The 144179-nt window shown below is 49.2% G+C and overlaps 5 protein-coding genes across 5 annotated transcripts in view; 3 read left to right on the top strand and 2 right to left on the bottom strand.

Annotated features, from left to right (window-relative positions):
- The first annotated feature begins 35827 nt into the window (after positions 1-35827).
- LOC122393864 lies at positions 35828-42722 on the top strand. Its single transcript, XM_043390288.1, has 3 exons — positions 35828-36071; positions 36315-36883; positions 42705-42722. Exons 1-3 carry the CDS (start codon positions 35828-35830, stop codon positions 42720-42722), a joined length of 831 nt encoding a protein of 276 aa, XP_043246223.1.
- Positions 42703-52238, top strand: LOC122393867 (fibrous sheath CABYR-binding protein-like). Its single transcript, XM_043390291.1, has 5 exons — positions 42703-42965; positions 49641-49793; positions 50064-50491; positions 50816-50849; positions 51566-52238. Exons 1-5 carry the CDS (start codon positions 42914-42916, stop codon positions 51658-51660), a joined length of 762 nt encoding a protein of 253 aa, XP_043246226.1. The 5' UTR covers positions 42703-42913; the 3' UTR covers positions 51661-52238.
- A 281-nt stretch (positions 52239-52519) lies between these two features.
- On the bottom strand, positions 52520-84277 carry LOC122393866 (peroxidase-like). The gene is made up of 16 exons (XM_043390290.1): positions 84209-84277; positions 66728-66814; positions 66132-66317; positions 65512-65685; positions 65082-65302; positions 63212-63394; positions 60320-60493; positions 59872-60096; positions 59477-59604; positions 58583-58693; positions 58148-58274; positions 57492-57619; positions 54507-54709; positions 54054-54223; positions 53719-53827; positions 52520-53409 (listed from the first exon to the last, which is right to left on the bottom strand). Exons 1-16 carry the CDS (start codon positions 84214-84216, stop codon positions 53307-53309), a joined length of 2337 nt encoding a protein of 778 aa, XP_043246225.1. The 5' UTR covers positions 84217-84277; the 3' UTR covers positions 52520-53306.
- A 19023-nt stretch (positions 84278-103300) lies between these two features.
- LOC122393863 (glutamate receptor ionotropic, delta-2-like) lies at positions 103301-119605 on the top strand. Its single transcript, XM_043390287.1, has 5 exons — positions 103301-103491; positions 110735-110860; positions 116437-116612; positions 117398-117604; positions 119482-119605. The coding sequence occupies exons 1-5, from the start codon at positions 103330-103332 to the stop codon at positions 119603-119605; spliced, it is 795 nt and encodes a 264-aa protein (XP_043246222.1). The 5' UTR covers positions 103301-103329.
- Positions 119606-141855: 22250 nt separating this feature from the next.
- The window catches only part of LOC122393857 (NADH dehydrogenase [ubiquinone] flavoprotein 1, mitochondrial-like), a 6531-nt gene continuing 4207 nt past the window's right edge, over positions 141856-144179 (bottom strand). The window contains exons 6-8 of the mRNA XM_043390276.1: positions 144093-144179; positions 143684-143887; positions 141856-142624 (exon numbers count right to left, since the gene is read on the bottom strand). The exon at positions 144093-144179 is cut by the window's right edge and continues 12 nt beyond it. Coding sequence (XP_043246211.1) covers positions 142405-142624; positions 143684-143887; positions 144093-144179 — 511 coding nt within the window. The 3' untranslated portion in view covers positions 141856-142404. The remainder of the gene's footprint in view (positions 142625-143683; positions 143888-144092) is intronic.

Below are 144179 nucleotides of genomic sequence, written 5' to 3'. Positions count from 1 at the left end.
CGGCAGAGGCGAGGCCAGTCACACCTGGACACACCTGCCGCAGAGTGAGCCACCTAGTGGCACACTCTGCGTGCGCGGGGCGTGCACAGCAAATGGTCTGGCTCCTTCACGGAGGTTGATTTTGAATCGTTCTCCTGGCATCACCTTGATGTCGTCGCAGAAAACATCTTCGTAGTCCTTCAACAGCTGTTTCATGGGTTGCGGCGACGCGCTAACACCTGGCCGCTGAGCGTCTGATGACGCGCCGTCCTGCTGTAGTGCGTCCAGTGACGCGCTGAGTCCGCTGCTGATTGCGTCCAGCGACGCGCCGGTGCCGGTCCGCTGCTGTCGGGCGTCCGGTAACGCACCGGTCGGATACTGTCGGGCGCCTCGTGACGCGCCCGTCCGCTGCTGTGGTGCATCTGGCGCGCTGGTCCGCCCCCGCCGGGCGTCTGATGACACGCTGTCCTGCCGTGGTGCGTCCATTGGCGCGCTGAGTCCATCGTAGGTCCACTGAGAGCCCGGCGGCGCGCCGTCCCGCGCCCGCCGAGAGTCCGGCGGCGCGCCGTCCCGCGCCCGCCGAGAGTCCGACGGCGCGCCGTCCCGCGTCCACCGAGAGTCCAGCGCCGCGCCGATCTGCGCCCGCCGAGAGTCCGGCGGCGCGCTGGTCTGCGCCCGCCGAGAGTCCGGCGGCGCGCCGTCCCGCGCCCGCCGAGAGTCCGGCGGCGCGCAGGTCTGCGCCCGCCGAGAGTCCGGCGGCGCGCCGGTCTGCGTCGGCTGAGAGTCCGGCGGCGCGCTGGTCTGCGCCCGCCGAGAGTCCGGCGGCGCGCCGTCCCGCGCCCGCCGAGAGTCCGGCGGCGCGCTGGTCTGCGCCCGCCGAGAGTCCGGCGGCGCGCCGGTCTGCGTCGGCTGAGAGTCACGCAGGCCGACGCTGTGCTGGGCGGCGGCCGCCACGCCACCCATCCGAGTAGTGCTCGCTGCAGCAGCAGCCCCCGTCGCTTCCGCGGAGTTCATCTGTCTCGGATAGTTCGCTGGAACAAGCCCGAGATATTTCGTGACGTGCCAAGACAAAATCAATCGTCTTACACCGGGGATGATGTGCACTTGCTCGACAACTTGAGCGGGTCCTAGGCTAATGTTTACACCTATCTGTCCGATGGCGCAAGTGGCGCGACCATCGACCACCTTGGGATGGACTGTAGGTGGTGACATACAGCCGCGTCCAAATCTTTCAGCGAATTCGGGGCCCGCCAGGCTGATGTCGGCCCCCGTGTCAGGAAGAGCGCGCACTTTGCCGTTACTTGTACCGCGCACAAACACCTCAACCGTGGGGGCAGACAGGTGATTGGTACCATGCACAGTGACTGCACTCATTTGGACGCATTCATCGCTCATATCCCCATCATCGAGTCCATCGTCACAAAATGACACAGTCTTCGCGTGTGCATACCTGTTCCCGAGTCTTCTGGTACACACTCGGCCCCAGTGGCCGAACTCACGGCAACGAAAACACTCACTGTCGAAAGCGGGGCAGGCGTCCTCCCCGCGGCATCCGTAGTAACCACAGCGGCGACAGGAGTCGTTCGGTGCGGCGCGCCGCCTGAACCCACCGCGGCTGGTGGGCTGCTGAGCCGAGGTTGGCGCGGCGCCAGGTCGGCGGCTGGAGGTGACGTCATTTGAGGCCGCTCGTCGACCTTGACCGCGCCCCGCTCCACTTGTGACGTCACAGGATAGCGTCCGCCGGCCTCGGCCGCGCGCTGCACCGCCCGGGGGCAACGGTGCCGCACGGCCGCGCGCAGCAGCCGAAACGTCTGGGCCGGTTCCGCCATCGGTGATGGTATAAGCATCGCGTGTCGCGCATTCTTCAGATCGGCAAATGGTGATCGCCTGATCGAGCGTAAGGCCGGGTACCGCACACAGACGTCTGATCACATCGGTATCTCTAATGCCGACCACGATTCTGTCGCGGATCAAGCTGTCTCTGCAACCATCGCAGAAGCCACAGTCTTTGCTTAGATCCCTGAGACATGTTACGAAATCATCAAAGGTCTCGCCAGCATGTTGAGCGCGCAAATTAAACGTCCGTCTTTGCATCACTTGGCTCACCTGTCCAATAGCATGCCGTTCCAGGCGCTCGAGTATGACATCCAAGTTTGAACTTTCAGCCTGCGATAGTCCCATGTTCTCGACTATACGAATGGTGTCATCCGATAGACATGAACGCAACATTGCCATCTGCACCGCAACTGGCTGGGACGGCAGACCAGATAGCGTGCAAAAATCCGTCCACCGAGTCTTCCATGCTCTGAATGTAGCTCCTCGATCCACTGCTAAGTCCAACTTATCCGGCTGAGTCAGCTTGCCGAGCCACTGTCCTGGTAGCGCTACAGCGCCCGAAACACCGGAGACCCCATCGGGGTTGGACCCTGCCGGCGGCGCCATGTGCGAGTCCGACTCGGCTCCCGCGCACGCAGAGACACACACGCCTCGGTCACTCAGAGATAACTGTATTGCCCGAGCGCCCGAACCCTATACCGATCGAAGAGCCACCTAGTGGCACTGGACACAACTCTCACACTGAGTCCCGGGCGATCGATTCGCCGGCAGGACCAGGTGGACGGCCATCTGCTGCCGCCAGTACCAGGTGCGAGCCGACGGGTCGTTGATGTGCAGGACGTCCATGATCTCTTAATCAAAAAGACCCAGACGGCGGATCTGACGGATCACAGCCTGGGCATAGTGAAACCAGCATCCGTGCTGTGGCGTTTCTGGCCACGTCTCCCGTGCCGCTCCTTGGAGCCCCGCCTCCCAATTGGACAGGAACGCCTGGGGGATGAAGTTCAGGAGCTGGGCCACTTGTGCCAGAACTGCCCTGTAGAGGCGTCGCGTCTTGCGGGTCATGGGCACCAGTATCACCGGCAGAGCACAACCATGAACGACGACAAAGACCACGGGGGTCTGTTACATCACATTGTTGAGATCCTGTGCAATAGTTCACAATGCAACCTTCATCTTGTTCCGAAAGCGACATCTCAATTGTGAAACTTGTTGCATATCATTTACGCAATTAGCAGACCCTCCCGCCAGGAACATAATGCCCCACCCAGCTCGCCATTTGACACCCGAAACCATTCCAATTGCGACAAAGCAGCATTTATTTTTAATAAAAAACAAAACGCTGAAGACCACAAGGAGCCAAATGCCGAACAGTAATGGGACGCCGGCCCAGTGTGAATCTGGATCACCACGATTTCACCACGGTGCCTCACGCTGCGTATGCTTACGCTGCCTTTTTGTCCGAAGGCTAAGAGAAAGTTAACCACAACTCATGAAGACTGAAGGTCACCAAATTTCTACTTGTCTCCCCGGGTTTTCAGCATCGCCACCTTTGGTGGAATCTTGAAGCCAACGTCACTTTTTATCACCCGATTTGTGAGGAGCGCTGCGGAGTTGCGGCATCTGGCGAAGCTCACTTTCTGCGCGAACACTGCGAAGCATGCACCCCGCGTGAGGAGTTTCGACGGCGCATCATCCGATGTGCTGAACGTCAGGATCGCTGGTCCCTCCACGAAGAGCTTGTCGCCATTGATACCTGGCGGTCCGTGGGGTTCCCGGCTGCGGACAGGTGTACGCCGTCAGTGGCGAAGAATCGCGGGCTGTCCTCTCCCACCAGATGCCACTTCTTGTAGTTCTTGGTGAAGGTCTTCCCAAGTGGCAGGAACTCCACCCCCAGGTAGTCCTCACATACCCGCTTGGCGGCCTGCTGAGCCGCGAATGTTGGGCAGTTGACCCAGCATTTTCCAGCATCATGGCGGTATCGGGGCAGCGGCCCCAGTACCAGGATGTTTCTTGCCGCCACCCATAGAAAGCTGAGAACCTCGTCCACATTTTCCTTGAAATCGCCCAGCCGGATGACATGGGAAGAGGAGAGAGTTAGGGAGAGAGTTAGTCTAGTTAAGTTAGTTAAAGGTAAGGGAGCGCACGTTCTGCAACTTTTGCGTGAGCTGGCGGCCCAGCGGGACAAACTGCACAGTCCTAGACAGAACGTGTTTGAGACTTCGCTGGAAGTGAAAATACGCTGTATATTCCCACTTGATCGGGATCACTTTGCCGCTGCGTCGCTGGAGCGGTTCCAGCAACATGACGCTCTTCGCGTGGGTTTTCAGCTCTGCGATCTCATGCTTGGCGTGCTCTACCACCGGTGACCGACAGTCCTCTCCTCGAAGTTCGCCAACTCCGTCAGCCGACTATGAATGTCGTTACCTGTGAGCCACACCAGACAGGTTCCGCACTCCTGGCGTCCCTCGTGGACGCGGTCTCTTTACTGCTGCAGCAGACTAGGCAGATCTCGCGACAGAGACTGCCGGATCGTGCCTCCTTTTGCCAGGTTGAGCAGGTCCTCGTCCGGCAGACGCGAGGCCAGCCCTGAGTCCTGGGCCCAGGACCAGGTGGACGGCCCTTTGCTGCCAATGGTACCAGGTGCGAGCCGACGGGTCGTTGATGTGCAGGACGTCCATGATCTATTAATCAAAGAAACAAATTGTTAAACATATTGCTACATGCATATACACAACAAAATAAAAGACACGTGAGGAACCATACAGGCATTCATACCCGCATGAGCCTGGGTATTGATACCAAGGCCATTCCTCTGACCTCAACTAGGTATCAGAGATCCTTGCCTCCAAATGATAAAGTTTGTTAAGAGGGCGACGAGTCCTTCCTCGCATTTCAACATAAGCTGTTCTTGGGTGACCGTCTGCACTCATTGATTATGTAACCGAGCCAAGGGCCAGCGACCCCGAGGACTGTCGCCGTGTACCAAGAGTACATCTCCTACCCTGGGTATATCGGTTGCGCCACCTCTGGGTGATATCAAACAAGATCTCAGAGGGGAGATATGATCCGCAGTCCATCGTTTTATTAAATGTTCGCTAGCTTGGCGTTGATGACGCCACAACTGAGCCAAACTGCCACAGTAGTTTTCCGTATGGTACCGCACCCCGCGGATCGAGGTGACACCGAATAGAAAGTGTGGTGCGGGCGTCAAGAGCTCCTCATCTACTGAATTCAGAGGCCTCAGGTTCAAATGAAATGCCAATTCATACAGCGCGGCCACCAGCTCGTCGTATGAAAGGGACTGCACAGGTGAAGTTTGTTTTTAAGACACTTTTTTGTCACACCAACCATTCGCTCCCAAAGTCCTCCCCACCAGGATGCCGCTTCCGATATATATCTCCAAGTGACGTTGCGAGGAATATGGGTCAGGTGTGCATGAAATGTTTTGGCGTTGTCACAATAGATAAGCACAGGGGTTCCTCGAATGGCGAAGTAACTTCTCAGAGCCAGTTTTACAATCATCATTGTGTTGTGGTTTAACGAGTTCCAGTTGCACTCCCCTGGAGTTGGCGCACGTGATAAGAAGAACCCAGGATTTCGTGACAGCGCCAGTGATCAAGGGCCCGAAAAAATCCAGTCCAAGTTTGGCAAGATGATTGTTCCAGTTGTTGCGAACTCTTTCGGGAAGGTGCATTGCTCTCGGTGCTTTTACCTTTTTTGTGGTCAGTCAGGTATCTGTGTGCGCCTTTGCCTCATGTTATACGCGCCCTTTTTGCGCCTTTTTAACCACGCCTTTTATTCTACAGTGGAACTGTAGAGGCCTCCGGGCCAACTACCAGGACCTACAGTCTCTTATCCGTTGGCGCACACCCCTTGTTTTAGGTCTCCAGGAGACCAAGCTAGCGCCAAACGTTACCTTTGCCATCAAGGGCTACTCTGTTTTTAGAAGAGACCTGGACACCCCTACCATTGCCCATGGAGGTGTGCTTCTGGCGGTTCACCACAGCGTACCTGCTCGCCAGGTGCCGCTGCAGACTCCCCTGCAGGCGGTGGCCGCCAGAGTTGATTTCAACCACCGGGAACTGACAGTGTGCTCTTTATACCTACCACCAGGTATAGCGCTCCCGGTGGTTGAGCTGCATCGACTTGTCGATGAGCTTCCACCTCCGGTCCTGGTAGTCGGCGATTTTAATGCCCATAGCCTGGCGTGGGGATGCGACACGACTGGCACTCGTGGTCGACTTTTAGAATCTTTTATCCGCGATGAGGCGCTGTGTATTTTAAATACAGGACAGCGCACCCATTTTACAACACCCTCCGGTCAAACATCGGCTCTGGACCTGAGCTTAGTCAGTCCGCGGCTAGCTCAGCTTTTTACCTGGTCCGTCCATGACGACCCACTCGGGAGCGACCACTTCCCAGTGTGGCTGGAGCACCAGGAGTCCCCAGTGTCAGGCAACCGTCCACCTAGGTGGAATGTTCGGAAAGCCGACTGGGGCGAATTCCAGGCCGCTGTAGAGGCCTCTGTTTTATCCAGAGCCGACCCCTCTGTGATGTCTACAGAGGATTTTACATGTTTACTCATTGACTCCGCAAACGGGTGCATACCCAAGACGTCGAGTCAGCCTCGTCGTCCTCCGGTCCCGTGGTGGACCAAGGAATGCGGAGATGCGATTCGTGCCAGGAAGCGCGCTTTTAGAAAGTTTGACCGGAGTAGTACTACTGAGAACCTCATCGCTTTTAAGAGAGCGCGGGCTTTTGCCCGACGCGTTTTAAAGGAGGGAAAGGCTGTTTCATGGCGCACTTACGTAAGTTCCTTAAACCGTTTTACTCCTACGACGCAAATATGGGCACGCATGAAGCGCATTGAAGGCCGGTTCAGCTCTGTTCCGCTTCCGGTTTTAAGAGTGAACAGCACGGACATATCTCACCCTTCAGACGTCGCAGAGACGATAGGCCGTGCACTCTATCAGCGCTGCCGAGGAGAGCCGTCCTCACGACCTGCACCAGCCGCCGTGGACTTCAGCACAGCTGAAAATTTGGTGTACAACGAGCCTTTCTCTATGGCTGAACTCACGTCTGCCATCAGCTCGTTGCGCAGCGTCTCAAAAGGTCCGGATGCAGTCCACAACGACATGCTCCGTCATCTACCCACAGTTGCCCTCGAGGCGCTGCTAGCAACCTTCAATTCGCTTTGGGAGACTGGCACCTTCCCTGAGACCTGGCGGGAAGCCATTATCATTCCTATCTTGAAGGCTGGCAAGTCGGGACATGACCCTCTCCATTATCGGCCCATCTCTCTCACATCATCGCTTTCAAAGCTGATGGAGAAGATGGTCAATGTGCGTTTTAGCTGGTTTCTGGAACATCACGGTGTTTTTACAAACGCCCAGTGCGGTTTTAGAAAGCACCGCAGCCCTGTTGACCACATTTTAGCCCTTGACACCGAGATACGCACCTGTTTTACTGAAAAGAAGCACCTTGGAGCACTGTTCTTTGATATTGAGGCGGCCTATGATACAGTCTTACGACACAGCATACTTTCCAAAGTATATAAGTACGGCATACGCGGCCGGATGGGCCTCTTTATCAAGAATTTTTTATCGGGTCGTCGGTTTAAAGTCCGAGTTGGCAGTGATTTCTCGAGCAGTTTTACCCAGGAGAACGGAGTTCCCCAGGGTGGGGTGCTCAGTGTGGCGCTGTTCGCGGTGGCAATCAATGACATCGTCGACGACCTCCCGGTTTCCATCGGGAGATCGCTTTTTGTCGACGATTTTGCCATTTGGTTTGCTGCTTCAAGCGCTCGACACGCGGCTAGACAGCTGCAGCTCGCCGTAACACGTTTGGAGAGGTGGAGCGGTAAGAATGGTCTTCGTTTTTCCACAGCGAAGACCGTGGCAATGCACTTTTGCCGCCGACGTTGTGACGACCTAGCTTTGGGAATCAAGCTCTACGGACAGGTGATTCCCACTCGGCCGGTGGCGAAGTTTCTTGGGATTTATTTTGACAGTAGCTTGACGTATAGGGAACATTTTAGAACGCTTCGGGAACGGTGTTTTAAATCCCTGAACGTTTTAAAATGTGGTGCTCGCACATCTTATGGTGCGGACCGCAGGACCCTTCTTCTCCTGTACCGATCGATAGTTCGGTCGAAGCTGGATTACGCTTCTTTTGTGTACGATTCAGCGAGCCAATCCAGCAAAAAGGTCCTCGACGCAGTCCATCATGCTGCAATCCGTGTCGCCACCGGAGTATTCCGCACCTCGCCCAGCAGCAGCCTTCTTGCTGAGGCGCACGAGCCGCCTCTATCCCTACGCCGCCAGATGCTTGGGATGCGCTATGCGCTGAAACTGCGTCAGTTCCCGACGCATCCGACGTATCCGTACGTCTTCTCCACCTACTACACTCGACTTGACAGAGCGCGACAATCACTCTGCTTTGGAGCGCGCATGAGAGGTCTCTTCTCCGCAGCCAACATAGGTTTACGTGTCGTACGACGTAGCTGGGGTACGTCCTCTCCGCCTTGGAAACACGCAAAACCTCAAGTAGATCTCTCACTCTCCGAAGTTAAGAAGGATGACTTGCTGCCTTGTGAGGCGCGAGTCAGGGCCTTGCAACACATCGTCTCGTACGATGGTTTTAACACCGTTTTTACAGACGGATCAAAAACACCTGAGGGAGTGGGATGTGCTTTTATCGCAGGTCGCGATACCCGCTCATTCTCTCTACCTTCTTTTGCCTCGGTGTTTTCATCTGAGCTAGTCGCCATCGAGAAGGCTCTGTGTTTTATCGAGGTGTCGGACGGCCTTTCTTACTTGATTTTATCGGACTCCCTAAGTAGCCTTTTGGCGTTACGGAGTTTTAATCCAGTTGACCCGATCGTTCAAGACATTTTAGCTCGACTTCAGTCAGTGGAACAATCGGGAAAATTTGTTCAGTTCTGCTGGATTCCCAGCCACGTCGGCATACACGGCAACGAGCTGGCAGATGCGGCCGCGAGGCGCGCGGCCGCAGCCTCCTGCACTCGACGTCTGCCATTGCCGGCGCGTGACCTTTATTCGGCTGTGCGATCTTTCATTCTCTCTGAGTGGCAGGCAGAGTGGAGCCTACGTGGAGGCGGAAAGCTCCGTGAGGTGAAGCCGACTTTGGAGCCATGGAGGTCTTGCTTGCAAGACAACCGGTCCAACGAGGTGATCTTGAGCAGGCTCCGAATCGGCCATACATATGCCACGCATGGCCACCTCCTCCGCGGAGACGAGCAGGCCATTTGCAACGGTTGTTCCGCGCCTCTTACCGTCGCTCACGTGCTCTTATCTTGTCCACTTTTAGAACCAGACCGGACGCGCTACCTCGGCCGCATCGCTCCGGGCACCACTGTCCGCCACCTGCTGGGTGACGAGTCACCCTGGGTTTTATCTGGCAACATCTTTTCCTTTATCCGTGCAGTCAAATTCCAAGCGATTTACTCGACCTGACCCAAATCCTCTCTAGTCTCCTTGTCTAGTCAGTTGTCTATTACGACGCTCTTGCGTTGTTTTATTTTACCCTGTCTTTTTTTATAAAGTCTTTTACTTTCTAGTCTTGATATCTAGAAAGTTTCTTCTTTTGAAACACTTGTTTTACTAGCGCGACGTTATGGGCGCAAAATGACCTTTGCAGTCGACGCGCCCGAAAGCCCCAATAAACAAACAAACAAACCGCATGCGTCACTGCCCAAATTATTAGTTTGTGCACCATTTCAGTAGTGTCAAAAATCATGCGACCGGAAACGGTAACACCCTCTGTGGTGATACAGATGCCGACGTCCGACGTGGGGCCATGCATGACCGGAGGCACCTCCGTTCAGCAGCTCCTCGACGTCCTCTCCGGCCACGAAAAAATAGGTACCAGAGTGCTCGCTCTGAAAAGGAAGCACAAGCGTTTCATTCTTTGCCCTGTTAAAAATAATATCGAAGGAATAGGGGAATGGGTTGCTTTCAAAACCTGCAAATTAATAGTAGGATAGGGTCTTGGGCGGGGCTGCGGAGTCGGTGGATTTTCGGCGGATCAGACCCCGACTCCAGCTTCCAAAAACCAATTCTGACTCCGACTCAGGACAAAAATGTCGAATCCGACCGACTCCGACTCCTAGTATCCAGCGACAAGTGAGAACGCGTTTCGCTTTGTCACTGGTGTCGCCAGCATATCCGCGCACACTTCACTGTCCCGGCGCCACCGGAGGTGCCCATCACGCCCCCCCCCCCTTAGAGACACTTGACCCAGGACGCGGGCGCCGTCGTCTGCCCTCACGGGCTCCTTGCTCTCCAGACCAAAGTTCCTGAGATACTCGGCCACGTCTTGGGCCGGAAGCACTGCCTCATTCACCAGAATGTCGTCCACATATGATGACACGGCCGCTTCCACTCTCGTGTTCTGCGATAGCACAGTGTCCAGCACGACCTTCACCACGGAGGGCGACAGGTTCATGCCTAATCTCGTCAGACAATGCCTCTTTCCTCGGTAGTTCATTGTTTGGTAAGGCCAGAGTTTCTTGTCGACATGGATTTGAAGGTATGCCTTCTTCAGGTCCAATAAAGCCACGTCCGCTCCCATCTGCCGCCATCTGTACAGTAGTGTGTGACTCGTGTTTGTTTTTGTGTTTGTGATTGTTTCCTTTTGAGCTTCGTTCTGTCGTTGCCTCCTATAACGTACTTGCTTTGTCCTCACTTTGTTGTTTTTGTCATTTCAGAATGGCCTGATCGTTGCCAGTTTTGAAAAAGCAGTGCTAAATGACTTCAAGTCTAGTTATGATCACACCATGTCAAGCACAGAACCAATCCAGTGCCCTTACCCTGGCTGTCAATGGATCTGTCAAGGAGAAAACCACACTGTCCTTGTAACCCTGCTTCAAATGTATGAACGTGCGGTCCACCCGGCCACACTTGCAGGGGCCACCGCTCAAGTTGAAAAGATAAAGCACCCCTCTTTCCACACAATGTGCATTTGAGACGTGGGATGTTGTCAGATTGGGAAAGTAGAGGTTTGAAGTATTTAGTGGTCCACGACTCTGGACGTGGCATGTCAATGTTAGGTACCTATGTGAAGAATTCAAAACATTTTATTGTAATGCAATTTGAAACTGTTATGACTGGGGGATAGGGATGAGGATTAAAATATATTTAAAAGGAAATGGAGAGGACAGGGACTCTGGAACCACAGGCGGCTTGGCTGTTGTCACGCCTTGCGAGACCATCGCAGTGTGCTTTCGCTGTTAGAGCCCCGTCTCACGCAGAGCCCCAGCATCTGGGCTCCGGCCTCGTCCGCTGCCCGCTCTGGTGTCTTATACGAAAGCCCATACGCGGCAAAATGTTCGACCACCCGCTCAACAGAGACGAGCGCCTCGTTGAAAAGTACGTCGTCAGCGTACAGTAGTACTGTCTTTGCAATCTCTGGATTCAAGTTCAAAGCTTCCCGTACTACTGCCCGCATGGTTCCACCAGCAACGTTGAGGCCAAAACCGACCCGGGTCATACAGTATCGTTGGTCATCCACGATTATCCTCTGAAACGGCCACAGTTCATGGGCCACGTGCAGCTTCAGGAACGCCTTCTTCAGATTGATAACAGCGACATCGTCGCCGCGTCGCCGCCGCTTGTGGAGCTCGTCACGGCACACATTGGCTTAAGCCGTGTGAGCCACCAGGTGCTCATTTAGCTCCCGTTATTTGAACACCGGTCTGACCCTGTCTTTTGCTTCCTGAGTGGCCACCATGAGCGAATTAGGCCATGCACCGGTCCGTGCTCCTGTTCATCATACGGCTGCAAGCACCCTTCCTCAATCCACAGCCGTAACTCTGCATCGAACCGTTCCTGCATCTCTGCCGGCACGGGATATTGCGGCACAGTATTTGCGGTTGGCCCACTTCCACCAAACTGTTCATTTTCATTCACTGAACCTCTCTGCGAGTTCCGTCGTCTCGATTTGTCTGTCCACTAGACCACGCCCCTGAGTCACGGCGGCGGACATACATACCACTCGAACCACCCGAGCACCTGTGCTGGCGACCGTCCGTCTGCACGGGGCGTGTTCCGCAGCTCAAGCAGACTACTGTCTAAATGGTCTTTGTCCAGGTGTCCCTATGATGACGCCGCCAGGACCATATTCTTCATCGTCTTTACACAGGCCTCTGCGTGCGTGCCTGTGGGTAATGTGATGAGCACATCTTGTGTCGGACGTCCCAGTGCTGTAGGAACTTTGAGAAAAAAAACTTTAGCGCTGCGTTAGGCAGGTATGTTGTTAGGTTTTTTTGTATTCGCTTCTATTTTCCTGCTGTTTGTGATAAGTATATTTTGTAGTTTCTTGTATTATTTATCGAGCTTAAGTGAATTGACCGGGGCCGTAATTGGGCACATGTCTGTTGAGTCACTTGAGAACAAGTAAACAAATAAACAAGCCGGTGGAGCGTACCCAATGAGGCCCAGACGGCGGATCTGACTGATCACAGCCTGGGCATAGTGGAACCAGCATCCGTGCTGCGGCGTTGCTGGCCATGTTTCCTGTGCCGCTCCTTGGAGCGCCGCCTCCCAATCGGACATGAATGTCCCAGGGATGAAGTTCAGGAGCTGGGCCACTTGTGCCAGAACTGCCCTAAACAGGCGTCGCGTCTTGCGGGTCATGGGCACCAGTATCACCGGCAGAACACTACCATGAACGATGCAAAGACCACGGGGGTCTGCTACATCACATTGTTGAGATCCTGTGCAAAAGTTCACAATGCAAGCTTCACCTTGTTCCGAAAGCGACATCTCAATTGTGAAACTTGTTGCATAGCATTTACGCAATTAGCAGACCCTCCCGCCAGGAACATAATGCCCCACCCAGCTCGCCATTTGACATCCGAAACCATTCCAATTGCGATAAAGCAGCATTTATTTATAATAAAAAAACGCAAAACGTTGAAGGCCACAAGGAACCAAATGCCGAACAGTAATGGGACGCCGGCCCAGTGTGAATCTGGATCACCACGGTTTCACCACGGTGCCTCACGCTGCGTATGCTTACGCTGCCTTTTTGCCCGAAGGCTCAGAGAAAGTCAACCACAACTCATGAAGACTGAAGGTCATCAAGTTACTACTAGTCTCCCCCGGTTTTCAGCATCGCCACCTTTGGTGGAATCTTGAAGCCAACGTCACTTTTTTATCACCCGATTTGTGAGGAGCGCTGCGGAGTTACGGCATCTGGCGAAGCTCACTTTCTGCGCGAACACTGCGAAGCTTGCACCCCACGTGAGGAGTTTCGACGGCGCATCACCCGATGTGCTGAACGTCAGGATCGCTGGTCCCTCCGCGAAGAGCTTGTCGCCATTGATACCTGGCGGTCCGTGGGGTCTGTGGGGAGGTCGGAACACGGCGGGGTACTCTCCCAACATATACAGTAGATTGTCCACTACTTCGTCTGAAAATGTTGAAATAATAATGCTATGTTCGCTTCTCCGGACCCAAAGCCGCGAGAAAGAATTAGGGACCTGTTGTATCGTCGGCTTCGGCTACCCTTTTCGTACAATTAATCTCCGCTTCCACTTGCTTTATTACAAATCCAACACGTGGCACACTCATCCAAGGTTCGGCCCTTCCTTCACCACACACTACCCATAATGCATCACCGGACACAACATAGTATTCCCCCTCTCATAACGTAACGAGTACATAATACAATGCTTCAGTCATGCATAACATAATCACGAAAATGTGCCGGCGGGCGGCGTTCGTCAACAGACCTAAGCCTGCGACATGGGGCCTGCGACACTGACACCTGAGGATCGATCCGACGCGGGGAGCTGCGTGGCGGCTGTGGCTCCGCAGCCGGGGCCTCCGACTGACGCTCCGACACAGCTCGTTCAGGTTCCGGCGCAGGTAGTGACGGCTCGAGTGGCGGGACAGCGATGTCCAGCGGTTCAGCAGCTCGACAGAGGCGTGACGCGTTCCACACCTTTCCATCAGACAGCAGGAATGTCCACTTCCCACGCTGTTTCAGCACCTGCAGTGGACCGTGCCAGCCACCGACTCGACGAGCTCTCACCCAATCGCCGACAGTGATCGGTGCTGGACGACTACGACGACGTCCATCTGTGTAGATCTTCATTTTCTCCTGGGCCCTTTGGACCCTTGTACGTATGTCCGAGTCCTCTACTGCTGTATGTCTTGGCGGCAGTGCATTCAGCTTGGTGACCATCAATCTTCCGTGAAGCAACTGCGAGGGAGACACTCTAGTCGCCGTGTGTGGCGTAGCTCTGTACTGTAGTAGGAACTCTGTGACAGCTTCCTTCCACGGCTTGTTCACCAACTTCGCTGACCGCAGAGTGCTTTTCAGCACTTGATTAAACCTTTCAACTTCTCCGTTGGCCTGAGGATGATAGTTGGAGCTTCGCAGGTGTCGAATCCCCTTGTTTTTCAAGTTCTATTTCTGATAGAAATGAGCAACAGGTTATTTTTCATCCTTCTAATAGTCCTCGAACTCAGCGGATACAAACTGGGTGCCGTTATCCGTGACGAGCTCCCGGACGTACCCTTCCCTGGCGAATACCGAGTTCAGGAAGGAGATGACTCCTGCGGAGGTGATATCTTCTGTGAATCCCACCTCCGGCCACTTGCTATGATAGTCCATTAGCACAATGGCGTAGCGACACTGACGCGGGCCTGGCAGTGGTCCTACAATGTCTACTCCAGCTTTATACCATGGGCCTGGAGGGAACTCGACCGGCTGAAGCGGGGTAGGAGTGCACTTCAGCGTCTTCTCGTTCTCTTGGCAGACAGGACACTGTCGAACCGCTTCTTCGACTTGCGCGTCCAGTCCAGGCCACCAGTAGGTCTGCCGGATGAGTCGCTTCGAACGCACCATGCCCTGATGCTGCTCATGGGCGAGTGAGACGATTCTTGCTTGTAGAGACTGAGGAACCACCAGTCGTTCTCCACGGTACAGAAGATCGTCCATCACACACAGCTCGTGTTTGATCGTGTGGTATGGTCGTAGGTTAGCAGGCAGCTGGTTCAGTCGTGGCCAGTCCGCATGTAGCAGCTTCCGAAGCGCGACTAGCGTCTGATCTTTGCCGCATTCCTCCCTGAAGGAGGGTTCGGTGACAGCCGGTAGGCTTACTGCAGCCACCACGAAGTTGTCTTCATCTGTCTGGCCGTCTTGAGCTTCGCTGTGATGTAGGCGACTCAGACAGTCTGTGAAAATGTTTTCCGCTCCCTTGGTGTACTTTACGTCAAACTGGTACACCATCAGTCGCGCTGCCCATCTGGCGATGCGCATGCCTGCACGGCCATGCGCCTGAGGGGACAGCAGCGTCTCCAGCGCCTGGTGATCAGTACGCAGTGTGAATGGATGTCCCCACAGGAACGTCCTCCACTTCTCGACTGCCCACACGCAGGCGAATGCTTCACGCTCCGTGACTGCGTAGTTTCTTTCAGCTGTAGACAGGCTGCGGGAAGCGAACGCTACAACCCTTTCCTGCGTCCCGTGTAGCTGGGAAAGTGTAGCTCCGAGTCCAACCCCGGACGCGTCTGTGGTCACGAACGTAGGTAGGTTGGGGTCGAACGGAGTCAGAGGGCCGCTCTCGACGATGCGCCGCTTCACTTCAGCGAAGGCGTTGCTGGCGTCATCAGTCCACTGGAACGGTTGGCAGCCGCGCAGTAGTTGACGCAGCGGCTCCACCACTGTCGCGAAGTCCGCCACGAACTTGGCGTAGTAGCCAGCCACGCCGAGAAACGATTGTAGTTCTTCTCGGTTGGTGGGGGTGACGGCTTCGGCGACAGACTTGATCCGCTCAGGATCGACCTTCAGTCCTTCCTTGCTGACCAGCATGCCCAGGTAGGCGACTGAAGTCTGTCGTAGCTTGCATTTGTCCATGTTCAGCTGAATGTTGTGTGACGTGCGCCCCCTGATGGGGTCCGGAAGCGGTGGGGAGTATGTTTTCAAAAAAAAAAAATTGTTTAATAAGATTTCTTTCATCGGGGGTGTTTTTCTTTCCGAGATGGTTGCCGACCTGCGCCGTGCTCTGGAACAACCTCAGGTGAGTGTTTTCGGCTGGTAGATCCTCAAATGGTTGATTAATGAGTTGATTTTCTTGCTGTTTGATTTCTTTCTTGTACAAACGTAATTACACACCCATTTCCAATTGCTGATCGGTCCGTTGGTTTCAAGCTGACCGATTCCTTTCCGCCACCGTTTCTTGCGCCTGGGGCTCGTCACAAACAATATTTATAATGAGGCTGGCTTGTCGCTTGTCAACATATAGTCTTCACTGCCTAGGATGGTATCTGTCTCATAAGGAATTTAGGACACGGATGTCTCCCCAGAGCATATAATTTTGCTGCCTCCCTTGAGGACATAACCTGAAGCCACCATCTGATACCTGATAGCTACCCACCATTCTCTCCCTTTCTTATGCCTATCATCCCAAAGATAATCGAGTACATCCCCATTTAATGTCACCCTCAATGCTGAGATTAGATCTCCCGCTGGTCCTAACACTATATGACGCATACCTCAATCTCCCTCAGACTCACTCTCTTTGTCATACCTCTCTCATCCCACTACAATAAATTTGATCCCGCGTCGACCTCTCAGTCCCTCCCAGCAATTGTTCTAACTCCCTCCAGCGGTACATATCAGGGACAATAAACGCAATTTGTTCAATAGACTCCGTGATTAGTGTAAATTTCATCTAAGCATACTCTTACCTCCCAACGACTTATCGCGCCCCATTCCAACATTGGAATCGTGTGTGCTCTTCCTACCACCTCTTGGGCTCCCTGGCCCAATATCCTCGAACACCTACATCACTTGACCCTGATTACTTGTCTAAAGGTGCAACGCAGGTAGCGATTACATTATTAGCGTTCGTCGATGGGTGTGATTGGTTCAATCAATTTCTGCCGGCCCACTCTCTTCGAACACCTACATCATTTGACCCCGATTACTTGTCTAAAGATCGACGCGGGTAGCGTCAGTTATTAGCGTTCCTCGGTGGCTTATGATTGGTCCGTCAACCTCTGCCGCTCACGGCACATCTCTGTTTCCCTACTAAAACCCCGCGGCCGGACGTTGGTTACTGACCCTTGCAGCCCTTCTGTGAGAGACCGTCTTACGCGTTTTCACCTAACGAACCGGTGGACACAAGCCTGCTACCCCGACGACCGCAGTCTCACCGGGCTCATAGACAGGTACCTACTCAGTACTCTCATGCAGTCATGGCACCCGCAAGTGGCGCCTTTGAATCATTGACCGGTGTGATTCGAAAGACTCCATGACTGAATCTATCCTGCAATTTTGTCCGACGCCGTGGAATTCTGTCCTGCAGATGTGTGTTCAAGCGCGTTAGCGTCATGAGTGATGCATGCTGCGATCCTTCCGACGGTGGACTTATCACTTACCTCATCCCGGCGGTATTACTCCTCGCCTTATTCTTCTATCATCTTCTTCGTATTTGTCACTCACCTTGGGCGGGGTGCTCCCTCGCCCCGTCTCTCTCTGACTCACCTCTCAGCTTGGGCGTCTTATGGCGTTCTTCGTTCCGATATCTGCCTAACATACTTACTTCTTCCGTAACGTGAGACAGTTCCAATCCTAGTAGACTTAGACGTATCAGCAGAGTCAAAAACACATGAAAGTGTTGCAACATACCTCCTCTTCGGCTAGCATCCATCCTTAGATCCTTTCCTCCTTGTGTAATTCCGGTTTCAATATCTATCGACCACTTCAGAGTCACTCCTGTATCTCCTTACCTGTCTGATCCGTAGAATCCCTTCAGTCCATGTGCGCACCGCTGCGCGGTACGAGTCAATTGTTACCCGCGACATGAACAAAAAAAAATCATTGGATAGAGAAATCTGCGCCGCCAAATACTCAGACCATCTAACTCCTTTCATCTACACGATATTTACGCCTATCAGCCGAAACGTCTCCACCGCAGCTTGCTATATTCACTCAGTGACGTCATATTCCAGGAAACAGACTGTGTTTACACTTCTTCATCAGTAATGACGTCATAAGATCGTGTCGTCTGCGGGTTGGTACATCCTGACTTCTCATCGTCTAACCTTGGAGACGCTACTTTTGGTCGGAATTTCAACTTGACTAATCTGAGTGTTGCCTGTGATTTAATGAAGGAATTCTCGGTAGTGGCCAGTCATTTGTGATCATGAATATTTATTGTGGATTGTTGTCTGGCGTCCGTCCCCACGCTGTCGCAAATTTCTCTTGGGTCGTAAGTATTTGCGTCAAGGGAACTCTAAGGTAGTGCGCCGGATTAGTCTCAATTTGGCATTTCGATTCAAAAACAATCCAAATCAGGTGTTTTAATGTTATGTTGCTGAACCGATTTTTGAGAATCAATTTTATAGGGGAGAGTGGGGCAAAGCGGCCACCCTAACGCTTCTCACGATGCCAACGCTTGATTTTTAAACTTGGAAAGGTTCTTTCTATGCCAATGTGATCCCTATTAAGTTGCCTTTTATTTCAACTGCGTTTTATTTCCAAAGGCGTTAACATATGAAAGATATTGACAAAACTTTAAACCTATGCATATTGGCCACTTTGCCCCATACCCTGGGGCAAAGCGGCCACCGGCGTCTTCTCAAGTCCCGATATGAGAAACAAAATAGTTGCCTCGTGTACGACTAGGGTATTTGATGTTGACAAGGTTAAGCGAGGATGGATGTTTACTTTATCATCTTCCACCTGTAGGTAAACAAAGAAAGGATTTTCATGAAAATAAACATTTAATTGCATTATTTGGTAACTCATGCAACTGAAAAGTGGCCAAGATGAATGCATGACGACACATTTGAATATAATTAATGTTTTTTATCCAGATGGAAGCAATTTATGGACAATTGGGGGGTGGCCACTTTGCCCCGGCCACTTTGCCCCGCGCATACCATCCGAGACAAAAATATTCCAGCTTAGCTATTAGTGGGGTAAAAAACATTAAAATTGGTAGAATACATGTACGATAACCATGCAATGCATGGACAAGAACGCTTATAAAAATTCCAAACGGTTATGGAATAACATAACATTTAAAAATTGTAAACATAGTTGGTAACCTGGCAAGAAATGCTTTTCCGTCTTTCACAGAACAATGGTGATGGGCCTGAAACCCCGGTCTGGCTCATTCGAACGACCGTGAAGAGAAGTATAATTGGAAACCATAAATTGGAACTGACGCCAGCTATGAAGGGCTAAAACGATGGGTGGCCGCTTTGCCCCGGGTGGCCGCTTTGCCCCACTCTCCCCTACTGCAGATTTTTATTGACATGCTCGACCTGATGATTTATTTAAATTGCAACCGACAATCAACCTGTGATGTTCTATCTTAAGGAAGCTCGGCTTGCCAATTGCTAAGTTGTGGATAGCAGGGCATATTTTAAGGATTTTCCACTGCGTCCCAAAGGTGGCATAGGGCACACGCTTTGATCGGAAAGGGCACATTGCAAGCGAAATAGTATATACCGTAAGGTGGGGCTATTTGAGACAGTGGGGCTATTTGAGACAGTATTTAAAATTGCTATAAAATAAAAACCACTTAAAATTTATGCTGAATTTTTTGCTCAGGCCATTTACTGCTCGATTCCACACCTCCCTGATCAAAAATATCACACAAAAATCAAACGATCTTCATTTTATAGCGATTTTAAATACTGTCTCAAATAGCCCCACTGTCTCAAATAGCCCCACTTTACGGTTAGGTAATGCAAGTGCGATAATGTACAGATACATTGTGTACTGTGCTGGTGGAGGGGCACTGCAAGCGGGATATTGGGAGCGGGCTGTGATTGCTTTTGGCCAGTCTCGAAATTCGCCCAGTCGTAGTGCGTTCTTTATCCGCATTCAAAGGGCGGACCGGCGATTTAATGACATTTACATTGTTATTAGTCACTCGTTTTCCTGAACGGCGTTGGGCGTGTTTGACCTCCCTTGACGCACCAAATTGTACCTATGCTTAGAGAATAAAAATGAATATGCACATGATTAAAATGCGATACATACGTCTCTTCATGCGTTTTTCACCCTTATCAATCGATTCAAAATAGAGGTTGACGTGTGAAACATTGCCAATTTGCATTGACGATACTATGTGTTTGAAATAATTAGATGACGTAAGGTCAAACAGTACCCACCTAAGTTGTGAAATCATCGGATTTTAACCTGGCAGTTGCTGGGGTATTTCGCCACCCACCGTTTGCTGGGGGGGGGGGGCGTTAAACGCCCCCAGCCGATAACTCGAGAACCAATAGGCGCAGCGAAACGCACGAGGCGGCAAACGAAAGAGCGCGACGAGACGCTTCAGATGAGTACTTTTAAGTTGAATTTTGAGGTCACAGGTCGGGTCAAGGTCAGGTCAAACACCTGAAATCGGGCTTTCAGTAGCATGGACTTCAGGACTTCGCAATGGGCGCCTCTCGTCATAAACTCTGTCAAATCGGTGTGCAATCTATCATATAAGGCCTACAAGAGTGTCAGCTCCATGTAGGGGTCAGTCAAGCATAGGTCAGGGTCAAGGTCAGGTCAACCGGGTAGGCACATATCCCCGAAAATCAAAACTGATATTCGCAGCCTGTGACACATGTTTTATAGGTAATTTCGGGCGTAGAACACGATGGTGACATTCATTTTATCATATGTGTACGTGTTTGGCTCAAAAAGTTCAATTTAAGAAATGCATGTATCATGGTCGTGAAGTAGTCACGAAAATTTGCCAAGATTCAGTTCAAGATTATGGAAAATGCGGAACGATAATCAATAATCGAAGATAGCCATTTGATTGATCAAGGTATTGGCAGTCTAATGGCGTTTACGGCATGTCTGTATGTATATTCTGTGGTTTTATATGATTTTTTGAACATATGCCGTTTTTGGTCGAAAACTCAGAAATCATGACGTCACTAAAACCTCGATATCTCAAAAAATTTCCGACCAATTTTTTTGAAACTTTGTCACAATAAACTTCAATCAATTCCCTACAGGTCTCCAAAATTTGGCGCGCCTGCGGCGCGCCGTTTTTATGCTATGGCCCGGCGAAAAAAGTGGGGGCGTTTAACGCCCCCCCAGCAACTCGCGGGTTAAAGCTACATAAAAAAAACATCATAGATTAATTCTTTGGATGAACGGATGCTTTGGATGCTTCGGATTTCGCTTCCTTACTGCCTATCACGTAATATAACCCAAACTTTTCCCAATGGAAGTTCCTTTGTATAATTATTATGCCCAGAAATGTGTCGATTTTGTGCCATTTCCGGGCGCTTTTGGGGGGAGCATGGCCCCGTGGCCCCCTCTATATCCTCCTATGGCCAGCCGGCCATGACGGCCCTGATCTGACCGTATGCCATCAAATGTCAAACTTCGCAAGGATACGATTTTTTTCGGAAAACGTGCCGGTATCTCAAAAACTATGATAGCTAGGAGGGCGCAATCGATAGGAGAAAAGCAATCGATATATCTTGAACAGCTCTTTCGTCAATATTTCGTCAGAATTGAGTTCAGATCAACGGTTAAGGCTCCATAGCCAAAAACGGGTAAAATTACAATTTTTGTCAATATAGGTTTCATGAAAAGCTTTTGAACTAAAAAAAGGTAGATAATTTTCGTTTGCACGATCGTTCTTCTCTCATTTTTACCTCGAAATGTCAAGGTCAGAACTTGACCTCACATTAAGGTCATTTCGTGACCAAGATAGATCATGTCGCATATCAGTCGATGCGTTTCGATGAGGTACCTCAAAAGCCTCAAAACAATGACACAATCCACTGTGCATGCAAAAGCCCTGTAGGGCCGGATTTTGGGCCAGGCTCCGGGCCTGCGGGCTCCAACTTGACATCTCTAAACAGGACTTAAGGGAAGGGCAGGACACAGAGTCTGAGCCCTAAGGACAGGGCAGGCACAGGCCATGAAGCTAAGATAAGACGGATACTTGAGGGCTGGGTAGGATGCAGGGTCCGAGGGCAAGGCAAGGCGCGGGTCTGAGGCTATCATTACACAAGGCCGGAGAGTAGTGCAAGACACAGGGCCTTAGAACACCTGATGATCAACACACCTGATGGCAGGGCAACACGCAGGATCTTAGAGCAGGGCAAGAAATAGTACCTAAAGGTAGAGCAAGACATAAGACACAGGTATGGCACAAGGCCCGAAACACCGCCCACGTCTTGTCATACCTTCGGGCCCCGAAGGTATGACAAGACGTGGGCGGTGTTTCAAGGGCGCTGCTATCAAATTCCGCGAGCTGACGTCATACTTGTGGTAGTGTTTGAGCAATGGGCCTGTTGATGTCTCCATGGAAACCCAATTTGACACGTGCAATAGCAGCGTGCTGCTATCACCGGTGAAACAGGGCCAGGGTATGGGGCCTGAGGGCAGGGCAAGGCTCAGGGCATGAAGGCAGAACAAAGCACGGGTTCTGAGGACAGGTAAGGGCACGGGGCATGAGGACGGGAAACGGCACGGGACCTGAGGGCGGGAGACACCACAGGGCCTGATGACAGGGCAGGGCACAGCGCTTGAGAGCGGGCATGGGACACGAGACCTTAGGGCAATGCAGAATACAGGGCCTGAGGGCAGAGTAGGACACAGGGTCTGATGGCATGGGACGGCACAAGGCCTAACGACAGGGCAGAGCACAGCAACTTAGGGCGAGGCAGGGCACGGGCCTGAGGGCGATACAACGCATAAGGCTTAATGGCAGAATAGGGCTTAGGGTCTAAGGGCAGTGCAATGCACATGAGGCCTGGAAGCAGAACATGACAGGACAGGGCCTGAGGCAGGGCAAGGCATTAGGCTCGAGGATGGGCGCGGGGCCGGGGCATGAGGACATGGGAAGGCACAAGGCCTGATGGCAGGGCAGGGCACAGTACCTGAAGACAAGGCAGCGGCACGGGGTCTGATGGCAGGACGTGTCACAAGGCTTGAGGGCAGAGAAGGGCAGGGGCCCCAAACTAGGGTAGGGCCGGGCACGGGGCCAAAAAAGACGGGAAGGCAGCGCATCAAATTTCCAGGCAGAATATATAAAGTATCGTGTTTGAGGGCAGTGCAGAGCGGGGCACAGGGCCTGAAGAAAGGGCAGGGCAAGGTACAAGACCTAAGGACAGGGCACTGGGCAGGGCACATATCCTAGGGGTATAGTAGGGAAGAACATAATAAGGTGTATGACCAAGGGTAGGGCAGGGCACAAGGACTGGAGAGGGCATGTATGTGCTTAGGTACATAGTAAATTAGGGTACAAAGCAATCGGAAAGCCAACATCTTTTACACAGTAAAAGACCGAGGCATGCTACTTATTTTAGCTCGCACTTTTCGGCTGAAACCGTGGCATTTCAGTGTGGGACGCAGTGGTCCAAATTTCGCGAGGGCTACGTCCCAAAGGCAGGGGGCTGCGTCCCAAAATGGGACGCAGTCAGTATGTTAAAATATGCCCTGGTGGATAGTACACAATTTTAGGCAGATGTGGTATCCAATTATTCGAATGGGAACATCAACAATGAGAAATGGTTATATCAAATCAAGGGGGGGGGGCTGTGTCCAGTCATGAGGACATGTTAAACTTTAAGACAAAATTATGCTATACAACTGGTATTGCGCGGTCGGGTGGCAGGTGAGGTTCAGCACAACAAGCTATGCTTAGTGCGAGCTCTGACTTCACAAATCTGCCCATTCCTGTTTTAGCCTATAATTGTCTGCTAATCTGTTGTTGACCTGACTCGCGATGTAGAGTTTGGTTTCGACTGACAAAGGTGACCAGTTTCTCCCAGAATCAGACCGTAGAGTTGTTCACCAAAATTTACTAAATTTTGATCATATGTGACTGCTGTCTATTCTCCCCTTTTTGACCACCCGCAAATTTGTCCGTCTTTTCTACTGAGGTCATCGTGGGTCAATCGTTGAAAGAAGGGTTCGTCCAGCTGTCTTAAGTTTAACAGATAATTTGTTTCTCTCAGCAGGTCCATATTGGTGCATTGTTCGCGGTGCAGCTGAGGGCCGGTGACCAGCGCTCTTTCCGATCCAGCGGCGAGGGACCGGGTCGTACCTACTCGTGAGATTCAACTGTCCTTGCCGTTTGCCTTAACTGGGTTAAATTAGCGTGACGGTCACTTTTGCCTGCTGGTTAAATGAGTTATCACGCCTTACTTGAAAGGTTTCGACAAATTGAACGTATTCCAATGCAATGATCACTAAATGTTATTTAGATCATTTGAGAATGTGCCCTGTGATCAAAAGCCATCTTTGTTTGATTCATTCATTTGTTTAGCTGTTGAAACGAAGTTGAAACTCAGACCTTTGGTTTGTTGTTGGTCTGAGTCCTTTAAACAAAAGATATTTCATCGAATCTACATATTACAAGATTTGTAAATTAAGCCAACGTGGAGGGTTAGGTGATAAGCATCATTAAATGCTTGTAATTATGGGCTTAGCGGTGACATGACCTTGTTCCACACCTGACCGGCGACCATTCTGACTCACCGACGCTTTTGGCGCCGCCTAGTGGATGTAGTTGTAGGTTATACGGGCTAGGTGGCAGTAGAGTGCCACGCATAAGCATAAGCCACGCATCGTACCAAAAGCTTTCATTTATGGGGTCGATCTTTGTAAAGACTGAATTAACCCTCGCATGTGTAGGGGGGGGGGGGGGTCGGATGGACCCCCCCATGGTTTTTCGCGAATAACTCGCGTAAAAAGCGGCCGATCGCGACGAAACTTTCAGTACCCTCGCATTGATCAATTTGACACCTACCCTGAAAATTTCATGACCCTGACCCAAATGACCTTTGACCTGTGACCTCTTTTCCGAGACCATGTTTGGCCGGAATCGCGATTCGGCGTACGTCGGCTCGCATTAGCCGCGCGTTTGCAAGCTTTTCGTGGTTTCAAACGTTCAAACATGTGATTTGATGTTGCTCCCATGCATTAGGGTGGGTGTCAAGGTCACCTGAAGGTCAGGTCAGGTCATTGACCTTTGGTGACCTCGGGTGACCTCGGTTCACTTTTTCGAGTTTTACATGTTTCTAGGCTAGTTTTTGGAGCTGAATTCGAATTTAGCAACCATTTGAACATTTACGAAGTAGTTTTGGTGCCTTCGTAACATGTTACGAAGCTGTCAGAGGCGGTTGACACGTACTACGAATACCCGTCACGACGCCTACTGATTGACCTGACCTGACCTGACCCGACCTGGTCTACATGCTTAAAGACATCATCTGTGATCAAAACTAACACGATATTCGTGATCAGCACCCCGAAAAACCCCGTAGCAGCCACACTTGACGACTTTCTAATAGGTCCCGATTTTCCCGACTTTGGGTCATTGACCTGACCTGGAAGGTCAACCAATGACCTAGGACCTTAAAATTGGGTATCATCGGCTTCCTCTCGTCACGGGAAACACGCTCGTTTTTTCCGCGAAGCTCTAGCTCGATCAGGGGCCAAACGGCAAGGGGGGGGGGTCCAACCGACCCCCCCCCCCCTACACATTAGAAGCTGGAAAACGCCGCACACATGCGAGGGTTAAAACGTTTTGCTTCGACATCCTCCTCTCTCTCTCTCTCTCTCTCTCTCTCTCTCTCTCTCTCTCTCTCTCTCTCTCTCTCTCTCTCTCTCTCTCTCTCTCTCTCTCTCTCTCTCTCTCTCTCACTCACTCACTCACTCACTCACTCACTCACTCACTCACTCTGATCATTCTCATTCGCTCTCTCACTCACCCACTCATTTCAGTCAGTCACACGCAATTGCGTGCCGACACGAGGGACCTCTTGCGGCAGTTTAGGGAACCAGCTTGGTCTATTTCACGCTAGGCGGCACTGCTAGTACTGTCAGCTGCATCTGAGCGCTATCGGAGTTTGTACCGAAGGCATTGGACCTTGTAGGTGGCGCTAGTGGTGCTACCGTTGGTGCGTCAATTGACCTGTTAATTGTTTAAGGTCATGTTTAAGGTCAAGGGTCATACATTTTCCATTTCGCGCGGACTACAATCGCTCAGTTTTTAGTAAAACTCACGGGGCCCAACATACTCCCAAACCTCGAAGGGGGAGCTGGCATCAATATCAGTTAGGTATTGATAATGCTAGGGGAGAAAGGGGGACTGATTGACAGGTTACGAACAGCGATAAATTTATAACGATTGAAATGGTGATTCAGATTTGTATCGGTTATATGAACGCGAATCACGAAACGACTCAATGCTGATTTAATAACAACCCGGAAGGCAATTCAGACTTGTTCTGGCGCTGAGCTGCCGAAGGAGCAGAATAATATTTAACGTTTACGATGTTGTACTCTCCTTATCCAATTGTAACTGAACACATTACGACTTCTGGGCCGCCTTCATGACAAACCGTATCCGAATGATGAGTCTATCCCATGAATGTGACAATCCTACGATGACCGTCGATTTATCTCGAATAGCACTTTGTAAGGATTGAGAGAGTCGATTGATAAGCTTTGGATTAACACTAGACTGATCGAGGATTGAAACGCTGTTCTACCGAGACCAGCAAAGTCAGATCGTAGAGCAGCTAATATCGACCTACTAGCTTCTAACTGAAAAAAACGAATGTGTGGTGGTCGCGTCGTGAGGGCGTGATCATTGCATTTCCGTTGATTGATGATCAGACGGCCGTGGCGTAGTCTCGTTCAACTCCGGTGAGCCTGTGGTGTTAGGCCGGCGTGAGGCCGTGTGATCGACGATGACGACTCAATGATAATTACGTTAGCGGTCTCTGTGAATCCGAATCAGCAACATATCTGGAGTGACCCTCCCTTGCTTTTCCCAGACAGATTGTTAAATTTTCACGCTATATTTACAAACGGGCGATACAGCAATGGTCAAGCTCAAGTCATAACCGGTGCATTGCGATCGAGATAGTCAACTCCGACTATCACTCCCGACTACGACCCGACCATAGTCGCGGCATTTCAGGCACACTAGAGTGATGACATTTATAACAGCAGACCGCCGCCCACCGCGCCACCGCGGGGTCGGCTGTGGTCACATGACCCGCTCCAGAGCTGCGGCATGTCAAATACACTAGAGAATACAGAGACAAGATAACAACGACATAACATAACAACATAACACTGCTTCCCCCTTAAAAAACTTCCACCTGTCGCAGAAGTATACCCGTCGGCTGTCACTCATGCCACTGCAGCCACTGAGGGACGCGCTGCAATACTGCCTCCTCCCCGGCTGCGGACAGGTGTAGGGGAGAGTGGGGCAAAGCGGCCACCCTAACGCTTCTCACGATGTCAACGCTTGATTGTTAAACCTGGAAAGATTCTTTCTATACCAATGTGATCCCTATTAAGTTGCCTTTTATTTCAACTGCGTTTTATTTCCAAAGGCGTTCACATATGAAAGATATTGACAAAACTTTAAACCTATGCATATTGGCCACTTTGCCCCATACCCTGGGGCAAAGCGGCCACCGGCGTCTTCCAAGTCCCGATATGAGAAACAAAATAGTTGCCTCGTGTACGACTAGGGTATTTGATGGTGACAAGGTTAAGCGAGGATGGATTTTTACTTTATCATCTTCCACCTGTAGGTAGCTCAGGTCAGCTCAGGTAGCCGGTCCCGTAGCTCAGTTGGTAGAGCGTTGGACTCCGCGTGGTGAGAGCACGCGTTCCCGGTTATAACAGTCCGGGTTCGAAGCGCGACGGGCGCTCGACATTTATGGGCCTCCTGGCAGGTATGGTTGCGGTTGGTGGCAGGCCGTAGCCAGGCGAAGTCAGTGGGGGGACCGGCCGTGCGCGGCTATGTGCGCACGTTAAACTTTGGACTCTAAATTCTGCCATAGCACTGGAATTGCGCGATCGGAGGGTAGAGGGCAGGGTCACCGCAACAAGCTTCGCTTAACGGTGGCTCTGTCCTTGTGAATCCCTCCTATCAAAAGGTTCGGACTAAATTTATAAAAAAAAGGTAAACAGAAAGGATTTTCATGAAAATAACCATTTAATTGCATTATTTGGTAACTCATGCAACTGAAAAGTGGCAAAGATGAATGCATGACGACACATTTGAATATAAATAATGTTTTTTATCCAGATGGAAGCAGCTTATGGCCAAATGGGGGGGGGGGGGGTGGCCACTTTGCCCCGGCCACTTTGCCCCGCGCATACCGTCCGAGACAAAAATATTCCAGCTTAGCTATTAGTGGGGTAAAAAACATTAAAATTGGTAGAATACATGTACGATAACCATGCAATGCATGGACAAGAACCCTTACAAAAATTCCAAACGGTTATGAAATAACATAACATTTAAAAATTGTAAACATAGTTGGTAACCTGGCAAGAAATGCTTTTCCGTGTTTCACAGAACAATGGTGATGGGCCTGAAACCGCGGTCTGGCTCATTCGAACGACCGTGAAGAGAAGTATAATTGGAAACCATAAATTGGAACTGACGCCAGCTATGAAGGGCTAAAACGATGGGTGGCCGCTTTGCCCCGGGTGGCCGCTTTGCCCCACTCTCCCCTGCGCCGTCAGTGGCGAAGAATCGCCGGCTGTCCTCTCCCACCAGATGCCACTTCTTGTAGTTCTTGGTGAAGGTCCTCCCAAGTGGCAGGAACTCCACCCCCAGGTACTCCTCACATACCCGCTTGGCGGCCTGCTGAGCCGCGAATGCTGGGCAGTTGACCCAGCATTTTCCAGCATCATGGCGGTATCGGGGCAGCGGCCCCAGTACCAGGATGTTTCGTGCCGCCACCCATAGAAAGCTGAGAACTTCGTCCACATTTTCCTTGAAATCGCCCAGCCGGATGACATGGGAAGAGGAGAGAGTTAGGGAGAGAGTTAGTTTAGTGCAGTTAGTTAAAGGTAAGGGAGCGCACGTTCTGCAACTTTCACGAGAGCTGGCGGCCCAGCGGGACAAACTGCACAGCCCCAGACCAGTGTTTGAGACTTCGCTGGAAATGAAAAGTCGCTGTATGTTCCCACTTGATCGGGATCACTTTGCCGCTGAGTGGCTGGAGCGGCTCCAGCAACATGACTCTCTTCGCGTGGGTTTTCAGCTCCGCGATCTCATGCTTGGCGTGCTCTACCACCGGTCCGAGACCGACAGTCCTCTTCTCGAAGTTCGCCAACGCCGTCAGCCGACTATGAATGTCGTTACCTATGAGCCACACCAGACAGGTTCCGCACTCCTAGCGTCCCTCGTGGACGTGGTCTCTTTACTGCTGCAGCAGAGAAGGCAGATCTCGCGACAGAGACTGCCGGGTCGCCTTCTTTGGCCAGGTCAAGCAGGTCCTCGCCCGGCAGAGGCGAGGCCAGTCCTGAGTCCCGGGCGCTCGAATCGCCGGCAGAACCAGGTGGACGGCCCTCTGCTGCCGCCGGTACCAGGTGCGAGCCGACGGGTCGTTGATGTGCAGGACGTCCATGATCTGTTAATCAAAGAAACAAATGGTTAAACATATGGCTACAATTACATGCATATACACAACAAAATAAAAGTCACGTGAGGAACCATACAGGCATTCATACCCGCATGAGCCTGGGTATTCTTACCAAGGCCATTCCTCTGACCTCAACTAGGTAGGTATGAGGTATCAGAGATCCTTGCCTCCAAATGATAAAGTTTTTAAATGACCCAACCTCAAGTCACTTTTTTGCAACTTTGTCACCGTGCCAGAGCTACAGTAGATGTCGGAGACCTTTGAAAGTCGCAGGATGTTATTAGGTCATTAGTAGCTACAATTTGTATATCTCGGAATTTTGATATTGGTGACCTAAGGTCAGGTCAATTTCGCGACATCCCCATTATAAGTCAATGGGGGAAAAATCAACTCCCTATTTTTTACCACTAAAACGGGTCGGAATGGCCCCATATACCATACATGACTTTATATACGATCAACCTTCACTACCTTGAGGTCTGTTTTGCTGTTGGGCAGCTGTGAGGTCATGTGACGTCATCAAAGGTCACCAAAGGTTTTTGGCCAATAACTCCGTACAGGAACAAGATACAGCCGCGTGGATGGTCTCATTGTGTTCAGCTCGTCAAGACGCATCGAATGCTATACATGATGACCTCGAGGTCACGTGACCTGAGGTCAACCTTTGACCTTGACCTTTCGAGGTCAACATATATATCATTCGATGCTGATTGACGAGAGGATCACGATGATGCCCTTAGTTTGTTCCTATCTTGACTAGTTCGAAAGTTATTCGAGAAAAACTCTCTCAATATCTAGCGCCGCCATTTTGACTTTTTCGACCCCTGTGACGTCATCTTTGACCTGACCTGAAAATGACCTTAGTAAAAATTGTAGATCTTGACCGTGCGTATCCGATGCCGTTTACCGCTTGTCGCTATCTTGCTTCGTTCTCGAGATCTCAGGGGGGGCGGTCATCCGCCCCCCCCCCCGTCGCACAGTGTGGCCAAACGCCAGATTAGCGCGAATTTAATCAAAAAAACGAATTTTGGAACTTTGACTTTTTATAACTATCAGTCGATAGGAAATTGTCCAAAGTATGTCAATATCACAATACTTTGGTTCAATGTCTTCCTTTCGGTGTCCAAAAAGCTAGCTAAAGTGGACATACGCAATGCCGGTCCCGGCTGTGCTGAAGTCGTCGAAAACCCGCGACATGTTTACAACACATTTTTGCGTAATTGTCGGAAAGGTTTGGAAATAATTGGAGTGGCATATGACTACTGAGCCTATATTTGATAGTATACCCGAATTCTATAGGTATCCTTGGACTAACCGATGAGTTATGCACATTTGAAAATGACCTTTTCAGACATACCCTGAAAACACCGCCCATCTTAAAAACGTAGAGATATAAGAAAATGGCCAAAAAACTCCACGCCAATTCTACCATGAGAAGATTCGCCACACTTTTCTGAACATGATCCATTCAAGAAACCCTGCCCCAACCTGCCCCCCGGCCTTTGGCTCAGCTTTGAACGTATCGGGTTGACCCGCCCGGGGAGGTCCGGCTACAGGGTGGGCGCGGCGGCGGCTCCGTAACGTTACGCGGATGGCTCAACCGCTGTATTTCTGACTCGTTATATTGCAGAATACGGTCGCCAATGAATAAATCTTGACAATTTTTTAACTGTCGCCCATATAGGGGGTGAGGGTAGGGGTCGAAAGGACCCCTCTCGGTTTTTCGCAAAAAGCTCATGTAAAAAGCGGCCGATCGCGACGAAACTTTCAGTACCCACGAGTTTATCAATTTTACACCTACCCTTTAAATTTCACGACCCTGACCCCAATGACCTTTGACCTGTGACCTATTTCTCGAGACCATGTTTGGCCGGAATCGCGATTGGGCGTATGTTTGCTTGCATTAGCCGCGCGTTTGCAGTCTTTTCGTGAATTCAAGCGTCTAAACATGTGATATTATGATGTTGGTTCCATGCATTATGGTCGGTGTCAAGATCACTTGAAGGTCAGGTCAGTTCAATGACCTTAGATGACCTCGGTTCACCTTTTTTAGTTTTACATGCTTCCAGGCTAGTTTTTGGAGCTGATTTCGAATTTAGTAACCATTTGAACATTCAGGAAGAAGTTTTGGTGCCTTCGTAACATGCAACGAAGCTGTCACTGCCGGTTGACACCTATTAATTATGAATACCCGGCAGGACTGGTTGGCCTGACCTGACCTGACCCGACCTACGTTCGCGGCTAGCAAAACACCAATACGGGCTAGGGTTAATGACATGAAGGTGCTTATGGTGTAAGTCTTTGTTTTTACTCCCATTGCTGAGGTCCAGTCCTATCGGTGCGCGTATTTCAGCAACCATCTACCGAGTCATGTGCTTCACCAGGAACATTCACACAGAAACATAATTAGATGTTGATTTTTTCAAGCAAACTTTGGACAATCATAAGAATTTACCAGAGAAATGATGGGAATTTCGTAAACGATTCCTCCTCCTAACATGCCCATCATTGTTGGGACCCACAATTTTATGCCTCTTATTTGCGGTTAAATTCCAGGATTTCGTAATCAGAGTCGGAGTCGTTCGGAGTCAACAGTTCTGACCCCAGTCAGAGTCGGAATCGGAATCGATTTTGGAATCCGGACCAAGACTCGTAGTCTGAGTCACCGAAAATCCATCGACTGCGTGGACTTGCCATGGCTGCGGAGCCAGAGTCCGAGTCGATCGTATAAGTCGACAGTTTTGCCCGGAGTCAGAGTTGAAATTGACTTTTGAAAGCCGTAGTCGGAGTCGGAGTAACTCCATCGACTTCACAGCCCTGGCCTGGTAAGCACATCACCCGTCGTAAGCTAGTTCTCCTTACTTTTAGAGGCGGAACTATGCCATTATATGTCAGCAAGCATTTATAATGCATCGTAAAAGGTCTCACATAGGTTTAAGTGTCAATTTTGAAACCAGGGAACCATTTTCAACGGATCCGAGCAGCGCTGGGATTTAATTCGCGCTAAACTGGTGTTTGGCCACACTGTGCGTCGGTGCGAAGTTGGCGCAGACCCCCGTCGGTGCGCGGGTTAAAAAAACGAAATTACCCGAGAAGACGGGAAAATGAACCCAGTCAGACAAGGGTTAATATCTTAGGGCCAAGTTTTACTATCATTAATCTGAATATTTTTTTAATAGAAAACCATGAACATCAGATTACAAATGCGGTAACGAATTGCTGGGCCGAGGTCAAGATGACAGCATACATAGGGTTATCATCCTTAGTAAGAGATGGGCCACCTCACCTCCGATATCGGATCTCAGTTTATCCAGCAGTTCGCGCATCGTCTCAATGTGCTCTTGTGGTGTTGCACCTTTTTCTGTTATCATGCCGAAGTCTGTCCATACCTGAAAATAAAACAAAAAGTGTAAGCTGCAATGTCACATTACTTGCAACCCATGCACTTCTACAAATACAAGAAATACAGTAGCGTGCATACACACAGAGTTCGTCCAGAGAAAGTCCGCCAACACCAGTAACAAGTTTTGCCTCCCATGCGAAAATTCAACGTACATACAGGTTCCAATCACATCAGCTTGGTTTTGTACCATGGTGACTAGAGCAACGTAGTCGATATTCTGATTAATTACATATTCGACACAGAACGCCTGAATCAGCTGACCCATCGCCCAAGAAAGTCAGTCAAATAAGGCGTTCATGACCCCCATCCAATGATACAAACACACAGCACTGCACCCATTGTCTATAGGCTACAAGCTGGATGTCAGGTTATTGGTTGTCTAATGGGCTATTTATGTTAAGCATTTTCTTGTATTGCCCCGCAGGGGGCTGACCGTGGTCAGAGCTGCTGCTTAGCCGGGGTCATAGATGACCCCGGCTAATCTGTAGGACTACAGATCTGTAGGACGTCCTAGTTCCTCCTCGGATGATGCCCGCCGTATGTTAACTGCATTGTGATGTGTGGTTTTCGCTGCCTTGTATGTGAATTTGACGATGGCTGAAGGCGACGATGATGGGCAAGCCTGTCTTGACTGTTGAGTGGATACTTTTGTGACGTGTTTGTTGTCATGGATGTCAATACATGAACATCATACTCGGACTTATTTACTCGTCTGATTTGCGTTCACAATATTGTAATGTTCTTACCGCGATTCCAGCTAAAAAAAATATTTTTATGAGCTGATGAAATGGGCTTGACCTGAAGTCTGGGAGCTCTGTAATACCGTAAGGTGGGGCTATTTGAGACAGTGGGGCTATTTGAGACAGTATTTAAAATCGCTATGAAATGAAGAGCGTTTTAAATTTATGCTTAATTTTTGCTGAGGCGATTTACTGCTCGATTCCACACCTTCCTGAGCAAAAATATCACATAAAAATCAAACGCTCTTCATTTTATAGCGATATTAAATACTGTCTCAAATAGCCCCACTGTCTCAAATAGCCCCACTTTACGGTAACAAAATTATCATATTATGTCTTTCGTTGCCTGCTTCCTTTCTCGCTTTTTTTTTTGTAGGCATTACCAGTTTGGAAGTAGAATTCCTAACCATCGTGTGATTTCAAAACTAACCCCAGCCTGTAAGTCACCATTTTATTGTTTCAAAGGAGGCACTATCAGATCAGCTGCATTGGACAGGTCTGACCGGAAAGTCGAGAGATAAAAACTAGTCTTGGGTCCGAGCTCCAACGCCCGCCGTTTAGCATTGCGAGAAGGTGCGAAGAGGAACCATAAAGCATTGGAGTTTTGTTTATGCCAATGTCATTTGGCTTCTTTAGTCTGTGACCATTGCTAACTTTTTGGTGTCAGAAAGTGGAACATCAGAAGGTGCTCGTGCAGTGGCGCGGGAACTTCTTCCAGACTGGGGGGCTGAACCATAATAGAAATCAACCTAGGGTACCCCCAAATCTAGTTTTCTCACCGGTTTTAGGCCACTTATTTTTCAGACCTTGGCCTTTTCAAAAAAAAAAAAAAAAAAACAGAAAATATTTTCAAAAAGTGAGGTATTCCGTTTCAGCTGAGTGAAGAAACTACCGTTTTGGCAACCTGGAGCAAAGGTTTTAATCTGCCAAATGAGTTGCCGAGCCAGTGAAATAGGTGGATTTTTCACTTACATGCTTTCTTCCTTTCTGACTCACAACCTAATTTGGGGAGGACAAGCTGCCCAACGGCTCCTGACCTCATGAAACGTTGTGGGGCGCCGCCCCCACGGCCGCAGAGTTGTGGGGGCAAGCTTCTCCCACTGCCCCCTCTCCCGGTTCCCGCGCCTATGTATGAATCTATGAAATTATGTTGGTAGATTTCCGATTTCGATTCCTCCAGCTGGGGGGGGGGGGGCTCAAATACATTACGAGCCCCCCCCCAACCGAAAAGCTGGGGGGCTCAGCCCCCGCTAGCCCCCCCCCCCCGGCTCGTGTAACTGGTAGGCAGACGACAGGGTTTCATTACGCATGCGGCACTGGTGCGATCAGTGGTGTAGGTAGGTACTATAGGCTCCTTCGATTAACCCGCACCCTGGTGGGGTCTGTGTATAACGCGACCCGGTGGGGGGCTATTTTTTGCCCCCCCCCCCGTATCTCCGAAACTACTGGACGGATCCGCAAAATTCAAACGGCGTTCGAAAGGCCTGTCAAATTTGTCGAAGGAAACGAAATGTCATTGACCTCGGGGTCACCGATGACGTCACAGGTCAGGTCAAAGATGAAATGTTTCACCGTTCACGGGTCTTCTTAGGGAATGCGCTATAACACCGAGGAAAACGCATTTTGTCGAGAATCAGCGATAGGGCGTCAGTTGTCTATTAGATATGTTGCTATTAGAGGTCACTGACAATACCAGGTAAGGTCACAGGTCAGGTCACCAAGGGTCACAGGTCAGGTCACATGTGTGGTGCATGTTTTATGGCCATTTTTTCATTTCCAACTCAATGGTGTTGGTTATAAGACTATCAGGTACGGCTTAGGTCACTTTCTGGTGAAGTTCAGGTCAAGGTCAGGTCAAGGTCAGGCCAAAAAAGGTCAAATTTTAAGGTTGCTAGTTTTGCATAAAATGGGTATTGATTCGATGCTGCTCGTCACGGGGAGTCTAATGGTGGTCTTTGTTTTGCGCTACGGGGTCTAGAATTGCTAAAAATTGAGTTTGAAAATTTGACGTCATCAATTTTGAACAGTTTTTTCGCTATAACTTCGCCAAAAAAGAGGTATCAATCTCAAATTTGGTATGTGGATGGAAGGCAGTAAGGACTATCACATCACACATCAGTCGGCCGGCTGACCTTGGCCGGGTCGGACGCGCGAGCGGTGCTCTGCGTGCGCGACCGTCTGGACGAGCGAGTCTGGTCAGCTGATAGCCAGTGTCCGTGTGCGGGCCAGTCATGCCCAAGAGGCGGAAAGTGTGCTCCCCAGCGCAGGGTGAGCAAAGTGATATAGACATCTGTGCTGAACTTAAAGAGTTTATCGCACAAGAAAATGTGAAGTGCGTGAAGGAGATACGGGACTCGAACGACCGACGGCTTATGGCTATAGAGGAGTCCTTGTCGTTCGCGATGGATTCCCTCAAGGCGGTGTCGGATCGACAGAATTCAGCGGACATGGACATCATCCAGCTGCAGAGGGAGACCAAGGAGCTGAGGCGGCGCCTCCAGCAGATGGAGCTGAGTGAGGACCGGCGGCAGCAGGAGGAGCGGCGGACGTCTCTCATCTTCTCTGGACCGGCGATACAGACGCTGACTCGCCGGGAGGACGCCGCAAACCTGATTCGGTCCCGGGTGCAGCAGCACCTGAGGCACTCACTGGACTCTTCTCAGGTGAAAGCCATGATCCGGCTGAAGAATGGTAAGGTTTTAGTTGACTTTACCACGGCTGCGCGCGGGTCTGATAGAGACGTCCTATTTAGGACTAAGACCAAGCTAAGGGGTTCTGGACTGTTCATCTCAGAGTCTCTCACTCCACGCCGTCAGGCACTGTTCTCTGATCTACTGCAACTGAAGAAGGAGGGGATCATTTTCTCCGTCTTCACGAGATCCGGAGACATTCTAGTGTGTCGGTCACGCGACTGTGCACCCATTCGCATCGTAGACCCCGAGGCGGTGCGTCAGTTGGCGGAGACGAGTGCCCCTCCCCGCCCCACCCAGGGTCGCGCTCCGGCCTCGGAGAGAGGTCGGCTGGACCCAGCCACGGAGAGAGAGGAGGAGAGGAGCGCCCTGGAGAGAGGACGCACTCCGTCGGACCTCGGCGGTGTGATGGAGCTGGAGACCCGGCGTTCGGGCGGAGCCGTTGACTCTACTGCTCCCGTCTCCTGTTCGGTGCCTGCCGGCGCCGACGTCGTGGCGGGCCGTGGCGGCTCGACTTCATCATCGCTGCTGGACTGTGCCCGGGTGACGCCCACCAGTCTGGTGCGGCTTTCGCCGCCCCTGGAGCCGGTATCACCGGCTGACGCCGCCGCTGCGGCTGACCGGTCGGCGGACGGCGGCGATCGCGGGCTCGCCGGGGCTCGGGATGTTTCGGTGTCTCCTGGTGTCCGCCCCGCGGCCGCCCGCCCTGCCGGGACTGATGATCTGGAGACGCCCATGGACGTGACGTCAGGGGCTGCCCCGCCGCCGATGACAGCTCGGGCGTCCGGCGGGAGCGGTCAACAGGATGAGGCGGTGAGAGGGATGGGCGGGGCGTCGTCGCCCGGTGAGCTGCGGCCGGCGGTTGATGGCCCTGGTGGTGGGGTGAGCCTTTCTGAGGTGTCGCCGAACCGGGGCGGGGGCAGGGTGGGGGGCGTGGGAAGGGGTGGTGGGGAGGTACCCGGGGGGACCTCTTCTCGAGGGCGCGATGCCCGTGCCTCGGTGAGCTCCCGAAGCTCGGGTGGGACACGGAACCGCCCTAGCAGTAAGGATATAAGAGAGTATTTCTAAATGAAGGCAGGCTCTAGAGCTTTTTTTTTTCTCGTATGGTGCCACCTTTGGCTACTTTGCTAGTAGTTCCGAGCCGTCGTTTGTTTGTCTGTAGTCTGTTTATGTCTTGTCTACGGTCACCTCGCTTTGTAATGCTTAAGAAGTTTACAACCCATTGGCGCCAAGCAGATACACTGAGAAATGGTCGTTGTCCCAATCATATGTTTGTGCATGCATGTTATATTGTGTTTCTGTTTTCTGTCTGTGCCTCTTTGTTGTTGGTAGGTGTTGTCGTGGAGCGCGAGTCGGGCTCAGGAAGTCCTTTCTGTACGCGGCAAGGCCGGATCGGCGCGGCGCGCGGCGGCGGCGCCTTCCTGGGCGCTCCTGCGGGCTCTGCGTCGGGGCCGGCGACTGCTGGGACGGCGGTGGAGACGGTGGTGCTCGTCTTGGGCGTCATCTCTCCTGCGGCCCGCGCTCGCCGCTGTGGTTCCTGCTGGCGGTCTCGGCGCCTGGGACGTCCGGCTCGCGCTCCTTCCATACCAATCCAGCATTCCTGCTCCTCTCAACCAGCGCTTCACTACCCTCTCCCGTGCGTAACAGCACCGTTCACACCGTTCACCCAAGTAAGTACACACTTCACTCTAAGTTTGTCGCTAAGCTATGGCAGACCTTAAGTTTATGACTTATAATTGTAGGGGCCTTGGGAGTCAGGAGAAAAGGAGAGACGTTATAAACTTTCTTAAAAATCTTGATTTTGACATATATTTTATTCAGGATACACACCTCACCAGAAAAACAGCACAATGTTTCAATACCGTTTGGGGTGGCAACTGTTATCATTCCTTTGGTACAAATAACAGCCGAGGAGTATCGATTATATTTAAGACAAAGGTACAGCACAGCATACTTCATGAAGAATATTGCACGGAAGGAAACTTTGTGATACTTGAGTGCACTATATTTCTCAACACCTATATACTCGTCGCGATATACGGACCCAACGATGATCGACCAGCTTTTTTTCATACATTATACAATAAGCTTGAAGAGTTGCCAACGAATAATTTGATTATCGCAGGAGATTTCAACTTTGTCGCAGATCTCCAGCGTGATTCGAACTATGTTCGTCAAAACAACCCGGCTGCAAAGTGTGCATTTTCAAATATCATTGAACGCTTTAGCTTGATTGATTCGTGGAGAGAGATGAACCCTTTGAGCAGCGGATATACTTGGGCTAAGAAGAATCCATTAAAGTACGGTAGATTAGATAGAATATATATTCAGAATCACCTTGTCAGTACAATTGCATCATCCAACATTCACGCTGGCTATAGGTCAGACCATAACATAGTATCATTAAACGTCAAAGAGCCACTTATGAAAAGAGGCCCTGGTCTTTGGAAGTTTAATGCCGCACTCCTTGAAGATCAAGAATATAACGAACTTATCAGAAAAGTAACAATAAACACAGTTAAGCAATATGCATTACCAATTTATAACAATGAATATATATCAGACCCAAACAATTTTGACAATATTCAATTCACAGTGACCTGTGGCTTGTTCTATGAGACATTACTGATGATGATACGAGGGGAAACCGTACGATTTTCAAAACAAAAGGCGAGAAAAAACAGACGCGAGGAAAATATAATATTAAATGAAATAGACGAACTAAATGCTCGTTTCAATACTAACGAAACAGAAGAAAATTTAAAGCGATTAGAAGAGATGAAACTTAAATTAGAGCAGATGCGATTACCCAAAATACAAGGATTAATAACACGGTCCAGAGTTAACTGGTTCGAAGAAGGGGAAAAATGTTCGAAGTATTTCCTCTCCTTAGAAAAGAGGAACGCAATGAGAAATTCAATTCTTGCCATGCAAGACGGTGATAGGCAAATAACAAACAACAAATATATTCTTGAACATCTTTCAAAACATTTGCAAACGAAATACCGAAAAAATATAAATAAGCACAATACAAAAGAATACCTTGAAAAACACATCGAGCGAGTGCTATCCGACGAACAAAGGATCGCTCTAGACACTCCAATATCGTTACAAGAACTACAAACAGCTTTAATGAGTATGAAAAAAGGCAGGTCACCGGGGTCAAATGGTTTTACATCAGATTTTTTCAAACATTTTTGGGAACTGTTAGGCATATTCCTCTTTCGAGCGTTTAAAGAAGGTCTGGTAAATAACAGTGCAATTATGTCTCACCAAGAAAGCGTAGTAACTCTTATTCCGAAACAGGGCAAGCCAAGGGATTCCGTAAAAGGATGGAGGCCCATATCTTTACTTAATGTTGACTTCAAAATTATATCTGGAGCCATCGCTAATAGACTTAAAAAGATAATGAATCACTTGATATCCCCAACTCAGACGGCATACATTAAGGGACGATATATCGGGGAAAACACGCGACTAGTGTACGATGTAATTGAACATGTGAATGCTTCATCCTCTTCCGGTATCATAATGGCAGTTGACTTCGAAGCCGCTTTCGACACGGTGTCGTGGGAGTTCCTAGCAGAAGCTCTCAATTATTATAATTTCGGGCCACATTTTGCTCATATGATCCAAACATTTTACCTAAACTCTCGCAACTTTTCTAGGATTCTTTTAAATGGATATTTAGGTCCCAAAATCAACATGGAGAGAGGTATACGACAAGGAGACCCCGTATCTGGATATTTATTTAATATGATAATGCAGCCCCTAACAAATCAACTAATGCAGTCGAGGGAGATGAAGGGGATACCCATAGGCGTAGGATTAGAAGTACGATTATCGCAATACGCTGACGATTTAATAGTATTTTCAAGCGCGGAACCGGAATCTATAAATGCGGTAATAAATGAACTAGACATATTTCATAAAGTATCTGGATTACGTGTTAATATAGATAAAACAAAATGTCTTCAAATCGGCAAAACAGTTGACTGTTCGTTTTTGAACATGTCAGGGTTGCAGAAAGTAAGCGAACTGAAAGTATTGGGAATAATCTTTTGCAATACAACCAACACCATCGTGGAAAAAAATATGTCTGAAGTATTACCTAAAGTAAGACAGGAAATAGCCCAATGGAGGCGACGAAATCTCACCTTGATAGGAAAGATAACAGTTGTAAAATCAATGGTTATTTCTAAACTAGTACATATTGTATCGTCATTGCCAACCCCAAACGAAAAGGACATTTCTTACATTAATAATATATTGTTCAAATATATCTGGAACGATGGTCCTGATAAAGTTAAAAGAAACAAGTTGGTACAAGATTACGATCACGGGGGTTTGAAAATGGTCGATATTAGGTCGTTTATAAAGAGCCTAAAAGTTAACTGGATAAAAAGACTATATTGGTCAACATCTGATGTTGTATGGGCTAACATAATCAAGAAAACTTTACCTCCTATTTGTGAACTAGTTTGCTACGGCACGGAGAAGTTGAGAAACATCTCGAATCATAGATTACGTAATACATTTTGGAAAGATGTGCTGAACGCCTGGGCGGATTTTTGTGCGGTCTTCCGAACAACACCAGAAAACGTTCTGACGGACAAGCTGTGGTATTCAGATCACAGCAAATTCCAAACGAGCATTGTAAAAGATTGGGATAGAAAGGGTTTGAGATTTGTTGCAGATTTGTATTCTAAGGATAGCGGATCATTTTTAGAACAACGAACTCTAAGTGAAACCTTTAACATCAAAATGTCGTTTCTATGCTATGAATCTTTAACCAGAAGTATACCGCATCATGTGGATAATACTGTTGTTGCCTGTAAAATCATTTACCCAATAATACCTTATAAAATAGCGCTACTCTCCCAGAAAACAAACACTTCACGCTTAGCATATAATGAATTCGTTTCTGCCCTGTTAAAACGAGAAACAAACCAGTCAACGCAAAATCATATTAAGCGTAAATGGAATAGAGATATAGGGTGTACGCATGAGGGCACGATGTATGATATTCGCCATGCGACTAGAAACACATACTTACAAACGTTCCATTATCGTATAATAAATAGAATAATATCTACAAACACTTTTTTGTATCGTATTGGAAAAGCAGAAAGTGCAGTTTGTACTTTTTGCAACGAGCGTGATGAAACGTTATGTCATATACTTTGGGAATGTAGAATAGTAAAAGACTTTATAAAAGATATAGTAGCATACTTTCGAAAAGAATACAATTTTATAGTAAATATCTCAGTGCAGTCGTGGATATTTCCAAGGCTAGCGGATGAAAGCGAAATAAATATATTAATATTCACATTAGCAAAACAAGTAATATTTAGGGCAAGACATAACACTCAGATTCCCAGCATACATCATTTTCATCACATACTTAAAAGAGAGGCTGAAAATGAAAGTAAATTCTTTTTAAGGCATAAGTCTACTGACAAGTTTTTGTCCAAGTGGGGCAACGTCTCGAATATTCTGTCACAGAATCTTCCCTCCGCACACAACCAACCTACATCCTAGATTTCTTTACCCATCCTTATTGGCCGGCCAATCTCTCCAGCACTCTCTGGTCGGCCTGCGCTCGCGGGACGTCTCGGTCGCTGCGGGTCGTCGGCGGGGGGCCGGTGGTTGGCGCTGGGTGGCAGCCGCTGCCTGGTGGTCCGTGTGCCCTGGCCGCCCTTCGCGGGGCGCCCGCTAGCGCGTCTGCCGCCGCCGCCGCCCGTGCTGGTTTGAGCTGTATCGGGCAATTTTCTTTTTACCGTTCTTGTTTTTCGTGTTTACTCCGCGTGTCATGAGAACTGGGACTGCGTTCCAGCGCTCAAGTGTCACCGGGACAGTTTTTTTTTACCCGCCTCTGTCCTCCATTGTGCGTCGTGAGGACAGGGAACTGTTCGCTGATGTGTCAGCTGTGTGTTCCCTGTGGGACTCGTCTGATTGAACGAATATACGATAAAAAAAAAAAAGGACTATCACATATATTCCGGTTTTTGCGAAATTCAATTTTTTTTTGGATTTTTTGATTGTTATATCCAAAAAACTTATTTTTTGATTTTTGGGGGTCAAAATCCAAAAATTTCAAAAATCCGAGATAACAGTTTTGTATCCCTGTCGATTCTTCAGCTTTTATGTCTCAATCATTTTTCTGTATTTGCAAAGCTATAGGCCTGACAGCTCTTCCCGCGAAACCCTTTTTTGGGTCAAAAACGGCAGAACATGACGTCACTCTGACGTCATTTCCGGCCAACCTATCATAGCCTTTGGAAACATTTTGGTCACAATGTGTAAAATTGATATCCGGGAGGGTACTGAAAGTTTGGTGACGATCGGCGCAGCGGTTCTGGAGATATATCGAAAAGTCTGGAGGGGGGCAAAAAATAGTCCCCCCCCCCACCAGGTCGCGGGTTAAGTTCCGGAGTCATTAGGGCTGATTTCCTCGTAACTTCGGGCTAGTTTCTCCCAAACCGTCTTCACTGAGATCGGGAGATCCCGCGCCGGGGCCTACCAGACCGCCGCGATAGAAAGTCGCCCGTCTCCGCCGCTCTCCGTGCACCTCTGACGCCATTATGACGTCACCCCGCCCGCTCCAGCCACTCCGCCTTCTCCCCGACTGCAGGATGACGTCACAGAGTGACGTGGCCAGCAGACGTGGCGGTGCCCGAGTCGGTTGGCCGCCCGTCCGGCCGGTCTCAAGGTCAGGCGCTTCTCGACCCGCCGGCTGAGGGGCGGGTGAGCAGTCGTCTGCGTGCGGCGCCGAGTGTGAGAGGTGTGAGAAGACGGTGAGAGGGGTGAGAGAGCAGCGTGACCAGAGGGGCTGTGAGAGGGATGGCCGGAGAAACCCAGCCCAGGAAGAGGAAGATCAGGGAGAAAGGAAAAGGTGAGCTTCGGGGGGCGTGGCTTTAGGGGAGGGGAGAGGGTGACGAAAGGAAACGTCGAGGGTTACGAACGGGTTGCAACTTTCGGGGTCTTGTGTCAGGCTTAGTTGTCTGATATGTGGTGTTGCATTGTAAGTATTCGAACGGTGATGCATTGAACAATGAACGTGACACCGATTTCTACGTGATTTTATATGTTCCAGGTTGTGTTTTGTTGTTCGATGTGATTTTTTTTTTTTAATAGGGGAGAGTGGGGTAAGATGCCCAGGGTGGGAAAGACGCCCCACCCCCTCTAGCGGGGAAACAAAGAATCGAACCTGGAAATTAATGTTCTTAGCGTAAAGCGGAAGCCTGCCTTGTTAACTGCACAAAAATTTGCGAAGCTCAGTTGGGCAACGGCTGGCTGGTGATTGCATGTTTTTTATTTGCTGCTTTCAAAAAATATTTTGGCGTCAAAACATTGTAAATATCAAAGAAGGTAGATAATTTTTGCGTCCCTTGCTATAGTCGTGATACATTAACATGCGTGTACTGTGTCCCAAACAGTTTGTTTCCGGGTGTAGTTTTATGGCTAACAAATTGTGCTGATTTAATGTTACTTCGGTACCTTGGGGTAAGATGCCCCCTGTCCTGATGGGGAAAGACGCCCCCCTAAATCCGTAGGCTGTCCTTCAATCAGCCCGTCAAATCATTTATTACATACTTATGATGAGAGACAAAAGCCGATCTGGGACTATTGAGAGTCCGGTACGGTCGGGTGCTCCCTATGCCGGTCTCTCGGCCCACACAGCGACTTTTTGGGCGGCATCTGACTCTGAGAGCCCTCACGACGGCCTCTGTGGGCCCCATTACTGGTTCTAGGGCCCCTCACGACATCCTTTGAGGGCTCCCACGTTGGCTCCACGGGCCGCGCTGGCATCTGAGGTCCCCACGATGGGCTCGAGGGCCCTCAATCATCATGAAGACCTATAAGGGCCCCACAGTGGTCTCTGAACGCCACCACGGAGGCTTGTTTGGCCACGCTGGACTATGATGGCCCTAACAATGACCTCTGAAGCCCCTTACGACTACTTTTGAGGGCCCTTACGATGACGTTTGGTGTCTACCGCAGGCTCAAAGGGACTACTGATTCGTTCAGGCGATTCACGTGCCTATTTATGTCACTTTTAGTGCAGGGGGCATCTTACCCAACGCCAGGGGGCGTCTTTTCCACCCTGTGGGGTAAGATGCCCCCTTTCACTTCTTCAGGAAAATGCTTAATAGCAAAAAAAGTTATCATATTTCAGGCACGAAAGTGTGATATTTTTGGAGAAAAATGATGTCGGCTTCCGTTGAAACTCCAAGGCCGGGGGGATCCAGGGCGTCGCAAGTCCATCTACGACACGTCGCAAGTTACGACACATGTCCCGTCGCAAGTTGTGTCGTAGCGAAAAAGGAGGGATGTTGAGGAAAGAGGGGTTTGTCGGAGGATACGACAGAACGTAGCTGCGACAAGGTTTAAATACCCGCTTTACTCGAGAATTTAAAAGGCTACACGATCAGCTGATCCCGTAGTAAGCGTCAGTAAGGTCGAAAACTCTATCAAGCATAAAGGAACATTCGCCCTTCTGGTTTGCGAGCTTATGAGACAGCCAGTTCAAGCATGTTCTCTGATTCGGAAGCTTTGTCTCAACTGGGTGACTTGTGGTTGCTTACGCTCACGTGAGTTGCCATGAATTTTGGGATCGATCACAGGAGATTCGTGGCGCTATAGGGCATCTAGAAGCGATGCTTTAGAAGAAATGAGTTAAGCGAGTATGAGGTCACAGAGAGTTAGTAGAGTTGGAGATTGAGGTCACAATTGGAAGTTACAGAGGTCATCTGGGACACTTCAGGTCACGGAGGTCAACTTGGGGTCATCACAGAGCTCAATTGGAGACCACGGAAGTAATCTGAGACACGTCAGGTCACAGAAGGCAACTTGGGGGCACGTCAGGTTACAGAGGTCAACTCGGGGTCATCACAGAGCTCAATTGGGGGTCATCTGGGACACGTCAGGTCACAGAGGTCAACTTGGGGTCACCACAGAGCTCTATTGGAGATCACGCAGGTCATCTGTGACACGTCAGGCTACAGAGGTCAACTTGGGGTCATCACAGAGCTCAATTGAAGGTCATGGCGGTTATCTGGGGCACATCAGGTCAGGTAGGTCAGCTTGGAGTCATCAGAGGGGTCACTTAGAGGTTACAGAGGTCATATGGGACACGTCAGGTCACAGAGGTCAACTTGAGATCATCACAGAGCTCAATTGGAGGTCACGGAGGTCATCTGGGACACGTCGGGTTACAAAGGTCAACTTGGGGTCATCACAGAGCTCAATTGGAGGTCATCTGGGACACGTCAGGTCACAGAGGTCAACTTGGGGTCACCACAGAGCTCTATTGGAGATCACGCAGGTCATCTGTGACACGTCAGGCTACAGAGGTCAACTTGGGGTCATCACAGAGCTCAATTGGAGGTCATCTGGGACACATCAGGTCACAGAGGTCAGCTTGGAGTCATCAGAGAGCTCAATTGGAGGTCACGGAGGTCACCTGGGACACTTCAGGTAACAGAGGTCAACTTGGGGTCATCACAGAGCTCTATTGGAGGTCATGGGGGTCATCAAGGGACACGTCAGGTCACAGAGGTCAACTTGGGGTCATCACAGAGCTCTATTGGAGGTCACGGAGGTCATCTGGGACACGTCAGGTTACAGAGGTCAACTTGGGGTCATCACAAAGCTCAATTGGAGGTCATCTGGGACACGTCAGGTCACAGAGGTCAACTTGGGGTCATCACAGAGATCAATTCGAGGTCATGGGGTTCATCAGGGACACATCGTTTTTAGAATTTGGAGAATCTTTTGGGGGATGCCCCTCGCAACGTCCAAGACCGCCTTTCTGGATTCGCCAGTAGTTGCTGGAATGGTGTTAGGCTACTTCATATCCATGAATACCCCAATAAATGTGAATACAACATATTATGCACCATGTTCAACACTCTCGCTGGCGCGGATTGAGGCCTCATAGACGAACCGTTGGTTCTTGCTTTATAACTCGCGTTAGCGGCAACGGATTGCAACGAAATTTTCAGGATCTCAAGTTTCAACAATTTTCCACGTACCATGCAAATTTCGTGACCATGACCCCAATGACCTGTGACCTGTGACCTCTCCCTCAAGGCCATATCAACTTGCGACACAACTTACGACTGCTATTTCAAATTCGTAAGTTGTGTCGTAAATCAGGCACTTTGCGATAGACTTTACTTCTTAAGTAACGCTACTCATCAATTGATCCCTCCAAAAACGACTTACTACACAACTTGCGACACGTCGCAGCTGCGACGAGGCTTACGACGCTCTGGATCCCCCCAGCCCAAGTTTTGGCTTTCCGATCGTCATTTTCGAATAATATATGACATAGTCAAACCCTGGGCATCTTTCCCCACTCTCCCCTATTGCCTCTTTAGCAAATCGATGCGGACGCCAATTAGCTCCTGATATGTTGAATTGCTTCGTACATAATTGCCACGCTCTGCCCGTAGATAGCACAGCTCGATGACCGCCTAACCAACCCGCCGAGCCAGTGTTACCTTTTTGTCCACGAGATGAAGTTTCTGGTCCCGGTTACCCAGAGGATCACCGATGTGGTGCACTTTTGACTGTCCCACGGTCTTTGCATTGTACGTTCTGAAAGACGTTTTTGACGCTCATTTGAACACCATAAACACGTGATGCTCAGCTGTAATAGCAGCGGGCTTTCGATTTGAACAGCTGCAGAACTCGGCAGGACTGTGCTAGTTCAGTTCAGGTGTTCTTCGTGCTCACATGTGTTCTCTGTCCCTGTAAATGTATTTTGTCACTTGAGTGGCAGCCTCTGAAGTATAATTGTCATGAAAGGCGCCTGCAACAGCTGCAATGGAGAGTGACGGTCATGATGGTCGGTCAGCTACAGGGTGTTTCACTAAAAGTGTCAAAAAGTAAATGCCTATTAAAGTTACATAAAATATGCAAATCACGTGGTTGCGCACGTGGCTTGGTTGCAAATTTTTGGACATTTATGCTTTGTCCATTTAAGATATATTTTACACTCATACGGAGCGAGGGCAGGAGGCCAAAGTTACTAGTCGTTTTTTTCCTTATGCAGAACAAGAACAGGTTATTTACACCTCAACAGGAGGGGTGAATTACACTTACCTTTGGTGCCATCAGAAACATTGAAACCGTATGCCGACTTTTCAGGAAACGTTTTATTCTCTCACCTCGCTACGTTCCAGATTATAAAAGGTTCAAAGGGCTTCTTGAGAGGTTTAAAAGGGTTCCTTCGATGCCGGTCGCAGTCCAAAAAAGACGTTTTTGGACTGACAACCCCCACCTCTCGGCGGAAACCGTTGAAAAGGTCAGGGTCTTTTTGAGGGTCTTTGAAGATAACAAGAAGCTAATTTCAACATCAGAAATAGCCAAGGCCTTACAAGTTATCAAAAACAGCCACTATAATGGCTGTAACCACCAGGAACTGGCTGGATTAGAAGTTCCTGCACCGAAAAATCAGCTGCCTCGCCGCCCGCCTCTGGCCAGCGCAAAGCCCCGATCTGTCAGCGTTTTGCTTCTGGTTTTGGTCAGTAGCTCTCGCAGAGCTGAGGAAGACTCAAGTCGCATCACTTCGGGAGCTGAAGAGCACCATTCAAGGCTTTGCCGACAGTCTGGACGCTGAAGATGAAAACGGGCTGTGAGGCACCTCCGGACACGTGCCGAAACGGTGCATCAAAAGAAGGGGCGGATATGTGGAATAGGTTTGAGTGACGGTGCTATCGTTTTTATATATTCAAATGTCCAACAATTGCGGATGAAATGGTATGCAAATTTCCGTAGACAACATTGTTATTATGTGCATTATGACCTTTTACTTTTTGACACTTTTAGTGAAACACCCTGTAGAAGCTCGCTGGCATGCCCTTATTATAGGTATTTTTGGCGCTGTAACACAAGTTTGCGTACCTTACCTAGGTATAGCGTCAGCTCTCTGGATAATTAGGTACGAGGCTGAGCTCGAAACGAGACCCTTCAAAAATTATAACGGAAAAATCTAGAGGGCTTAGAGGGTCTTGTGGCTTCAGCCGCAGTGTCAGGTCGGGTCACTGGCCTATGACATCATAATGTCATAACTTCTACACTAGGTTGAAAATTTGTCGCAACTTCGCAACGCTTTCAGTGCTGAAATGAAATTCACAGGAACTCTAGAGTTTTCGAGTCCCCACAACATTTATGTCTGAATTTTTAAATGGGTCACCGGAGGTCAGGTTTGTCACTTGACGTCACAAGTATAGGTCAATGAAGGAAATATGAAACTGTTATTTTGGCGGTGGAAAAGAGCTTATACTTCCTATCCCAACCTCAGGCAATGCAATTTTGATTTCATACACTCCTTGCAATGTCCGGTGCTTGCTTGCATTGTTGAACTTGATGACGTCATATCGGTATGACTTTATCAACACGATTAAGGTCATCGGATTAATGTTTCGTGAACAACTATCGATTAACTTGAGCTAGTGAGTCGAGAAAGCCGCCATTTAAGTCGGCAAGACCTGGCCAATCGAATGATGTCCAATATGACTTCATTCGACCAAGATTGTGACCTTAGTGACTTTGACCTGACCATGACCTGATATAAACACCCTTAGTTGACCTCGCCCAAACAAAAGTATTCATGCTGCGAGCCTGACCATGGTGAGCAAATTGGTTCCAAAAATCGTAACTCTGCGACTTTTTTTGGCAAAGTAATAAAAAACGAACCCCTATCATAGAGCACCCACTTGACAGTGACCTCATAGGTATCCAGTTTACTTGAAACCCTAACATCATATACCACTTACCAGTCGCTGCGTATCGTATTAGCGCTCTCGCTCGTTTTTTTTTCTGCGAGGCACTGCCTGAATTGGGTTGATACGGCGAGGAGATTTAGGTACCCTTCCCTCGGCCGGGCGTATGTAGAAAATGCGAGGCATATTCTATAGAATCAAATATCCTAAATATTTTTACTAGCCACATTGACGGCGGCAGCACGTTTAATGCAACAACAAGCGAAGTTTGTCACGAATTCCCGTCGGCCGGCAAATTGTGAATTGTCTCGTGGTCTCGGGGGGCGGCGCGGGCTGCCGGTTCGGCTACTGTACGAGTATGTTAGTATCGGACAGGCCGGCAGCTGGCTGCAGAGTGATGCCAGGCGGACCGTGTCCCGTGCTGGCGAGGGAGGAGGCGCACAGACCGTGACGGAGCCTCCCCTCCCCTCCCTCCTCTCCCCTCCCCCTCTCCTCTACTCCCTTCTATTACCGCTTTATACGAGAAATGAAAAACAGAAACAGAAATAGGTATGGTATAATAAGTTTTATTGATACCCATTCCGATTGTGGTGTTTGTAGATGTTTTGGCCTTTTGCAGTTTTTAGGGTTTTTCGCATTTTCACAGAAGAGGGAAGAGGCGAATCAATCGACGGCGCCCATTTCATCTTTTAGATTGTGTACTGTGGTACACTACTGAAGAAACAAGTGTCAGTCCCACCGACACCTGAGCCCATGCAGTCAATCGATTACCACGCAAACTGAATAACGCTCCAGAATGGCTCCTTCAGCCATCTCATGGCTTCCTGTCGTTTCAGACGTCGGCAGTGACCACTCGGGTGATGAGGAGCTGGAAGACTCGCCTGCAGGTGGCGGCACCTGCGCCTCAGCCGTGGTAGTACTCCTTCTGGTAGCGGGCGTCGGCCTCCTGGGGACGCTGGTTTACATTCAGAGCGGAGCCGTCTCCTACGGTGAGTTATCCATCGGACTGTGACCTATTGTTTGTTGGGGGACGACCTAAATAAATCTACCTTCGGTGATATGAAAGGTGTCTTCCTAGTGCTGAAAAGATGGATGCTTTTGATGACAAACCTCAATTTCTGCGACCATGTACCGTAAGTTTGTAGGTTCTGTGAAGCCCACGCACCATCAGAAGGCTGTGTAGAATTCGATCCACACTGACTCAGTGACCCAGACTCCGGTGACCTCTGATGACCTCTGTCCTCTGATGGTGTCACCAGGAGGCCCTCCGGCGCCTCAGCCGCCGCCGGCCCGCCCTGCAGAGGTGGTGGTGGACCGCTCGGAGCCCTTGGACAGCTCCCAGCCGCCGCAGCCGCCCGGCGGAGAGGGTGGCGACGACACGGTCCTCGCCGCGACCACAGAGTCAGTCACCGCCGACGACCCGGCGCAGGTGGCGCCACCGGGCGACGAAAAGGGTTCGCCACCGTCTGGGGAGCACACGGCGGGACCGGGCGGAGCGCCGCCGCCGCCCCCTCCTCCCGGGCAGGAGTCGGGTGAAGTGAGGCTGGAGGGGTCGGAGGAGGTGCCGCTGGATGTGCAGCTGGAACAGCCGGTCCGCAAGGAGGTGCGGGTCCGCCAGATGCTGCGCATCCACACACACGCGGACGGCAGCATTACAGAGGAGGTGGTATCTGAGGAGCTTCTTCAGGTGAGACGTGGCGAGCGATGCGTCGCTCTGGCTCGGAGAGAGGAGAGAGAGGTGAAGGAGATTGCTTATATTGAGGGTGGAGAGGGATGGCATATGGGGATGTAGTTTCCACCCAACGGGGTTTTGACTTGACTCTGGTCAGTGGGCGGCCAAAAAGATGCGGAAACAACGTCAACGAGTGTAGGAGGACGAGAGCTTTTTTAACATTTGCTACTCATTTGGAATAAACTTATCAATATCATGTTACTACCTGTATCAGATGCAGATGATATGATACGACCGTTTGAAGTTGCGCACTTAATGTTCCGTTTTCGCCTGTTTCAGCCGGGAGACGAGGGCTATGACGATCTCGGTAAAGGTGAGTAAATAAAAAGTGATGCTCAGTTTCTTTTTACATTGATCGAAGACCATGGTTGCATCTAACATTGAGTTTCATTGCGGACTTAGATGTGTCATTTACTAGTTGTGAATCTCCGTCGATAATTACGTTACGGTACTTACGACTATATCACCCTCTCTGGCCATCAGCTCTCGCTGAAATGTGCACTAGTTTTAATTGCTCTGGTGTGACTCGACTTTTTACTGGGTGAATGTGCTGTATTGCAGGCCTTTTGACTGTGTTTATGCATAACTGCGTGTTGTGTTCCACAGTTGCCAAGGGTCTATGTGTTGTATTACAGAGCATATCGACACCTTTTTTTTAAACCCCACATTTGTTCTCCGGTGAATTTCACACAAGTTGGTTAGAGACCTTCAAAAAAGGTACAATCACTCGATTTTTCTCAAGTTTGTCTGTCTTGGCAGATAAAGCAATACCAGAACAGGCCTACGAACACACATATTTGATCAGGATCGGACGATTGGACACTTTTAAAAGGAGATCTTTCGTGCCTCCCGGAAATTCACGGGAGAGCAGATGTGGGGTTTTTAAAAAAGTGTCGATATGACAGTCTCTGTGTTCCATTTATGAGCCGGTGTCTGTTGCTGTCCACAGCGGGGCTGCCGAGCCGGTGTCTGTGGGATGCGTCTCCCGTTCCACACACACTCTCTGACAGTGTCTCTGATCTGTTCCAGAGCCGGTGACTGTTGCGGTCCACAGCGGGCCCGCCGAGCCGGCGCCCACCGCCGTTCGACCCACCATAGCCATCACTGCCGACGAAAGCGACTAGAAATGTCCAAAGTGCGCTGTGAAGGATCGGCGCCTGATACCCAGTCGTTTGTCCAGCCTATAAGCGATGTAAGTCTACATCAGAGGGTGACGACTGGTGCAGGGTAGCTGTGGCTTAAAAAACTGCTCTCGTGAGGTAGAGCCTCGGTCAATCTCAGAGGTAGGGCTGACTGAAGCTGATACCTGTGCCCAGAGATCTGAAAACTGTTGTACTGTTACAAGATGTTGGGCTTGGCTTCTTCTTGAGCAGACTGTTACGCTTGTGATCGGAACATTTCCGGCAGCTATTCGTGTGTGATTCGAGATCCGTTCGATGCTACGATTGGACGGCACAAGACATGATGCTCCATAAAGACACTGAATTTATTCCAAATAGTGCATGCAACGTCTGAACAATGGTTAATTTTGAGCACAATATGATTTATATTTTACCGTCAAGAAGTGTTGCTTTTTTGCCCGGGTTCCTTATTTACAGTTTCTGTGAATAAGTTGCAGTCATTTCGCCGGACATTTCAGTAATCAACGCCAGTGTGAAATAGCTACGAACGAGATTGTTGGCTAATAAACCTGTTTTTATAAGAATTGTGTTCCTTTATGAAATAAGAAAGGAAGTCCCAACTCCCAACAACTCGAATAGTTACGTGTCAATCATGGATTGTGTCATGCGACATGGCCGTTCTGTAAAAAAGTAATGCATATTACAGAACACACCATGCAAGCGTTACCTGGAAGCAGCATGGCCTTTAAGGCAAACAATTCGATAACAACCATAGACCATAATCCACTCTACATAAGAAGTCGTCTTTGTCCAATATATCTTCACAATGCTGTAAGGATTTCGGTCACTCTGAACAAAAACGTTCGATGAATACTGTATTTAGCCGTCACACTGTCACTTCCAGTTCCAATCTCATTCCAAGCGGCAATACATTATGTCATAATTATCTCACGTCAGTTGGCATCTCAAGTTAATATTCACAGATGTGTACCAGCCTTGGCCTCACACACTTCATTGTATGGTTGAGCATTATCAATCTCTCTTCACGTAGGCACAATACTTGCATACCTTGATGACTTTCAGCGCATTTCTCGACTTTCTCATAATCCAACGCTCCCTGCCCACATCATCCAGTCTGATCCCTCTCCCCTTTCATACGTGTCAGATTATGCAAGAAAAGAAAATAGCATATGTGCCTCAAAGCTAGCAAAATCATCGCTCAGAACATATGAGATAAATAGCATGAAATGTCTGGTAAGTACAGATGTCAAACCATGGCGGTATAATCACACACGCAAATATCTGTGTAAAGAACATACCATTACTTACCTAACATTAGAAAACATTTCACAAAGAATGCGATGAAAAGTAGAACAATATTCACAGGAGATCCGTTTAAGTGCGACGGAAAAGCAAAAATTGATTCGCAATCCGGCAAAATTCATCGTCAAACAGGCACTATGCCGGGACATGAAGAAAAGTATCGTGGAGACTGCAACGCCTTTAGAAACATATCGGAAACTGCAACGGAGCGGCTTATCACAGAAAGACAACACTAGGCGTCGGCAGGGGCGACAGAAGCATCAGCAGCAGCAGCAGCAGCAGGGAAGGGAGAGGGAGGCAGCCGTCTCTTGACACTCTCAGACATCCTACTTCTTCTTACGCAGCAACTCGCCGTGTCCGGCGGCGCCCAGATCCCTCCACAGACTGAGGTCAAGCCGGGGCAGAGTGGCGCAGGGCACCAGCGGGTTACTGCCGACAGACAGAGGGAGAGAGGTCAGAGGGGAGGGAGGGAGGTGGCGCTCACAGGCATGGGTTAACGCACTAGCCCGTGGGATTAGACTGCATGGCGCAGGGTATTGATAATGATAAACACAGCCGGACTTTTTGGTGCAGCTATTACAAACAAGTATGCTTCAAGAAACGGATATCTAGGGTATAGCTATGCAAAGTGACGTAATAACGTCATTTTCGAATGATTTTATTTCTAAGTAATTATGTTTGAAAAGAACTTTTCTCAAATGTGCGTTACAGTTTTGATTGATTACGAGGTCAGCTCACATTTCTGGATCGGACAGGACCATCACATAAGGCTGAATGTAGTCGATGTGGTCCGAATTGTCACAAATGATGCTGCTCAGCTTCATCTTCTTGATCTCCCCAATTTGTTCTGCGAAAAAAAATCTTATGTCAGTCGAATGGCAAAACCGAGCTACGAGGCCTATTTTGTTAACAAATAAAGTACATATAAATACAAATGCAAAATGCCGAGTTTGACATGATTAAACATGTCATCAACTTACCTCATTCCGCAATGAGTCGGGTTTACCCCGAATCACAAGCCATCACCTCTATCACACCAAAGTGACAAGCGATCACAGCTCTGCTCCACCCACCTGGCGTGAAGGCGCTGGGGAAGCCGTGGTTCTCGTACCAGAACCGGTCGCCGTAGCGCAGTGTCCTGAACTGCTCTCCGATCAGACAGCCCAGTGTGGGGCCGACCATGGAGCCGGCCAGCGGCCGCTCAGAGATCGCCCCCGACCACAAGTCGATGTGGTCCGGGTGGCTGTCAGAGGCACAGGCGCGGTCAGCGAAAAAAAAGAACAGACTATGCCTTGTTTAGGTTTATCTACGTAAATCAACAGGGATGGTGTCTTTTTTATGTTTATTTACACAACTAACAGGGACGTGTGCGAATTGCGACTCACTGCCAAAGCCATTTGTTCCGCATGAGGAATTGATATGTGGCAGTAACAACATTTTAAATTAAAAAATACCAGCTTTTAACTTTTCATTCATGCCACAAACATACAGATTGCTGTCGTAGTGTCATGCCTCGCGGCGCTGACCTGTAGATGGCGCGGTAGCCCAGAGCCGTATCGTTGACCATGAGGTCGTGCAGCTGACTGAAGTCGGTGATACGCGGCAGGCCGCAGTACTCGCGGTAGTCGTTGTAGCCGGGGATGCCGTGCTCGCGACCTCGCTGCATGTTGATGGCGGCCAGGTCCATGCCGAACCGGTTCTCGGGCATTTGGAACAGGTGGTTGGTCACCTGAGGGTATCGGGGTCACAAGGTCACAGTCCCGTCTTCGGATGGGGGGGGGGGGGGGTCGGTGTCAGCGGGTCATGGCCGTTTCGTGTGGGATATCCGGAGTCAGCTTGTGATGAGACAGCGAGCACGTACTAGCAAATGGTATGCAAAATGACATTTATGACATAAATTATATCACTGTTGCCTTGCCTTGCCTATTCCTTGCACTGCCTTTCGGCATGCAATACCGTCTTCAAAAGAAAAATGTAGCCATCATATTTATGACCGTCACGTTTTATTGACCTTTATTTACACCAATATTCCAACATAGGGGAGAGTGGAGCACATTCGTGCATGGGGCACATTCGTTTTCAGCAGTTTATGGGAACACGAGTGACTGCACGAGCTCAAGGTAAATTATGGAAATATGTCTATCATTGCCGCTCTTCGTTCACTGTAGAAGACAACACTGTACCTGCTGTCATGCTTGATAAAAGCGCAGATTTGTAATATTCGTGCGCTTTCCAAACTTTTTTCATATCATCCATTTTGTGATCGTGACTCGGAAATGTGGTTCAGCTTTTCAAAATTGGGGGCGAAGAAGCTCACTCTATTCACGGAACCGCTGCAAACTTGTTTGTTGAAAAAGTGTAATTTTTTCAACAAGAAATTTTGAAATATATTACAAGTAACGTTGTAGGGCAGGTTCGTGTGCGCACTGCCTAGGGACACATTCGTGCATATTTTTTTTCGTTTTTGTGATTTATGACTTTATCTGTAGTAGGTTTCACTAATGACGCTCGCCTGACTCAGTCTCGGCTGCTTGCGACGTCGTGACAAGTAATTCACGCGACCTTGGCGAGGTCACGGAGGCCGGCAGTTGGCATATTCTTGTTGGCCAACCCATTTCTTTCTAAATAGTTGTGCAATGCATTTTTGTCGAAAGGAATCAAGTGAAATGACCCACTGCCAATTTCTCTTGGTAATTTTCTGGTAATGCCCGGTAATTGCTCGAACTTTGCAGGGTGCACGGAAGTGCCCCATCCTTTGCACGAAAGTGCCCCATAGGTGGGGCAGTTTCGTGCAAACGTTCAGAGTTATTAAAAGTCATTTTTTCTAATAGAAGCAATAATTTTAGAGGATAGCTGTTAAAGAGGAAAACTATCTGAAATAATTTCTTTCCATACTACAATCAACAATTTTGCCGTTGCACTAACCAAAGAGCAGATATATGGATTTATCCTTTTTTTTTGCACGAATGTGTCCGACTCTCCCCTACCTACAACGTGCTAAAAGGAAAGTTTAGAGAGCCAATAACTCCGCCCCAGTCCCGAGATAACATAAAATTATCAGTATCTTGTCGCTAAAGTCATTAAAAGACAAGGTCGTGACAGGTCAGGAAAACCGAACATCTTCTGTTATCACTGACATAGTTATCAGGCCAGATACTATTGTTTTGCGCAAAGCGACAGAAGCGACAGCTGGCAAAGTTTGGTTTTTGGCGGCCTGGGGACGCAACCGACTAGTTTTTGGCCGTCCACCACACTGATACCAACGTCCGCGATGGGAGCTTGTCATAAACAGGGCCGGGGGGGGGGGGCAGTTTTTACTGTGACCGGGCGGGACACACGGCGCTCTCTCTCTTGATTCAATGCAGCACAATGCAGCGTCATACAATAGCTTATACACTGTGACACTGGCGACCCAGCAGAAGGTGACGAAACGGTGCAGAGTGCCATATGCTATGACATCATGCAAGCCACCAAAAAATAAAAATGACAAAAATATAGATGCTTTTTTCAGTATTATGCAAACATGTGCCCAATTTTGCTTTTATGCATTTGCTATAAGCATAAGTTGCGGAAACATCTACTTTTTTGCGAAAATATCTACTGCAAGTAACTATGTACAATGTATGTACTAGGGTTGACTATTAAGTAATGGAAGTGCCTTAAGCAATTAAACATTTTTGCACGTGCACACATTTTTTGGGTGTCATTTCATGCGCCGATGTTTTTCTATCCAATGGTGAAGACCACATGTCCTTAGCTACTTTTTGCTATAAGCTATCGTCGTTTTCCGAAGAGACCACCCGAACCTGTGGCGCACCACCTGGCAATGGCCAAAACCGCGCGCCAGCGCCGAGTGTAAGGTCATTAGTGCTCAGTTTGTCGTAGGGAAACGGCCTACCAAGATCAGAAAATTTCTTTTGTAAGTGTATGGAGCGACGCAGCCTCCCCACAGACGATATGTAGGTGGTTTCATCGGTTTGAGAAAGAAAGCACCGATCAGTCTTCTGGCGGCGTTCCAGGAGTGGGTCAAGACGAGGCTGGAACGGTGTGTGATGCTTGAAGGCGATAATGTGGAGTAGTGTATGCTGTCGTTTATCGTGCCTATGTGTATTTTTTGATGAAAATATAGCAATTGTCCATTGTGTAGCCATAACAATAAGCCAATAAGCTCTGATGACCTCGCGGTGGCGCTTGGCGCGCGAATTTGGCCATTGCCAGACTCCTTTTTCATGGTGCGCCGCAGGTTCGGGTGGTCTCTTGGGAAAACGACGATAGCTTGGAGCAAGAAGTAGCTAAGGACATGTGGTCTTCACCATTGAATAGAAAAAACATCGGCGCATGAAATGACACCCAAAAAATATGTGCACGTGCAATAACGTTTAATTGCTTAGGGCACTTCCATTACTTAATAGTCAACCCTAGTACATATCATGGAAGGAATGAATCGCAATACGAATGTGAATGTTCTCTTGCCTTCACTTCCTCCCTCGAATATTGTGGGCTGTTCTTACCTCCTGTGTGACCAGGTTGTCCATGGCCTGGGCGACCTGGTTGATGAGCCCCATGACGTACTGGTCGATGAAGCCGCCCCGGTACATGTCGTAAGGCTGGCGCAGCAGCTCGCTCAGTCGACGGGAGCCTATCGGAGGGGGAGAGGGTGGGGGTCAGGGGGTTAGATGGGTATCGGATGTGGAGGGGTGGGGGTTAGGGGGTTAGATGAGTGTCGGAGGGGGAAGGGTGGATTTGTGAGTTACATGCGTCTGTCGGAAGGAAGCACGAAAATTGTAGCGAAAACATGAGCAACGTTTTGAAAGTCGGCCTGTCCTTAGCGAAAGATTTTACGGGTTTATTAATTTTCGTGTAAGATTTTAAGTCAAACGGCCGGGAGCTCAGCATTTATTTTGGAACACATCGTTCATGTGGAGACGACAGAAAGACAATGATGACAACTTTTAACATAAATAAAAAATAAAATTACCTACTGAAACAGTAGCGGTTGATAAGCACCGTGAGGGTAAACAGTAAATACCGATCACCAGCAGCCCCCCTCCCCCGCCGCTCCCTCATGTCACGCCAGTCCTGTGCAGTCTGCACGGGTGTTGTCCCCCTCCGCGCTATATGCGCCGACTTTCCGTGACTGTCACACGAGGTCACGGTCACGACTCACCGATGTATTTTCTGCTCACCGACCAGCGCTCGACCACGGCAGGCAGCAGCGAGTGGCCGAACCGGAATGTGGCCGTGGCAAACGATAGAGCCGTGCTGCCCTCCAGCGTGGGGTCGTACTTGTAGCCCTGTGGTGGGAGGAGGGTACAAACGTAATATTACGACGGGTTTACTGGAGGAGGAGTGGATAGTGGTAGTGGCTTACAAATGCTGACTCACGTCACCATAAAATATTGTTCCTAAGATAAATTTACTAGATCATTGTTTGTTTGTTATTTTGGGCGCGCCGACTACAAGGTCATTTTGCGCCCAGCACTAGATCATGGGCGCAAATCATTGGTTATTTGTTACAAGTTTTCCCGTATTGCAGATCTCATGGAAAGAATAGGTACAGGAAGACAACTGTCATATTCGGCCCCTTACCCATTTCCATTACCTTTCCTAGGATGAGGCTCTCGCGTTCCATGACCTCCCTGCCCAGAACCATTGGCAGAAACTCGTTGTATGTGATGTGCTGGCACAGAGCCGCCATGATCATTTTGGTCTCCTGAAAACAAATCAGCGCTTCGTCAGCACTTGGAACTGAAAACACCGAAATCACGTCTGGCAATTACCCACGCATTGAAAAAAGTTCCTTGCCTCAGTTCCAGGCTCCAGGCCAGTTAAGCTAAAGAGGGACCATGCACAGGTCTGAAGGTCCTCTGTGCCCCCTGGTCCAAATCTGATGCAGCGTCTAAGCATCGAAATGCAAATACAACCCAATATCTACCCCAAATGACAGCACGCTGACCTGATACAGGCTTCCCAAAACGGTTCAACACCCCCTCTATCCCACCTGGTAAAGGGTCTGATCGTCCCAGTACGGTTTAATGCTACACTGTGCCCCCTCTCTCCCACCTGGTAAAGGGTCTGGTCGTCCCAGTGCGGTTCAACACCCTGTGCCCCCTCTATCCCACCTGGTAAAGGGTCTGGTCGTCCCACTACGGTTCAACTCTGTGCCCCCTCTCACACTACACTGTGCCCCATCTCTCCCACCTGGTAAAGGGTCTGGTCGTCCCAGTACGGTTTAACGCACTGTGCCCCCTCTCTCCCACCTGGTAAAGGGTCTGGTCGTCCCAGTGCGGTTTAACACTACACTGTGCCCCCCTCTCTCCCACCTGGTAAAGGGTCTGGTCGTCTCAGTACGGTTTAACGCACTGTGCCCCCTCTCTCCCACCTGGTAAAGGGTCTGGTCGTCCCAGTACGGTTTAACACTACACTGTGCCCCCTCTCTCCCACCTGGTAAAGGGTCTGGTCGTCCCAGTTCGGTTTAACACCCCCTCTCTCCCACCTGGTAAAGGGTCTGGTCGTCCCAGTGCGGGTTGATGAGTGACAGCTCAGTGGCGATCCGGTTGTGGTCTCTGACAAAGTACGTCTGAATTGTAGCCAGCACCAGCTGCTCGTTCACTCGGTTGTCGCCTGGGGACAGGGACGCCGTTAGGTGAATCCTCAGCGATACTTATCCAGCATACGAGCTGGCATACTTTGATATTCGGGCAAACACAGTTGCCGTCGTGCTTTGGTCATACACAATGCTGCTAAATGGCAAGAGTTTGCATTTAGAAAAAAAAAACTGCACTACTGATTTACACTGAAACATGTTTGACCTTTACTCGTAGAATAGCACTAATGTCATGTCATCATTGCCAAAACCAGCATCTCAGTACCAGACCCAGCACCTCGTACCTGCGTCGAAGCAGAAGATGTCATTGGAGGGCCGAATGCAGCCCTCGTCGGGCGCGTGCAGGTTGGGCGGCAGCAGGTCCTTGAGGCCGAGCTCGCGGAACACGGGCAGCGTCTTCAGCAGGCCGCCCTGGTAGGTCCGCATGCGGCGGGCAGTTTCCTCGTCCGAGCCATACACGAAGGAGGCGTCCAGGTAGGAGGTGACCGTGTTGATGGGGTCACGAGGGCCTGGGGAAGCGCACAGGTCACGTGGTTGATGGGGTCATCTATACCTGAGGAGAGGCACACGGTATCTATTTGATTGGGTAAATCAGAGGTAAACTTGGTAAAGTATGGTGACATTTCTTACTGAAAAACCGTTCTGCATGTGTGCCCGTGCTCTTTCTGTACATTATTTAAGGCTACCAATCACACCAAAACTATGTACACTACAACACGAGGCCTTTCTCACCGAGTTTGCAGTGGTTATGTACGCCGGCCAGCGAGCGGATCAGGTTCATACAGCGCTGTCCGTAGAGGCCGTAGAACTCGTCCTCCGCCGGAATGACGATGGGGTAGCAGAGCGGATTGTCGGCGTGACGCGGGTCGTTACAGCAGTCGGGCATCTTGGGCCGCCCGTTACGGCCTGAAAAGGCGACCGTCACGGCGGTGTTGCGTCACGGGGTGTTACGTTACAATGTGTTACATCACACTGGTTATGTTTTTCATGATGGCGGCACAGTGTGTCATGATGTTTTAGAATTACAATGATACATACATCACGCATCACACCACTCTGTCCACTGCAGATAGTTTGGTTCAGACATTCTACAAACGTTTACATGTAGCGGTCAGCTGAATCATTCCTGATATGAAAAGCGTTATTAGTTGGAAAAATGTACTGAAGGGGTATTGCCATATAAAAAGGAAGTAAACCGTTCAAATCTGGAGCGATAGCTGCCAATGAGGAAAGCAATGGGCGGGAGTGGAAGCAAGTAGCTCCGGCCTTGTCCGCCGCTGTACTTTAACTCAGGGTCATAGACTCATGGCAACTCTGAGATAATACCGTCAGACAGATACAGGTCCATTGTGTCGGACCTTGTATTTTAGTGCTGTCAGACTTAAACGAGTAGCAGCACCTTTTTAGTGCTGCACAAAAACTGACATATACTTTGTGCAGAATGATATTTGTATCAAGAAATAACCATTTGCAAGCATGTTTTGTGATATAGAATAATAGCCTGTTAACAATTCAGGTAAGTCGGAAAACGTTCCGTCTTCAGTTAATTAAACTACTGATATGTAGGTAGGTATGTGAGCCTGTCCAAGGCCAACTTATAGCCCTGATCACGGTCACAGGGGCCCCTGGGGGGAGCTCTGTCGGCCCTCTGACAGTCGTGAGTGTCTCTCTGCGCCGTCGACCACACCCGGTCGCCGCCCGTAACGGCCATTCAGTCTGTCACGGAGTGGCGAAGGTCCCTCATTAGACCCGCAACGCTATAACAATGACGCTAGGAAAACCAGAGCCGAGCAGCAAAGGGTAAGCGATGTATGCAAGCTCATAACCTCTTAACGTCTTAAAAAACTATGATGAGATGCTAGATACGTGGATAAAATAGCCCCTTGATGCTAATGAAAGAGCGCTTATTGAAGGATTGGCGAAGAATTGTCGATTCTCGAATCTCTGCTTAGTCGAGCTGCTGCTCACTCTACAAACATACGTGCTTGCTGCATTCATACGCAGGTTTGCGTAATGACGTCACGCTATCAAACCACATATTACGAGCGCAAACATGCGGCAAAAACCGCAACATTTAACGAGATAATGGTGAAACTGAATCAACTTTACCGGGAAGTCTAACAGAGATTAGCATGTTGATCTGATGCTAGGTATGTGGTTGCTACAGTCGACAGTTGTTAGTTTTTTACTTTACGATGAATCTCCCGTCGCTGATTTCAATAATAATGTGCCCGTTTTCCAGAAAGGTAAAAAACGTATTTACATAGTTGATGCATACAAGACATAGACATAGTATGGGGTCGCTTAGGTAAAGAATGCTTCAAAATCAATAATAATTCATGTAAATGTATTGGAACAACAAGGCATAAAGGCTCGGTAAGTTAGAGCGTGTAATTATAGACTATCGCGATGTAAGTACATATGTGTACTATATAGTGGGCCTCTGCCTGCTGTTATTTGACGATGTTCTTTTTCATTCCAAATCATTCTGTCGCCCATCGCCTGTCAACAACTATGTGTTGTGAATTCGTTAGTATTTTCTTCTTTCTTGAAGCGATTGGGTGAAGGTGAGCAAAAGTGATTGACAAGCACGGAGCAGCGTTGACCCTTATCTGTCACGGCGGATAAAAGTACACGCTGTACATGCTGACCATAATAGCCGTAGCCTTAATGACGGAAACGATGGTAGGTATTGGTCATGTCACGCCTTCTAAGTCGAAATATTTCTGGGAAATTTGTGTTCCCCAATTACCAGTGATCCAAACCACCGTTTCACCTCTGTTTACACAAATTGTCATATCCGCAACCACCTCATACACCTGATACCTCCTTCAACAACGGTCATTTTCCTTGCCTCCGAGCACTTCACAAAGCTCACACAAGCAATACAACTGGAGAAAAATTAACTAGTCCGATGCGTGACAAGATTAAGAGCATTATATCCGGAAGAAATGTCAGATATCCATGTTTATCACGTACCTAAGTTGTCGCTGGTTAGACAGACCGCTGCTTGGAGAGGGAGAGAGGAAAGTGAGGGGTTTTCCTCTCTGTGTTAGCTGCACGTGGGTCGGGCGGGTCACTGAACGGGCATTGTTCGCTCGAGGCAGCGCAGGGTACGCACTACACACGCATGTCGGCGCATGCATGCCCTCCGGCAATTGAACCTTTACTTTGAGCGTAGAACTTATTTGTGTTTTTTTTTTTTGTGTGCTTAGCACCTTAGCTGAAGGAGGTTAATTAGCTACCTACATGGGAGTGATGCTAATGCTTGTAATGACGGATTTTTTCTATGGGTTGAAGAGGAACGCATATTGATTGGGCTTTCAATCGTTTTTACGATATAATCCGATTCCCAATCTCCTCGGGACTTTTTAACAGTTGCATGGCTCGATCAGGTACAGCACAGGCGTAATAATAACACCGTGGGGTTTTATAAATAAAGCAAATCTATTGGAGTTTGCAAGGTGTTGAATGACTGCTCAACTTCGAAAACGCAAATTTGGTTTCATTCTGTCGATAATTATGCACATCTGATCACGAGAAATGGAGCTAGGTCGCAAAAAAAAACAGATGCCCACCTCTATCTACAACAGATCCAGTCCCATCACGTCTGACGTCACTGACCTATCTCCTTGGGTTTGACCTCGGCGGTGAAGGTCATGTCGTGGTCAATCATCTGACCCCAGGCGACCAGCATCACGGTGACGGCGTGGTCGTGTCGACCCTGGTCGTTGTGCAGCGTACCGGAGACTCGGCGAGGGCTGGGCAGCGGCAGACCGGCCAGAACGTCCTTCGGGGCCGAAACACCTGACGAGGGGGGCACGAAGAGGGCTTGACAAGAAACTATGGGGAAAGTTATAGGGGAAAACATTTGACTGTTGGTAAGAGAAGCAAGCTTTAAAGGAGAAATAAGAGAGGGAAAAAGAGATGAAAGGCGAAAGAGAGAATGATCACCAGCAAAAAAATGTAATATACTCAATTGGAAACTAACAGTTAACCCTCGCCCTGGCAGGGGGGGGTCGATGCGACCCCCCCCTAAGGTTTTTCGAAGATAGCGTAAGCGCCGCCAAATTTGGCACAGCCTATGGGGCAACCTTTTTACATATGACCTGAAAATTTCAGGTCCGGGTGACCTTGGGTCAGGTCACCAGGTCAGAAAAACCGGTACAAGGTCATGGTCAAATTTCAATTTTCTTTTTACACCTGTCCAACTCACAGTTTTGGACTGATTTCCTTCAAACTTTCAGGATGTGCTAAGTTCACCGAGTTGTATAACATATAGTTCGGGTTTTTTGAGGTCACTGACCTGAGGTCAGTTAGAGGTCATTACGTCGTAATGTTAAGCCTATGGGAAAATACTAAATTCGGAAAATACTGGAGATATCCGCTTCGTTCCATCACTTTTGTGCTTTGAAACCACAGTACTTAGCAGCAGGTCACTTGGTGCTTCTTTGTTTGGTGTACTTATCCATGGGTCAGGTCAAATGAGGTCAACTGAGGTCAAATGACGTTTTTGCCAATAACTTGGCACATAATGACGCTAGAGCTTAAAAAATGGTATCATTGTGTTCCTGGTGATCAGCCGAATCGAATGATATGCGATATGATGCAATTTGGCTAACTTGAACTTAATTTATAAATTTAAGTTTACTTAAAATTTAAGAAAAACTTTAAGTACACTTAAGCAAGCTAAAAAGTATATCATTCGACGCGCCTTGACGTGCTGAGTTCACTGGTGCTTTTTTTGCTTTATCTTAATTAGATCAAAAGTTATAAGCGGAAAACTTTTGACCTGTTTTTAGCGAAATTTTTACATTTATACCCCCCAAAACCCCCCTAAATATTGACCTAGAGCAACCAAATTTGCACAGGGGCGAGAACTCCAGGGGGCCCACCTACCTACCAAATTTGGTGTTTCTAGGTGCCATAGGAGCCAATCGCGAGGGGGGGTCGCATCGACCCCCTCTGCCAGGCCGTGTTATGAAAAATGCCCTGCCAGGGCGAGGGTTAAGTTCTCCTCTAACGAATGTAGGCACTGTTGAGCTGCAGCTGCCTTCCTCTGCCTTCCTCTGTTTATCGTTTCTCTCTCTTTCTCTCTCTCTCTCTCTCTCTTTTTCTCTCTCTCTCTCTCTCTCTCTCTCTCTCTCTCTCTCTCTTCTCTCTCTCTCTCTCTCTCTCTCTCTCTCTCTCTCTCTCTCTCTCTCTCTCTCTCTCTCTCTCTCTCTCTCTCTCTCTCTCTCTCTCTCTGTCTGTCTCCATCTCTCTCTCTCTCTCGCTCTCTATCTCTCTCACTCTCTCTCTCTCTCTCTCTCTCTCTCTCTCTCATCTATCTCTCTCTTCTCGCTCTCTTCTCTTACTCCTTTCCTCTCCCTCCCTTTTCTCATTTCCTCCCCTTTGTATCTCCATGCATCTTTTCCCTCCCTCTTTACTACCACCGCCCCTTTCCTCTCCTCTCTCCCTCTCCATCCTCAGTCCCCCCTCCCCATCACCGTACCGTCGATATAGTGCGGTGCCAGCAGGCGTCGGAAGGTAGTGCGCGCCGCTCCCCAGGTCGGATTGTCCAGGTTGTTACACGTGCCGTCGATGGTCCGGTAGCGGGATACCTCACACTGTAGACCGGCGCTCAGGTGGGCCGGACAAAAGGCGGCGATACTCGTCTGGTAGGTGTCTATCAGAGGTAGGCCGTGCAGAATGGCTTCCCGGGGCAGGTTATACCTGGGAAGGCGAGGACATGGGTCAGCCGGAGTTACTGCTGGAGGGGTTGGCAAATACAGGTCATCTGAAAAAGTGGACATCTAAAGGAATGATTAAGAACGAAGCATGAAAAATGAACACCCTCGGAAAAATCCGTACCTTTCGTGGGTAGTCCCTCCCGGGCCGACTGAGCCCCCATGGGCACTGGGCAGCAAAATGAGCACACTCACGTGTGGGCGAGCGAAGCAGCCACCTCTGTCAGCGCCTCGCCGAGGAGACCGAGCTGTTCCACGTCACTGTAGTCGGCCTGGGGTTGGAGCTGGTAGCGCGCCGCCGCCTGCTCGAACGCAGCGCTCACCGCCTCGTAGGTGATGCACGTGCCACCACCGATGTGACTGGGCCCGCTGAGGGGAAGGGAGAGTAGGGGGGGGGGTGGCGTTCTTACTGAGGAGTATGGAGGGTTAGAAATATTGTTTATTGACCGTTTGCAAAGTAAAGAATGAGCGAACGCCGTCATCAGATTTTGAAACTTGCTGATTATGGTGAACTTATTTGTAAACATTTTGAATGATTACCGAAAGCAATGAGAGTGAGTGATTAATCTTACGCATACGAAACACGCTCAGTAATCTCATCATGAGCCACAAGTTTTTCAGTTTAAAGATTTTATTAGACTTCTTGTTTGATCATTTTGGCTGTTAGGCGGACGACCTCATAACCTGGGCCTCAAAGGGATGGCGAGAGGACAGATGCTGGGAAAAGCGACTATATCCGCACACCGTTTACGCCTTCCATCCCTTTCTGCCCCCTCCCATACACTGCCGACTCCCGGTCGGCCCTCTGCACCCACCTCTGACCCAGCAGGACGTTACGAGTGTGGTCCACCAGAGACGACTGGCCGCCGGCTGCCGTTACCGCCAGGGCACAGTGGGCACCGGTGCCGCCGGGCGGGGGCACCGTGCTGTGCCCGGGGGGCACCAGAGTCGGGCCGGTCACCGGCAGCACCGCGCCGCCCGGACCACTCGGGTGGATGACACTGGGGACGGGAGAAAAGTGGGTAAGTAAGTTACAGCTGGAAAGAAGACACACTTTAAGTGTATGCTTACCACACAAATAAAAAAGTGTTCATTGTTGGCTAACTCGAATTGTACGAGTAGGCGAGTAGGTTGATACTGATATGAACAGCGAAGGTAATGATAACTAGCTGCGAACGGAACCTAAATATTTTATGGCGGCAGCTTTTTTACAGCTGAAATTGCAGCTGAAACGTACATACAAGAACGCATCAGTTGGAAAGCACTATAGGGAAGTCATCGTGTACCTAGAAGTGTTAACCACACCGAGCTTCGAATCATTTCACTGATATGCTGTGTCCAGCCCCGCCTAGGCCATTACCGGTGTGGTTAATGTTCCGTTTGCATGCGTGACCTTTCCGGGCCTGCTTACCTTGAGCTGATGGAGCTGAAGCCGCTGAAACCATCGATGCTGGCGCGGACTGAACCGGCCAGCAGGCCAATCAGCAGGATCAGTAATCTGGCGCAGCAGAGGCATCAGAGATATCAGACACGTCAGACACATCAGATACATCAGACACATCAGATACATCAGACACATCAGATACATCAGAGACATCAGATACATCAGAGACATCAGAGATATCAGAGACATCAGAGATATCAGAGACATCTGAGATATCAGAGATATCCGATTTCAGAGACATCAGAGATATCAGAGGAAAACACCAGCAGATGCATTAGGCAGATACATGTGGATGATTTCAGAAATGGAGGAGGTACAGTCTGTAACAGTTAGCAGTTTAACCCTCGCCGGACCTATTGGTTTTCTACATACGCGCCGGCCGAGGGGGGGGGGGGCGGTACGACCCCCCCTCGCCGTTTCGCCCCTGGTGAAGCTAGCGCGTCGCGGAAAAAACGAGCGTGTGCGCCGTTACGAGACGCAGAGATTGGTACCCGATTTTAAGGTCCTAGGGGTCAACCAGTGACCTCTGAGGTCAGGTCAAGTGGCCCAAGGTACGGTTCAGTTTTTGGTGAATAACTTCGCAAAAACGGCCGCAGAGCCGCGATTTTGGCAGCATCGTGTTCGCCTCGCTCAGGCGCGTCGAATGATATACTTTTTGTCCGGGTCAGGTCAACTTAGGGTGTTGACCTCAGGTCAAGGTCAGGTCAGCACCCCCAGGTCACGAAGCTGGTCGAAAGAGGTCATGTCGCATATCATTCGATTCGGCAGGTCTTTCTGAGTCCATTGGTGGCTTTCCCGACTCGCTAGCTTAATTCGATGAAGAGTTATTGACGAAAAGCTAATATGACCTTGATGACGTCATAAATGACGTCACGCAAGGTCAACATTGCAAAAGTGACGCATCTAACCTTGCAAGGAATGCATCAAATCACGATTCTGTGTGCTTGAGATAGTTGGAGATCGTTCCCGGCGCCAGAATAGCAGTTTTCATTTTTCCCCATTGACTTATAATGGTGAGGTCACGAAAATGACCTGACCTCATATGACCTTTAGGAAAAATCCGAGATATACAAGTTGTGAGACTCATAATGGATACTAGATCCTGCAAGTTTCATTTTCCTGTGACATCTCCTCTGGCAGTGAGGGCGTTGCGACGTTGCGACATCTGAAGACCGTGCAGAGGCTCACTTATGACGTCATAGGTCAGTGACCTGACCTGACCCGAAAATGCGGTTGTGTCAAAAGATCCGACTTGAATCAAAGGTCAGGTATGCCAAGTTTCAGCTCTCTATCGCCAGCGTGTTCGGAGCTATCGCGAAAAAACCCTATGAGGGGGTGGCACCCGCCCCCCCCCCCCTCGGCCGGCGAGGGTTAATGGATAGGAACTCTTTACCAGGCGCGGGAGCCGGGGGGCTCGAGGGGGCTGATCCCCTCCGGGTTTTTGGCCGGGAAGACTCGAGCCCCTCATCCCCCCCCATTCCTCACAGAACGAAGCGCATCCTAACCATACCAATTCTTCTCGCAATGAAAAATCATATCCTGAAACCGGAGATGAAACTCATCCTGCGACTCGGCCCGGTGTCGTAAGGCGTGGATAGGCTGTGCCGCTTGACATCCAAGCGAGGCGGCACAGTCTATACGGGCGCCAGGTGGCTTCTGCCAGCGCTGAGGCACCGATGAACAAAGAGTCCCTATCGTTCAGGCTGTACCCGACTGTACCATCAACGCCTGTACCCGACTGTACCATCAACGCCTGTACCCGACTGTACCATCAACGCATAAAACATCAGTCGCACGGTAAAAAGCGACACATTGTCATGAAAGAAAAATACACGGAATACACATCGTGAAAATCAGTAGTTGAAATGATAGCCGAGTTTGTCTTTTACATGAAACTGGGAAAACAAGTTTGTCAAAATCTCAACAGTTTACTTTCACGAGCTAAAAAAAAAATATTTTCGTTCTTAGTTGTGACTGATTTCATTGATTTCACCCATTTTTGTTCTGGATGTTTGGATTGGAACATTATTGAAGACTGAAGCCATAGATGCCGAAAAATCGGCATGGAGTATTTTACTTCACCGCCTCCTATACCTTTTTTATTATGTACTGGCGCCAAACCACTTTAACAAAGACGTTATGATGTAGCATTTTTTTCAGTTAAAGAACATCTTCGAACAAGTACCTACAATTAGTTTTTAAAATATCTTATGATAGTTGGTATCAGACGACAAATTTATAAAGTCGTGCACACGTGGCGACAGGCCCGATAGCGAATCAACTTAGGTGGGATGAGGAAAATGCTCCCAAGTCAAAAGATGTTGCAGCCGTTAGTGGTTGCTGATACCTAAATAAACTGTAGACTGGGGTGTGTCTCATAACGTACTTACCTACCTAACTAAAGCGTTTCAGGGCCCAGTCCAACGCCAATATAGCGAAATTGATACGAAAAGGTCCCAAAATAACGTTGCGTAGCTAGCGCAACATTGGACCCGTCTTCTGGATAAGGGTTTAGCCGAGACTTAAGCAGACGGTAATGGATAAGCATAACATATTCGGATTCAATGCAATGTGCATTCTCTCCATAAGCTAGTGCAGGTTATTTGTAAACATTGCTCTCACGTTCGGCGCATCGTGACACGAGTCTTATGTTTCCTAAGAACCTACCACAATGTTACGCTCCAGCCTATATCATAGTAAACACCGATTTAGTCCGAACTCACGACCGATTCGAAACAATGGCTAATCCTGGACTTTCCTGCAGCAATCTGCGCACTACGTGCACCATTGCACTGCACTGCAAATGGACGGGAGGGGGGGGGGGGTATTTGGTGTCATATGTCACTCGTAAGCAGCAGAGAAAGAGGAGGGGCCCGGTACTGACCAGGGGAGAACAGGACGGATTAGTCTCGTATACCGCCGGAGAGGTCAGCCAATACAAATTTATTCCGGCAAATCTTCACATATAGTGGCTATTCCTTGCCATCGGTCAGGTTGTAAAAAACGAAAGGCATAAAAAGACATTCAAACTATTCATACGCACACAAGCTAAAGCGGGCATAGTAAAAATAAAAATTAAACAAAGACAATAATGACTACGACAGGAAGTGGCTAGGAGTACAACACGCATTCTTACGCCTCCCTCGTGTTAATAATCCGCTTGAGAGCGTGGCTAAAATTGGCGACTGTTAGCCCTGTTTACAGAATCGACTCCCTGTTCCGGCCCGCTGTCGGTGATTTGCGGGCTCCGGTTGACCTCCGGTTAGCAGTTAGCTGCAGCTTGCAGGTCATGCCATGAGAATGGGAAGGAGGGAAGGAGAGGGGGTGGAGCGCCATAACGGGAAACGACCACACCCAGTGAGGGCTGCTGCGGGGCCAGTGAGGCTGGGCGGGGTAGAAGTGAATTGGGGTCCCAAGGTTCCGGATATCGATATCGCCAGCAACGAAACTTCGAGCCTAGGCGACAGCATTTTTTTTCTGGGCTGCTAAAAAATGGATTTGCTATTTAGTGTCGTAAGCTTACGTCTTTATGGTGTTCGGTAAAACTTTGTAGAGCTACTGTTATGTGTTGACATGCTAGATACAGTATCGAACAGTTCAATATACATGGCCATGCTAGCCGACAACATCACAAAACTAAAAACGCTGGCGTCCGGAAAGGGAACAATTGTCGACACATACCGGATTTGTAGCAAAGCAAACGCTCATGTAACACTGATCGGGGAGACTATTTTTCAAAGTCGGCTAGACAACCGGTATGCTAGAGGTGTGTGCGGTATGCGAGTATAGGTAAGAACATTGGCTCCCTCGATGAATTTCAGCTGTTGTTCAAACTTGGATTGATCGGCTAACATAACATGTCATGTGTTTCAGTGTATTTCAGCATTCCAATCTACTGTTATCCGATCCGTATGTGTCTTATGGGTGACTTTGTGGCTGCGCATACAAACCAAAAGGGTAATGGACGTTGCACAATAATAGGAGGCAGGCATGCTTCTGGCCTTTTGATGCTTCGAACTTTAACCCTAGAACGCCTAGGGGGGGGGGGGTTGTATCAACCCCCCCCCTGAGGTTTTTTCGAAGTGCACGCTAAACGGCTTGTCGTAGCGGGCTGAAATTTTCAATACCCTCTGGGGCAACCTTTGCGCATCTTTTGATAAAACAATTTGACCGGGTCATGTCAGGTCACGGAGTTATGACGTCACAAAGGGAACAGCCTCCGGCCGGATTTTCACAAACTGAGTGCCAACGCCCGAGGTTTCCTGCCGGTGGTACGGTCATCGGTTGATGGATCGTGATGAAACTTCCCATGCATGTTGGGGCAAGTATTGGCTATCATATGGTATAAGAAACTTGACCGGGTCAGGTCAGGTCACGGAGCTATGACGTCACAAGAGGAACAGCGTCCGGTACTATTTTTGAAAAGCGCCCGAACCACTATTTTGCTAATTCTTGTCACCTCAATGGGAATATGCAGCAATATTAGCTTCTATAGGGAGCAAATGGACCTCCCAAATCCAAAAATACAATCAGATTTCAAAAATTTAAATTTTGATTTTTCGAATTTCTGCCGCCGACTGTGACCTTGCCGACTTCCGGCGCTCCCAACGCGCCATTTTTAGAGCTAGGGAAACGAAATACATACCAAACGATAGAGAATTGATCAAGGAACACGATAGTGAAGGTTTCAAGTCGATATCTCCCACCGTTTTGCCGCAATCGCCGCGGAAAGTTGAAAAAGTTTTATTTTTTTTCGGAAAATTTGACCTTTGACCGGTCATAAGTAGGTCAAATGTTGACCTAGGACCAAAAAATATACGACCAATCGCGAGATCTCGTTGAGAGCAATCCGTTGTTTTTTTTCGCTAAGCTCTACGACCTTCCGTTTCGAAACGCCAGGGGGGGGGGGTCGTAACAACCCCCCCCCCCTGGTCGTTCGTGTTATGAGAAATGGCCTGGTCGTGCGAGGGTTAAGCCCCGAGTCTTTTTCGGTCGATGACATGCAAATGTGTTATGGATTTTGGCTGCTTTAATGTTGAGAGGCGACTCTGTGGATTGCTTTGATAGCTGTGAAGATGTAATCATATCATCATCGTAAATCGTTGGGTGCAACAGTTACAAATATTCTAATAAGTTTCGTCAAAAACCAGCACTGTAATCTATCCAACCAGCATGCATGCCCATTAGGCCGAGACTATACGCCCATTAAGTGTAGATGCTTGTGGATTGACTGGCCTCCCATCGGCGCAAAAACTGGGATCCGGATCACACAGTACAACCGACTGCCTTTGCCGGCATGCCGGCCAGGTTTTGCTTCTCACTTTCTTCCCCGCGCCTGTTGACAACGCGCTTTCACAATGTGTCGCTTATGGCTAACCTGTGGTGTGGCCATCCACTGCGGGTGACACATACGGGCACGCCAGGCACGCCGGGCGGATTCCGCCAGTGGGGATGGCATGCCTCGCGGGGTTCTCAGGGGTGCTAGTCGGTCTGCAGGCTGAATGGGTGGGGACGGGATGGTCAGCAGAAGGTGAGCAGGTCGCGGTAGTACTTACAACTCTCCGCTCAGATGGTGGGAAGCGCAGTTCAATGATATGGCGATGGCGAAGGCAATGAATAAGTCCAGCAATCAGCGGTCCTATCGGTCGTGATGACGGCGAAAGATGGCTGGTATCTGCACCAACAACGCCAGAGCAGTGCCAGCTATGCAGTGAGGCAGACAGAGAAGGGAAGGAGAAGCAGCGTGGAGGCCCGACATTGTTTCGGCACTTAGAGTGTCACGACCCATTTATCTGTGTTGTGTGACCAAGGTCGCGGCCTCGGTGACTGAACATTCGGCATGCGGTAGGGCGCTATGCCGTTCCGCGGGCATAACATTGCAAGTGTAATTGAGAGCATTGCGCTCCGTCACACGGTTCGAGAGAAACGTGGTATGTGTCACTGTCCAAGAATAGAGTATTTGTCACACTGCAAAGTGACGCGATACGTTCTACAGTTCAGCCCGGAAATCAGCACATGGCTCAAAGCTCAATATCTCAAATACAGTAAAGCCGAATCGTTATGCATGGTTCAAGAAACGTGGCATTTCTCTAATAGCACTATGTAAAGCGTGCAGCATGTAATTATTTACTTGAATTGCCTCTGAGACGTAAGCACATGTACAACAGTATAAATCGATGAAGAACACGTTTTAGCATCTCTCAGTATGCCTTACAGTATTCAGTATACCCGTTAGAATCTCGTCAGGAAGAAAGGCTTTGAGCCTTTTAGGAAATCACTGTGTATAAGATCGTCCTTGCTGATTTCGACTCGTGTTTGTAGACCGAAACATCATTCGTAGCGGATCTGAACGGGGCCAACTAGCCTCCTCAAATGTCTCGGCATAGCTTCACTACCTGCAGCTAAAGTCGTGCGGAGGTTTTGTTTGTGGACCTGAATGGCCATTCGTTTACTCGTTAGTGTGCCCGGAGTTCGCGCTGGATCCGGTATCTGATCTGACTCAGCCTCTGCGCGCTGGACGCTGTTTTCCCGCTCTGTTTTGACAACAGGTCGGCTGCAGTCCAGCTATGGGCTAAAGGGCTGCATTCCGATACACAGAAGGTAAATTTTATCCACCTCTCTAAAACAGCTATGTAAATTCTTTTACTGGAGGATCGTGGGATAAGAAATTTTGCCCCTCCCGCAACGATCAAAGTTGACGAAACGTATCGTTTTTATCGCATGAAAAGAAAAGCAACCAACAATCAACTTAGAATCAAAGGCTTCGAAGACGCTTCATTGCACAAAAATAAGATATTTCGTAAACCTGTTGCCCCTTCAACTCTGAAAACACGCTGCTACACATTGCCACGGCGATATATATCGCCTAAGGCCGACATACGTGCTGCTTTATCGTTTATCGCCACGTCTAACGGCCTTGGCCCAGATCAATGCCTGGTCGGCCATGGCAGCAGCCTTTCAACCGGTAAACATTCAGCCCTTTTATTATCTCCTACACTTTGTTATATTACTTTTATTGTTATGTAATTGTTACTGCGCTACACCTCACTACGATGTGACATTGATAAGAAAATCGTACGCTGTTGGTGAAGTGTCTCATAATATTAGTAGGCCCTCCGCTTCCGTTCTTTGCCAAAATAAAATGGCATGCTATTTTGCTAAAGTACGCTGAATGACACACGTACTTTGTATTGTCACTGCAGCGTATTGGGGAGTTCAGATACGCTATCAAAGATTTTCTTGTACCCTTCCTGTACTGCCGCACATATACGCAATATACGCTATTCCAGCTGTGTATCCTAACCACTAGGGTTGTTCAAAAAAACCCAATTTTGGAAAAGTATATGGGCTCATGGCTCATGTGGTGCGGTATTCTTTTCTGAGTCCAATGATACCCTTTTTTCCGAAAAGTATTACTGCTAGGCGCTGCTCAAACGGCTTAAAGAGGACCATGTTACGCCCGCCGACCGGCCGGTGTCAATAAGGGCGAGAATTCGACGCCGCACGGCGGCGGCAGCGCCTTATCGGCACCGCGCGCCACGACATCTGCCGGGCGGCCGGCTGGGCGGTGGGAAGTTATAAGTGCGTGGTCTTATTGCACACGATCGGGGTGAGCTATCCCATGTTTTCGGGGCGGAAAGTTTCAGTGCAGCATCGGTGCGTCTGCCACGGTGGTCTGTGTCGATGGTATATAAAATAACTCAAGCAGAGCTCAGAAAAGAATGAATGATTCCGGGTAGTTGCCTCGAAATAATCCGTTTCAAGAATACAGCTGCCTTCTTAACGTACTGTATCACTTGTTAATTCTTCAAAAAGCAAGCTCTGAGCAATAACAGACTTCTTTGCATTGCTGTTGACAATTTAAGTTGCTTTTGGACGGTGGCTCGCAGCCCCAATATGCTGCCGCGTAACTCTATTCCAACGACGAAACGGCAACTTAGCGAGAATCGAAAATTTAACGAAGTAGGTACAACAGGAGCTGGCAAGGCTCCTGCATTGGTCTATCCGTCATGAGTGACACACCGGGGTAATGTGTCACGTCAGGGCAGAGCTGTGTTCTATGCCGGGTCTGGATTCGGGTCTTGACCGGCATCGGTGGGCACGGCCGCCCTGGCCGGGCTGCCGGCGTCGCTTATGCTCGAAGGATTGGATAAACGGCGCTTGATTTATATGAGTAGGTACTCCGGCTAATGTCTCTACTCATGTCTCACTTCGTCACACTGTCAGGGTGGCCACTCTGTCATTCCCAGACATGTTATGTTTTCTTTCGACCCGCTAATCTAAGTTACACCTGGCGTCGATTCTGCTGCCCCAGCATCTGACATCAACGTATCTGAATAATGACATTGGTGACGCATATGCTCGTCAAAGCCACCCCCAAACTTGGGCCGATGACTGTCGGGTCTCCTCCATATTCTGTCCTTGTGCATACTGCATTGCCAGCCCCTGCTGTACGTATATCGTGAATTTTCGATTCTCGCGAAGTTGCCGTTTCGCCGTTGGAATAAAGTTGCGCGGCAGCATATTGGGGGTGCGAGCCACCGTCAAAAACTAACGTAAATTGTCAACAGCAACGCAAAGAGGTGTGTTATTGCTCAGAGTTTGCTTTTTGAAGAATTAACAAGTGATACGGTACGTAAAGAAGGCAGCTGTATTCTTGAAACGGATTGTTTCGAGGCAACTACCCGGAATCATTCATTCTTTTCTGAGCTCTGCTTGAGTTATTTTCTATACCATCGACACAGACCACCGTGGCAGACGCACCGATGCTGCACTGAAACTTTCCGCCCCGAAAACATGGGATAGCTCACCCCGATCGTGCGCAATAAGACCACACACTTATAACTTCCCACCGCCCAGCCGGCCGCCCGGCAGATGTCGTGGCGCGCGGTGCCGATAAGGCGCTGCCGCCGCGGTGCGGCGTCGAACTCTCGCCCTTATTGACACCGGTTGGTCGGCGGGCGTAACATGGTCCTCTTTAAGCCGTTTGAGGAGCCCCTAACAGTTAATACTTTTCTTCACCATTCCGTGCTTCTATCCTCAGGATACTGAAATCCTTCTCCTCCACGCCGCAACCCACCTCCGGGCTGGACAGGCAACTTTATCTCATGCGGGCTGCTCCCTTGGAGCGGCACCGCTGCTCCCGAGGGAGCGCACCCCGTAGCCGGGTGCAGTGAGTGCCTTGGGGCTGGGTGGCCTGTCCTCTGGACAGGCTCAGCCCCGGCGACTTACTAGGGTGCCTGCCCAGACCAATGTCTCCCCCTAATTCCTATCATCCTTCCGGCTCTGAAATGGTCTTGTCAGACCGAAAGGGCCTAACCCAACAAAACAAAACAAACAAATAATACTTTTCAGTAAAAAGGGCATCATTGGTCTCAGAAAAGAATACCGCACCACATGAGCCATGAGCCCATATACTTTTCCAAAATTCGGTTTTTTTGAACAACCCTACTAACCACTTTATCGTGTGTGCCATGTGCCAGCCCACAATTCACGGTCCGAGCCGCCGTGCTGGAGGCCGGTGTTCCGGGGGCGGCGCCAGTCACGACCAGACCGCCGTGACCCGTGAGGAGGGAGGGGGTCGCCGTGACCTAGGGGGTCTGGTGACCCGGTTTGGATACACGGACCCGGACCACACCCTCACGAAGGGGGGGGGGGGGTCTCGGCTGTCCGCGCCACAGTGGCTGATTTCGGCCGTCTGTTGAGGCCACAGTGGCTGATTTCGGCTGACCGCTGACCGCAGCGGCGGGTTTCGACTGACCTCAGACCAAAGCGACCTCAGTGGTCGGGGCTGACCAGCGACTGCAGATCGTATTTTGAGCGCTGCCCCTCTCCCTTACCGGTGTAGAGACATACGCCTAGGATTGCCGACCGAAACTTACCTACGTCTCGCTGCAACTTACGGACAGTTGGTCTCAAAGTCATCACAAGATGAACTTCAAAAGTGTTAGATAAAGCTGTCATAGTCACACATGAATAGTTCTCATATTGCACTGCACTAAAATAAAATCAATAATTGCTGCTCTGTGTTTGGATCATGGAATAACGGTATGTCAGTGTAAGTCTTATGAATGGATCGTGGATGGATCGTCGAATGGATGGATGGATCGTGGATGGATGGATCGTGGAATGGATGGATGGGATGGGCGGAATTTAGGTGGTAAGTGAAGATAAGACGGAGGAGTTGGTGGCCGGACATGCGAACTACCTTTAGTAATGAATGTTTCCGTGATGAATATTTCCGCATTACGATGAGAGTGGTATAAACTGATTGGAACGCTGCAATCAATGATTTGTTATGCTAACACATTTTGAAACACATGAATGAGTTACACCACTGGGCCGCGGCCTTGTGAGCCATGCAATAGCCTAGTTCCGCCGTTAGAAATGGTGGCAGTAGTTTTTACATATATTTGCTCTGAATTGGACTTCTAATAATAAACACGTGACGTAAATGTCGTCATCCTTGATATACTGGCTTTATCATCATCGGTAGCTTATCATCATAGCTTGCCTATCCTAGAAGCTTCCCATAAGCTAATTTTAGCCAAAACACTGATGAAAATGATGACAATTTCAAATCCCCAATCAATAAGTAACAAAAACCTGCCAGGTGACGTTTGACATCGTCAAACCGAAGCATGCACCTCCTGCCCTCGCACTTCGCAGTGGGAACATTTTTGGGGGTCAGGGGTGACGCCTGGCGGGAAATGGTAAGAAACACTTTAGTGATGGAAATAGATGCTACTCCACTTTGTAAAATCAGAAGTTGCATGTCTAAGCAAGACACATTGAACATAATGACAATAACCCCTTTCATTGAATTCATGCAATTTCATGCGATGAATAAAATGGGGTCACACTAAACAGACAATAGTATTGCAAGGGTCTAAACTTCTTTTTTGTTGCACTTCCACCTATGTAAATACGTTTATCCCCATCTGGAAACGCACCATCAAAAGCAAGAGTTCATTACACCGGACATACATGTTTTTAGACCAGTCGCCTCATCGACATTTGAGTCCAGTTTCTTTGGCTGTAGTGATAAGTGGAGCTGTCCCAGGTCCGGTCAGTGGGTCAGGGGGACAGGACGGGCTGGCCACCAAGGGTTGCATTACTTGAACAGGATCCCACGCAGGTCAGCTCGCTCTTTGACTAAGCGTGAATGCGGAGTGGTTCAAGCTAACCGGGTCACCTGTCGTGTCAATGCCGCCGGCTGCGTCACATGGGAGAGACCGCCTTGTTTTTACACTAAGGCAACAGGTGGTGACGTAGTGCTGCTCCATTCCGTCCCAGAAATTAATGAGAATCAGTGAATCACACGCACCGTAGTGCGTGGGGTCTCACTCTTAACCCTATTCCTGGCGGGGGGGGGGGGCCTCAGGAGCCCCCCCCCTGAGGTTTTTTGGTTATTTCTCCCAAACGCGTTGAGCTAGGAAGCTCAAATTTTCTGACTTTTCCTAAAAGGCTTCTACGCAACATGTCTGAAAATTTTGAGTTGATCTGACCTCAGGTCAGGTCACCAGAGGCGGTTTGGTGACCCTACCTCAGAAAAGTTTGCAATCACGCCAGAGCTAGAGTTTTTGACCGATCAATTTCTTCTCTTCAGGCTTTAGTTAGGGTACCAGTATGTGCAATTTGTATATCTCGGAATTTTGATATCGGTGACCTAAGGTCAGGTCAGTTTCGCGACCTCCCCATTATAAGTCAATGGGGGAAAAATCAACTCCCTGTTTTTACCACTAAAACGGGTCGGAATGGCCCCATATACCATACATGACTTCATATACAATCAACCTTCACTACCTTGAGGTCTGTTTTGCTGTTGGGCAGCTGTGAGGTCATGTGACGTCATCAAAGGTCACCAAAGGTTTTTGGCCAATAACTCCGTACAGGAACAAGATACAGACGCGTGGATGGTCTCATTGTGTTCAGCTCGACAAGACGCATCGAATGATATACATGATGACCTCGAGGTCACGTGACCTGAGGTCAACCTTTGACCTTGACCTTTCGAGGTCAACATATATATCATTCGATGCGGATTGACGAGAGGATCACGATGATGCCCTTAGTTTGTTCCTATCGTGACTAATTCGAAAGTTATTCGAGAAAAACTCTCTCCATATCTAGCGCTGCCATTTTGACTTTTTCGACCCCTGTGACGTCATCTTTGACCTGACCTGAAAATGACCTTTGTAAAAATTGTAGACCTTGTCCATGCGTATCCGATGCCGTTTACCGCTTGTCGCTATCTTGCTTCGTTCTCGAGATCTCAGGGGGGGCCGAATCGGCCCCCCCCCCCGCCAGTTTCTTGTCCCGGCGGAGCCCGCCAGGAATAGGGTTAACACGCGCACCGACGGGGGGGGCGGATATCCGCCCCCTGAGGTTTTTCGCGAATAGCGGGAAAACCGCGGCGCGTTGCGCCGCGAAATTTGGTACGACTATTTCCTCATCAATTTTACACATGGTGTGCAAGTTTGAACCTCCTAACTTTTAAGGTCAGGTCACCAGGTCACTTTGAATGACCCAACCTCAAGTTACTTCTTTGCAACTTTGTCACCGTGCCAGAGCTACAGTAGATGACGGAGGCCTTTGAAAGTCGCAGGATGTTATTAGTTCATTAGTTGCTACAATTTGTGTTGATCTCGGAATTTTGATATCGGTGACCTAAGGTCAGGTCAATTTAGCGACCTCCCCATTATAAGTTAATGGGGGAAAATCAACTCCCTGTTTTTACCACTAAAACGGGTCGGAATGGCCCCATATAGGGGAAGTTGGGGGAACGCCGAATACTTTTTTTCTGACGCCCGTAGCACGCAAGGTAGACAACATAAGCTATTCTTGTTGGCGTCATTCGAGAGGCCAGTCTTTTGCCTTTCAAACATACCAGGCGTATTTGATGAATTCGCATACCGTTAAGCGCACAAACTAAAAATATCAAAGAAGTGACTTTTTCGGCGTTGCCCCGGACTGCGGGGAAAGCCGAAAATGGGAGAAATGATCTACGGGGAATGCCGACATTGATGTTTTGCCACTTTATCTCAAACTTTATCCAGAATTTATCAAAGCTGACACGCGTTTTAAGAGCTTGAGGACGCTTCATGCACACTGGAAGTTATAATTGTGTGATATAATAAGAAAATGCCAGGTAAATAATTCCTTATAGGTAACAGGCCGTTGTGTCGGTTGAAAGTGTAATTTGTGTGACTAAAAATTCGCGTTGCTATTCTACATCAGTAAAGTCCACGTAGCGTGCTTTAACGTGCGTAATTGCACGTTTTCGGCATTACCCCAGCCAGCCATACTTTCATTTGCAGGCCCATAACTTTTCAACGTGCCGCATAAATTTCAAATAGGCAGCACACTTATGCAAAGACATGCTGAAGATTACTTGACCGAATTGGCCAGACAAACGGTAGCATAATGAGTAAGAAATGCAGCTTCAAAGGCGCATGTAGTACAAGGAACGCGTACCTTGAAAACGCTCTTGGCGCCCTCACAGCCGAAGTATTCCGAATGACGACTCGTAACAAACATGCGATAATTGTAGTCACTTAAGCTTCAGAGCATCACTGACAGGTGGCATCCATGTCTTACGGTTTTCGAAATATCTCGAATTTCGGCTTTGCCCCAACTCCGGCATTGCCCCAACTTCCCATACTATACGTGACTTCATGTACGATCAACTTTCACTACCTTGAGGTCTGTTTTGCTGTTGGGCAGCTGTAAGGTCATGTGACGTCATCAAAGGTCACCAAAGGCTTTTTGCCAATAACTCCGTACAGGAACAAGATACAGCCGCGCGGATGGTCTCATTGTGTTCAGCTCGTCAAGACGCATCGAATGATATACATGATGACCTCGAGGTCACGTGACCTGAGGTCAACCTTTGACCTTGACCTTTCGAGGTCAACATATATATATATATATATATATATATATATATATATATATATATATATATATATATATATATATATATATATATATATATATATATATATAATATATAATATATATATATATATATATATATATATATATATATATATATATATATATATATATATATATATATATATATATATATATATATATATATATATATATATATATATATATATATATATATATATGTATATGGAAATGACCTCTATAAAAATTGTAGACCTTGACCGTGCGTATCCGATGCCGTTTACCGCTTGTCGCTATCTTGCTTCGTTCTCGAGATCTCAGGGGGGGGGGGCGGTCATCCGCCCCCCCGTCGGTACGAAGTTGGCGCAGACCCCCGTCGGTGAGCGGGTTAAGAGCAGAGATAAAGAAGAAAAAAAAAACAGCCGACCTGGTGCAATATATCAACAATTTTTTTGTGGTTATCTATTCAAGCTAGATTTTTTTGGAACCTGTTTTGCTTGTAAAGAAAAGGTATACCTTTTCTTACCTATAGGTAGTAGTAAATACCTACCTATACCTATAGGTAGTAAAGTACTACCTATAGGTAGTACTTTCAGCACAAGTTTCTGCTTACAAAGAGCTCAATGAAGTTCCTGAGTGTCCCTGTACTGCAATATGGAGGGCGGTCTGGAATCTGGATGGGCTCTCTGGCTTTACCATGGTTTTACATAGCTAAATCGTGTAAAGCTAGCAACAAAATTATCAGTACCTCGCACCCGTGTTTTTATCATTTTTATTCCTAGCTCTGGAGTTCATGGACCAAACCAAACTATTATTTGACGTATAATGTTTTATCAAGGCTGAGTCTGACTGGAATGGAGAGTCGTCGAATATCAGCGACTATTATCCTTACATTTTCACCCTCTTTCATGTGACTCGTGAGGAAAACATATGAAAATACGCTCCAGCATATAGCATATGTTTGCCTCTGGACATCGCATTCATGACTGAAATTATATCTTATGCGGCAGACCTCTTGGCATCCGCTGTCTGCTTTTAAACTTTTTCGACCAAAAATGGATGAACATGACCTGATTTTGACCTCTATAACTCATGAACTGAGATGACCTAGCACCCAATTTCATCAGGAGGTGCATGGCATTAATGACCGCAGAGGTGATGGAAATGGAAAACTAACAGTCGCGGTGTTTTGTTTTTAGTTAGGTATCTGTGAAAAATTCACAGAGGGACTTTCGCCCCCCTCCCTCAACAGGTCGCGGTTAACAAGATAAGGCATCTTTGATTAAAGGGACTATCCCACCTTTAACATGGGGTTTGAGTTGAGATAGCCAAGTTTGCGGCGAGGTTCAGAAACCACTATCTATCTAGGTTGCAACCCCCGCGGCCTCTTGGTGTTGAAGAAATTCGTTCCCTTCATTTGAAAATGGGCCTTGTACAAGGCCCTATCTTCAACATGGAGCGACCGTTAGTGTGACGTCACCTCGTTTAGTCATTCTGATTTAAATGGGTTTGTTCGTTGAAAAATCGCTTAAAACTTGGTCTGAACTTTGTTGTGGTGCCTACAGAGTAAAAAGAATCAGCTTTATGACAGTAATGTGGCCTGGGGAAGGAGGCAATTTTGGGCTGTGACGTCACATATTTGAAAGTTTGTGTTTGGAATATGGGAAGCCTAAGATGTTTAATGAAAAATAAATGCCAGAACCGTGTTCCTGGTCATCCAATCTATAAAGTCGGGCACAATTTAACTGGTTTTAACAACATTTAAGAAGGTGGGATAGTCCCTTTAACCGTTGTTTCATGTTTGTGATCTTAAATCACGCCTAGTTGATAGCAAAATGAACGGAGCTGCCCTCTCAGAGTAGCACCACACTCTGACTCATTATGCTCCATCGCGACTGTATACCCTAGGATGTTTTTGAACTTTTGAACTTTTTATTTCTCGAAACCGACAGTGTTCGACTTTGCTGAGGCATCCAGCATGATGTAAAGCACTTGAGCCATTGCCCTATATTTTTCGAGCATTTTGTTTGTTTTGTTCGGTCAGGCTCTTTCGGTCTAACAAGACCATTTCACAGCCTAAAGAATAATAGGATTTACGGGGTGACATTGGTCTAAGCGGGCACTCTGGTGATCCGTCGTGGCTGAGCCCATCGGCCATCACAAGGACATGCCGCCCAGCCCCCTGAAAGTTACCCCTGAAAGGTTGTGGGCCGGCTTCTATAGGGAGCTAATACCAAAGAATAAAGTTGCTCGTCCAGCCCGGAACGGAGAGTGGAGACATGGAGGAGAAGGATTTGACTATCCTGAGGATCGACGGAACGGATGTTTTTAGAACTAGGTCGTTCAATAAGTAAGGTAAAATCACTCGTATTTCAGTCAACCTTTGGTGCAATGACACAAAACTAGCCACATATGTTCATTGAAATTTCGTCTACAAAGTGGCTATAAGCATTTATTAGCAGGTCTCTTCGGCTAGCCTCCCCAGCCTTCGGAACTCGAACCTACATCCAACCACCGTTCAGGCGCACGCGTTTATCCCAGCACTCCACCCGGGGTTGAAATCCTACTCGGAAAACTCCTTATTGCTATTCCAAAGCCATGTCTTGATTATGTTCTTGATTGCCTGATCAGTTAAGATTTCAAAGGACACAGCAGGTCCAAACAGGTCGAAGTGGGACGGCGTCAGATCACGGCTGTACTTGAGCTTTCCTGTACAGCTAAAGCAAGCAAAGGCGATCCCACATTGATGCCTCGTTCAGCGTCTTTCTGTTGTTCAGTGAGCTCTTTCTGTATTTATCTCGTGAAGACTTTATGCATATCAAGCATATCTGATGATGCCTAGAACTGTTTCGACACAACACTTCACTCTGCAAATGAAAGCAGTCACGCAAATGCTTTGGGTCTCCCTCTCCATAATCAGCTCCCCGACTTTACAGATTGTGACAAATCCCGAGAGGCCTGCGGACACAAGTCTACTTGCTCTAGAGTCTAGAACTTTGTCTCTTACACTGCTGTGTTCTTGTTAAAATCGTCGTAGCAACTGTTCGCCAGCAAGCATTGCTAATGGCAATAGCTTCATCAGGGTCAGCTCTCACTCGTTTTGAGGTGAATTTTGGCTCGCCTGACCGGGGATTTCAAGAACGGAACTCTGCTGCATCAATATTTTCATGCCGACCGTGTTCGGACAGTGAGCCAAACTCATAAAAACAGTTTCAAAGGTTGTGTAGAAAATTTTTCAAAGATTCAGATGGTATATTTGATTTTGCTTGAATTCCTCATATAAATGAGCTATGGTACATTTTACCATACTTATTGAACGACCTAGCTATACCACATCCTGCATCCATGTATATTGTATATTGTGGATGGCTGACCCTCCACCAGTGGTGGCTGGGATTCAACTCAACCACCCTTTATAGTCATCACGTGCGGCTGATGCTCTGCTGTGTTCGCAGCCCTCAGCACCCCACAGCCCCACGCTGCCCTTCGCACACCACAGCCCCACACTGCCCCCCGCACCCGGTGACCCACCTGGTCATGGCTCCACAGGTAGAGTCCGTCGACCAGGAGCCGTGCACGTCACACGACAAGTGGAGGTGGTCTGACGGCGGGCGACACGGCGGACCCGCCTCTCTGCCTCTTGGTCCGCCCCCGCCCCCGCCCCCGGCCGCAGTCGGCCGCCCCCGCCCCCGCCCACAGCGGTACACCGCCCGCCGCCCGAAGCAGCCCTCAGCTGCCAGCCCCGCCGCCGGCGGCATTTATTGTTATAGGCTCAAAGATAACGAGAAGGGAAGGTGGTGTGCTGCAACTCTTCAGTGATTAGGCTTGCTTGAAAATGTGATTTCGATGATAACTTTATTTCGAACTTTATGTGATACAACTTTATGCGATAACGATGATGATAATTTCGAAAATGTGATTTGAAAATGTGGTTTCGAAAATGTTTATGTTACTTGTATGCCGCTGACGAAGTAACAAAAATACAGTCACGAAATTGTCCGGAAAAGCCGAGTACTAAAAAAAAAAAACAGATAGCCTGATGTCAAAGTGGATTTGCGCAGAATTTTAGAAGGATTTGTTCACATATTTATAAATATATCCCGCGCCAGGCCGGTTTTTCGCAGATATCTCAAAACGGCGGCGTGGAGCGCCGCCGTTTTTGGCACACCTGTTCGTGCATCTTTTCCGCACATGTTGTGAAAATTTCAGACCCAGGTCGCCTTAGGTCAGGTCACCAGGTCACGCCAAGTGATCTCACCTCAGAAAAAATAAGAATGCTCGCCATAGCTACACCGACTGATCGATTGCCTTGAAACTTTCAGCGATTGATTAGAGCAACATCATCTATAAAACGTATATCTCGGAATTTTGATATCGGTGACCTAAGTTCAGGTCAATTTTGCGGCCTCTCCATTATAAGTCAATGGGAGAAAATTGAAAAACGTCTGTTTTGCACGAACGCTATTCTAGACACTCTCAAGTCTCAAACATCGAGATGTAGGTAAAATTGACACACTGAACCGGAAAATGGCAACTGTGACCCCTCTTTATGTCCCCGAGGTCATCTCAGGTCACGAACAGAATCTAACAGTTTTTCGCTAATAACTACTGATAGAGGCGTGCTAGAGTGCTGAAAACGCCTAAGATGTGTTCGGCTCGACGTTGCGGATCGACTGATATGCAACATGACCTTTTCGGGTCAGGTCATGGCCTTGACCTGAGGTCAAATTTTCAAGTTGACCTTTCAAGGTCAAATTATAGTTCATTCGACGCGTCTCGACGAGAGAAACACGATGCTGGCAAAAGTTATGTCATGGCTCTTTTGAGTCAAAAGTTATTGCCGAAAAAGCACTTTTCGTAAAAACGGCTATTTTTGGAGTTTTTGCCCTCTGGAGGCTACACCGTTGACCTGAGGTCAAATCTGAGAACATTACTCAGAAAGGTCTGTAAAAGGTCTATCGAATGCGCTTTTCCGCGGCGCTGTAGCTCTATCGGTTCCCGAGATAGCCGTCGGCAGTTTCCAAAATGTTGAAATAGTCAACATTTTACCTTGGTGACCTCTGGTGACCTGACCTTTGACCGGACCCAAAAATGACCATTGTTTTCGTCCTTATTTTGGACGTTCTTTTGATTGCCACTTACTGCGTGTCGCTACGTGACCCAGGAACCGAGTTAGAAGGGGGTGGGGGTTTCAGACACCCCCCTCGCCCGGCGCGGAATCTCGGAGTCGGAGCACCGGCCCGGCGCGGGATATTTACATATTGGTGACCTCACCATATGGTTCAATTCATACTTATCTAGAATAGAACTTACAATCAGGATATGCATAAACATAACTGTATTTATTCAAAATATGCATGTTTTACCCAGGAATGAGCTGCCGGCTCAATGTTGCCAATTTTCTTCTTTTTGGTATCAGTTGAGCTATGTTTTCATGGATACCTATCGATATAGTATCCACTCAATCTATTGTTTACTGCGCATACCTATTTGGAGGAGAGTTCAATTCGCATAGAAAAACGTCCTTTTAGGACATAATACTTATTTGAAAGAAGATGTTCATGCAGATTGCAGATGTGCCGTGAGACACCAGAAAATCTATACATTTTTTTCTAGGAAAAAAACTTCACGATTTAAATAAGTAACGCATTGGTTAACCCGCGCCCCACTGGGGTCTGTGTATAACACGCCCTACTGGGGGGGGGGGCTATTCATAGCCCCCCCTCCTAACTCCGAAACTACTGGGCCGATCGTCAAAATTCAAACGGCGTCTGATAGCCCCGGAAAAACTGTCGAGCGAAACCTAATTTCATTGACCTCGAGGTCACCGATGACGTCACAGGTCAGGTCAAAGTAAAAATTATTAGCATTTTGGCTTGTTCACATTTTGGGCTCTGGCCGCCGTCTTACAAGTAAGATCAGGCTCATTTTTGGTACACACACTCTTAAACAGATGCTCTAGATACCCTGAGGGTACCAAACTTTTACTTTGATTTTCAGGTCAAGGTCAGGTCATCACAGGTCACGAAAATATTTTATCATGCGTCGGTCACGTGACACATGTTTTATGGTCCATTTAGGCCATAGATTTCGAATTTGATGTCGTCTGTGTCATTCGAGGTCATTTTGAGTCGAATTTAGCTTGGGTCACGTCACTTTCAGGTCAAAAAAGGTCAAATTTTGAAGTTCAATTTTTTTTTCAACAAAAAAGGTATCTATTGGATGCAGTTTGAGCTCAGGAACACGATGGTGCCATTTATATTGGTGTACGATGTCAAATACGTACTGAAAAATTGATTTGAAAAATTAATAATTGTGAATTTTTTGCAATAATGCGTATAACTTTGCCATTTTTGAAGATATTTAGCTAAAACTTGCTAGAGTTAGTCATGATCATGCGTTCTGTCACATATATTCTGGTTTTTACGAAAAGTCAAAAACTTTTTGAAAAAAATATAAAAATACAAATTTTGAATATTATTATATCACATTTTCGAAATTTTCAAATTTTTGAAAATTCGAGATAGCAGTTTGATAGCGCGGTCAATTCTGAGTCCTTTCATGCAAAGAAATTGGATCTAGCTTAAAAACTGAGCTCTTGGGAGCGATTGCTGTGGTTCAATGTTTTGGGTCGAAATCGGCCGAACATGACGTCACTCTGACGTCATTTCCGGCCGACCTATGGTAGCTACGAAGTTCAAATTTTGACACAAGGTGTCAAATTGATGCAGCCGAAGGTACTGTAAGTTTGGCGTCGATCCGTCAAGCGGTTTGGAAGTTATTGCAGAAAAACGGGAGGGGGGCTATAAATAGCCCCCCCCCCGTGGGGCGCGGGTTAACACAGATGCCGTTAAATAAACAAGTCACTGTCAGAAGTAAAGTTAGGTATCGTCTTGACATGTTACTATCGCATGACCAGTAGAGTCAATCAGGGAATTTATCTCTAAGCAAAGCTAGTTGGCAATTGGGTCATCAGAAACCTGTACGGAAATGCCTTTTATGGGGACATTTCACCAAATCTCCCCACTGAATAACCACCGCGCCTATGACCGACGGTGACCTGTCACCTCCCTGTCCTCCCTGGGGCAAAACGGCTGTGCCCGTGACCCATTGTGACCTGTGATCTGTCACCCTCGCTCCCCTCCCCCGACCGTGCCCGTGACCCAGTGTGACCTGTGATCTGTCACCTCGCTGCCAGTCACCACCCGTCTATTTCACACGGTGTGTCTGTTGACCTATCCGGCGGCGAAACTGTGAGAGTCTGGTGTCAGCCGAGCGAATCAGACCGGCCCACCGCCGACCCGCAGTCGCCTCGTCACCGGACCACCAGCCCAGTGACCTGACCAGTGACCACAGCACTGGTCCAGTCGACCACTGACCTGAGGACCCGACACTGACGGTGTGAACCGACCTCGGTATACATAGGGTACTCGACTGGAGGTCTCCACATGAGCGATTATGTTATAAATGCAGGTTAGTAATGATGTGGAAATAGTTGTAGCGTTACACTTCATCCAAAACCTCTCCATCCGCCCCCTCCCCTCCCCCATACGTTCGCGGCTGGCAAAACACCAATACGGGTGGGGGTTAAAGCCTACCTACATCCGTTAAGTGGAGCTGGGTTTTAACCCAACACCCTTCAGTCTTACACGAATGAGTTTGAGCATGACCGATGACTGAAAATGCCCTCCCCAATGCAACTGAAAGAGGTCAGCCCCAAAACGCACTGTCTGAAAACTCATGCGTCTCAGCCAGATAGTCAGCGCCAAAAGTACGACGTGGCCACCGTCGCTGCCCTGTGGTAGGTGTCGCGTCAGTTGCCCGGGTCGCTCGCAGGCCTCTGCTCGGCGGTGTGTATTACGGGCCAGCGCCTGAACAGTGAACAGCCAGCGAGCGTGGGACTGTGATGTGGTCGTCTATTGTTAAGAGTTGATGGTCAAAAAGCCTATTCTGCATGGGTTCAATATAACTTGAGAGAGAGAGAGAGAGAGAGAGAGAGAGAGAGAGAGAGAGAGAGAGAGAGACAGAGAGAGAGAGAGAGAGAGAGAGAGAGAGAGAGAGAGAGAGAGACAGAGACAGAGACAGAGACAGAGACAGAGAGAGAGAAGAGAGAGAGAGAGAGAGAGAGAGAGTGAGAGAGAGAGAGAGAGAGAGAGAGAGAGAGAGAGAGAGAGAGAGAGAGAGAGAGAGAGAGAGAGAGAGAGAGAGAGAGAGAGAGAGAGAGAGACAGAGACAGAGACAGAGAGACAGAGAGAAAGTGAGCGAGAGAGAGAGAGAGAGAGAGAGAGAGAGAGAGAGAGAGAGAGAGAGAGAGAGAGAGAGAGAGAGAGAGAGAGAGAGAGAGAGAGAGAGAGAGAGAGAGAGAGAGAGAGAGAGAGAGAGAGAGAGAGAGAGAGAGAGAGAGAGAGAGAGAGAGAGAGAGAGAGAGAGAGAGAGAGAGAGAGAGGCATACAACATTCTTCAATAACTCTCTAAGCTCCTTCCTGAGCCGCCAACGGGTCCTCCGATTTGCTCGTGAGTCGTGTAAACTCTCATTCGTTCTCATTTGCAGTGGCATACTGTCATCAACGCCCATAGGTAAAACTTGTTAAATACCTTCAAAGGATGTATGAATTGACCTCGTTTACACAACAAAATAGCGCAAATGAGCGTTGGTGACGTCACAGTTGACACAGCTGACGTCACAAATCGATTGGGCACACTGCATTGAATACCACAACTGGGAGGGTGAATGGGGAGGGTATCAGGTAGGGTGTCCGAATTGAGCCTTCACCTGCATAGTGACCATGGAAAAAAACTGGATAATAAAAAACTCAGCTAAAAAACGTTACAGACTGCAATGTTCCTCGAAGATAAAATTTAGGGCCTTGAAAACAGAGCAGCGTTTGTCTATGTATGTACCTATATAGGGATGCGTACATTGTGACATCGGTACCTACCTACCCCTCGTGTTACGTTATCCGTCACCCGCATCAGGTAGTTTCAGCCAACTCTGCCAAGGTGGGGCGAAGGGAGATAAAACGACACCACCGATTATCTGTAAGTATCGAAGAGACAAAAACGATTCGAATCTCTTATCAAATTATTTGGAAAGCATCCGAGTGTCGGAAGCATTATATAATGCATACTGGAAGACTTATGTTGATTTTACAGCTAGAAGACATAATTCATTCTTTCCAAATCTTATGCTAATGGAATGAACTAAAATGTAGTTAGTCCAGCCAGACTCTACACACAGTAATTTCGGATTAATCCCAAACCAACTGAAGCGCGCCAAGCTCAATCTGTCTGCCTTCGTTAACACTCAGCCGCTTTGGCCTTTCTGCATTTCCCTCGGCACAATGGGGGAGAGTAGGTGCCTATAAATACATAATCCTCCTTACGTTTAGCTCCCAATAGAGCTAGTCTACATGGAGTGCTGCTTTTTATGATAAAAAACAATAGCAACAGACGTAAAAAAACAGCCATGCTTTGATTTAATGGTGTAACGATGACAAAATCCTGAAGTACCAGAAGTACCGGCCAAAGGATGCCTTCGTCAGTGGATGTGGATACGAAAACGAATAAATAAATATGAAGTTGCGTATGAATATCACGATAAAACAAGACTATTCAAACCGAAACTCCACTTTCATGCCTATGCAAAACAAACTAAACAAATAACACTTTATGAGGACATTGTCACAGGAAAGGCGACGAACTATGACGAGCTATCGACTGGCGCTCAGTTCGGCGCCGACGCTCGAGGCAACAGGTCGTGTCACTCGCGGTCATATGGCGAGGGAGCGGTAGCCCGGCGACCGATACGAAACGCGAGAGGAAGGCATAAAGTTAGAAAAGAGAGAAGGGAGGCAAAGAGAAGAGAGAGGAAAGGAAGAAGAGAGAAAAGAAAAAGAGGAACTAGAAAAGAAGAGCAATGGAGAAGAGTAACGACTGCAACGATAGCAAAAAGGAGTAAGAACAAATCACTTACCAGAAGAAGAGAAAAGAAACGGGAACAAGTTGAAAGAGCAAGAAGCGGAGAGCAGATCGGCTAGTAGGAGAGACAGATGAAGAGGCCAAATAGCGCGGAAGGAGAGGGAATAGGTGATCTGTCGGCAGAAGACAGGGGGTAAAAGAGACCAGCCAGGGAGGAAGAGGAGAGGAGAGACTTGCAGTGGGAAGAAACGCGGGGACGCAAACCGGTAGGATAGCTAGGAGAGATTATTTCACACCACAGGTAGAAAGAAGAAAGGGCTGTGGTTTGGTGAAAGGCCGAAGGAACGTGGATCAACCAGAAATATCAACGGAATTCTTCTGTCACTCAACAAAGACAGGAAAAAAAAAAGAAACGTTGCAATACGAGCGACGGTCGACACTTAAAAAGGAAAGGATTCTCGAAAAAATTAATTTTATGTAAGCACTCTGGTTATTACGTGGATCTTACAGCAGCTCCCCTAGTAAACCCGGGAAGAACAGGAGGCTGTTATTCTGAGCGAACAATGGCTGTCCCCTCTCACCAGCCACTCCCGCGCCGAACAGAACCTCCGACTCCGTGTCGGAGCTCCATGTCCTCGGTGAAGCTGCAGGACGTGCTGACGCTTCTGCTGTTCACGGTGCTGTCCACGGATGCTGCGTCTTCCAGTACCGGGGACTGCCAGATGGCCCTGCAGTACACCAGACACCTGATGTCGGCGCACAGACCCACCGTCGTGGTCCTGCCAGGTCAGTATACTGAATGACGCTAAATGTTGCACGTGATGGATTTAGAAGTAGCAAAGACTTTTGGAAAAGCTCAAATAAAGATAGCACAGAGAAACTCCCCGTGTCTATTTCAGAACTTTTATCATAGCCCTCGCCCGATTAGGGGGGGGGGAGTTGATGCAACCCCCGTCGGGTTTTTCGTAGATAGCGTAAAAACGGCGGCGCGTAGCACTGCCAAATTTGGAATCCTCCTGGAATACTGTTGGAGTCCTGTCCTGAAAAATTTGAGTCCCAGTTGTTTCAGGCCAGGTGACTGGACCACAAAAGCCGTTAGATTGTCAGGCAAAATAGAAATAATTTAGCGGCATCGGAATAGCAAAATTCTTTGCAGATAGCGTACGCACAGTAGCACGTATAGCGCCATTAAGCCTCAGACCACCGTCTTTGAAACATCCATATGACTTACGTCTTGAGATTTTTGAGTCCTCGTGAATTGAGCTCAGGTCGCCGGGTCACGAAAACCGATGCATCGTCAAATCAACGATGAACTTACACTTTTTATGAATCCCAGAGTTTTGCATCAATTTGATTCAAACTTGCAGATGTGCTCAGTTCAACGATTGCCATAACATGTATTTCGTTTACTTTTTGGCTCGGTTGGCCTGATATCATCTACAGGTCATGATTACTTAAAATGTTTTTTTTTTCTCGAATGGCTCTGATTGTAAAAATATTGGACATCTACTCCATCTCATCGTTTTTGTGTTGTTCTTTCTCAGCTTATATGAACACGCGACCAAGTTTGCGTTTGTTTGCTGCAACTCCACGTATAGCCATAATAACGATATTACCGCCTGCTTACATGCAGCATATTATTTTGCTGAATAAGCTCCACAGTGCTTATCATCATTACTTTGATAATCAGCCAGCCAGTGCATTTAGCGGCCCATTTTCTTGATTGTGTGATCAGCTTTCCTCCGATCGCATTCGTGTGTCAGTTGCGACAGAAAACGTAACGTTTGCGTGACCCCTGCTCCGGTAACTTTGAGTCGGCTCCGTATCCAGGGCCTCGTTTCATAAAGCGAGTCCGTGACTTACACCGGTTTTTGGTCTTGTATTGCGAGTGCATGTGAAGCGATGACGATAGTTTGAATCGTTGAATTTATTTATCCTGAAAGCAAAAACAGAAAGGAGAAGGGGAAATAAATTTATCGCTTCACATGCGCTTGCAATACAAGCAAAAAAAAAAAAAAACGGCGTAAGTTACGGACTCGCTTTATGAAACGAGGCCCAGGTCGCTTATCATTCTACGAGTAGTAAATACTCTTCTGATCACTTCTTACCTTGCATTTTTGGATGGTAGCCAAGCTAATATACCAGACATTGGAATATTGTGCTGCTGCCATTTTGATTGTCTCACGTCTCAAAAGGACAGGACAAGCATAATGCTGCCGGTTGAATTTCATGCAGGCTTACTAGTATGTGTAATTTCGTTTAAATATGACCGAGTTTGTCTATACATTACATTTTAACCCTCGCCGGCGCAGGGGGGGAGGGGGGTTGGTGCAGCCACCCTTAGGCTTTCGCGAATAACTCGCGTGAAAAGCGGCCAATCGCGACGAAACTTTCAGTATTTTCGCATTGATCAATTTTACACCTACCCTGAAAATTTCATGACCCTGACCCGAATGCCCTTTAACGTGTGACCTATTTTCTGAGACCATGGTTGGCCGGAATCGCGAGTCGGCGTGTGTCGGCTCGCATTAGCCGCGCGTTTGCAAGCTTTTCGTGGTTTCAAACGTTCAAACATGTGATTTGATGTTGCTCTGATGCATAAAGGTGGATGTCAAGGTCACGTGAAGGTCAGGTTAGGTCACTGACCTTTGGTGACCTCGGTTCACTTATCCGAGTTTTACATGTTTCTAGGCTAGTTTTTTTGGAGCTGAATTCGAATTTAGCAACCATTTGAACATTTACGAAGTAGTTTCTGCGCCTTCATAACATGTTACGAAGCTGTCAGAGGCGGTTGACACGTACTGCGAATACCCAGCAGGACCCCTACTGGTTGACCTGACTTGGCCTGACCTGACCTGGTCGAAATGCTCAAAGGCATCATCTGTAATCAAAAGTCAAAACTAACACGATATTCGTGATCAGTACCCCGAAAAACCCCACGGCAGCCACACTTTACGACTTTCTAACAGGTCCCGATTTTCCCGACTTTTGGTCATTGATCTGACCTGGAAGGTCAACTTTCTCTTGTGACAGGCAGCACGCTCGTTTTTTTCGCGAAGCTCCAGCTCGATCAGGGGCCAAACGCGAGGGAGGGGGGTCGTACCAACCCGCTCCCCTTGTGACGTCGAAGGACGCAAAATGGCCTGTGCCGGCGAGGGTTTGAGTTTTCCCTTTGGGTATAATGAAAAAGAACAAAGCAGTTATCAGGCAGATTTGATGCGAAATGAAGATGCGAAAGAGATGTGAAATGACGTGATGCATAAAGAAAATGTTTAATCGATGTCTTTACAAAAATTAACGCCATTAGGTAAAAGCAATTGAATGATGATTCATTTGCTTTGAATGCTCGTGGTTGTGCGAGTACCTGGAGGACGACATTCATGTAGCAGGCGTTCCTGAGGTTTTCTAGGCCAGCAGTACCGGCCGGGAAAGACGCCGCCATGGTTTCCAACATGAGGAACGGCTGGTCCTAGAAATACTAGAGTATGTCACCGGCTGGCGAGTGGCTAGCGCAGCTGGAGTAGTCCTCTGCTGGCCAGCCGGTACTGTATATAGTACAACTGTTAGCGATGATGTAGTTCCAAAGAGCATTAGCTCGGTAGTCGGTTCACTCGGGTTCACTTTAAGTGCAGGAATGCAGAACCATGGAAATTTCAGACGGCTCCGGCTCCGGCTCCGGCTACGGAGCAAAAATCGGCTCCGGCTCCGGCTCCGAGTGAAATGTCATGGCGGCTCCGGCTTCGGCGGCTCCGACTCCGGTTCCGACTCCGACTCAGTACATCCCCTACGCGATCAATTAAATACGGATGGAAGAAAAAAGGCGATCGGATTGGAAAGGCGTGTCCACTGCACTGGCTTCAAAACAATGGTTGTCAGTTGTCACCGTATGACCGGTCCTCAGGTTCTGGGGATACAGTAGACGTGGGGAGGGAGGAGCAGCCAGTAGGATGATTGCGTATTGTGGGACACTGGGGATACGTATTCAGCTTCTTCATTCACGTAATGGCTCATCACGTACAGTCGTGTACAGGTTGATGGTCCCCTACTCTTTATCCACCGGGTTCCTATGGCTCAGCATTGGCAGCAGCCGCCTGGTACCGGTAGGCTGTGCCGCATGACCGGAGAGTGAAGCGGCACAGTCTACCCACGCCGTTTGACATCGGCTCGGGTCGCCGGGTGGAGCGCTTTGTAGACCAGCTGTCACGTCAGACCAGCGCGAGGGGAGGGGCTCGTCTCGGTGGTTGGCGTGGGCTGGGGAGTGGTGTGGGGCGTGTTGGTGGACCATGGGGGCTGGGCGGGTTGTGTGGTCACTTGCTGCATTGCACATTTTGCGTCGCTTAACAATTGCATTCCTGTTTTTGCTAAGCACAATGCACGGAAGACCCAGCGAATATAATTGACTTGTGCATTGTGCAAAACGTGATTTGGCACGGTATCGAGGCAACCATAGGTCTTGTGCCACATATATGCATGATATTTGGGCAATACGCTTATGAAAATGGTAGATTAATGAGATCCTGGATGTCAATTCGTATGCTAAATGTCGACATGTAATAAATGAACGAACGAATGAATCAATCAATCAATCAATCAATCGACAATCGACATGTAGATATAAAACCGTATAAATGGCTCGCAACCACTAAAATCAAACCAGATCCTAACTCGGAAAAGTAGCCGGAGCCCCGATGAGGCTCGAACCGGGACTCCTCGTTGAAAATTTTGCCAATGATCCATCATCATTCCACCAAGCTAGAGCGACCGGCACCCGAAACCACAAAAACATTCATTGACTTTGCTGCCAACCTCCCGGCCCCGCCGCCCGCCCGGCCAGACTTTGCCCCAGCCGTGGCCACCATCCGGTGTAGCTCAGCGTAGGAGTGCTAGACTGTCAAACTGACCGGTAGTGAGAGGCCCGGTTCGAGACGCTTCGCGTGCTGGATGTTTATTTCTGTGTCCGAGGCTACGCCATTAGTCCACTTTTCATAAAGATTATTTGGTGACAGGTCTGTTTTCTTTCTTTGCTGCAATTCATGAGGAGACCGTATGGACCCTTACCTGTCCTTCCGCACCCCACTTGGGAGATGGGTGTTTGAACCCCCCTGGGTTTTGTGAATGTGAATTTTTGGAGGGTGGATTACGATCGGTTCTATGCGACAAGTGACCACACACACCCAGCCCCAGGTCCGCTCACTCCCTCCCCACATCACCCCCGCCCCACACCACACTCCAGCCCGCCTCATCCACCGAGCCGAGCTAAATAGACAGGCCTGACCTTTACCCCCCCCCCCTACCCCAGCCGGTGTAACGCAGCGTCCGGTCAAATCGCTCTACCAGGCGACCCGAGCCGGTGTCATACAGTGTGGGTAGGCTGTGCTGCTTCACTCTCGGGTCATGCGGCACAGCCTACCGGTACCAGGCGGCTGCTGCCAATGCTGAGCCATAGGAACCCGGTGGATAAAGAGTAGGGGACCATCAACCTGTACACGACTGTACGACATTTGCCTTGTAATAGCCGTTTTCACGACGGGCTATCCGGCGACTGCACCTAATTTGAGCAAATTTGCACCTAATCTCTTTCACAGCAGATATCTTTATTTTATGAAGTTATTTCAGTGTTTTAATCGATGATTCTCTCTGATGATAAGACAAAGCAGGAAAATAAGCAATTAGTACACTGTGCAACCCTAGCTGATAGCTACTAAGAGAAACATTGAACCTAATTTGACCAAATCTGCACCTAATCTGCACCAGATGTGCACCAAATGTGTACCAGATGCCCTTCGTGAAAACGGCTCATGTCAAACCGAACTAAGCTATTTCCTCTTAAAAAAGAGCCGGAATACCCCTTCTTTGACGGCTCCGGTTCCGGCTCCGGCTCCGGACACAATGTGCCGGCTCCAGCTCCGGTTCCGGCTCCGCATCCCTGCTTTTAAGCCGTCGTTGTGTGTCGTGTGACGGCCCAGCCCATGACCTAGCCCTCGATTTCAGACGGCACTGCCGGCGGCTGTGAGTACGACACCGCTGACCTGACGGCCCTGGTCGGCTCTGCCGGAAAGGTCACGTTGATGCGGCCTTCCGCGTGTCTGGCCGAGCCGTCATCATGCCGGAAGGGACTACAGAACGCCTTCGTTGTGGTCATCCATTATTACGGTGGAGAGATCACCGAAACTATCAGCAGAATGGTGAGAAATCGAAAGTGGTCTTTTCCTGCATCTCGACTCGTTATTTAAAGCTTGGTACTCATCTGAATCCCTTCAAAGTAGCCAAGTGCTATCCGCCTTTAAATGATTGTTAGCATTCTGTTTACAGGCCTTCAATCACGACTTTGCATTACCTATTTTTGATTGCGTCGCTTATTCAAGTTTAAATTGCTGCGAATCATTTCTTGAATCTTATGTGCGCACACGACTGCTTTACGGTCATTGACTCTTGAATGAAGCACATGTCCCCGCCTGCGATGACACCAGAGCTCACGATGACCAGCTGTCACCGTTTCAGCTGTTCAGCGAGGCAGTCGGTGACTCCCAGCGGGTACACGTGGTGTTCACGGTGCGGGAGTCCCTGCTGGACCGGTTCAGCGCGCTGGCCGACCGGATGGACGTCAACCTGGCCACTGACGCCCGGCTGGCCATCGTCGGCTCCAGCAACGTCACGGTGGGTGAAACATATGTTTCATCTGCAAAGAGCTGAGCTGGACTTGCTCCCCGTTGCTGTCTGTCTATGAAGTATGCCTAGGTAATTCAGTGTTTCTTATGATAATATCACATCAGTAATTACACATCTATAGTTAAACATAGCTCAGGTAATATCTATCGGAATAGAGAAAAATGAGGATTACGTAAATGATAGCTCGCTCTCTGTACGTTTCTCTGCTCCCAAGTAAATACAACTTGGTTGGGCGGCAGTTGGAACGAATTCGAGCAACATTCAGTTTGATATGTGATTGCAAGAAACGTATTAGGTACGAAGACTGAACATACCCATCCTTTTATCTTCAATTCCTTTCATCCCCCACCCACCCTTTTGAATGGAAAATTGAAAGTATCTTAATGTCAACTGAATGTAGGAAAAATATCGATATGCTAATAAGTAAAATGCAACAATGGTTATCACAATTCCTGTCAATAGACCACGTGGCACGTACTGTATAGGGGGCCTACAGAGTTCACTTCCACTAGACCACCGACTGGAAGGCCATTATACGAAAACTATCAAAGTGAAGGACGAGTCGATGCCCGCGGGTTAAATAGTTCGCTTCTAACGTACGGCTAGGACGTTCTTTGAAAATCAATCAATCAGCTGACTAGGCCAATTGAATGATTGACAATCTGTTAGTTTTGACACCACGTTTATAGATGATGGATATGTGTGGAGTCGCACACCTGCGCTTAGCCAGTATTCTGGGAACCTAGCACTCAATGTCGAGCTACATAATCGTCATTTCATTGCTTGCTGCTTATTATTCGTTAGTTGGTGATAAAAGAAACCCATTGCTACTACCAGACCCCAAAGGAGAAGCTAGCTGGTAAATATTGAGCTAAGTAATTTGATGGTTTAAAGCATTTTGTTCTCTTTCAAAAATGCAACGCCATATAATTTTTTTTTTCCGAAACGTGCCGCAATAGAAACAGAGGGATGACTGAACAGTGAACAGCAATATACGATAATCTTGTTGTGAACGAGGAACTATGTATGACTTTGCATTAGAGTGAGCATTACTTCGATCAACAATAACGGATGTGAGGCCAAATGATCAGGCCCAGCTTGATATAAGATCAATATTCACTCACGCCCGCGAACCGCCCTCCCCTAGAAGTAGCGTAACGTCCTTTTCCTCACCCCACCACGACATACTCGTATATGTCCGGCAGGTGCAGGAAGTGTACCGAAAGTGCCGCCGCTGTCCGGTGACCTACCACACGATGAGCTTGTGGAAGGACGGCCGGGAGACGGTGCTGGACGGCAGGATGAAGGTGCACCGGCGCGGAGACCTCGGCGGCATCACCCTCAACGCTGTGGGGGTCAAGGTAGGGCGAGGGTCACAGGGATGTGAACAGCCCGCGACTCTTTTCCTGATTTTCCCGTTGATAGACGGGAGGAATACGGAAAGGAATCATAATTTGACCCTGTATCCCGATGACGAGCCAGTCTTTTTGGGGGAGGGGGGATTTCGACGAAATGTTTGATGGAAGCTCAAAATGTTCATTATTTTAAACTACTTTCTATATTGAAAAAAATCCCTCGTGATTGTGCCGTACGATAGTAGCTCATATGGTGAGGAATGAGAAGGGAGCTACAGCGTAGTCGTTACGGACCTTTCAATACGCCCACCGCACCGGGCTGAACACAGCGGGTGGTCTCAGAATGGGAGACGGCTCCGTCCCACGGGCCATCAATGGTGTCTAATAGACAGCGGCGCAGCGACCCGCTCCGAGCGGCACAAACCTAAACAGGCACACGTGACACCGCACCTGCTCAGGTCGCGGCCGGTTTGCTTGAACTCCAAGACTGACGCCATGGCTGAGACTGATTAAACGGCCTTGGTGGTGCACTTGAATGGTCGGCGAGCTCCAAAGACTTCCATTCAATAGGGTAGCTTTGCCTACCGGTGGTTCGTTGGCTGCTTTATATTTATTGTCCACCCTACCACACAACATGATGATCGACTATAACGTATTGATTATGGGATATCCAGCTCTGCAAGCTCAAAGTAATGATGTGCTCACTCCAAAGGAAGTGAATGATGCTTTGTCGAAAATATATTTCTATCGTTGATAAGCGTTAATGAAAACAGTATTGTTTTGCACAACTCAATGTGACCCGCATCAATCAGCATAGTTAATACACAAAATCACTTTTACAACGCCCATTCTATACAAACAGGTGTGAACACAAATGCTTACCTACTAAATACCATCATGCTCAAAGTGATTTTCATACTGACCGTGAGTCTTCAATACAGACCCAATTATACTCAGCCTCACCAAATTAGATCAACACGTCATGTTCTCAGTAGCAGCCACTCACTCAATTGTTTACTCTACAGGTGTTTCCGATCTACACAAAGGTGGCGGAGGTGAACGGCACTGAACAGCCGGTGGGCGGCGTCTTCTATCAGGTGGCCGCCTCGCTGGCCAGACAGTTCAACTTCACGTGAGTGCACAAACGTCGTACTGTGGGTAGTACTAACTACTTGCAGAATGCTGTACTGCAAATTAAAACTGTAAAGTACTGTAAAAGTGTAGTACTGTAGTAGCCCAGAACTGTAAAAGAGAAGTTCCACTGAGTCAGAAGGGTTAGGGTCACAATTAGATAGGCCAAATAACTAAAAGTGGAGTAAATTGAGGCAAGTTCAGCCAAGTTCAACCAAATGAGGGAATGACTCGCCAGCATGTTTGAGCGCCAGCAGGGAATGACGCCGCCAGCATGTCCCCAAGAAAATGTTTAAACGGTGTAAAAGTTAACGTAAAATGCGAAGATTGCGTATTCTGAGTGATTGCAAAAGCCTTCGCCCATGTCCAGTGAGCACATAAGATAAGAAGTGCAGTGCACATTCCTATATCCTCAGCGTGTGTGTCACAGTCCTCTTTAATGAAAACCTCGTTTTGCGTGGAGTGCGGTCTATGTGTGTGTTGGAGTTTAGGGGCGCCTCAACTTGGAAGGTTATATGGCGCCCATAACGACTGATTTACATCGCTGTTATTGAGGATGTCGACATATCAATCATATCGTAGGGGAAGCGGGGGTAACACCGCCACTGTGGGAAACACCACCACCCCATCTGGCGGCGAAAGTATGAAATGTGAGGTGTAAAAATCCGTTATTTCCTATCGACCGCACGAAGGTAAGCGTCTTCTGATTTGTGTTCCGGTCCCGGTGTTTCAGTGTAATCGAAGCTCAATGTGGGCATTTAAAGAAAAATGCACATTCTCTTATAAAAATTCGATGAGTTGGGAACACTTTTGAATGTCTTTAAGTAGAGACTCATTTTGATTTACTTGATTACATCGAAAAATAACTGATCGGCTTTGTCCAGTAAGATAAGTTTGCTTGAACCGTGTAGTACATTCTTACCGCTGGCGATTTTTGCTTGTGATCACTTATTGGGGAACACCGCCACCCCGTGGCGGTGTTACCCCAATTGAGGTTGCGGTGTTTCCTGTTTGTAGCGTGATAAGTGATGAAACTCCAAAGACACGCTTTATTTAGGTTCGTAGATGTTCCTAAGTCGGGAATAAGCAGCTTATTTGATTTTTTACTTTATATTTTTCATGCATCCCGACCAAGCACTTGCCAGCTGTATAAAACTGGCAAACAGCTGATGAACCTATACCTATTTAGGTGTCCATTACCGATTATTTGCGAAAATTACCACTTACCGACAGGAAACTCATCGCACACGATCTCTGAACAATTAAAAGCTCTCGTAGGAATGGGTTGGGTTAACATCAACACCGGTGGCGGGGTTACCCACACAATTTGTAGGCAGCAAATATGCAAGGTATTTTTAAAAGTCGTGATACATGAAAACCTTTTAGGAGCATGCAAAATAAGTACCTAAAACACGTGAGAAAATGTTTAAATATTGTAACCAAAACAATAACTACCAGGAGACTTCACACATATTCTCTCATTTTGGCGAAAAGCTTAGGGGGGCGGTGTTACCCCCGCTTCCCCTAATTCGTAAATATGAAGAAGAGAAAAGGACGCTGAAACATTGAGATAAAACTGCGGACTACCAGCCCTATGAGTTCGTCGAGAAGATGATCGAAAAACGGACGTAGTTGAGAAATTCAAAAACATTAAAGATTAGAGTCGAGTTGTCGCCTATAGGAGTGCGGTCTCGTTTGCAGCGCTACTAAATCAGGGTTTCAGTGTGTATGGATTCCAGAATATGGCGCTGGGTGAAGTGCCATCCTATTTGTGGTATGCTCCGTTTGGAGTCCGGTCTGGTTTGAAGGCCGCCTCTGTTTGCACTGCGCCGGGTCAGACTGAGGTCACGCCCCAGCTGTGGAGGCGGGACACTTTCTCACGCCTGAGGGCACTCTGAGCGCGCAAAATGCCCGGTCGGCATATCGACCGCGGTGCACCGGCGCTGTTCGTCGGAACAGTGTGGGAAACGCACACACAGTGCAAAACATAACTCAGACGGCATCGGTGCCAGACGTGCTAATTGTTTCGTTGAAGAAAATGCGATGACGAGACAATGGCGATTGCTACAAAACTCCATCTGTTTACTTTATTCACGTGTCTATGTGTTATACAATACCATTGAGTATTGGAAGGGTGTATTGCAATGACAGCCAATGAGCAGAGTTTGGAAGTTGCTCATCCCAGCTCTGAAACTCTGGTTAGCTTATATTCCATTAATCATGCATGTAACCACGCTATGCAGACAAAGAGTTAACACCCTATGCGCAACTAAATTTCGATCACCAAAGTGATGAGAAGTGGCCATCCCAGCTAGCTCAGCCATTTATATTGCCACACTGGATTGCGTGTTACTTTCAAATCGGCTATCATTCGTATTACACGCCATATAAATCGAGCGCCATCTATATCGCACGCCATCTATACGCGTCGTTCCCGCCACCTATCGGTCGGCAGGTTAAACATCACACTGTTGGACGGTTACGCGTACGGCAAGTACCTGGGGAACGGCAGCTATGGCGGCATGGTGGGCGCGCTGCAGACGGGCGCGGCGGACCTGACCATCAGTGAGGTGTCTGTCACCACCGACCGGCAGCAGGTCATCGACTTCTCCACCATCCTCTCCGTCATCAGGTATGGCACATCACACGTAGAGGTCCAGTGTGGTAGGAGGTACGTAATGTCTAAACCAGAACTTGGTCATGGGTGTCCGTATGTTCAAAATTCAAATCATGGATGAGGTAGTCCGTGTATGTAGCTGAAGTACCTAACTGAATTGTATCTGATTTCATGGCTCACTTTCAGTATTAAAATCAGATTGAGTATGTTGGTATTTGGAAGTAGTTGGCCATCCATGTTCCAACCATGAGCCATTTCTTTTAGCCACCGGGAAGAGCCTTTATTTGTCGCCAGCCGTTACCATTATGTGATTGTCCTCCAGATGTTCTCAATATTGGTCCGTCCCCAGCCCTGAGTCCCTCTCTCACTCTGCGCGTCCCCAGCCGGAAGGTGTACCTGCGCGCCGACTCGGAGCTCGACTCCTGGGTGGGCCGCTACTCGCGCGGTATCAGCGTGCCCATGGCGCTGCTGTTATCCGCTGTGGCGCTGGCGGCCGCCGCGGTACTCCGACTCTGCGAGGCCGTGTCACCGGGTCGGCGACCCGCCTGTCCGCCGGCCGCCGGTGACCTGCGCACCTTCTCCGACGCCCTGTGGACAGTGCTGGGGCAGCTGCTGCAGCAGGGCGCGCCGGTGGGTACATGACACAAAAAACTGTCGCAGGTCACAGGGTCACACTTGATATCAGTGCCTAGGACCGGTGGGTAGCAGCAGAGGGCTACAGATTACAACAGAATGAGCACTGAGGACGGATACTTATAGATGTTGGGAGACCTCGAACACATCACCTCGCTACCAAGAGGAAAGAGAAAGAAAGGACAAAAATAGTCTCAAATTCAAACGAGCCTGCACCTCAGCATGGGTCTGCACCCGCCCCGTTACACAGCAGACGTCTCCACCCCTCCCCACTCTCTCAGGTGACGCCCAGCGCGCTGTCGTCTCGGATCGCCTTCCTCAGCGGCCTGATGCTCGGCCTGCTCATGTACACCGCCTACTCGGCCACCTTGGTATCGTTTCTGGCTGCTGCCGACAGGCCCAGGCCGGCCTTCAGTGACCTCACCGGCCTGCTGCACCTGCCCCACTGGAAGGCCGGGTGGAAGGACGGCGACCTACTGGAAAACTTCCTCGTAAGGATTGCTGGAGGCGCAGAGACATGCGGAAAGAGCTGTGCTGGAATGTTTCTGGTGAATAGCGACTGAGTTTACATGCTTCAGGAATGCACTCTTTACTTTAGGTAATGTTGATTACATAATGTAAGAAAACCGACACCGAACGAAATACCCGTCAATATCGGTATAGCATTGGTCAGTAGCGGCGGAATACCTTCAATTAAGGGGGGGGGGGACTGCCGCCTTTTGGTCCCATTCTTCCCATGCTACGCCCATAGGGCTGCTGTTAAAATGCCAAAATCAAAGGGGGGCACGGTGCCCCGGTGCCCTACCCGTTCCGCCGCCTATGACATTGGTATGTGAAATGATGCAACAATTTGGGTTCATAAACCTTAGATAGCTTTAGTGGTGTGCAGCGGGAACGGGCAATGGGCAATCGACATAAAGTTACACAGGCCAACGTTGGCAGCTAAACAAGTAGGTGATCAGTTTACCAGAGCCATCAGGATCGGAATATGAGTTCGGTACTGGAGTAATCAGGCGGAAGACATTGCGTTTCGATGTTTATGTTAGTGTTAACGTCTTTGTGTTTTAGACGTTTAGCAGAACAAAGTACCATTGCAGTCACTGGTGAGTCAGAAACCTTAGAATACCCAGCCCCCAGCCTTTAGCAATCGACTGGAAGGCTTTCACAGAGCCGTGCATAATACATGAAACAATTGTCTGCCGAATAACTGGCGTGCGTGTCCAGAAACAGATAGGACATTAAACTCGTACGTAAACTTTTCTAGTTTATGGGCGATTACTGTACAAGCCCGTCGATTCTTTACGATGAGTTGTTTTCTTAATGTCTGAAGTCGCACGCTCGCATGCGCGAAACATTGGAAAACCGCTCGATATATATTCGTTGTTGAGGACAATTGTTGCGGGAGCTGAACACACTCAGACTCGATGCTTTACTGTATTATCGGCAGAGGCCCAAACAAGAACCACAGAGCCAACCGCTCGTAACCACGGTCTCCCTGCCTCTCCCGGGCCGCCGACCGCCCAGCCAGCGCCAGCCCTCGACCCCGCCCGAGGGCCACGCGGCAGGGGCGGCGCCGGGCGCGGCCAGCCGGGGAGGCGCCACGGGCGGCGCCAGGCATGCCACAACGGGCGGTCACAGCCGCCCGTAACACCCCTCCCCCCTCACGGAAACAATCATACATTGAACAATGCGACACTTACGACACGCTATTTACATTACAACTATATACACAATCACAGCCTTCACCACCTCCACCACACTCATAGTCCCGCCTGGAACCTTTCAGGTGGTCGCGACACTCGGCCTGATCTGGTCACGTATGACATTGGCGGCAACATTCCCCTCTGAGCGACGCCCACATCACCAGATGGGCCAGCTCTCCCGAGTAAGTGCATTAGCGGCACCTCGAGCAGAACGCCATGCTCGTTACCACAGTCGCTCACGGGATCCACCCCCACGGCCTCACCACGTCCATTTGGACCACTCGGATCCTGAACTGGCTGCAAGTCGGTCCGACGAGGGATGAACTCCTTGAGGTCGTTGTGGTGCACGACGCGTGTCTTGCCGCGGACGTCCTGTATCCGGTAGGTAACTTCCTCCCCCGGTGTGCCTCTTCTCTCGACGATGGTCACCGGTCCTTTAAACGGCAGACCCAGCTTCGGTTTTCCTCCCACAGCGGCAGTGTGGTCTCGTACCCACACCTTCAAGCCCGTTGGGTACGCGGTAAAATTGAGTTTGCTGTCATGGCGAACCGCCATTCGAGCAGCTGATTGGGAGGAGGCTCTCCTCACCTGTGCGAAGACCCGCTTCATGTTCTTCAGCCGTTTGTTCAGGAAGGTTTCAGCTGGTATTGCGACTTCATCGGTTCCGTACATTACATCCAAAGGCAACCGAGGCTCAAAGCCATGGATCATGTAGAAAGGTGTGTGACCGGTGGTTTCGTGGAGGGAAGAATTGTAGGCCATGGCGTATGATCTGGTACTTTCGTCCCAGTCAAGGCCCTGGCTGTCGATGTATTTCGACACCATGTCTTTCAGGGTCCTCATGAAGCGCTCCACCATCCCGTCGCTCTCAGGATGATAAGGCGTTGTTCTAGTCTTGTGGATGCCGAGCCTCTGATACAGCTCACGCATCATCAGAGATTCGAATTGAGCGCCCTGATCTGTGTGAAGCCTCTCGGGAACACCAAGCTCCTGAACCCAGTGAAGGAGTGCCTCCATCACCGTTTCTGTCTTCTGATTCGGCATCGGGAAGATTCGTACGAACTTTGAGAAGTAATCCATGATCACGAGCACATATCGGTTGCCTCTTCTCGACACAGGCATCTCCGTGATGTCCATGGCTATTCTCTGGAAGGGTCGTGAGGTAACCTCGGTAACCATCGGTGCTCGTCTTTTGGGTGCCGGTCTGTACCGCCGCTGACACGGCGTGCACGAGGCACAGAAGCTCCGGATGTCCTCATTCATCCCCGGCCAGACGAATCGAGCCTTCACCCGGGCGATGGTCCGTCTGCGACCCATGTGCCCGCTCGATGGATCATCATGCGCCAGTCGGATGATCTCGGCCCGTTCAGTTTGAGGCACCGCCGCCTGGAACTGTCGACCCGAGGCAATGCCGATTACTCCATTCATGACGCGCACCTTGCTCCAGTGTTTTCGCAGCACTCCCCACCCAGCGAACGCTGCAGGCCTTGGCTTCTCCTTCCTCTCGTGTGCTCTTCGGAGAGCCGACAGCGTCGCGTCACTGGCTTGCGCCTGGGCGATTGGAGGGAGGGTCCGTTCTTGGACTGATTGTGACACAGCGACTGATACAGCAGCCGGTTCCTGCGTAAGCCTTGAGAATACAGCAGTTGGAGCTACAAGAGTCACAACCGACTCAGGCGAACCGCCTTCCGTCGGCGCGGGCGAGCCGCCCGCTACTGACCCCACCGTCTCCGTTCTATCTCCTCTCTCTGAGACAGAGCGACCGGGACACCACCCCTGGCCTTGGGCTTGACCAGATCGGACCGCAGACGCCATATCTGGTGGTCTGCGAGACAGCGCATCAGCGTTCCCGTGGGCCAGACCGCTGCGGATCCGAACATTGAAGTCGAAAGAACTCAGCTCGATCGCCCATCGACCACGACGTCCTGTGCCGTCTCGCTCTGCTGCGATCGATGTCGGTATGTTTGCCAGCGGCTTGTGGTCGGTCACCACTTCAAATCTGGCACCAACAGTGTACTGACGGAAATGTCTGATGCCATGAACGATCGCCCAGAGTTCCTTATCGTAAGTCGGCCATCTCGTCTGCTGCTTTGTGAGTGCCTTACTCTCATAGGCGATCACCTTTTCCTCATCTCCAATGCGTTCAGCCAGCACCACACCCACGGCAGAGTTGCATGCGTCTGTATACAGGACGAACGTCCCTTCACCTGTTGGCAAAGCCAGTACGGGAGGCGAGGACAGAGTGGACTTCAACAGCTCGAATGCAATGCGCATCGGTTCGGACCACCTGATTCGTCCCTCCTCTACTGCGGCGTCCCTAAGTGGCTTTGTAATCGCGGCATACCCCTGAATAAACCGCGCGTAGTACCCGCACAGGCCTAAGAAGCTTTTCATCTCCTCCTCAGATGACGGCTGCGGCCAGGCCAGGACCTTGTCCACGTTATGCGGATCTGGACGTATCCCTTCCTCGGAGACGAGATGTCCAAGGAAAGTCACCTCCTTGCGTGCGAATCGACATTTCTGTGCCTTTAGCTTCAGCCCGGCTTGCTGAATCCTCAGGAGTACCTCCTGCAGGGTAGCCAGATGTTCTTCCTCGGTCCTGTTGAACAAGATGACGTCATCCAAGTACACCAAACAGCTTTTGGTGTCAAGGCCTGCGAGAATCAGTTCCATCATCTTCTGGAAAGTGCCGCTGGCGTTCTTGAGACCCATTGCCATGACTCTGAACTGATGGAGGCCTTTTCCAGTCGAAAATGCCGTCTTCTCTCGATCTTCAGCCGCCAGTTCAACCTGCCAATACCCTGTGGCCATGTCCAGCGTGGTAAACCACCTCGCCCTTGACAGGGTATCGAGCGAGTCGTCGATTCGTGGGAGCGGCATGGCGAAGCCCTTCGTCACTGCGTTCACAGCCCTCAGGTCGACGCAGAAGCGGAAGGATCCATCTTTCTTGCGCACCAACACGACCGGCGAACACCACGGACTTTCGCTTTCCTCAATGACACCATCCTGTAACATCTTTTCTTTTTGTTTCTCTACCTGGTCTCGGACTTTCATGGGTATCCGTCGTGGACGTTGTTTGACTGGGACTGCATCCCCCGTGTCAATCCTGTGTTTTGTCACACCTGTACGACCAATGTCTCCCGGTCTTTTACTGAAGACGTCACTGTAGGTCTCAAATAAACCCCGTAGTTTGTTACGACCTCTCTCACTCAAGTCTGTCAGTTCTGGTGACAGGGCTTGCTGCACCTCCGGTTCCACCTCTCCAGGATCATGAGATGGATTACCTCCATCTCCACAGCTCGCCACATTGCAATCGGCACAGTCTGCCCCGGGACACAAAACACACAGGGCGTCTTCACCGCCCCCAAACGCAAGGAACGTCCCGACATCAGAGCCCTTCAAGAGACGGACGCCCTCCGCTCCGACATTCGTCAACCGGATAGGTATGGTGCCATTGGAGGCGATCACCACCACAGCCCGTGGAATCAATAGATCCTCACGCTCCGCCGTGCGGCTTGGCTCCATCATCCCACTTACCGAGCCTGCTGACGTCACAAAAGGTCCCTGGCCATCAAGTCGCTGCACCACTGCTGCTACCGTTGTTACCGAACGACCTGGTAGTGTTACTGCATCGCCAAGAATGACTCTAGCCCGCGGGGGACGGATCTCAGGGTATGTTGGAAGTGGAATCGTCATCCCTTTCATACGGATCACCCCCTTCTCATCGTCAATGATAGTTCTGTTTTGGCAACAGAAGTCACGTCCAAGGATCACGTCATAGACCAGCCCCGACACCACAGCCAGTCGTGGACACACAATCGACTCCTCCTCCACCTGGATAGGGACATCACGGAGCACCTCAACGATGTTCAGGGGGCTACCACCAGCTCCCTTCGCGGACCGCGTCGGGGTGGTGGCCTGACAAGCCAGTTCCGTTTTCAACCGCTGCTGGAGCCCATCCCTGACCATGGAAAAGTCGGCACCCGAATCGACCAGCGCCCATACTTCGAGGCTGCCCAAGTGGACTCGAATGGCTGTTGCAGTTAATCGGGACTGGATACACGCAGCCGGCTCTTGTCCCACAGGGCCAGCTGCCCCTAGTTTTCCGCCGGCTTATCAGATGGAAGGGCTTCCCTCGACATCAGCCCCCGACGTCCACCCATTGCTGGAGGCCCCTGCTGCAGGCGAGAATGGCATGCCGCCATCCAGTGCCCAGCCTCGCCACAGAATAAACAAAACGGTTGGAGCGGGGTGGCAGCTTGTACAGCCGACTGACAGTTGCTCCGAATGTGACCCTCCTGCCCGCACGAAAAACATTTCACCCTGGTGGCTCTCGGTCCAGTTCTCGGCTGACCACGGCGTACCACCGGGCAGTCACGCCGAAAATGGCCGGGGGCACCACACCCGTAACATTTGACAGCCTCAGGCAGGTGGTCCGTCTTGGCAACGGCGAACGCCTCCAACGAAGACCGCAGCTGGCCGATCTCCTGCTGCAGCTGAGCTATCCTTGCATCCTGCTGCGACCCACCTCCTACCTCTGCATGAACAGCTGACGCTACAGCACCCAGGGGAAGGGGCCCAGTACCTGTATGCGTCGATGGGTTAGCAGCGCGTACCGCCTGGACGACCTCCTGGCGTTTATGCAGCTCTCGGATCACCGCTACAGCCGCAGACAGTGACTCAGGATTACGGTGGCACAGTTTCGTCTGGAGCCACTCATCCCGAAGTCCACATATGAACCGACTCGTCAGGGTTTTCATCACGAACGCCCTCTCTGCATACGTTTCCTCAGGACCTTTTCCCTCCCCTGACGGACCGGTAGAATGAGGGAACGCAGCCCGCCCCAGTCTCTTAATACGGTCAGCGAAGCTCTCAGCTGATTCCCCCGGCGACTGGGAGGCGCGCCCCAGCTCGGCCTGCGCCTGTAAGGGCTCGATTAACCGACCAAACCGGACCCCAAGTCCTGACTTTATCTCAGAGTACGAACTGTCACCCTGATACAGCGAATGCGCATAATCGAGTGCGACGCCATCCAGCAGAGGCAACAGCCGCTTAACTCGCTCAACGTCTCCGAGTCCCACCGTTAACGACTCGAAACGAGATATCCACCGCTCCCAATCATCTGTCTCTATACCCGCAAAACGAGGGGTTCGCGATACCAAAATAGTGTCGTTGAAATCCATGGCCAGCGGAAACAATTCACCAAATTATTCAAAACTGCACCCAGGCGGACCGCCTTATTCCTAACGTTCCCCTCAGAACAGAAAATATCGGCGTTCTATTTTCGAGCAAACCGCCCGCTTTTTGTCGAGCACAGACTAGTTACGATAATCAACATTCATGAACTAAATTTCAATAAATATCATCAAATGAAATTAATGAACTCACCCTTTGTCGTCTTCTGCAGTCCTACCGACCGCGCCAAATGTTGCGGGAGCTGAACACACTCAGACTCGATGCTTTACTGTATTATCGGCAGAGGCCCAAACAAGAACCACAGAGCCAACCGCTCGTAACCACGGTCTCCCTGCCTCTCCCGGGCCGCCGACCGCCCAGCCAGCGCCAGCCCTCGACCCCGCCCGAGGGCCACGCGGCAGGGGCGGCGCCGGGCGCGGCCAGCCGGGGAGGCGCCACGGGCGGCGCCAGGCATGCCACAACGGGCGGTCACAGCCGCCCGTAACACAATGAGAATGACTTTTTTCGAAACATCATGCGTAACAACATACATAGTTCATAAACTATTCCAATAATGTAAGTATGCGTCATACCTATTTTTCTTTGCTTATGTAACAGTGATATTACAGGCCTTCCACTGACCTGAAAACCTGTCTCCGACGCACAAACGTCCTATTCCCCAGTACCTGACGAAACGCAGGTGAATGGAGCTACATGTAAGCGGGAAACATGGTGTGCTGAGAGAAAAATAATGACAGTCTTCCCAGAGTCACAAGCTACCTTGACGTATTCGCCTCATGTCATTTGTCATACTGAGGTGACTGGTAACAGTCGGGACTCTGACCTGTCACCACAGGACTGGTGCCGGCTGGTGCAGAGTCCGCTGCAGGACTGTGACACGCTGCAGCAGGTGTACGAGAAGCACGTGCTGCCGGAGCGAGAGCGCAACCTGGTCGACAGCTACGAGGAGGGCTTCAGGAAGGTCAGTAGTTCAGTGCCAGCCGCTCGGTGTCTTAACCCTCGTATGTGTAGGGGGGGGGGGGTCGGATGGACCCCCCCATGGTTTTTCGCGAATAACTCGCGTAAAAAGCGGCCGATCGCGACAAAACTTTCAGTACCCTCACATTGATCAATTTTACACCTACCCTGAAAATTTCATGACCCTGACCCCAATGACCTTTGACCTGTGACCTCTTTTCCGAGACCATGTTTGGCCGGAATCGCGATTCCGCGTATGTCGGCTCGCATTAGCCGCGCGTTTGCAAGCTTTTCGTGGTTTCAAACGTTCAAAAATGTGATTTGATGTTGCTCCCATGCATTAGGGTGGGTGGCAAGGTCACCTGAAGGTCAGGTAAGGTCATTGATCTTTGGTGACCTCGGTTCACTTTTTCGAGTTTTACATGTTTCTAGGCTAGTTTTTGGAGCTGAATTCGAATTTAGCAACCATTTGAACATTTACGAAGTAGTTTTGGTGACTTCGTAACATGTTACGAAGCTGTCAGAGGCGGTTGACACGTAATACGAATACCCGTCACTAAGCCTACTGGTTGACCTGACCTGACCTGACCCGACCTGGTTTAAATGCTAAAAGACATCATCTGTGATCAAAACTAACACGCTATTCGTGATCAGCATCCCGAAAAACCCCTTAGCAGCCACACTTTACGACTTCTCACAGGTCCCGATTTTCCCGACCTTGGGTCATTGACCTGACCTGGAAGGTCAACCAATGACCTAGGACCTTAAAATTGGGTATCATCGGCTTCCTCTCGTCACGGGCAACACGCTAATTTTTTCCGCGAAGCTCTAGCTCGATCAGGGGCCAAACGGCAAGGGGGGGGGGTCCAACCGACCCCCCTACACATTAGAAGCTGGCAAACGCCGCACACATGCGAGGGTTAAGTGGTTGGGTGGGGGTGGGGGTTGGGGGCAGTGCACCCAGCAGTGGCACTTCCAGAGGACATAAAGAAGGTCAGTGGCGGCCCCTCGTTGCAGGGCAGCAGATCAACAAGAAGTCCATATCATGACGGCAAAGCGGAACGCGGCACTCTGGATCTGATACATAAGTGTTTTTGGATAACTGAGGCTTACAAGTAAATGCCTATCATGTCATGCTAATTTTAGTGTCATTTTTGGATGACTCGGAATGACCTTGTCACCTGATACCTATATCACTCACGCAAGATAATAAGAAGACAAAATATTGAACGTAGTAGGTCTTTTGGAGAACGACAGCACCTACCTACATCGAGAATACCTATAGCGAACGCACAAAATATTGAAAACACAAAACATCGAAACATAGAATACCGAATGACAGCATCGAAAGACAAAATATCAAAAGTCAAAATATCACCTTCCTATATCGACTGCAAAACATTCAAAAGGCAACTCATCGAACGCAGCAAACGGTCTCAATATGGATGCAGGGCCCAATCTTACCAATCCCGTACATAGGATTTGGCAGCGCTGGCCGGAGTTTACGGCACTGATATCAAGATATCAAGATATCCTTTGTATTTACATCCAGCTAATCTTGTCCAATGATTTTGGTACCGTGAACGATTATGAATGTTGCGCAAACGAATGAATAAATGAATGTTGAATAGTTCTGAATGTTACCAAATGCCGTGAATGCGCATTCACGGCATTTGGTAAGATTGGGCCGTTTCAATGAGAGCTTCAATGACCGTTTGGATGCGCCCCGAACCTCTCTAGCTGTCAGACTCGGACCGGTGTGCTCCCTCAAGAGCAAGGACAAGGGTGACGATATTCAACTCAACTTATACGTTTAATTAATGAATACATCTAATACTACCGGCTGCTGGGACCTTTGAGGCTTACAGTATATAGAAACATTGAAAGAGTAACCCAATGCTAGAAGCCAACAATACATATTGCAAACACTTTGCTGCATTTTTTTTTTCTGAGGGCACTTCCACGCGCATACGAGACTACAATGCACCTGTTTTGCCGATACGAGTCGCGGACCGGATGTCGGACGGGTGGCGGCCGCGGGCCGGACCCGACCATGCGTTCCTGACCGGATCCGACCTGCGGGCGAGAGCCGGCCCGGCACTGTTCGACTGCAAACACAATTTCGCCACTACAAAGGCGTCATTACGATAGTAGTTTGGTGCTGTGCCGTGAATCCCTCGATGACGACCGGCCAGCGTGACGCCGCTCAGCAAGAACTTGCATCATACATGGCCACTTTTTTCTAATAAAAACACAGCATTAACCCTCGCCGGCCGAGGGGGTGCCGCCCCCATAGTTTTTTTTTCGCGATAGCTCCAAACATGCTGGCGATAGAGAGCTGAAACTTGGCATACCTGACATTTGATTCAAGCCAGAGCTTTTGACACCAACCGCATTTTAGGGTCAGGTCAGGTCACTGACCTATGACGCCATAAGTGAACCTCTGCACGGTCTTCAGATGTCGCAACTTCGCAACGCCCTCACTGCCAGAGGAGCTTTCACAGGGAAATGAAACTTGCAGGATCTAGTATCCATTACAAGTCTCACAACTTGTATATCTCGGATTTTTCCTCAAGATCATATGAGGTCAGGTCATTTTCGTGACCTCACCATGATCACTGATCAGTCAATGGGGAAAAATGAAAACTGCTACTCTGGCGCCGGGAATGATCTTCAACTATCTCAAGCACACAGAATCGTGATTTGATGCACTCCTTGCAAGGTTAGATGCGTCACTTTTGCAATGTTGACCTTGTGTGACGTCATTTATGACGTCATCAAGATCATATTAATTTTTCGTCAATAACTCCCGATCAAATTGAGCTAGCGAGTCGGGGAAGCCACCAATGGACTCAGAAAGACCTACCGAATCAAATGATATGCGACATGACCTCTTTCGACCAACTTCGTGACCTGGGGGCGCTGACCTGACCGTGACCTGAGGTCAGCACCCTATAAGTTGACCTGACCCAACAAAAATATATTATTCGACGCGCCTGAGCGAGGCGAATACGATGCTGCCACAATCGCGGCTCTGCGCCCGTTTTTTTGCGAAGTTATTCACCAAAAACTGAACCGTACCTTGAGGCACTTGACCTGACCTCAGAGGTCACCGGTTGCGGTTGACCTAGGACCTTAAAATCGGGTACCAATCTCTGCGTCTCGTAACGGCGCACACGCTCATTTTTTTCGCAACGCGCTAGCTCCACCAGCGGCGAAACGGCGAGGAGGGGGGGTCGTACCCGCCCCCCCCCCCTCGGCCGGCGCGTATGTAGAAAACCAATAGGTCCGGCGAGAGCTAAATCGCCTCATCAAGTTTTGAATCGGACTGGGGAAATCGCTTTTAACCCTCGCCCGTATTGGTGTTTTTCCAGCCGCGAACGTATAAGGGTATAAACTAAACTAAATTCCCCAGTAAACATGCCGACGTCGGCCCGACGTCGGCCGACGTCGGGGTGACGTCGGCAACTCGGCATCGGCATGCCGACGTCGGCCCGACGTCGGTCCAACCTCGGCACGACGTCGGCTGGATGTCGGATATGCCCGCATGTACCGACGTCCAGCCGAGGTCCAGCCGACGTCGGGCCGACGTCGGACCGAGATCAATTGCTGAGGTCCAGCCGACGTCGGGCCGACGTCGGGGCGACGTCGGACCGACATCGGCCGCTGTTTTGACCGTTAAAATAATATAAAATGCATGTTTCATGTTTCATAAAGAGCTTCTGTATTCAAAATATCCTCAGGAAACTCAAATCTTCCTCCACGCCGCAAATCTTCCTCCATCTTCCCTGATCCGGGCTGGACGGGAAACTTTATCCCATTTGGGATTGCCCGTAAGCCGACCTCGCCCGTAGCCGGGTGCGGTGAGTGCTTGGGGGCTGCTCGGCCTATCCTTTGGGCAGGCTCAGCCCCGGCAACTCACCAGGGCCGGGCCCAGTTCATATAGAAAGGCGAGTCGGCAAGTGTCACTTTGCCAAAGTGCCACTTATCAAAGGGACACTTTGGGAAACGTTGGTGCAGGTGTGTAAGAGTGGCTATATGAATCCATTGTGGGGTCGCCCTTTCCAATAAGTGTCACGTAACAGCAATGGGACCAGGGACTCTATGTGAACTGGACCCAGGGTGCTCGCCAAGAAGACCAATGTCTCCATCCTATCATCCTTCCGGCTCTGAAATGGTCTTGTCAGACCGAAAGGGCATAACCCAACAAAACAAACTAAATCCGCTATCAAGCTGCGTGGTGTAGTGGTTAGCGCACAAACCTCGCGTTCAAATGACACGGGGTTCGAATCCCATCGCCGGCTGATGCTTTTGGCGTGTTGTCCCAGTAAACATGCCGACGTCGGCGACTGGGGGGCTCGAATCCCGCCGCCGGTTGATATTTTTGGCGCGTTGTCCCAATAAACATGCCGACGTCGGCCCCGTCGGTCCAACGACAAACGATCTCGTCAACCTCGGCAAACGACCTCGGCCCGACGTCGGCTCGACGTCGGCTGGACTTCGGCTGGACGTCGGAACATGCGGGCATATCCGACGTCCAGCCGATGTCGGGCCGACGTCGGCATGTTTGCTGGGCCGTTGGACCCCCCTTGCCGTTTCGCCCCTGATTGAGCTAGAGCTTCGCGGAAGAAAACGAGCGTGTTGCCCGTGACGAGAGGAAGCCGATGACACCTAATTTTAAGGTTCTAGGTCATTAGTTGACCTTGCAGGTCAGGTCAATGACCCAAAAGTCGGGAAAATCGGGACCTGTTAGAACGCCGTAAAGTGTGGCTGCTATGGGGTTTTTCGGGGCGCTGATCACGAATATCATGTTAGTTTTGATCACAGATGATGTCTTTATGCATTAAGTCCAGGTCGGGTCAGGTCAGGTCAGGTCAACCAGTAGGGGTCCTGCCGGGTATTCCTAGTAGGTGTCAACCGCCTCTGACAACTTCGTAACATGTTACGAAGGTACCAAAACTACTTCGTAAACGTTCATATGGTTGCTAAATTCGAATTCAGCTCCAAAAACTGGCCTAGAAACATGTAAAACTCGAAAAAGTGAACCGAGGTCACCAAAGGTCAATGACCTGATCTGACCTTCAGGTGACCTTGACGCCCACCCTAATGCATGGGGACAACATCATATCACATGTTTGAACGCTTGAAACCACGAAAAGACTGCAAACGCGCGGCTAATGCGAGCCGACATACGCCGAATCGCGATTCCGGCCAAACATGGTCTCGAAAAGTAGGTCACAGGTCAAAGGTCATTGGGGTCAGGGTCATGAAATTTTCAGGGTAGTTGTAAAATTGATGGACGCGAGGGTACTGAAAGCTTCGTCGCGATCGGCCGCTTTTTACGCGAGTTATTCGCGAAAAACCATGGGGGGGGTCCGTTCGACCCCCCCCCCCACCCTATACGGGCGAGGGTTAAATCCTCGTGTCTATGAGAAGATATATATTTTGGGTTTTTTATCATTCGATACGATAATATGTAGGTATATCAATGTCGCAGCGTAAACCTGTGCTGTGCTGCCACTTATCGTCCACCATCGACAGAGGGTCGACATCACTAACAGTTCGCACTTTCGCCGCCAGGTAGCAGAAGGCAACTACGCTTTTCTAGCCTCTAACGAGGCTGCCGACTACTACCTGTCGAAAATCGACCCGCACATCGCGTGTCACGTGCACAAGCTGGACGTGAGCTACTCTCCGGGCGGCATCGCGCTGGGCCTGCAGAAGCACTCGCCGTACCGGGAGCTCTTCAACCACGGGTCCGTGTGGCCGGGATGGGGTGAAGAGAGCATTTGTAATAGAGATGTCAATCGGATACCAACTTTTTGGTATACCGATACCAAACCGATATCAACTTGGTATTCGGTAGTTCAAGACAAATGTTTTGGTATTTTGTCGGCATTGTGAATCCTCACTAACGTAAAAGAGGCTGAGAATTTGGTAAAAAGTTGGTATTTCCTCATTTTCCCAAGTCGGTTCTGTTTTAGTGTTTTCTTGTGGTTATTGTTGGTATTTGGCTTGGTATCGGTATCACCATTTTCCGTAATTGACATCACTAATTTGTAAGGTATATTCTGATCGAGCGCCCGCGCTTTTCTATAGTTTCGTCTTTTGTCCCCTATTCTTCGTACAAACTAGACGATTGGTAAAGTGTTTCAGCGAAACACTTTGCAAGACAGCTTGCAGTTCACGATAACTTGGAACATAAAATTGTATCACAGTGCATAAAAAAAACTAATTTGTAAGGTGAAGGGTGGGTGTTGGAGGAGGCTCCTCCATCACGAGCTTGGGCGGCATTGCCGAGGTGAGGGTGGACTCACGCACTCATTTAACCTCACATCGTTGTGGGCCAGGGCCTGGCTTTGGCACCAGCCGCTGAGCTCCAGGCAGCATGTCTAATTATAAACCATTTACAAAGATAGAGGCTAGAGCATTATTTGCAAGGGTAAGTGCACCTTGCAATCAAAATCTGTCATTTATGTGCTCACGTCTCCAATCTTACTCAACCCAGCTTCGCTCACGTCGTCCCTTCTTTTCCATCCAGGATCCAGATGCTGGGAGAAGGTGGAGTCCTGGAGAAGCTCTACCGCAAGGCGCTAGAATCCAGCCTCATCTGCAACACGGAAACCATCGTGGAAGCGTCGCTTTTGCACACGATGGGCGCCTTCGCCGTGCTTCTACTGGGCGTCACAGCTAGCCTCCTAGTGCTTACAGTCGAGTGGGCTGCCTTCCGCTGTGCCGTCAGGGTCAGGTCAGAGTCAGGTCAGGGTCAGCTCAGGGTCAGGTCAGGTCAGGTCAGGTCAGGGTCAGGTCAGGGTCAGGTCAGGGTCAGGTCAGGTCAGGGTCAGGTCAGGGTCAGGTCAGGGTCAGGGTCAGGTCAGGGTCAGGTCAGGTCAGGTCAGGTCAGGTCAGGTCAAGTCAGGTCAGGGTCAGGTCTAATCTAGTGATGTTAAATGCATAATTTGATAACTGATGCCTAACACCTAAAGGCCGACCCACACTGGAACTCGCATGCGGGCTGCGAGTTTGCGGGTTTTGAGTTTGCGGGCATAACTCTAATTCATAGAGATTAGACCGTTCCCTTATGGTAACTTCATGAATGCAGTGAAGCCGGTACACAGTAGCGGCGGAACACCTTCAATAAAGGGGGCACTGCCGACTTTTGGTTCCATTCTTTCCATACAACGCCCATAGGGCTGATGTTAAAATGCCAAAATCAAAGGGGGGGGGGGCACGGTGCCCCGGTGCCCTCCCCGTTCCGCTGCCTATGCCGGTACACCTTCAGAAAGTTACGTAGGGTAACTGTGGGGAAAACGCACCCCTGGGTTAAACGCCTCCCCTAAAAAAATCGTATTTCTTATCGACGGATAGGTGTTTTATCCTGTCTTTCAGAACAGTCAGCTGCTTGTTTACGTAGGTCTCTATTTCCGGTTCTGCGTCTAGAGGAGCAGCGTGGGTAGGTGTTGATGTTGGTTTTGGGTGTTGTTTTTGTTGTTTTTACAGAAGATTCCTAATATTTTGATGCCCTCTTTATATCACAAAACTTGCTATTGTGCACATCACTCAAAACTGCGTTTTATTGTCATTCTGTTGAATGTATTATGCTACGGCGTTAGTGGCGCGCTTTTTGTCAATATTTTGTTGACCGGAAATGGAGTGGATGGCGCAAGACGCCTACTCGATGCATGGGGCAAGACGCCCCCAGTTTTCTGAAAGGGGGGCGTTTTGCACGGTGGTGAGAGTGCAGGGTAGCGCCCTGTAGGTCGGGGCCGAAAAGGCCTCTCCCTGTCCTTTTTTGCTGATATATCCTAAACGACTGCAGATATCGTCACCAAACTTTCAGGACTCCTCCGGGCATCCATTTTACACATTGCAACAAAATTTTATTCCAAAGGCTATGATAGGTTGACCACAAATGACGTCAGAATGACGTCAAGTTCTGCCATGTTCATCATTTTCTGTTGATGGATGGGGTGGGGGCGCTTTGCACATGGGTGTGGGCGTATTACCCAGGGTATGGGGCAAAACGCCCTTTTGTAAGGGTATGCGAAAACCTTTTTGGGGGGTTAAATACCACACGCAGGTGTCTTTTCTTGGTCTCAAAGCGTAGTAAAAAGAATGAGCTACATGATGGTGCCCAAAGGTTTAGGTAATCTGTGTTGGGTTGAGTGTCAGAAGGTTTCGCGCTTAAGGGGGGCGTTTTTGACCTATTCACCCTATAGTCGCAATTCGCAATACCAGCGCAAGGAACCAAAATTCGACTCCAACGAAAAATCCGCAAACCTCGCAGAACTAGCAGACCTCGCAGCGAGGAAAATCGAAAGTTGACTCAAAATCAGCTTTTGGAATGCGATGCAAGGTCGCTCGCAAGCTAAAAACATGCAGACTCGCTTGTTAGATGTTAGTGTGGGTCACTCAGCTTAGATTGTATCATCTGATTTTGAAGAAACCCGAAAACCCAAAAACTCGCAACCCGCATGCGAGGTCCAGTGTGGGGCGGCCTAAAAAGTGGCTGGAATGAGCTATAAAGAGCTAAGTATGAAAAATCCTGGAATCAAAGGGTCTTCTCTACAATCTTCAACTACCTGAACCCAGCTGTTTGACGTCATCTCCGCGGCTCGGTTGCAGGCTGAGCCGCGCCAGCCACCTCGCCGGCGACCAGCTGAGGGCACTCTCCCGCCAGCTGTCCAACGGAGCCACGTGGCACGAGACGAGAGTGGCGCACCCCGCGCCGCACCACCCCAGCCATTAACCTCTATTAGTACCTAGACGGCCCACTCGCGCGGCGCCACCAGCGCCGAGTCGTTCCCGCATGGAGGCTCACTAGCGCCACCTGGAAGTGGTCAGAAGTTCCCGACCGCCACAGTCGGCAATGATGGGTGGTACTTTTATAAATGCGATTTAAGCGGGAAATATCGTGTTCGTGGTACATTTAACACTTTTCTCAAACCAAATCATGCTTTTCTCATATGACATCAGGCTCGTTTTTTTTTTCAGCACGACGGTAACAATGGTGATAAGGGCTAAGGCGCACCGGAGCAACACCGGAGGGGCGGCGGAATCTGCCTTCCCACATACTTGACTTCCGCGAATATCTTGAAAACGGCGGCATGCAACCCATGGCGAACCTGGCATGCATGCGGACAATTAAATAGCACGTCTTGTGTGCAACTTTTGACCCCCTTGCCCAAAAGGTCAAGTCCCGAGGTGAGGTCAAAGTCCGGAACATGCGCAGTGCGCACCTTCACAACTCAAGGACCTTTTCATTTTTTGGGTCAGGTCAAAGGTCAGGTCACCAGAGGTCACCAAAAGTAAAATGTTGCTTATTTCAACATTTTGGAAACTACCATCGTCTAACTCGGGACGGGAACCGATAGAGCTACAGCGCCGCGAAAAGCGCATTGGATAGCTCTTTTAACGCTCTTTCGCCAACATATCCTCAGAGTTGACCTCAGGTCATGACCTTTTGAGATATCTGCGGAAAACCGCAGAGAGGTGTTCAAACACCCCCCCCCCCCGGCCCAGCGCGGGTTAACACGCCCAGTGGAAGGGGGGCGGGGAGTCGCCCCCTAAGATCTCAGCTCCCACTGGAGCTAGAAAGACGAAATTTGGATGGTAGGTGGGGGCCCTAAAGAACTCTGTTGTATGTGAATTTCATGACCCTAGGTCAATATCTTCAAGGTAAAATGAGGTCAAATGTGGTCAAATATGAGCGACTTTTTGCGTTTACACGCCGATAACTCAAAAAGTTACCGGCCGATTTTCTTTGTTCTTTCACTATACGAAAGAACATACATTTGTGAGAATGTATGATGAATTTTCTAGTAAATCCAACAATAAAAATGGCAATAAGAAGCCTGCTAAGGGTAAGATGTCGCTGGCTGAAGCGGGACCGGCCGACGCGGGAAACACGGCAATCACAATTTTGTGTTTACACTCTCATAACTGAAATTTTTACCGGCCGATTTTTTAAATTCTTTGACCATAAGATTGCCTGTACATTTCTTAGTCTTCACACAAAATTTGACACGAATCGAATATAATCAGCGGTAAGGAGCGCGATGTAAATACGGAACCGTCCTGCCCCGGCACAGTCTACAATTCAGGCGGCGCGTAACGGCTGACGCCGGCCGACGCGCCGCCGCACCGCGGCGGCGGCAGAATGTTTGACTTTACACCGCTATTGCTAGAAAATTTGTGAGCCAATTTTCTTATTTCTTGCACGAGAAGATCTGCAATTCAATTCTGGCCAGGTAGCCAAAATTTCACATTAATGTTATGTTTGCGGCGCGAGTTATTGGCGAAAAACAGGAGGGGTGGGCAAAATCCCCCTCCCCCTCCCACTGCGCGTGTTAAAGAATCTCTGACCACTTGCGGCGCTGCCGTTTTGGGAAAGGGTAAATGTAGTGAGTGGGCCGTCTAGGTATTATAGAGGTCAATGACCCCAGCGCCCTGCCGCCGCTGCGGCAAACTGTGGCGCATACCGAACGCTGACTGCGCGCCGGGGTGGAATCCGAAAACAGGGGGCGATTTGATCAAGGCTTTTGAAATTATCACGTGACAATTGACCTGTTAGAGCCTAGAGGCACCGGAAGGAAGAGGACTTCTCAGTAATCACGTGATCAGTATGCCCTCCGGCGCCCTGTTTTCAGATTTCATCCGCACCGGCCGTGCAGGGGATTTGATGGACTGTGACAGTGCCCTGACGACAGTGAACCAAGCGCTATCAATTTCTAATAAGTCTATCATGTGATAACAATTGCGTACTAATGTCACCCGCAATTACACATACACACGTATATACAAGTACCATTTAATTTAGTTATTAAATGGTAATTGTAGGTATACGGTCAAATGGACGTGTTTTTGTGTGTCAAATTAGTGATACCTACGTTGTCAGATGGTGCAGGTAACTTGGTATTTCCTGTTTCACTATAGTAAAAATACACTCCTAATGTGGTCTAATGGGTCTCCTTATAAAGAAAGGACGTCTTTTCATTAAAATTTCGTATCTCGGCATTGCTCTCATTTTGTTTTTGTTCTCCTAGTGTTATGTTATGCGTGTTCCTATTTTGAGCGATGTGCTCAGTGCTTCGGACTTTAGTCCAACATGCCCCAATCCATCTGGCCCATTCACGTTGCCCGTACCTTTTTAGATCACACACTGAAAGAAAAAATGACACCCTGTACAGTAGGTCTACTAAAAAAGTCCCCCGCTCCAGAGGCGGCCGGCCGGCCGAACCCCCGGATTCCAGCCCCGACTCTATTGCGCAGGCCGCGGCAGTGACACGGGTCAGGTCGCGACGCCCGGCGAGTGGGTCAGTTGGCGGCGGCCGGCCGTGGAGCGAGGACGCCGTGTGTGGGGCGCAGAGATGCCGCAGTGCAGAGGAGGGGAAGATAGTGACTCTGCACGATGCCGGAAATGATGCCTTTGAGATCTAAATTAAACACCTGCACTGCAGTGCATATCCTACCTTGCCCCATTCCTATTATATCATAATCCTTCAATAATCCGTAATGACCATTCAACGCAAGCAAACAAAACAACCCGTTTAGCGGCGACATCATCTCGGATAAAAAAGCGACAGTGATGATTAGAATTGACTTAGCGCGGGGGCAAATCGAGGGGTATATATGCATCATATGCCGAGTATTTTATTCCCATCTAGCAAATTAAGATTGGGGATATTGTCCAACAAGTCAGCGGCCGTTCTAGACACAGATAAATGCTTTGTTTTCGGTCGCATCATTATCTGCAATTATTCGAAGCGAGGTTTAACCCTCGCCGGCCGAGAAGAAGGGGTGGATGCCGCCACCATATTTTTTTTGCGGTAGCTAAAAGCACACTGATGATAGAAGGCTGACATTTCATATGCCTTACATTTGATTCAAGCCGGATCATTTGAAATCAACCACGTTTTCATGTCAGGTTACCTATGACGTCTTAAGTAAACCTCTGCAGACTGCACGGTTGTCGGTTATAAAATTATGCAAATCCGTAATGCACTTAGTGTCATAGTTATAAGCATTATGGGAAAATATGGAAACTGTTAATTTGGCGTCGGAAATGACCTAAAAGTATGCCTCAAGTGCATGGAATCGTGACTTCATACATTCTTGGCAAGGTTTAATGCTTCACTTTTGCATTGTTCACCTTGCGTGTCGGAGTGCTCGTCAATAGGAGTGCTTCGTCAATAACTCCCGATCAAAATGAGCTAGTCAGTCGGGACAGCCATCAATGGACTCTGCAAGACTTGCCGAATCAAATGTTATGCAACATGTCCTCCTTGCAACAGCTTCGTGATCTGTGTTGCCCTAACATGACATTGACCTAAACATCCTAAATTGCTTCACCTAAGCAAAAAAGCATATAAATCGACGCGTCTGAGAACAGAAACCACGATTGTATCGAAATGACGATAATGCGACCATTTTTTTTGCGAAGTTATTCACCAAAAACCGATCCAATGCCTTGGGCCCTTGACCTGCCCTAAGAGGTCACTGATATTTCAAAATGGGGTAACAGTCGCTGCGTCACGTAACGACGCAAGCACTCGTTTTTTCCGCGAGGCTCTACCAGTTAGCTCAATTATAGGAGCTAAACATGGGGCTGGGAATCGCTCCCTTCTCACTCACTATTTGGCCGGGATAGTGTTTGCAATTATTGTTAAAATTTAACATTTTAAGATTTCAAATGACCCATTTTTTCGCCCAAGTCTTTCAATTCAAGGTCATAACACCAAGTCACGTCAAGTGACCTTACCTCAAGGAAAGTTCCTGTGCTCATCATATCTAAATACATCGACTAACCGATCGCTTTAGAACCTTCAGCGATTTCAATGGGCAACAGTATATGTATTTGAAACGTTTACTTTGCAAGTTTGACATTGCTGACAGAAAGGTCGGGTCAATTTTGAGACCGCTTAAGTCAATGGGAGAAAGTTGAACTGCGCTTTTTTTGGACGGAACGCATAATAAACACTCTGAAAACATGTGGTGCCTGATGAGATACAATACTGAATGAGAAAATTGTTTGTTTTGTTGGGAGCCATCTTTTTCGGTCTGAGAAGGCCCTTGCATAGCTATGACATAACTATGCTCTGGTGTAGTACCTAATTTGGTTGTGCGAGCCAGCAACAGTGATCTGCGGAAGCGTGACTGTTCCCGTGGGACGATGGCCCTGTCGGGGCCGTCCAGCCGTCTCTCCAACGGTCACCCGAAGAGGATTACAATTATGTGTCCTGGAATGGAACCGACGTCAACTACAGGTTGGCTGGTGGGGTGACCTCCAGTCCAGAGAGGGAAGCATGAAGACTAGGGGCGATGTGGATTGTTTTTTCCTGAGGATAGCGAGAACGGAAGGAATCTAGCACCCTTGACCCTTCCTTATACTGAATGTATCTCAGGCTGTTTAATCTCCTAAGCGTTTTTTCTCGACATCGTCAAGGTGTCATTAATAAAAATATGAAATCCGGGAGGATAAATCAAATATAGAAATTGTGGCCAACAGAACATTATCAGTTGCGTTCAACATACTCGTAAGCATGATCACACACCCAGCTTACACATGAGCCATGTAATAAATATTTTTGATAGACATGCTTAAGTTATGAAATTATCACTTAAGTGTTTGTAAAGTTCCACGATGCGGATCTAATATCCTGCTATGCATCATGACCATTTCTGGTCAGGTCATGTCTTTGAACATAGGCCAAATTCTTCAAATGACCTTTAAAGATCAACTTTTGATTAATTCGAAGCGTTTTGATAAGAGGAACACGAGGCTGGTAAAATTAATTTCATGCAAGTTTAGCTTTAAACTTTTAGTGTTTGTGGAAAAGCAATTGGTTTTCTCATAATAGCGATGGTGGCAGTTGCTGTTGTTTACGTGCCGTTGACCTTTATTAAATCTGACAATATTATTCAGACATAGCGGTAAACGAGGCACGAGCTGCTTGTTGTGTTAGGTTAGGCTCTTTCGGTCGATTTCAGAGTGGGAAGGATGACAGGAATTAGGGGGAGACAGGGGGCCTGGGCGGGAGTCCTGGGCCTCATGCTCCACTGGGGCCGAGCCCATCACGTGGGTTGGATTGCCCTGACACATGGATAGCCGTGGGCGGTGTTTCACGGCCCCGCGCTGCGCTGCCATGCATTTTTGCGGCGGTTGATATGAATTCGGCTCCACGCTAGCGTTACGAGTTTCCGAGTCTGTTGATGCATCCATGGAAATTGGAAACCCAATGCACCGGTGCGCGCAACGCACCCTGTCTAAGCAAAATTTTATCATCGATGACCTCTGGTGACATGATGTTTTGCTCTGACCCGATCTAAAATTGGCTTAAGCATTTTTTCTTCTTTTTGCTACTTTTGACGCTACTTCGAATACCACCTCAAGCGGGTGCAGAAAGTCATTAATTTCGCAGCTAGAATCGTATCTGGGGCGAAACACCGTGATCACATTTCCCCCGTGTTGTCTGCACTGGGCTGGCCCAAAATCACGGATTTAGTCACCTATCGCGACAACATTCGTGTTTTCAGAGCGCTGAAGGACCCGCTCGCTCCCGCGGCATTACGCACTTTGTTCACAACACGGGCGGCTGTGTCTGCGCGCGCCACACGCTCCACGCTGTCGGGTGCATTAGAGTTACCAAATTATCGCTTATCAATGTCGAGACGAGCTTTTTCCTACCGAGCGGCAACCTCCTGGAACCACCTCCCACCCACCACCACTAGCTCTGGAACACACGCTGAGTTTCTTCGCCACCTTGCTGCCTAGCGCTTTTGCCTTCTGTCATATCCGTGAAAATTGTGACGCGCTGGCTGCTCTGCACTCATCAGTCTACTGCGGCAGTGTTTGTGCATGTGTGCGTGTACGTGTGTGTGTGGGGGGGGGGGGACGGGCTAGGTGTACCATGTCTTTTGTGTGTGTGATCGAATCAAATACTAAACCATGCAATGGAATGATTCGAAATACATTGAACTTTGAAGTTTGAACACTTAAATGCCCAAAGCTGAGTTATAAGAATGATGCTCAATCCCCATTTCCTCTCCAACAGGGCGTGAGAGTCTAGGCATTCCTGTGGGGCACGGGCTAACAATGACTGTCTCTGGTCTCATACTCATTGTGGCCATGAACATCTACTGCCATTCTTTAACACCGGTTTCGCTGCGCTGAGCGGTGGCCGTCCCGTTTGTTGGATTCTACAGCTGGCTGGCGGAAAGCGTTACCGGCCGCCCGTCCGGCGTCCACCGCCCGCGGGCCGGACCGAGCGGTCCCGCTGACCCTACCTGACCTGAGCCCGGCGCGATATGGGACGGGCAGACGGGGGTTCGGCTCAGCGAAGGCAGCGCCCACTGGTGCTGGGGACTTTTTTAATAGACCTACTGTACGGGGTATTGACGGTCATGTCAAAAATAACACCCGAGTGGGGTGTTTTGAGGGGAGTCGCTGAGCTATTATAAATGGGGTGTTTGGCGTACACCCCAGGAGGGTTTCGACGCATAGTGGGGAGTCGCAGCCGCTAAAGGGGGGTCAGCGCCGGCCCACATGGGGTTCCGTTAGACTGCAGGTGACACCCCTCAAATATCAGCCGAGCACCGCTTTTTGGTCCCTAAGCACCCGACAGGGTGTCAAACTCCCAAATTAGGGTGTAAAATATAGCAGCTCAACTCCCCTATTTTTCTGATATAACTCCCCATATTGTTCCTGACCCCCACGCGGGGAACCGCGCGCCTTCAGCAGGGAATCTCTCAGAGAAGTTTCACTCCCCTATACTTCCGAAAAACTCCCGGCGAGGATTACATGTCCTTCGGAATGTTGTTTGTTGGGTTAGGCCCTTTCGGTCGACAAGACCATGGCAGAGCCGGAAGGATGATAGGATTTAGGGGGAGACATTGATCTGGGCAGGCACCCTAGTGAGTCGCCGGGGTTGAGCCCGTTCCATGATATAGTTGGCCACTCTATGCACGCTTTTGCCTTAGCTCCAAACATGCACCAGCCATTCGTGAAAAACAGGTCCCGATTTTACCAACTTTAGTTTGCGCCATCTATCGGTAGGATTTGAAGCTGAAAACACGGGGTGTCACTCCAGGATAATGACACCCCAGAGGGGTTTCAACGGGGGTGTCTCAGCGACACTCCAATTTTTTGGCCTGCAATTTTTGGGGAGTTCGCTAGCCGAACCTCTCCCAAGGGGGTCATGTACATTTTTGCGGCGTCAAAAGGTAATGGGGCTCCCGTGTCGGGTGTCACAACACCCATGACATCCTAAAATCATGAAAACGGAGCCTAATTTAGGAGTATTTTGGAGTATGTGGTGTCAGATTGTAAGAAATGGGGTTCCCCGATTTTTTTCAGTGCAGATTAGCCGTTGGTGGTTATTATTTTGATTTGGCGAGTACATTTCCCGGTATTAAACGTTTTCCGTTATTTACGACATTTGACGAATAGATTATCATGGAATTCAATATTTTCTCATTACGGACATTTACGCAGGATATATGGGCAGTGGACCTGCTAAACTTACATTTATTATGATCTATTGCAACGCATTCCAACTTGAAGCTTCCGTTGCCATCGGCAACCTCAATGACCCATCACCAGTTAGTTTTTTAACCCTCGGAATATCCGACCTTGTCCGTTGACCACAAAGACAAACGGAGCCCCGTGGTGACTCCTGCGACAACCCCATCAAATATCGGTCGGCGCTCTATAGAGCGCCGAGGTCATATATGACCTCCGGAAGCGACAGATACAACATGGTCTTTTGCGTTAGCGTCAGTATTCGCCGCAGATCAAACAGGGATTACCCGAGCGAAAAGCCGTCTAATCGTCCGTGAATGAAGTGCAGTCGGGACGGACTAAATGTAGTGAATAGGGCTGCCAGGGAATGTTGTAGACTAACTGAGAGAGAACACCAAACGACCATTCACGAACAATGAGACTCCGGGACGAGGTAGGTAGTTCAACATGGTGGTCGAACGACAACGGGCAGTGCAGCTCTAAAGCTCCAGCTCGTCAGAAGCTGCCACTTTCTGTCAGCACCTAGAGGGATAAGCAGGTAAGATTTCACAAAGTGCAGCATAGGTATGAGAATAAATACGCGTCCCAGTAATGCAATGTTCAATGAGGGAATAACGGATTTCTTAAAACTTATTAGTAGCAGAAATATAATCTTATCTTAACCCTCGTCCGTATTGGTGGTTTGCCAGCTGCGAACGTATAAGGGTTGCTAAATTTGAACCCAGCTCCAAAAACTAGCCTAGAAACATGTACTACTCGAAAAAGTGAACCGAGGTCAGCAAAAGTCAATGACCTGATCTGATCTTCAGGAGACCTTGACACCCACCCTATTGCACGGGAGCAACATCATATCCAGAGGCGGATCCAGCTCAGAGTTGGGGGGGGGGGGGCAAACCATAACAATTTATCGATTCTTTCCATGCCTCGTCCTAGGCGTAATATTAAAATTATGCCGTTTGGGAGGGGCAAATGCCCATTCCCCCCCCCTGGATCCGCCACTGATCATATCACATGGTTGAACGCTTGAAACTACGAAAAGACTGAAAACGCGCGGCTAATGCGAGCCGACATCCGAATCGCGATTCCGGCCAAACATGGCCTCGAGAAATACGACACAGGTCAAAGTTCCTTTGGGTCAGGTTCATGAAATTTTCAGGGTCGGTGTCAAATTGATTAACCCCGGGCCGGTGCTCTGCGACTTCCGCGCCGGGCCGGGGGTGTCAACACCCCCGTCTACCTCGGCTAATGGGCCACGTAGCGACACGCGGTAAGCGGCATTCGAAAGACCGCCAAAAATAATGACGAAAACATTTCAGTCGTTTTTTGGGGTCAGCTCAAAGTTCAGGTCGCCAGAGGTTATCAAAGGTCAAATGTAGTCCATTTGTCCATTTGTCCTTCTGATTTGGACAATTTTGGAAATTACTGTATGCCTGGCCTATTCAAATACATTAGCCAGAGGGGTGTGGTAATAACTGGTGTAAGCAAATTGACCACGGTCAAAAATGCATTACCAGAATGCACTTAAGCCAACATTTTGGGATGGTCTCGTTCCTAAGTCGGCTAAGAGCTTCGGTCCAGAAAATAAATTTATCGTTGGCATACAGTAAAATACATACCAAACTCGGCCGGTGATAAATTTTCAAGACCTCAGTCCTTACTGATTTTTGAACTCGGCCTTCGGCCTCGTTCAAAAATCCAGTAAGGACCTCGGTCTTGAAAATTTATTTACACCGGCCTCGTTCAGTATTATATACTGCCAACGGCTAACTCGGGAACCACTATAATGCAGAGCTACAGCGCCGCGGAAAAGCGCATTCGATAGCCCTTTTACAGACCTTTCTGATTAATGTGCTCAGATTTGACCTCAGGTCAACGGTTTACCCTCCACAGGGGGTAAAACTCTAAAAAAACGTTTTCACGAAAAAAGGTTATTCGGTAATAACTTTTGATTCCAGCAAGTCACGACCAGCATCGTGTTCCTCTCGTCAAGACGCGTCGAATGAACTTTTCGTTTATCTTGAAAGGTCATTTTGAAAATTTGACCTCAGGTCAAGGTCATGATTTGACCGGAAAGGGTCATGTTAGCCGTTCGCGGCGGTATAGCGGGTACCTAATAGATACCTGCTTGGTCCGTTGATACCTCAGGAATTTTAGTAGTTCTTTATAGTAGGTTTTCTACCTTTCGAAAGAGTGGCCCCTTACTTTGCTGTTTTTTTTTCTTCTAATAAATATTACATTTCTTTATTTTATCGAAGGGTTTACTACTTACGTAAACTTAAAGCGTAAGCACGTTTATGAAATTGTCAAATCTATATAATGCTAGTCCGAGGTGTCGATTTTTCAAAATGGTTGGGGTGCTCAACCCCTGCACCGGGTGAAAGATTGCAGCTTTGCCATGGGGCACAACCGTACAAGGCAGGGCTGGTTAGACCCATAACCCTCGCCGGCACAGGGGCAACCCCCCCTTAGGGGGGTTGATGCAACCCCCCTAAGCTTTTCGCGAATAACTCGCGTAAAAAGCGGCAAATCGCGACGAAACATTCAGTACCTTCGCATTGATCAATTTTACACCTACCCTGAAAATTTCATGACCCTGACTCAAATGACCTTTGACCTGTGACCTACTTTCCGAGACCATGTTTGGCCGGAATCGCGATTCGGCGTATGTCGACTCGCATTAGCCGCGCGTTTGCAAGCTTTTTGTGGTTTCAAACGTTCAAACATGTGATTTGATGTTGCTCCCATGCATTACGGTGGATGTCAAGGTCACCTGAAGGTCAGGTCAGGTCATTGACCTTTGGTGACCTCGGTTTACTTTTTCGAGTTTTACATGTTTCTAGGCTAGTGTTTGGAGCTGATTTCGAATTTAGCAATCATTTTAACATTTACGAAGTAGTTTTGGTGCCTTCGTAACATGTTACGAAGCTGTCAGAGGCGGTTCACACGTGTTACGAATACCCGTCACAACCCCTACCGGTTGACCTGACCTGACCTGACCCGACCTGGTCTAAATGCTTAAAGACATCATCTCCGATCAAAACTAACACGATATTCGTGATCAGCACCCCGGAAAACCCACAGCAGCCACACTTTACGACTTTCTAACAGGTCCCGATTTTCCCGATTTTCGGGTCAGTGACCTGACCTGGAAGATCACCCGATGACCTAGGACCTTGACCTTCGCCCCAGTGGGGGGAAGGGGGGCATATGTTACCAGCCTGTCGCGTTTTTGCGTGTGAATAAAATCCGCGGCGCCTAGCGCCGCGCCGCTTGGAGTAGCTTTTTGTACATCAATTTTGGACAATGTGTGAAATTTTTGACCCCAGGTCATGTCAGGTCAGGTCACCAGGTCAAGTTAACCCGTGCCCCGTAGGGGGGGCCGAAACGGCCCCCCCTGTCCTTTTCGGTCAATATCTCCTAAACGGCTGGAGATATCGCCACCAAACTTTCAGGACCCCTCCGGGCATCAAATTTACACATTGTGACCAAAAATTTTTCTAGAGGCTGTGATAGGTTGGCCACAAATGACGTCAGAGTGACGTCATGTTCTGTCATTTTCGACCGAAAAAAGACCTTCGCGAGAAGACCTGTCAAGCCTACAGCTTTGAAGATAAAGAAAAATGATCAAGACATAAAAGGTGTAGAATTGACAGGGCTACAACACTGCTATCTCCGATTTTTGAAATTTTTGAGTTTTGATCCCCAAAAATCAAAAAAGCATTTTTTGGATATATTAGCCAAAAAATCCAAAAAGTTTTTTGAGTTTCGAAAAAAACGGAATATATGTGATAGTACCTACCGTCTTCTATCTACATACCAAATTTCAGATCGATACCTCGTTTTTTGGCCAAGTTATAGCGAAAAAACTGTTCAAAAATGATGACGTCAAATTTTCAAACTCAATTTTTGGAAATTCTAGAACTCGTAGAGCAAAACAAAGACCACCATTAGACTCCCCGTGACGAGCTGCATCGAATGGATACCCATTTTATGCAAAAATATCAACTTTGAAATTTGACCTAATTTGACCTGACCTTGACCTGACCTTCACCAAAACGTGACCTAGGCTGGCCCCAAAGGCTGCCTAACCCACATAATCGCATTTGTTATGTAAAATGGACCATAAAACATGTATCACAAGACACATTCATATTGTGACCCCCGGTGACCTGACCTGGTATCAGTGACCTCAGATAGCAAAGTATGTGTTTGACGAACAATATACCATCGATGGTTTTCAATAAATTACCAATTTACTCGATTTCACAGCACATTTCTTGAATTGCCTGTGAACGGTGAAAATCTGACCTTTGACCTGACCTGTGACGTCATCGGTTTGACCTAGGTCAATGAAATTTGGTCACAAGGTAGTTCCCGGGTAGGGCTATCAAACGCCGTTTGAATTTTGAAAATCAGCCGGTAACTTTCCGAGATCTTAGGGGGGGGCCGAAACGGCCCCCCCCCTACGGGTGGTAGGGTCCGCCGATAGCCCTACGGGGCGCGGGTTAACTGACAAAGCCTAAAACAGTTTGCTATCATGTCCAGCCTGCAGTATTTGTCAGAAAGGTTTTAAACTTGGTGGATTGCATGATATTATGGGCGCCCATAATTTGTAGGTATATCTCGGATTTTTTTTTATTATATCCGTGACCTAAGGTCAGGCCAGTGGCGTGACCTTGCCATTAGGTATAAGTCAAAGGAGAAAAATGAAAATGCCTCTAGATCCGTTTGCACACAAAGAAACAGTCCAAATATTTCAGAATCACAATGATTTGTACCATCCGTGACGACAAAGTTGTCTTTCTTGCTGATAGCTTCTAGTAAGGTCATCCGAGGACCGAGGTCATTTGAGGCTACAAACAGATTTTTGCCAATAACTCTCGATTGGAAAGAGATAGAACGCTATGGATGGTCTCATTGTGTTTGTCTAGCCAAGACGCATCGACTGATATGCAACATGACCTTTTCCGGTCAGGTCATGACCTTGACCTGAGGTCAAATTTTTCAAGTTGACCTTTCAAAGTCAAATTATAGTTCATTCGACGCGTCTCAGCGAGAGGAACACGATTCTGGCAATATATATGTCGTGGCTTTTTTAGTCAAAAGTAATTGTCGAAAAACACTTTTCGTAAAAACAGCTATTTTTGCAGTTTTTGCCCTCTGGAGGCTAAACCGTTGATCTGAGGTCAATTTTGATAATGACCTTATCAAAAGATGAGTTCAATAGCTATCGATTGCTTTTCCATGCCTTTTTCTAGCTATCATAGTTCCTGAGATAAATGCATGTTTTCTGAAAAATATAATGACATTTGGCAAAATTTGACCAGTTGATGACCTCCAGTGACCTCAATATTGCTCTAAGATGAAAAATGCCAGAAATACTTTCAAACTTACGCATTGAGAGCTATCGACTGCTTTTTACCGCGTCTTTCTAGCCCTCTCACTAGGGCGAAGTTGGCTGAGACCGCCACTGAGGCGCGGGTTAAACATCTTTCCGAAAAAAAGTCGTATATTTGCCGGCAGCATGGCAGCAGCCCCGACACCTTTGTAATAAGGTGACAGTCGACAGAAACCAATGACGGCGCTTAGCACCGGTGCAGCAGCCGGCGGACATTGCGCGGAGGCAACGGTAGCTACGAGGCTCTGGCGGTTATCAGACGATCCCAATAATGATCGCTGAAAAATGACAGGTGATCGCATTTGGATATTTATGGGTTTAACCCTATTCCGGGCGGGCTCTGAAAGGTTCGATTCTGGGCGGAGGGGGCCTTTTCGGCCTTCTTCAGATCTCAAAAACTACACATCGCAGCGACAAACGGCAAACGGCGTTTGATAGGTCGTTTAACCCGCGCCCTGCGGGGGGGGGGTGTTTGAACACCCCCCCTTGTGGTTTTTCGCGAATATCTCAAAAACGGCGGTGCAGAGCGCCGCCGTTTTTGGTACACCTTATCATACATCAATTCTACACATGTTGTGAAAATTTCAGACCAAGGTCATTCAAGGTCAGGTCACCAGGTCACTTGAAGTGACCTCACCTCATAAAAAGTTTCAATGTCTGTCATAGCTACACCGAGTGACCGATCGCTTTGAAACTTTCAGCGATTGCTAAGAGCAATAGCATGTACAAAATGTTTATCTCAGAATTTTGATATCGATGACCTAAGGTCAGGTCATTTTTGCGACCTCCCCATTATAAGTCAATGGGAGAAAATTGAAATGCGCCTCTTTTGGACGAAAGACATTATAAACACTCCACTGAATTACAAGTGGTTTAGACACACTGGACATGAAAATGGTGTCCGTGACCCCTGTTTATGCCCTGAGGTCATCTTAGGTCACGAATGGTACCTAACAGTTTTTCGCAAATAACTTTTGATAGAAGCATGCTAAAGCGATGAAAACGCCTTAGATGTGTTCAGCTCGACGATACGGATCGACTGATATGCAACATGACCCTTTCCGGTCAGGTCATGACCTTGACCTGAGGTCAAATTTTCAAGTTGACCTTTCAAGGTCAAGTTATAGTTCATTCGATGCGTCTTGACGAGAGGAACACGATGCCGGTAAAAGTAAGCTCGTAAAAGGCTTGGGTCAAAAGTTATTGCAGAAAAACTGTTTCCGAAAAAATCGGCTATTTTTGCAGTTTTTGCCCCCTGCAGGCAAAACCGTTGACGTTAGGTCAAATCTGAGAAAATTATTCAGAAAGGGCGTTAATAGGGCTATCGAATGCGCTTTTCCGCGGCGCTGTAGCTCTATTGGTTCCCGAGTTATGCGTTGGCGTCTTGGAAATTGTCGACATTCGACCTGGAAATCGGCGAAATTTTGCCTTAACCCGCGCCCAGCTGGGGGTCCTGGATTTCCACGCCCTGCTGGGGGGGGGGGGGTGTTTGAACACCCCCCCTTGTAACTCGGCTCCTGGGCCACGTAGCGATACGCGGAAGGCGGCGTTCGAAAGAGCGTAAAAAATAATGACGAAATCACTTCGGTCAATTTTTTGCTCAGGTCAAAGGTCAGGTCACCAGAGGTCATTGAAGGCAAAATTTCGCCGATTTCCAGGTCGAATGTCGAAAATTTCCAAGAAGCCAACGCATAACTCGGGAACCAATAGAGCTACAGCGCCGCGGAAAAGCGCATTCGATAGCCCTATTAACGCCCTTTCTGAGTAATTCTCTCAGATTTGACCTACCGTCAACGGTTTTGCCTGCAGGTGGCAAAAACTGCAAAAATAGCCGATTTTTTCGCAAACAGTTTTTCTGCAATAACTTTTGACCCAAGCCTTGTACGAGCTTACTTTTACCAGCATCGTGTTCCTCTCGTCAAGACGCATCGAATGAACTATAACTTGACCTTGAAAGGTCAACTTGAAAATTTGACCTCAGGTCAAGGTCATGACCTGACCGGAAAGGGTCATGTTGCATATCAGTCGATCCGTATCGTCTAGCTGAACACATCTAAGGCGTTTTCATCGCTTTAGCATGCCTCTATCAAAAGTTATTTGCGAAAAACTGTTAGATACTATTCGTGACCTAAGATGACCCCAGGGCATAAACAAGGGTCACGGACACCATTTTCATGTTCAGTGTGTCTAAACCACTTGTAATTCGGTGTTTGGGAGTGTTTATAATGTCTTTCGTCCAAAAGAGGCGCATTTCAATTTTCTCCCATTGACTTATAATGGGGAGGTCGCAAAATTGACCTGACCTTAGGTCATCGATATCAAAATTCTGAGATATACATTTTGTACATGCTATTGTTCTTAGCAATCGCTGAAAGTTTCAAAGCGATCGGTCATTCGGTGTAGCTATGACAGACATTGAAACTTTTTATGAGGTGAGGTCACTTCAAGTGACCTGGTGACCTGACCTTGAATGACCTTGGTCTGAAATTTTCACAACATGTGTAGAATTGATGTATAATAAGGTGTACTAAAAACGGCGGCGCTCCGCGCCGCCGTTTTTGAGATATTCGCGAAAAACCACAAGGGGGGGTGTTCAAACACCCCCCCCCAGCAGGGCGCGGGTTAAATGACCTCTGGTGACCTGACCTTTGACCTGACCAAAAAATTGACCGAAGTGATTTCCTCATTATTTTTGACGCTCTTTCGAACGCCGCCTTCCGCGTATCGCTACGTGGCCCAGGAGCCGAGTTAGAAGGGGGGGTGTTCAAACACCCCCCCCCAGCAGGGCGTGGAAATCCAGGACCCCCAGCCGGGCGCGGGTTAAAGATCTACAGCTTTTACAAAAATATTTTCAGGTCAGGTCAATATTGAGGTCACCAGAGGTCATCAACGATAAAATGTTTTGGAATTAGTTACCTATATAACTTTTAACCCTCGCCCGCACATGCCATTTTCCCATCCTAGAACGCACATGGGGGGGGGGTGGTTGCCACCCCCCCCGCGCCATTTCGTTCCTGTTGGAGATAGAGCTTAGCAGTAAGACCAAAAAGATTCTTTGGGAAGAGACGAATCCAATGATACCCAGTTTTACCTTCTCAGGTCAGTCATTGACCTTCCAGGTCAGGTCAAACTAAAAAATGTTGCTGTTTTGGGTCACCGTTGGATATCAAGTGCGCTGCTTATCAAATACCGATGACGATGCTGTTTTCTGGTGCCAAGCCAGCTAGAGCCTCTTTGTCACACTATCCGACCAGAATTTTGCTGCTGAGGTCATTTCAGGTCAAGTTAGGTCAAGGTCAATTATATGTGTTTGTATGTCTGTGTGTGTCTGTGTGTATACTGATGTGTGCACCGATTGTTTTTGGGTCCATATCACATGAAATCATGATCTGAGAAGCTTTTACCAAAAATGCAGTCAAAAAAATTCACAAAAAGTAAATTCAGCTTGCCTAAAACGCAATTATCTTAGATGACCTAGGTTGACCTTGACCCTGACCTTGACCCCTGTACATCGTCGAACAACATGTTCCATGATAGGTGGGAGGTAAGACTGGCAAAAAAGGCCGAAATCAGGGTGTCAAAAGCTCACAAGGCCGATGGCAAACGCAAGATGTTGAGAATTGGCCATTTGGGTCATGACATGACCTGAAAAACAAGGTCATATCTCCAAAACCAAAAATCACAGAAACTTGAAATTTTCAGTGGACATCAAGAAAGGATAGACGAGCAGCTATACGAAAAATCAGCCTTCTAGCTCTAAAAATGTTGAGTGCAGAGCAGAAAGACTGCCTGGGGGGGTGGCAACCACCCCCCCCCCCATGTGCGGGCGAGGGTTAAACTAAGAAACATAGAGTAGAGACATAAAATTAATACATTTTTTGTTGCTCTCGTCGAGGCGATGCGAAATAAGTATGCGATGACCTTCACAGATCAATTTGAAATTTGACCCAAGTTCAAGGTCAGATCATTCATCAATGAGGTTGTGGGGTATGGTCATGCTGCACACCAAACGACGCGCCTTGACCAGGCGAGCAGTTTGGTACCACTTACAAGTCTTTAGCACCATCATGTCGTGATTTATTGACAGAAAAACGATTTATGACGTCACATGACCTCAGATGACCTTTCCCGGTGCCCCTGTCAATTAGCGGCACCAGGATCATCACCGATGAGATAATCTTCCATAATACTGAAAGAATTGGGTGGTTTTGACTCGTTTACACGAAGCAGGAGGCGTTTCAATATTTTCCCATAGGCTTGCAATGTAAAGGTCACGAGTCTGGCCTGATCTCAGGTCACAGATATAAAAATTCTGAGATATACCTACAAATTGCACATATTTGTACCATAACTAAAACCTGAAGAGAAGAAATTGATTCGTCAAAAACTCTAGCTCTGGCGTGATTGCAAACTTTTGAAGTGGGTCACCAAACTGCCTCTGGTGACCTGGCCTGACCTGACCCGGCAACTTTTTTTGGTCAAAATGTGCGCAATGAATGTTAAGAAAAAGTCACCGAGTATGAGCTTTCAGTCTTGCGGCGTTTGGCAATGGCACAAGAAAAACCTGAAGGGGGGGGGGGGGCTCCCCGCCCGGAATAGGCTTAAGATTTTCCTCAGTGGCGTAGCCAGGTGGGCCGTGAGGCACGTGCCCCCCCTCCATTAGGTTCGGACCTAGGGTCCCCTCGGGTTATTCGGGCCTGAGGGACCCTGAGGCGCCAATTGGCCGCTACTAGGGTAAATGTTTGCCATATCTGGACAATGAAAGAAGGGATCCACGGAGCTCGTAAAAACCCCTCATGGGCCCACAAGTACCAACACTAAGATCTCCATAGGGCCCCAAGCCAGTCTCTGAGGGCTCCTTGGCGGCCTCTGAGGGCCCCTTACCGGCTTCGGAGGGCTACATGTCGGACTCTGGGGGTCTTAACCCGGCCTATTCCCAGCCAGCAATTGTTTGGTCCTGGCCGTAGCTGGTCCCGCTCTCGTGACCTAACCTGACCTGGCACCCGGTGTTTTTTTTTTGCCAGAATGTAGGTCAGTGACGTACCCAAGGGGGGGGTGGGGGCACGGGGGCCCCTCAGGCCCCAGGATATTTTTTTAAACACTGGATAAAACGTGTTTTACTCGGAAGAAAAATTGATATTAAAGTTTCATTTATGTGCCCTGGGTACCCGAGGGGCCCCTGCAGTCATCCAAGGGCCCCCAGTTTCCTGGGCCCCTGGTCGCCTAGGGGCCTCTGGTAGCCGGGGGCCTGGTCTCATGGGGGCCCCTGATAGCCTGTGGCCCCTAGTCGCCTAGGGGCCCTGGTCGCATGGGGGGCCTCTGGTCGCATGAGGCCCCTGATCGACTGGGGGCCCCTAGTTGCCTAGGGGGCCTTGATAGCCCGGGCCTGGTCGTATGGGCCCCTGATAGTCTGTGGCCCCTAGTCGCCTAGGGGGCCCTAGTCGCATGGGGGCCTCTGGTTGCATGATATTGAGGCCCCTGATCGCCTGGGGGTACCTATATAGTCGCCCAGGGGGTCCCTGGTAGCCGGGGGGCCTGGTCGCATGGAGGCCCCTGGTTGCCTGGGGCCCCCGGTCGCCCCTAGTCGCCTGGGGGACCCTGGTAGCCTGGGATCCCCTGGTCGCCTGGGGGCCCCTGATCGCCTGAGGGCCGCTGGTCACCTAGAGGGCCGCTGGTCACCTAGAGGGCCCCTGGTCGCCTGGGGGCCCCTGGTAGCCGGGGGCCTGGTCGCATGGGGCCCCCTGGTCGCATGGGGGCCCCCTGGTCGCCTGGGGGCCCCTGATCGCTTTGGGGACCTGATCGCATTGGCCCTTGGTCGCCTGGAGGGCCCTGGTCGCCTGGGGCAGTGGGGCCCCTAGTCTTCTGGAGGACCTGGTCGCCTGGGAACCCCTGGTCGACTGGGGGCCCCTGGTCGTCTGAAAGTGCGCTTATCACCTGATTGATCCCAAATCATCTGAGTGGCTACTGGCTACTGGATATAAGTAGTGACTGGAGTAGGCACTCATCTGAAGGAGCCAATATCTTTCACGGTGCCGGAGATATCACAGAAAAACAAAAAGGCTAAACTGAATACCCCCCAACCTTGGCCCCAAACGCGTCATTGGCTAACACAGGGATGTGGGTCGATTTGCAATCGCATTTCCTCCTAAGTCCTATTCCTCCAATTAATACAGAGTGTCCCAGAATTACCCAAACATTTATTTTCTGGTTAAAAGTACAATTGCGCTCGATTCCTAGTGAAACATATAATAGCCGCGTTTACATAGGGCTAGTTGCCAGATAGTGGAATTCCGATAACGAGACATTTATTCCCCACTATTATATTATATACCTACATATCCGGAATTGGATGATGTTCAGTAATTGAGGCGCTCGCTCATAAAATGCCGTGCGTTCCATGCACACTTCTCAAGCAAAAATATTTTTACTTTCCAATTTTCCACATTTTCTCAAGGCTTAGACCGTTACAGAGACCGTTTTAATTGACTTTGATGAAGTTGAACGCGAGAAATCACAACCAAATACTACATTAGGTTGTAAATAACTGAATTGCGTTTTCCCACACACGTGGCGTTTTCTCACCTACGTCTGCAGGAGAGACCGGACCCACTATGCCCCCCCCCCCCCACCATCGAAAGGTTCTTCATGACTCCCGGGGGCCCCTGGGGAACCTGGGGGGCCCTATACACTGTGGGGGGCCCCTTCGAAAGCAGGTGGCCCCCTCCTGGGCGAAATCCTGGGTACGTGCCTGATGTAGGTAGGTACCTATGCAATGAATATTTAGGAAAAAATATCAAATTTCAGCTGAATATCTAAGCAATGGCCAAAAAACTTGAGGGGGCCGAAAAGCCCCAGCCCCCTGCCATTGCCACGAATAAGGTTCATTCAAGGAGTCAGGAGCCTGTTTGATGTTTCCTTTTGTAAGTAAATATTTCATCGCAAAATATTCGGTGACACTGGGAGTGTCGTGAAGTTGAGGCGTTTTCGGAACGTTTAGTGGTTTTCTGAAGAAGTGAAGTGATATATAGGTTCGTGACCTGACCTGAGAACAGTCGTTATCAAAACAAAACGCTTGAATCAATGGCCGAGTACGCCAGGATGCCAATTTCTATCTCCAACACGTTCCGAGCAATCACGACAAAACGTTACAGAGTTGCGCTAACCCCGGAATCCGTTGGCCGGGAAGAAGCCCTTCCCTTCCGTGTTTCCAACATAGGTCTTCTAATGTCACGACGACGACACACAAATCACTGTTAGGCGGCACGGGCGGACATCGATAGCAGCGCCTCTATCGGTCACTAGGGAAAGCTGGGCTGTAGGCGACGAAATACCGGCTGAGTTGTCACACGTTGAATAGGTTTGTAGCCATCCGTCTTGTGAAAAAGTTGAACTTTTGCCTTTAATATTTCTACAGGCAATTTTAGAAGTGTCTTCACATGGATTACAAAACCGTTTAGATTATTGTATTCACTTCAAGCCTTCCCTATTGTTCTTGATGATGCGGGAACTATTTCTAATTAGTGTTTCTAGCTTAGTAAAAGAACATACTGTGCAAACGATGAAAGAAGCATAACTGGAAGATTTTAAATGCAATTTTCTCTAACAATTAATGGTAAATTCTCTACATATCAAGGAAAAGGTGCATGCTAACTGATAATTTAAAGTTCTTGGGGCCAGTTGTTTTCTTCTTTTCTTACGTCGCCCCAATGGCCGCGAATACACTTGTGATAACGCCTATCAACAGTCCCCAATGTACCTAACCTCGCTAATGACTTGTCCCCAGCGTGTCATCTACGAGACCTTCGCGACAACGTGACGCCAGCGTCTGGGCCCCATGCCTTCAGCGTCATGCTGGCTGTGGGCCCTACGTCCCTCGCGCGTCTGCGAGGTCCTCCTCTGGGTAACGTTCCTCGGCCTGGCGACCTTCGAATGGGTGCAGTACCGCAGCGAGCCAACACTGACCATGGTCGAGCTGGAGCCGGCCGAGCTGCCGAGGTTCACCGTCTGCCCCGGCTATCAGAGTAATGGCAGCATGACGAATAAGCCCAGGTCCACGGCGTTACATCACATGTGGTTCATCGTCAACGAAACGGCCTATCACAACACATCTTTCAGAAAAATGTACATTGATTACGGCTTGTCGATTGGCGACATGCTGGGTAGAAGGATTGAGAATGAGAACACAAGTCGCGATAGCACGGGGGACGTTGTCTACCGCACTCCGAAGGGTTTCTGGCTGAGAACGTTTCTAAAGTCAGGCGTATGTTACATGTATCAGCCGCACGGGCGGCAAGACAACAAGGCCTCGCCTTTCCTCGGACCAACAATTCGTCTTCTGGAGCATCCAGAGTTTACCCAAAGGTCAACCAAAAGCTCGTACATGATGAGATTCCACGGCTCGGAGGTGCCTTTCAAGGCTATCAAATTCTTCCACAAAGACATACCCCGGGTGGTGATCCGCGAAACCGAAAACCTCTTAATCACAGTCAGACTGAACAAATACAAGAGTCCCAGCCTGACAAGGAAGCCGTGTAACAAAACTCCCGGCTACAGCTTGAGCGGCTGCCTCAGCCAGTGTTTCTACCAGAAACAGAAGGAGAAGATCGGATGCACCATGCCCTGGATGGACCTGGACGGCAAGGGCTGCACCTTCTACTCCAGGGACTTTGCCATCCCCCCGACCAGCGGCTACCCCGAGGACTGCGGCTGTCTCCCGGCCTGTCTCGAGGACCGCATTGACGTCATCGTCGGCCGGTCGCCGATAGTGAATAGGAAGGGATACACCTACGTCACCATCAAGTTCGAGTACGAGGCCGAGACCCGGATCACCACCCTGTCCTACAGCATGCGCGACCTGGTGGCCAACGTCGGCGGTCACATCGGACTGTTCCTGGGTACGTCCATCCTCTCCCTGCTTCTCAGAGGGTTTGCCGCTCTCCAAGAGCTTCACAGACAGAAACAGTCTCCAGTGATCAACATCCAGAGCGACGGAAAGTGACAGAAAGAAGGCTACGTGCGTCTAACTGCGTGCCTCTAGCCCGGCAGCCTCAAAGCTATCTTTCAGCACACCTTTAAACACACATTTCTCTTTTCCGGTTCGATATATTCTACATAGCCTCGGGCGATCCCCGTCACACGTACCTCAGGACCCGCGCCTTGCTGACCTCTCTCGGCCGGCTCAGCCCCACCCCGCCGACCTGACGCGGCAGACTGGGTGGGCCGCGTCCTGGGCAGGTGCGCAGGGCACCACCGAGGCTAATATATACACACAGTCCGCACACCCGCGGCCAACACCCGCGCAGAGGCTAGGTTCCGGTTAGCGCGGCAAGGTCGGCAAGAGCAGACGAGCAGCTACGCGGCGAATAGAGACGGGGCCAAGCTGGCCTCAAGGATCGACCGAAAACGGTCACACCTTGCCATCTAACGCCATCTGCAAGATTCAAGTCACATGAATCTGCACATCACCGAACATATTCTTCCAGGCGTTTGTCAGGCTACCTTTATGACTAAGATAAAATCTACAAGAGACGCGGCACTGCAGACGGTCCGCCAGCCGGTCTCCCATTAGCGGGCTCTCACCAGATGTTACCCCTGCCCTCGCCGCTCCTGCCTGCCCACCCGAGGGACGGCTCTACTGAGACGCGGCCGCCTGGGAGGCCGCCTGCCGCTCGGCCTGCGCCGCCGCGTGCTGCTGCATACGCTCCTCAATCATCGGTCGGAAGTGTCGGATCAGGCCCTGGACGGGCCAGGCGGCGCCGTCTCCCAGTGCGCAGATGGTGTGCCCCTCGATCTGCTTGGTGAGCTCCCAAAGCATGTCGATCTCCTCCGGACGGCCGTTACCCTCGACGAACCTGGGGACAGGAAGGGGGTGTGAGACGCGGGACGACTGGCGGTCCGAGCAGCGTCGGGGCAGGCGAGCAGCAAGAACGAGGGCCGAGGCAGGAGTCGCTCTCGATGAAACGGGGGACAAGGGGATAGGGATGGAGCGATGCGGCGGTGCGGGAGGTGTGAGCCCTACCTGGCAGGCTTTAATAAACCAGAACGCTGTTGCAAGGAAAGACAGCAGTTTGATGTAAATACAGCATTTATCAGGCCCCAAACTGTGAACGGTTCAGAGTTAACTGAGCGTGCAATTCCTTACCTCATTCGATAAATTAACGCAAAAACAATTTGAACGATTGAAAACACGACACATACAATACAAGTATACGGTATGTTGAAGCCCACGATGCATACCGCCAGGATTTACAGCTACGGTACCATTTCATGAACAAACGATACGCAGTGCTTTCAGTCGGCTACACCAAACACAAATCAAAGTGGATAAATGCATAGCTGCTATACATAGCTAGTTCGGGCAGCGAAAAACGGAGACAAATATGTCAGGCATCAGCAACGTCAGGCGCACGGGCACCTCGCCAAACTGCCGTCGGAGCAGCCTGACAGCGGTTGGCAGAGGGCCACAGAGCCCCTCGAAACACCGACAGCAGACCAGCAGACCTTCGTAACTTTCGTTACATAACAGAGTTTCGAAACAGCCTCTAAACTGAATTGGATCGTTTCGCAATTGGTATCCGACTGATGCTGGAGTGGTTATCATCGCCGCGCGTCTCTCAAGCAATTCCAAAATTTCAACGCGCTTACTCAAACTTGGCAAGAACTTGCAAATATTTCAAAATCAAGCCACGTTCATGGCAAGGTGCTGACCAATTTTATTAGTAACTCATTTATCGAACACTACATACATAGCTGTCCATCCTGCCGGAACCGGCAGTCATTGTCTCCTGCCTAACCAATAATTCAGCATGACCTCCACATGACCGTGCCCAAAGCCCATATTCTGTCCACCCTCACCACCCCTGGACTGACCTCCCCATGACCCCGTCCACCCTCGCTGCCCCTGGACTGACCTCCACATGACCTTGTCCATCCAGCCGGTGCCCTCGCGGCAGGGCGTGCACTGGCCGCACGACTCGTGTTTGTAGAAGGTGATGAGGCGCGCGATGGCCTTGATCAGGTCGGTCTGCTTGTTCATGACGATGACGGCGGCGGTGCCGAGGCCGGTGCCGGCGCTCAGCAGGCCGTCAAAGTCCATCGGCACGTCCGAGCACACACTGCCGGCGGGTGGGGGGTGGGGGAGGGCGGCATTGACCGACGATCCGCCGGAAGGGTCGGGACATTGACCGAACGGTCTGGTGGTTATCTACAATAGCCAAAGGTCTAACGTCAATATTAGGATGGACGCATTCCACCCACACAATATTTCGGCGAGAAGCGCAACGTATTCCCATGCCTCGCGGTATACACCGGCATACTCACTCGAGCGGGATGATGGGGGTGGACGAGCCGCCGGGAATGACCGCCAGCAGGTTGTCCCAGCCGCCGATCACGCCGCCCGCGTGCTGC

Source organism: Amphibalanus amphitrite, unplaced genomic scaffold, assembly GCF_019059575.1.
Source record: "Amphibalanus amphitrite isolate SeventyFive unplaced genomic scaffold, NRLGWU_Aamphi_draft 000559F_arrow, whole genome shotgun sequence".
Lineage (NCBI taxonomy): Eukaryota > Metazoa > Arthropoda > Thecostraca > Balanomorpha > Balanidae > Amphibalanus > Amphibalanus amphitrite.
The sequence above is the reverse complement of the archived record's forward strand: the minus strand, read 5'-3'. Positions and strand labels throughout refer to the sequence as shown.

Excerpts from the sequence above, each read along its gene's own strand:
- LOC122393864 (XM_043390288.1), top strand. The coding sequence starts at position 35,828 with ATGGACATCATCCAGCTGCAGAGGGAGACCAAGGAGCTGAGGCGGCGC. Across the intron at positions 36,072-36,314 it reads CATGATCCGGCTGAAGAATG|ACCCCGAGGCGGTGCGTCAG; the intron begins GTAAGGTTTTAG and ends TTCGCATCGTAG.
- LOC122393867 (XM_043390291.1), top strand. The coding sequence starts at position 42,914 with ATGGCCGGAGAAACCCAGCCCAGGAAGAGGAAGATCAGGGAGAAAGGA. Across the intron at positions 50,492-50,815 it reads TATCTGAGGAGCTTCTTCAG|CCGGGAGACGAGGGCTATGA; the intron begins GTGAGACGTGGC and ends CGCCTGTTTCAG. Across the intron at positions 50,850-51,565 it reads CTATGACGATCTCGGTAAAG|AGCCGGTGACTGTTGCGGTC; the intron begins GTGAGTAAATAA and ends GATCTGTTCCAG.
- LOC122393866 (XM_043390290.1), bottom strand. Across the intron at positions 65,686-66,131 it reads AACGTCCTGCTGGGTCAGAG|CGGGCCCAGTCACATCGGTG; the intron begins GTGGGTGCAGAG and ends CCTTCCCCTCAG. Across the intron at positions 60,097-60,319 it reads ACATAACCACTGCAAACTCG|GCCCTCGTGACCCCATCAAC; the intron begins GTGAGAAAGGCC and ends GCGCTTCCCCAG.
- LOC122393863 (XM_043390287.1), top strand. The coding sequence starts at position 103,330 with ATGCTCGGCCTGCTCATGTACACCGCCTACTCGGCCACCTTGGTATCG. Across the intron at positions 116,613-117,397 it reads CGGGAGCTCTTCAACCACGG|GATCCAGATGCTGGGAGAAG; the intron begins GTCCGTGTGGCC and ends TTTTCCATCCAG. Across the intron at positions 117,605-119,481 it reads CGCTGTGCCGTCAGGGTCAG|GCTGAGCCGCGCCAGCCACC; the intron begins GTCAGAGTCAGG and ends GCTCGGTTGCAG.